General features: G+C 44.0%; 9 protein-coding genes across 10 annotated transcripts; 5 read left to right on the top strand and 4 right to left on the bottom strand.

Annotated features, from left to right (window-relative positions):
- The first annotated feature begins 3245 nt into the window (after positions 1–3245).
- Positions 3246–4978, top strand: LOC118364702 (rho-related GTP-binding protein RhoU-like). Its single transcript, XM_035746397.2, has one exon. The coding sequence runs from the start codon at positions 3468–3470 to the stop codon at positions 3810–3812; it is 345 nt and encodes a 114-aa protein (XP_035602290.1). The 5' UTR covers positions 3246–3467; the 3' UTR covers positions 3813–4978.
- Positions 4979–9460: 4482 nt separating this feature from the next.
- Positions 9461–15746, bottom strand: LOC118364876 (centriole, cilia and spindle-associated protein-like). The gene is made up of 4 exons (XM_035746659.2): positions 15548–15746; positions 14381–14787; positions 13241–13602; positions 9461–12701 (listed from the first exon to the last, which is right to left on the bottom strand). Exons 2-4 carry the CDS (start codon positions 14742–14744, stop codon positions 12522–12524), a joined length of 906 nt encoding a protein of 301 aa, XP_035602552.1. The 5' UTR covers positions 14745–14787; positions 15548–15746; the 3' UTR covers positions 9461–12521.
- A 949-nt stretch (positions 15747–16695) lies between these two features.
- On the bottom strand, positions 16696–20885 carry LOC118364875 (actin, alpha skeletal muscle 2). The gene is made up of 7 exons (XM_035746658.2): positions 20728–20885; positions 18873–19012; positions 18232–18556; positions 17956–18117; positions 17633–17824; positions 17357–17538; positions 16696–17220 (listed from the first exon to the last, which is right to left on the bottom strand). Exons 2-7 carry the CDS (start codon positions 18999–19001, stop codon positions 17077–17079), a joined length of 1134 nt encoding a protein of 377 aa, XP_035602551.1. The 5' UTR covers positions 19002–19012; positions 20728–20885; the 3' UTR covers positions 16696–17076.
- Positions 20886–23411: 2526 nt separating this feature from the next.
- On the bottom strand, positions 23412–34792 carry nup133 (nucleoporin 133). Its single transcript, XM_035746656.2, has 26 exons — positions 34520–34792; positions 34306–34421; positions 34074–34177; positions 33732–33836; positions 33360–33491; positions 32949–33119; positions 32695–32850; positions 32026–32096; positions 31750–31897; positions 31349–31499; positions 30843–31000; positions 30536–30627; positions 29891–30060; positions 29631–29725; positions 29178–29402; positions 28829–28951; positions 27352–27451; positions 26866–27123; positions 26485–26618; positions 25800–25958; positions 25462–25597; positions 25122–25240; positions 24426–24506; positions 24268–24332; positions 23944–24032; positions 23412–23681 (listed from the first exon to the last, which is right to left on the bottom strand). Exons 1-26 carry the CDS (start codon positions 34645–34647, stop codon positions 23545–23547), a joined length of 3423 nt encoding a protein of 1140 aa, XP_035602549.2. The 5' UTR covers positions 34648–34792; the 3' UTR covers positions 23412–23544.
- A 224-nt stretch (positions 34793–35016) lies between these two features.
- On the top strand, positions 35017–40204 carry LOC118364874 (TAF5-like RNA polymerase II p300/CBP-associated factor-associated factor 65 kDa subunit 5L). Its single transcript, XM_035746657.2, has 5 exons — positions 35017–35184; positions 35687–35828; positions 36063–36167; positions 36319–37100; positions 37257–40204. The coding sequence occupies exons 2-5, from the start codon at positions 35690–35692 to the stop codon at positions 38052–38054; spliced, it is 1824 nt and encodes a 607-aa protein (XP_035602550.1). The 5' UTR covers positions 35017–35184; positions 35687–35689; the 3' UTR covers positions 38055–40204.
- A 525-nt stretch (positions 40205–40729) lies between these two features.
- capn9 (calpain 9) lies at positions 40730–49248 on the top strand. Its single transcript, XM_035746655.2, has 19 exons — positions 40730–41066; positions 42275–42344; positions 42591–42709; positions 42927–43060; positions 43304–43472; positions 43756–43925; positions 44041–44118; positions 44289–44449; positions 44754–44911; positions 45085–45293; positions 45528–45564; positions 45654–45734; positions 46488–46545; positions 46794–46858; positions 47811–47879; positions 48017–48095; positions 48330–48446; positions 48612–48670; positions 48803–49248. Exons 1-19 carry the CDS (start codon positions 40896–40898, stop codon positions 48827–48829), a joined length of 2031 nt encoding a protein of 676 aa, XP_035602548.1. The 5' UTR covers positions 40730–40895; the 3' UTR covers positions 48830–49248.
- Positions 49249–51036: 1788 nt separating this feature from the next.
- LOC118364869 (protein LTV1 homolog) lies at positions 51037–61275 on the top strand. 2 transcript variants are annotated; one of them, XM_035746652.2, is made up of 11 exons: positions 51037–51223; positions 51666–51797; positions 52856–53062; positions 53456–53543; positions 53657–53789; positions 54039–54264; positions 56454–56581; positions 56744–56877; positions 57067–57119; positions 57315–57515; positions 60785–61275. In XM_035746652.2, the coding sequence occupies exons 1-11, from the start codon at positions 51221–51223 to the stop codon at positions 60896–60898; spliced, it is 1419 nt and encodes a 472-aa protein (XP_035602545.2). In that variant the 5' UTR covers positions 51037–51220; the 3' UTR covers positions 60899–61275. The 2 variants fall into 2 exon arrangements, with proteins under 2 accessions (XP_035602545.2, XP_035602544.2); XM_035746651.2 differs by having other exon boundaries at positions 51038–51223; positions 53453–53543.
- A 47-nt stretch (positions 61276–61322) lies between these two features.
- Positions 61323–71669, bottom strand: ifngr1 (interferon gamma receptor 1). Its single transcript, XM_035746653.2, has 7 exons — positions 71344–71669; positions 69142–69259; positions 66216–66391; positions 63925–64076; positions 63589–63748; positions 63263–63393; positions 61323–63025 (listed from the first exon to the last, which is right to left on the bottom strand). The coding sequence occupies exons 1-7, from the start codon at positions 71408–71410 to the stop codon at positions 62621–62623; spliced, it is 1209 nt and encodes a 402-aa protein (XP_035602546.2). The 5' UTR covers positions 71411–71669; the 3' UTR covers positions 61323–62620.
- A 3029-nt stretch (positions 71670–74698) lies between these two features.
- LOC118364701 (small integral membrane protein 28-like) lies at positions 74699–77414 on the top strand. The gene is made up of 2 exons (XM_035746396.2): positions 74699–74894; positions 75981–77414. The coding sequence occupies exons 1-2, from the start codon at positions 74718–74720 to the stop codon at positions 76377–76379; spliced, it is 576 nt and encodes a 191-aa protein (XP_035602289.1). The 5' UTR covers positions 74699–74717; the 3' UTR covers positions 76380–77414.
- Positions 77415–103731: the final 26317 nt, after the last annotated feature.

Genomic DNA, 103731 nt, shown 5'->3' with positions numbered 1-103731 from the left:
CAACCCCTGCACTGGCCCCATTGTCCCCCGAGGTCCTGCAGCACAGGCACAGACAACCAACCCCCCTCCCTGCAACCACTATACCCTCTATCCTACACTCATGCCCCCTCTTCCTTTGGAATCAATTTTACCAATCAGCTGATCCCTAGCTCTCACACCACCAGGAATATTAAGACACCCCCCCACACCCACCCACCCACCCATTCTAGTAGCCCACCCTACCCGACCGACCCTGGGAACATCAGCTGCTAAGGTGGAAATCCATCATTGTGTGTAAGAAGGTTCCCCCTCTGCACGTTGCACAGTCATTACCATTCACCATACAGGGGAGGAGGAGGGGTGGGGCTCTAATTCACTGATTCACATGCAGACAGTATTTCTTGGGAGGGTGGGGCCGGGGCTGGGATAGCTGGCTGAGGATGGAGATGGGGCAGGTTGGGTGATGGAGATGGAGATGGGGCAGGTTGGGTGATGGGGATGGAGATGGTGCTGGGGGGGTACGGCTGCCGGGGTCAGGCCTGTCCTGGGAAAGTTGTATTTTTCATTTAAGTCACACATGTTGTGGCCTTCTGGTGGCTGCGTGAACGCCTCACGCTGACAGATGGCCGCGGCCCATAACTATAGAGTCCGAGCGCCCGGTCCCCGAGGGATACAGAGAGAGATGGCGAGAGGGAGCGAAAAGGAGAGGGAGAGAATGCGTCGCTCAACTGATCCCATCAAAAAGAGAGAGGGTAGAGCACGAGGGAGGGATAAAGATAGGAAAGGACGGCAGGAAGGAGGGAGGGGGTTGGGGGGGGGAAGAGCCCCAGAGCCCCTTAATCCCAATGCCTAAAATTGAGTAAATATATTTGCCAGCTTTGCAAACTTTAAAAGGGCGCCTGGTGCTCCTGAAGGTTCTGATTAGGTGTCTAGTCTATCAGCTTGTGGGTCTTTGGGAAGATTGTTTGTCCAAGGGTGGAATAGTGGCTTTGTATGATGATGGTGTTCACAGAGGATAGGTTTATAGTACCATCTAGTAGAAGTGGGGTGCTGGCTGGTCATCAGTCCTCATTGTGTGACGCTACCTTTTGTCTTTTCGCCATGACTCTTCGTTAATCCTATCAATGAAACAAAGTCATCGCCTGGTTAAAGATCCCACGACTCTGATTGGCGTATTTTCGGAATCTTCTTTGAATAAAGAGTTAAAATATCACTGGCACGGGTAGACAATGAAGCCCTGAGAATCCCGTCACCATATACATGTATATTGTGGAAATGAATAACAAGGGCTTCCTCTACAACTGTAATATAATAGTATGATAATGGATGTTCTTCCTACTATTGTTCTTACCTTACAGGATTTTGTAAATCAGTATATCATTCCCTGTACTCCCACTTGGTCTCACTCCTCACTGCTGCTCTGTGCACACTCTCCACTCCCACTCACTTCTGCTGTGGCTCTACATGCAATGTTCTGTTCATTAAGAAATGTGTTCAACTTTGAATAGCATATAAATAGTCTAGTGATAGAAATCAACATTTGCTATCAACTGTACAGCTAATACTCCAGTCATGATTCAACAGCCCTGCCATTCTGCTTGGCCTAATGTCTACCAAGAGGGCACTCACTATGTTGTGTTATGCCTGTGTTGTGGTTAAAACGGATGTGGGAGTCCTCATTTACTTCATGTAAGGATAATGCAACTTTGTTAGAGATGAATAAATAAAAAAAACTTGTTTGGTTTGACGGGCTACACATTCTTCTTATGTTGTTGCTAAAATTGAACGAAACAAAATAAAACATTCAGAAGACCATATCCTTAAAAATGAGATAAACAAAAATGTGTAGACCTACATTGGTCTAGATATTCACCATATTTACTTGTGTAAATGACCAAGTGGATCAGAGTTTCAAATAATCTTAGTTTGTTTCACTTTGAAAGCCCTGGGACACGCACCGCACCTCATGTGGCGCGCAGTAAGCCTCTTACAACAATTAACACACCAAATGCAGAGGATGCCAATCAAGAGACCATGGGGCGTGGAGAAATTTAAAGGCAGTCTTGCGTTTACAGTATACTACACGAGTTTAGCTGGAGCTTACCCAAATTGTTATTTCTCTAAATTTCTATGACTTACTGACAGAAACTGACATTCAGGTGCGTGCTGGTTCGATACACTTTGGGAAGTGAACCAACATGTGGGATTTCAAGGTGCAAAGATCCAGACGGCTCTGGCTTTATTGAAGCGTTATTCCTCGTGAATTAGGCCAGTTATTCAACGGCATAATGCTTCCACAAGATATAGGAGTCGGATCCGTCTCCACCCGTACCACCACGGCGGTGGTGGGGCTCCGTACCTGAGCGCAAGGTGAACTGCGTCCTCGTCGGAGATGGAGCTGTGGGGAAGACAAGTCTTATCGTCAGCTACACCACAAATGGTTATCCGACAGAATACATTCCAACAACTTTCGACAACTTTGCAGGTAAGTTGTGAGAGAAATCAGAAAACCCGAAAACGTGATTAATTGTTAATCTGGCCGCATTTGTCACAGGTTTTACTCATGAATTGATTTGCCCAAATGTTGCATTTTATACATGTTTTCTTGTTTTGTTTGTGGCTTTTGTGTGTGTGTGTGTGTGTGTGTGTGTGTGTGTGTGTGTGTATTATTTTAGATCTCTCTGAATCAATAATGGGTTACAATTTGATATCGTTTGATGGTGCAAAGTATTGTTTTTGAATCCAACATTAAATGAGTGTTAGTGATCCTATAGACACGTTAACCAGGATATTCTATTGTAGTGGTAGAGCTAACACATTATTCTTTCTTCTCATGTTCTGCTCAAAATGATAGAAATGGGGGATGGAGGAGGACACTAGTAATAATGTAAGCCGTTCTCTATCAGTGGTCAGTAGTTTGTTTAGATTCCACAGCTTCACTTATCCCAACATAGGTTGCCTCCACATTCTACCCCGTGTCTTGGTTGCCCCCTATAGGGATTCCCCTGCACTCCCTCCCCTCTCTGATCCTGTGTCAGTAGTTATCACCCCCTTGATCCTCAGATTTATATCGCCCCCTGTGGGAGGTTCCTGTCCGTGCCCCCAGAATCTATACCTTCTTACGTTCTCTCTGGCTCTCTGTGCTTTATCGCCCCCTTTTGGACGACTCTCACAGACCTTGCTCTTCCTAACTCATGCCCAATTCCAAATCCAACTCTTCCCCTACTCCTTAATAGGCACCTTTGTAGATCTGAAAGGATTGGATAGGTGTGGGGCGGCAGGGCTAGAGCGTTGGACTAGTAACCGGAAGGTTGCAAGTTCAAATCCCCGTGCCGACAAGGTACAAATCTGTCGTTCTGCCCCTGAATGGGCAGTTAAGCCACTGTTCCTAGGCCGTCATTGAAAATAAGAATTTGTTCTTAACTGACTTGCCTAGTTAAATAAAGGTAAAATGTGAAAATAAAAGGTGTAATAATCAATATGCCCTAATGGGGACCCATTTGGACCTGAGGGAAGATGTCCAGGTGCTGGTCCAGCTGGCCAGGAATCAGGAGCGGCCCGTGGGCACCGAGGAGGCCCAGCAGCTGGCGCAGGATATCGGGGCCGTGTCCTTCGAAGAGTGCTCGGGTCTGACCCAGAAGAACCTGAAGGAGGTGTTTGAACTGGCCATCTTGGCCAGCATCCAGCCGGTGGAGAACGTTCAGCAGCTCCAGCAGAGGCAGAGCCTGAGGAAGAAGACCCCGGATAAGATTAAGAGTCTCTCTGAGACTTGGTGGAAGAAGCTGAGCTGTGTTGTTCTGGCAGGAGAGTGTGTGGGAGAAGAGTTTGACTGAACCCCCAAGCAGCTGTTTAGGATTTGACATTTTTCTAAGCTTGTGTTTAGTCTTTAGTTTTTTTCACTCCATATATATAGCACTCAGGAAAACAGACCTGGATCAATAATATGTTGGAAGAAATGTAAATGTATTATCCAAAGACTTATGGAATTATTTAATATCTAAAAAGGAGAAGCACTAAAAATAATTATCATTGCTGGCAAGATAATGAATGAGTTTCAGCGTCAGTGATACCTTATGTTAACTACGGGTAGGACAAGGTTTTGTGTTCAAAGGCCTTGACGAGGGCACAACAAGTCTGAATTAAGTGATTGGATTTGAGTTAGCAAATCCAATAGCTGGGGAGACTACTAATGAAATGACTGACTTCACAATGATCTCTGTGTTATTCTGTGTAACCCCCATCAAGGGTCAAAGGTCACCATTGGAGAATGTTGTGGAGGATTACGAGAAACTAGCCAGTAGAAACTCTAACGCCAAACCATAAACTTACTTTGTCTGCCATTTTGACAAAGTCTCTCAATGCTATTTACTAACCAATATCAGATCATGTACAATGACTGCTCTTTCAAGTTCAAGTAGTCCAAAGCACTGTTCTTGTATCAGTTGTTGACATTGCTGGACATCCCAACCAAACACAGCAAAGGATACTGTAGTTTCCCAGTCAGATTGACTCTAATCTGACTCTAATTTGCAGATCAGTTGGTATGACTTTCCCCCCTGATCCCTGGGCAGGTCTGTCGTGGTGATGAATTGTATTGGTTCTCCGGTGGAGGCCGTACACAGCTTTCTAATAGGACGAGACAGGACCACCTGGATTGGATTAGCTGGGCATATGGTGGCTGACCCAGTCGCCTGAATCCATCACACCGTAGCCCTGCTCTGATGTCAACCATGACCGTCTGCCTAGGAAGACGAAGCAAGACTCAGACCCTGTCACCCTGCTGCTGGAACTTTACCATAAAGAGAACAGAGATCACTGGGGGACGGGGTTCATATCAGTAGAGATGCATTTCAAAGAAGCGAGAGATGTTATTTATTATTGTTAGTTGGCAAATACTATCTGCAAGTGGAGATATTTCTGAAGCACAAAGTATTTAAATGATTTCAAATAAATCCTGATATTGATAGAAAACATGAACGCTTTTACTGAATACTGATATAAAGTTAATGATAAGAACACTGCTTTTGTCTGGCCCTAGTGATTGCTATCTTCTTTTTGTTGTTGTTATAAATGACATGTTTATTTGCAATATATTTCATAATTAATGCCTACCATATTCTGTAGTGCTCTCTGCGTTTTATTGTGGTGCTGTCCCTATTGGCTTACTGGGGCAGGAGAGGACAGGTGCGTGAACTCACTTAATCCTGTCACCAAGAATTGAACAGCTTGAGAAAGTTGACATGCCGGTGTGGCTAACCTGTGAGGCATTTGGCAGGGACAGCTGGCAGCTTCAAATTCCTATTCACTCATCCATTCGTTGTCTGTTCCAATGTGTACTCTGTTCCAAATATATCAAATATTCTTTGATTTCTACTTGATAAGAAAATCGTATATGTCCATAATATAAACACTATTCAATGTTGAGGGAGTTTGCGGAGAGAAATCCCTGCCATCTTCTATTGTCATGGTCGACATTCGCTGCCACTAGAGGTCCCTAAAGCGTTACAAATGCTGAGCTGCAGGTCATGCTCCACAATGCCTCAAGTTGACTAAGGTCAAGTGCATCTCTATCACCTCACATATCTTATTAGTTTACAGAGATCTCTTTATTCTGTTTAAAGGCCTGAGTTTAGAGAAGACATTACACAGTGTCTCTGATCTTCATACTATCGGAATTTCAAGACATCAATGCATCATTCAGTTGCCTAATCCGTCCGTATAATATAGATATCCGTATAATATAGATATTTATTGCACTGCAACGTAGGTCGACAAACCTACTGCACAAATATGTAGCACAAATACATAGTGGCCCCAAACAGCAGACATTGGAGTATTGTAGATGTACTATTGAGTGCCTCTGCCTAGAAGCAACAGGCTGTTTTTAGAGGACCTGGCTGCTCTAGTGAAGGGGGCTATTTCCGTCCCCCCTCTTAGCTGTGCTCTTCAACTGGGCATATTAGCTCCGACTAGCATTAAAGACCTAAGTCAAAGACCACAGCTCTGGCTCTGTTCTCCCCTCCTGTGGCTCAGCGGCTCCACTCAAAGCAACCACTGCATTTATGGACAGACACAACTCACTGTCGTCGACACAGCAATTCTCCCTCTATTTTACCCAGCTTCGACTATTCAAGCTCTTTCATACTGCTGCACCACTCCCACTCCGCCACACCTTATCCCAAAGCCCAACCCTTTTTCCAAAACACGTTTTTCAGACACTGTCAATTAGGGAGGGTTCCTTCTCTGCTGGCAAAGGAACATGTGGGCGGCTATATTTAACACCCAAAGCCTCCCCCCTTCAGTCCCAGGCGGCTGGTGGTGTTCCTGAAGGCACCTATTTTGGCCCTATTGCGTTTTGAAATGCCAGGTGGCTTTAAATAGAGTGAGAAGATGTCTGGGGGGTGGAATTCTCGAGTAGAATGTGCTTGAATAGACTTTGGCTCTGATTGAAGGACTCACTGTTGTATGCATTTGCTTGTCACTGTCAGTTTTCCTTTGTAATCCATGTATTACTCTGTTAACAGGGATTCGATTTGATTGACTTCAGAAACTCACACGCACACACCGAAACAGAGAGCCACACACACATAAAGATTTAAGGAAGCGTTTCTGTCTCTTTTAAACAATCAAAAGAGAACCATCGCGCTCTCCCAAAACCACACACACACACACACACACACACACACACACACACACACACACACACACACACACACACACACACACACACACACACACACACACACACACACACACACACACACACACACACACACACACACACACACACACACACAGTCTCTCTCCATCAGCTGTCGGATGTGGGTATGTGACAGGTTGGTATTTATAGCCAGTGCTAAACCCTTTGTCAGGAGATCTGCATTCTAAGAGGCCCTTTGTCTGAACCTTATGATATATTATGTACCTGGAATTCACTCATCATACATAACATCTGAAAGGTCCTGTCTAGTCTGTCATTGTGTCAGGCTGAGGACTTAATTAATACAAAAGATTTGTACGCTCTGTGGTGGTCACCTCACTGGGATCATACAGTACTCCCGTATTTTACACTGGGACACATGGGTCATAGAGGGCGATAACGTCAGAAGTATTCTAGAGGGAGAATATGATCTGGTATGGGATTCTAACGTTTCACTGAACCTTTCCATTACCATAGAGCGCAGATGACCTTCCCGAACAAGAAGTCATTTAACTAAAAGAGAAACGTGACATAATGGAGTGTCTCCGAGTATCACAATACCTCACTAACGAATCAATATGGTAGTAAATTGGAGTGCTTGTTTTGACTAAAACAAGTACTTATATATTTCTCACATTGATGGAGGTTGGTGGGACTATCCATAGATTATCCATAGTAGCAGGATACTATCCATAGATTATCCATAGTAGCAGGATACTATCCATAGATTATCCATAGTAGCAGGATACTATCCATAGATTATCCATAGTAGCAGGATACTATCCATAGATTACTGTACTGTACTCTACTCTTAACCCTGGTGCCAATGCTGGACAGTGACATCAGACAGACCTCAGAGCAGCAGTGTAGAAAGGGCTATAGGTTGAAATACCCTAAATTAAATCAAATCAAATCAAATTTATTTATATAGCCCTTCGTACATCAGCTGATATCTCAAAGTGCTGTACAGAAACCCAGCCTAAAACCCCAAACAGCAAACAATGCAGGTGTAAAAGCACGGTGGCTAGGAAAAACTCCCTAGAAAGGCCAAAACCTAGGAAGAAACCTAGAGAGGAACCGGGCTATGTGGGGTGGCCAGTCCTCTTCTGGCTGTGCCGGGTAGAGATTATAACAGAACATGACCAAGATGTTCAAATGTTCATAAATGACCAGCATGGTCGAATAATAATAAGGCAGAACAGTTGAAACTGGAGCAGCAGCACAGTCAGGTGGACTGGGGACAGCAAGGAGCCTTCATGTCAGGTAGTCCTGGGGCACGGTCCTAGGGCTCAGGTCAGTTGAAACTGGAGCAGGAGCATGGCCAGGTGGACTGGGGACAGCAAGGAGTCCTCATGTCAGGTAGTCCTGGGACATGGTCCTAGGGCTCAGGTCCTCCGAGAGAGAGAAAGAAAGAGAGAAGGAGAGAATTAGAGAACGCACACTTAGATTCACACAGGACACCTAATAGGACAGGAGAAGTACTCCAGATATAACAAACTGACCCTAGCCCCCCGACACATAAACTACTGCAGCATAAATACTGGAGGCTGAGACAGGAGGGGTCAGGAGACACTGTGGCCCCATCCGAGGACACCCCCGGACAGGGCCAAACAGGAAGGATATAACCCCACCCACTTTGCCAAAGCACATCCCCCACACCACTAGAGGGATATCTTCAACCACCAACTTACCATCCTGAGACAAGGCCGAGTATAGCCCACAAAGATCTCCGCCACGGTACAACCCAAGGGGGGCAACCCAGACAGGCCGACCACAACAGTGAATCAACCCACCCAGGTGACGCACCCCCCCCAGGGACGACACGAGAGAGCCCCAGCAAGCCAGTGACTCAGCCCCCGTAACAGGGTTAGAGGCAGAGAATCCCAGTGGAAAGAGGGGAACCGGCCAGGCAGAGACAGCAAGGGCGGTTCGTTGCTCCAGAGCCTTTCCGTTCACCTTCCCACTCCTGGGCCAGACTACACTCAATCATATGACCCACTGAAGAGATGAGTCTTCAGTAAAGACTTAAAGGTTGAGACCGAGTTTGCGTCTCTGACATGGGTAGGCAGACCGTTCCATAAAAATGGAGCTCTATAGGAGAAAGCCCTGCCTCCAGCTGTTTGCTTAGAAATTCTAGGGACAATTAGGAGGCCTGCGTCTTGTGACCGTAGCGTACGTGTAGGTATGTACGGCAGGACCAAATCAGAGAGGTAGGTAGGAGCAAGCCCATGTAATGCTTTGTAGGTTAGCAGTAAAACCTTGAAATCAGCCCTTGCTTTGACAGGAAGCCAGTGTAGAGAGGCTAGCACTGGAGTAATATGATCAAATTTTTTGGTTCTAGTCAGGATTCTAGCAGCCGTATTTAGCACTAACTGAAGTTTATTTAGTGCTTTATCCGGGTAGCCGGAAAATAGAGCATTGCAGTAGTCTAACCTAGAAGTGACAAAAGCATGGATTAATTTTTCTGCATCATTTTTGGACAGAAAGTTTCTGATTTTTGCAATGTTACGTAGATGGAAAAAAGCTGTCCTCGAAATGGTCTTGATATGTTCTTCAAAAGAGAGATCAGGGTCCAGAGTAACGCCGAGGTCCTTCACAGTTTTAATTTAATTTTTTTAAATTAGGAGTGAAATCTAATTCAAACCAATCATGTTTAATATCACTGGTATTAATTGATCAAATGGAGACCTTATGGGTCATAGGGGTCATGCAAAAATACATCACAGTGTTGTTGTTAATTCAAATTCCCAAATAAACATTAAAAAAAGCAAACAACTCCTCAAATATTCAAATATGATTTTAATTCACAGCAATGTTTCAAAGTGGATGAAAATATATATCATTGTGCATGTTTACAAATACAAATACAGTGATCAAAAATGTAAACATCTGTTGAAATAAAACACAAACATGGTTATATATACTATTGTATGATACATGTATCACTTTTGGTTAAATAATATCTTATGCAAATCAAATTCACACATAAAAATAACTCAAAGCTTTGTTCAGAGAGCTCAAACAATTAATATCCGACATAAAACAATCAATTTAATTTTGAATCAGTGTTTTCCAAACCCCCGAAACAGTACATCACATTTCCTCACATTGTAGTTACAGTAAGACTATAGACAAATCATTAGTGTCTCTTATTCCTTCCTGAGAGACGGTTCTTGGAATGAACATATTCATAAAGGAATGTTGTAGAGGACAATGAATACACAAACACTAGTCAAACCTGTCTGTGATATAAGCAGCCAGCTCTTCAGTTTCCATGACTTGGTCATAACCTGACATTAAATCCTATAACTCCTTATAAATAATGCAGTGTTCAAGTAAAGAATGACTCGGGTTGTTTTGCCAATCCACGATGACATAGGAGGGAAGTGTCACATGATCACCAATGGAACTTTGACCACTCTGAATAAAGATGACCGTAAGATAATGCCAGTCTAATCTTCTTAACAGTGAGCTCTCTCTCTCTGCCCATACAACCACAGCCAATCACACACACTAAAAACTCCCCTCTGGCAGACACGGGGGAAGTCTCATCAGATTGTACACGCATAAGTCAATTAAAGCCACAACCATTTCAACACTCCAAAAAACTGCTGGTGTCCTACAAGGTTCCCGGTGAGACGTTCTGGAAACGTCATTCCAACGTTCTCTCAAGGAACCATTCCTAAACTAAGACTTGGTGAAAGTGAAATGTAAAAGTATACATTATACGTAAAAACATTCTGAGTGAACAGCACTATCAATAAGCATTGTAAAAAAAAATGGGAAAAGTATGTAAACTGAGCATTATTCACAACCCACAAGAATTAATATTTCAAATACAACACTTCATTTCTGTCAAAATAGCCCTCCATTTAAATTACAGATACAGAACTTGGTACTGACATCACAATTCAGTATGAATAACCAATCAAATAAGTAAATCTACGAAAACCAGTCAAAGACAATTGTGATGGTGAGTGACACACTCTAAAAAGTGTATTTGGTAATGTAGCACAAGAAGGGCATTTCTTTACCACGTTACATTGCAATTTCAGCCTGTCTACTACAATACGTGAGGCGGTGAGTATTTGTGATTGTAAAATATATAGTGGGCGAAGCTGCCAAGATGTAGCACCGTAGGAACCATCCTGATCTCGCGAGCTCACATTCTGTATCCTTGTTTAGCGAAACAGAATGTGAGCTCGCGGGATCAGGATGGTTCGTACGAGGCTTAGCCAAGATGTAAAGAGCAAAAAACATACAGGTGTGAGCGCAATAACTATGTCATACAATGTCTAACGGTATCTTTCTTTACAACAACTTTACAACAATATCCATGGTACTACTGATAAGAGCTTTAATGGAAATATGAATAATACAATCCTCTGGAATGCATTCTAGATTTAGATTGAAATTTGCAACATAATACAATAAAGCTAATGCAGGATATTAGCCCGCTAGCAGTTTCTTTCTCTGCAGCACTATGCCACAACCCCTTGGCTATGGCTTTTAGTAGTTCGAAAATACTGTAATATCTAAAACAAGAATTGTTTGGTCCTTTCATCTAGCTCAGGGGTCTTCAACCTCGCACCCGAGTGGCGCAGCAGTCTAAGGCACTGCATCTCAGTGCAAGAGGTGTCACTACAGTCCCTGGTTCAAATTCAGGCTGTATCACATCCGGCCGTGACTGTGAGTCCCATAGGGCGGCGCACAATTGGCCCGGTGTCGTCTGGGTTTGTCTGGGTAGGCCGTCATTGTAAATAACAATTTGTTCTTAACTTACTTGCCTAGTTAAATAAAAAATTATTCTTCCCCAGGTACCCCCATCATACACTTGCTTTTCCCCCCAGCAAATGTGTGTAAACTCTAACATGGCCTATTAGCTAGAAAGGTAACTTCAAAAATGTTTTGGGGGCCATGTGTTCACAAAAACGAGTGTCCAAGACAAGAAAGCTTACCAGCGGGTGCTTTACCTACAGTATGTCAGATACTCCAGTGACTGTAATTAGCTCCAATGAGTGTAATTAGCCCCAATGAGTGTAATTAGCTCCAATGGGTGTAATCAGCTCCAATGAGTGTAATTAGCTCCAATGGGTGTAATCAGCTCCAATGAGTGTAATTAGCTCCAATGGGTGTAATTAGCCCCAATGGGTGTAATTAGCTCCAGTGACTGTAATTAGCTCCAGTGACTATAATTAGCTCCAATGAGTGTAATTAGCTCTAATGAGTGTAATTAGCTCTAATGAGTGTAACTAGCTCAATATTAGGAATAGAGAAATAAAGTTAAATAGAAAAATATTCTCCTCTTTTCTACTGTAGCTTTTTGTATATATATTATTGCGGACCCCCTGCAGTACTCCCGGTTGAATACCCCTGATCTAACTTTTGGATTTTATAGCCTGAAATGACATAAGCAACACAGAATGTCAAAAACTCCACCAAACTAAAGCGAAGTGTAAAGACCATCATCATGCTTGAAATGTCTAATAATACAGTATAAATCATACTCTGTAGTCAGCAGCATAAACATGTACAAACCAGTCTAATTTCTAGAAGCATAACTACATATCTTGCAATATTCTACTATGATTGTGTCATCCCTTGTGGAAGAAAAGTGGCATATCGTCAACTCAGCGATCAACTTAACAAATCAACCATACCTTATGATTAGGGCCCCGAGTTCTTCCTTGTCAGCTTATGTGGCCAGGAAAACCTCAGGGCCCTAATTGGTGTCTAAACCAATCCAATTATTTGGTTCTGTTAACCAATCCTAAATAAGGAAACATGGTGTTAAAAATAGAAAGGTCGACGGTGGCGGAGGAATACCCATGATCCTTGTGCTCTACCTCAACCGGGCAGAGAAGCAGCGCATGTACTCGGTCATCCAACGGTCATCCACCACGGCCAACTCCGACCGCCGTATCTTCTCCAGGTCGGCGGACCGTGCCCTCCTGCGGTCCACGTCCCAACAGCGTTTATCCGACTCCCGTCTGGTCTGAACGCATGCGTCAGATGTGCGACTCTGTGGAGAGAGAGAGGGGTGCCCGGGATGTTAGGGAAATGAGATAGGATAGGCGTTCGGCGCTCACCTCCGAAATACATACCACTCTTCTATTATTGATCGTTTCTGGGGGGGGTGTTGGATGATGAGCTACGCTTCTCTGGTATCCTTTCCATGAAGATGCCCCCCTATTTATTTTCCCTGACATAACTCGATCTTATTTGCAGATTATATGTTTGACGCACAGTAAGCCTGCATTACATAAGCTACACAGCTTTCATCCAGTATTCCTCTAATGCTAGCCTCTTCGGATCATTATACCCTGGCCTAAGAAACCAAATGCAAGCCTGGTACTGAAATAACATCAAATGGAATGAATATCAAAGCATTTTTACTAACCTCACATATGCCCAGCCTCTCTCTCACACACACACACACACACACACACACACACACACACACACACACACACACACACACACACACACACACACACACACACACACACACACACACACACACACACACACACACACACACACACACACACACACTCTTACCTGATTTGTAGACCTCCTAGCAGATGACGCGTGTCTCTCTGCCCAGTCGAGCCGGGGCGGAGGTTGTCTGTTCTCCTTCTCTGTGGTGATGGCTGGGGGCTGGCTCTTTGCTCTGGAGGGCTTCCTGACGGGCGCAGGCTTGATGTCGTCACAGGAATAGTCCCTTTGACATGGTTCTGAGCGAGGGACACGATGGCGGTGGCGACGCTTAGGCTCAGTCTTCACCGGCTCCTCGTCTGATGACGCCTTGTCTGCTGGTCCCTCATCTGTTGGCGTTTCAGCCACTGGACCATGTTGTACTACTGACCCGTTAACTGTCCCCTCATCTGGTTCGTTTAGGCCCCCATTCTCTATTACAGACTCTTTGAATGAGCAGAAAGTGATGTAGTTTTATTATACACTATACTGAGAAAAAAAGAAGAAACCCGCACACTGCTCTTGATAGTATCACTGCTCTTTTGTCAAAAGCTCTGACGAAGGCCGTGAGGCCGATACGGAAAGCTTATTAAAGATCTGTGATACTATTGAGAGTGGTGTGCGGGTTTCTTCTTTTTTTCACATTTTATTCAACTGTTACCATGCTCCTGCAAAAAAAGATAGCTCAGATGTGCGAGTGCCTTTTGAATTATACACTATACCAAACATTAGGAACACCTTCCTAATATTGAGTTGCACCCCTTTTGCCCTCAGCACAGCCTCAAATCATCGGGGCTTGGACTTTACAAGGTGTCGAAAGCGTTCACAGGGATGCTGGCCCGTTCAAAGGCACTTAAATATTTTGTCTTGCCCTTTCACCCTCTGAATGGCACACATACACAATCCACGTCTCAATTGTCTCAAGACTTAAAATCCTTCGTTGACCTGTCTTCATCTACACTGATTGAAGTGAATTTAACAAGTGACATCAATAAAGGATCCTAGCGTTCACCCGGATTCACCTGGTGATGATCCATCTATGTGATGGAAAGAGCAGGTGTTCCTAATGTTCTGTACACTCAGTATATAGACCTAACAAGTTAAGACCTTTTTTCTTTATGCATGTTTGTAGCTCAAAAGCATAGTCTACTGCAGGCCTTATTACAATAGGATCAACATTCAGGTGTATACAAGTATTTGCAATAGTAGAAGATAGATAGATACCTGTGGGTGGTAGTGCATCCAAGAGTGTAAACTCCTTGGCCTCCAATTCTGGTTCCCCATTCACAGGAGGAGGCTTCGGTTCCGGGCTCTCCCTTGATTCTGACTTCACTGGTGGTGTCAGAAGTTTGATGTCTAAAGGCGCGACTTTGTTCCTCACCTTGGGGGTGGACCGCCCACTGGCGCTGGTGTCTGACCCGGTCGAGATATCCCACCCCTCCCAGAACCACAGAGGTTTGTGAGCGTGTTCCATCACCCGCCTGGTCAACCTGTACTTCACCGAGTCCTCGTAGCACTTGGAAAACGTCTCCCATTTCGGCTCTTTGAATTTCTTCATGTACTCCGTACGGATTTTCTTAGTCACCATGATTCCTGTTACTGCTTAGGTCCAATTTTGATTAGCTCACAAACTATGGAGGAGGGGAGAAAATAGAAGTTTTATTACATACATACCCCTACGATGCAACAGTAACTAGGCCTATGTTTCTATAAGAGTGTAGAATGTGTCATTGTAGGCTGCTGGTGACAGTCCCACCACAGATCTGAAGCCTGTAGCAGCCCAGAGCAATCCAGTGCACCTGGGCCTTCTAGAATTACCTATCAGCATTTCCCTCCCTCGAATACAGTAACCCATGCCATCTGATGATTATCTTATAGGCTGGGCCCCATAATGCCCATCTGACGCTATAAATATACAGTCTATGTGTAGCAATAGCATCGTTATTACAATGTTATTTAGGCTTAGAATACTATAACATAATAGATGGGGATAGTGTAGGCCGTATGTAGCCTAGTTATGAAGTTTATTAAGAGCATTTCCATTCATAAACCAGCCACGGCCTAAATTGTTTCCCCGAAAGAAATCCGTTTTGTGGTTTATCTGCTGTTTCTGTTGCCCAAATATGGCGCAGCCGAGCCTGCTATTTGATTGAGGCAGACATTGCTGACGCCAATACGGCCGTCTTTATCAAAACACTGCACTGGTCTATCGCTACAGAAATGTTATTGTTAGCCCACATACCAAAAGTAATTTATTACATGTAAATACTTAAAGGCAATAGGGTGACGAAAACATGCACAGCTGGTGGCGTCGACGTTTGCTTCTACCTGCGCACTATAGTGGCTGTAAACACGACCAGAACAGGTTATTATCAGTGCGTATAAGCTTACCCCTCACCCGGACGTCATTATGGAGAATTACAGAACATCATAATTTTCACTTCAAGTATTCCTCCATTATAATTGCCCGTTGTCGCGCATATTTCGACATTGACTCGTCGTCCGAATATAGCCCTCTCAACCCTGGAATTAAATATGTTTCTCCATTAAAAGCTATAGAAAGTGCAGTGCGCATGTCCAGACAGCATGGTACTGGCGCGCCTCTCTTCCTAGGATGTATTTTATTCTTAGGCATGTAATTGCTTCAACAGGTGTCATCTTTTTTTATTTTTTTTTAGAAACAAGTAAAGATGTATAATGCAAATTCTGTGTGGGGGGTGTCAGCCTCAAATGTATTTTTTTCAGTTGTGAAATATTAAATGATTAGCCTGCTCATGTGATTTAAAATCAATATCAGTATTGGTATTGCAGTCGAATGGCCAAATTTGGTGACAAAGAAGATCTGCTGTGAGCAAGGGTTTGCTGCGACTACCTACCTAGTGAAAGAATGCTATGTCATTGTTTAGTATGAATCTAACACAGAAAATAAAATCAATCCCTCAGTTCAATAAATTACATGCAAATGTTTGTTAAATAGTTAGAGAGAATTCGTATTTTAGGCACATTGATAATATTATTGTAAAAGAGAGTTAATATTACGAACGCGGTCTGGCTCAATGATTTATATCCATGGGGCGGCAGGGAGGCTAGTGGTTAGAGCGTGTCCCCGAGATGACAAGGTAATATGTCGCTCTGCCTCTGAACAAGGCAGTTACCCCACTTGTTCCTAGGCCGTCATTGAAAATACGAATGTGTTCTTAACTGACTTGCCTAGTAAAATAAATCCAGGACATTGTTTGTCTTGTCAGGGACGTTTAGAACAATTTCCTTCAACACTTGTTGGCCTACTTGAGCTCATTGTTTGTCCTTCCAGTTCCAGATAGTCATATTGGCCCTTGTTCTTCATAACATTGAAAGGCATCCAAATTGAAAGTGTCTCATAATGTTTAGGCTATTTATGTTGCTATGTGCCAAAAATGAATTAATCTTTACCCTAATGGGTTTTTAATAGTTGCGCATCATAAAACGCACACCAATGCCTATTGTAAGTGTTGATTGTGTTGTAATGCACCTCAAAATAACAAAATAACAGAAACACGTTTGAAAATAGATGGTTTTTATTTCCTATGTGGATCTCTTGATGGTTAGTAGTTGATAATGTTTGGCTCGAGTACAGATGGCACGTACTTCTGAGCCAATATCGGGTAACCAGAGAAAACAACGTTGTGGTCACCCTCTGTCCCCAAAACAGACTGTGCTCACCAAAAAATACCAAATGATGGACGGTCAATAAATAACATTTATGTACATTTTACATTCACATGTTGGTATTTTTCCTCACATGTCGTGATGTTAACGTCATTCTCTCCGTTTTGCTGAGCTTTCGCTGTTACAATGTAACAGTTGTATAAAGTTGTCCCTTGATCGCAAGGCGGTGTGCCGTTGTTTCTTGGATCCTGAGCGAGATGTTGACAATGCATTTAGAAGCACTTGCGGTGGACAATGCTGGGGCCTGCCTCGTCGTATTCCTGCTTGGTGATCCACATAGCCTGGAAAGTGGACAGGGAAGCCAGGATGGAGCCACCGATCCAGACGGAGTATTTACGCTCAGGTGGGGCAATGATCTATGCCAAGTGAGAAAAGCAGTATTAGATACTGGGTACCATAGGTAACACAATGACAATGAAACAATTATGCAGACCAATGGCATCTATTTGAACTATTTTACTGTGCGTAAATGTATTGTTTATTTGTAATTACCTTGATCTTCATGGTGCTGGGGGCCAGGGCAGTGATCTCCTTCTGCATACGGTCAGCAATACCAGGGTACATTGTGGTACCCCCGGAAAGCACATTGTTGGCGTACAGGTCCTTACGGATGTCAATGTCGCACTTCATGATGCTGTTGTAGGCAGTCTCATGAATACCAGCGGACTCCATACCTGTGCAGGTATGCAAAGATCAATATTCAACCACTCTTTAGGCCGAATATTTTATGTTGGATTATATTATAGGCCTTTAACGGTAAATACGCACCAATGAAGGAAGGCTGGAAGAGGGTCTCTGGGCAACGGAAACGCTCGTTACCGATGGTGATGACCTGACCGTCGGGAAGCTCGTAGCTCTTCTCCAGGGAGGAGGAGGAGGCGGCGGTGGCCATTTCATTCTCGAAGTCCAGGGCGACATAGCACAGCTTCTCCTTAATGTCACGCACGATCTCACGCTCGGCTGAAATGAAACATTTCCGTTAATGCGTAAAAGTATACCCGTGCGTCTTGCGCTTTTGTGCGTAAAACGTTCTAATACTTTAAATTGACCAAACAAGCATATCTGTGCAAAAACACAAAGTTCATGCTCACCGGTTGTGACGAAAGAGTAGCCACGCTCGGTCAGGATCTTCATGAGGTAGTCAGTCAGATCGCGACCAGCCAGATCCAGACGCATGATGGCGTGGGGGAGAGCGTAACCCTCATAGATGGGGACGTTGTGGGTCACACCATCACCGGAGTCCAGCACAATACCTAAACACAGAAAACACCACAATTCAGTAAAGCAGACAACCCAAACACCAACAACTTGAAATACAAATAGCGGGTTGTGTGCGGGGGAAAGGCGTGCATGGGGCAAATTCTTACCGGTGGTACGACCGGAAGCGTACAGGGACAGGACAGCCTGGATGGCCACATACATGGCGGGAACGTTGAAGGTCTCGAACATGATCTGTGTCATCTTCTCTCTGTTGGCCTTGGGGTTCAGGGGGGCCTCAGTGAGCAGGGTGGGGTGCTCCTCGGGGGCCACGCGCAGCTCGTTGTAGAAGGTGTGGTGCCAGATCTTCTCCATGTCGTCCCAGTTAGTGATGATACCGTGCTCGATGGGGTACTTCAGGGTCAGGATACCCCTCTTGCTCTGAGCTTCATCTCCTACGTAGGAGTCCTTCTGACCCATACCCACCATCACACCCTGGAAGAGACAGAACAAGCCCATTGAGACACCGACAAGGACATGGCGCACACAAGTACTAACAACTACACATTACCATCTAACGGTACACTACACATTGGATACTAAAACGAAACGTCACACCTGACAAATTACACGTTAGCACTAGTAAACTATACCTAAATGCATTTTTGAACTTGAATTCGTGTATATTTGCCAATATGTGTTTTACGCATATCTTTGTACTTTGGATATCATAGTAGGCTATATCGTGAAACAAGGTATGGTGCCTTCATTCACATAACTATCCATACCTAGGAGTGGTGCTTTTACGTACCTGGTGACGAGGGCGACCGACAATGGAGGGGAAGACAGCCCTGGGGGCGTCGTCACCGGCGAAGCCAGCCTTGACCAGTCCGGAGCCATTGTCGCACACAAGAGCGGTAGTCTCGTCGTCGTCACACATCTTGGTGGGTTCTGAGACAATGTGCAAAAGGAACACACGTTTATCATACTGTAAGTAGCCTCCTTACTGCAAGATCTCTCACTGACATTACGCATCTACATTCTGTGCGTAAAAACGACATTCTGTGCGTAAAAACGATACTTTCGGATGTGTTGCTGATGCATCATGGATGCCCACTGAAGATTATCCACTCGTAACCAATTTTCACACAGAAAGAATCACATTACACTGAGAGTTGACCAAGAATGCCATCAGACATATTAGGTTGCCTACACCAGTGGTTCCAAAGTGGGGTCCACAATGTATGTTCTTAACCCTTAGATTACAGGTGCCAAACTCATTCTACGGAGGGCCGAGTGTCTGCTGGTTTTAAATCCTTCCTTGTACTCGATTGATGAATCAAGGTCACTAATTAGTAAAGAACTCCCCTCAACTGGTTGTCTAGGTCTTAATTAGAATGAGAGAAAAAAAACCTGCTGACACTAGGCCCTCCATGGAATGAGATTGACATCCCTGCATTAGATGCACTACAGTACTCCATCAATTATCAATTTTTTCAACGAAATTATTATTGTATTCCCCCAAAATATTGTATTCCCCAATATTTAAGCTTTATACTGCCTAATTATTTCACTACCCCATGGTCATGCACTGCAGAAGTCATAGTAAAACTGCTTGTAATACTATTTCTATCGCACTCTAAAGAGTTGTGTTCACGAGTATGACAGAAATAACTTTGGTAACGTTGGTAACCAGTTTATAATAGTAATAAGGCACCTCAGGGGTGTGTGGTATATAGCCAATATACCACAGCTAAGGGCTGTGTCCAGGCACTCCACGTTGCATATTTCATAAGAACAGCCGTTAGCCGTGGTATATTGGCCATATACCACCCCACCTCAGGTCTTATTGCTTAAATATGACACGGTAGTCTGACACGGTGGTCTCGGTAATTTTACCAAAGTGATCATGATAACGTTAGACTGCATATTATACAATGACCACAAACGTTTCAACAATCGTTCCATGGAGTGATTTTACATTACGAAAACGTTTTCTATTAATAAGGCTTTCAGGTAAGGCACTATAAACCTGTCGATCATCTGGTTAAATAGATCAACAATCAATACACACATTGGATAACCTATCATATAGGGTAGCCTATAAGCATGTAATGCAGTCGTTCCAGGAACTTTTGATTCAATACAAAGTTGTGGATCTCTTTCTTTCTCTCGCTCTCTACTGACATAACAGGTTTTCCAATATCAAGTAGACCAATTCAATATTTTGTCTGATATTATCTTAATATATCAAATTAACTACCAAAATGTAATTTCAAATCATTTTATCTCAAAGACCAATTATCATTTATCAATTAAATCAACATGCTTTTTTTTACAAGCACGCATTAGCCTACATTATGCAGTTAGACTAATGTATCAAATCAAATTCATTTTCATCCAATTCTTCTATTATTATAATAATAATTTGACAGCCAGGTGTAATCTGTTTAGTTTACGAAAGTAGGCTAAAAGTTCAACTGAGTCGGTTATTGGCTGCCAAGTTTCACCGACTGTCACAATACTGTGTAGATTATCTTTGATTTGTTTAATTCCTTATCCAGAGTCCATGATGTAATGTCCCAGAGAGAGAAAAAAATCCACTCCTCGTATTGACCTCCTCGTGCAGCAGCGTGGTCTAATATTCCACGGGCTCGTTCTCTTACCTGGTTTTCTTTTAGAAGAAGCTCAGTTACAGACCTTTACCACTGCTGGTTCCAGCTAAGGACTGACAGCAACCGCCGTCAACCTTATATACCCGACGCCATCCACCTTTTTTCGTCTCCTGACAACCATTAGGAATGCCCATCTATTCCACAGGAATTCTCCCGACCCATTCATCCATATTTGGTTCTTGGGACGGGTGCGCACCGGACACTCCCGTAGACGAGCGCTGAAGAGCTCAGGGTCGCCCTTCGTAATGCGCAGGACGGTCCATATATGGAGAGGTAGTCCCGAATCCAAACTGTAGCGCTCGGCCCGTGTATGGAGAGCCAAGGGGTGTAATCCGTCGGACTCCAGCATGGCATCTTGAACACAGGCGCGCTTTGACGCAGGACTACACACGTCCATATTCCCCGTTCTATGACAGCATGCAGTGCAAAATCATTCAATGATGCAAGGATATTGACTGTGGCATTATGTTTTTCCGTTCATCTCTTTGCAAATGACTTGCTTTCCTGAGCGCACCTCGTCAAGGTAGCCCATATTCTATTCATGTTATTTCATTGGTTTATGTTGATTCCTTTACAGCTAGAGCAGGCGCGATTCTATAAAGGGTTGTTTAATGGAACACTACAAGTTATTGAACAATGAATATCTCGGTATATTTTACCCGGTTCTTTGTCAGATCCATGTTATTTTAATTGATTTAAGAACATGTTAAGTATAGTATCTTTTTTTTTTGTGGGGGTGGGGGAGTTGTCTCTCAAATGGTATTTCAAAGATGTATGTGTAGCTGTTAGTCTAGTTATCTTTTTTATACTAAAAGTTTGAAACACATTCTGCCATTAAAATCTCAAACTTCATGGAACATAATTAACATGGACTTTATTCTCCAGCATCAACATCGGCAAGTAAGAGAGGGGGGAAGTTGTATCAAGTTTGAGATGGGGGCGTTTCGTGTGGTAGCTGGTCACTTGTAACTTCCGCATTTACTAACAGTGGCCATGGTCTGGTTTCTCTGAACAGGGGGTAGGTGAAAGCAGATAGGACCCTAGCCATGCAGCCCAACAGCTGCAGCCAGCCACCAAGGCATGAACAATTCCTTTTTTGTAGCCCAGACTTTAAAAAAAAGTGCCTCTATAAACTGATATGTTTGTCCAACTGCTCACTCATCACTGCCAAGGTATCCAACTAAATGTACTTGTGGAAAGGTATTTTACTACAAGAAAACAAAATGTTTAAAATTGCATGTCATTATCCAACTGGTCCCTATAATATATCTGAGCTTTGTTAGGCATGTTATTGATGGGATAGCCTACTTCATATACCAATATTAACATTTTGACATTTGTCATTTAACGGACGCTCTTATCCAGAGCGACTTACAGTAGTGAGTGCAAACATTTTTGTACTGGTCTCCCGTGGGAATCAAACCCACAACCCTGGCGTTGCAAGCGCCATGGGGGACCAATACTCAGGCTCGTAAAAGTTATCTCCATACCAACCAGACACAACAACCCCATCCATGGAGGCATTCTACAAGCCAGACAGGAAGTCCTGTGATCAAATATTCAGCAGAAGCCTGGCTTCCAAACCTGGAGCTCTTGACACAAACAAACTGTCAAAGATCTGTGAAAGTTTCTACCAGGTAGTTAGTCACCATCCCTATGACAACTGCTCAAAATAGTAAATCAAGACTATTGAGAAGGTTTGAAAAGGTATGCTTAGAAGCCAATCAAAACCTATTGGCACACCTTCTCTGAGGGAGTTCTTTCAATCCCACCCCATATAGGGCTACTGAACTTTCAATCCCACCCCATATAGGGCTACTGAACTTTCAATCCCACCCCATATAGGGCTACTGAACTTTCAATCCCACCCCATATAGGGCTACTGAACTTTCAATCCCACCCCATATAGGGCTACTGAACTTTCAATCCCACCCCATATAGGGCTACTGAACTTTCAATCCCACCCCATATAGGGCTACTGAACTTTCAATCCCACCCCATATAGGGCTACTGAACTTTCAATCCCACCCCATATAGGGCTACTGAACTTTCAATCCCACCCCATATAGGGCTACTGAACTTTCAATCCCCCTCCCCACATAAAGACGGTGGCTGTAATTTATTGTGTATGTCCCTAATTTAACCTCCATTTTCTATTTTTAGGACAAGACAGAGGCCATCTGCTTCTGCCATCAGTGAAAGTGGATCAGTTGCAGACTCCTCAAAGGGTTGGAGGGACACTTGAGGAGTCAGGCCCCGCTATTTAAACAAGAAACCAATACAGTTGGCAATGTAGGCCACAAGCACCCAATGGCTTGCTGCAGAAACCCAATAGCCGTTCACGGCACGTTAGTCAATGCCCGTGGCTTGTGGTCGAGATGGATGTTGTGTTCATTTCGAGCGGCTAGTCTAGGTATATTTTCCACGAGGTGTGTACTGTTTCATCTACCTGGTCATAGCCTTACAGCTCCACCTTAATCCATGACATATACTCTCCTGACTTTTACTCAAGCAATTATCACAGGAGATCTAGATGTATTGGAGGTCCAGGATGTGTATCTACATATGTTGCCATTTCCCAGGTTATCGAGGTAAAGGAAATAAAACAACACATTTATTTTTTCAAAAAACTTAAAGCAGTCTTTTGTGAATGCCAAAATCAAAAGAACAGAACATTTAAAGAAATATGACATTTATTTTCGAAATTGCAACACGTTATCTTTTTGTCAAACAAACAGTACAAATGGAAAGAAAGGAACAAACCAAGTGCAACCTGGGAGACATAGTTGTGAAAGGGGTCAGGGGTCATCAGATCTGTGCTTGCAGGTAATGTTCATAGTTGGCCCGCAGTACAAACTCAAAAGTGGGCTTTGATTTCAAAGCCTCCATCTCATCCAGCTGAAGAAGGTCTTTGACGTCAGGAAGGTAGGTCTGTAGAGGAACACCTGGAAAACAACAAGAGAACACATTCTGAATAGGTTGAGAGGGTCATAAAGCGGTACATAATAAACAGAGCAGTGACACTCAATACCCCTTTTCAATATTTTGTCATTAATAAAGACATTTTTTTTTACAACAATTCAACAATCTCCTAAATATCTCTTAAGCAACTCTTCAAATGTGTTGTTTCCACGCAAATTAACTGTTGAGAATAAAGTGAAATCCTTTAGTCAGACACCAGGCCAAAATGGCTACTGCAGTGCTTACCTTCTTGTATCAGCTTGAGGAGGATCTTGACAAAAATGCTGTCCTTGGCTGCCTCCAGAGGGTCATCGTTCCCATCAGCAGACAACCAACTGTGAGCAACACAGCGAAAAGGAAGCTCAATGCAAACTTACAATAACAACAATAATGCGTATTCATGCATTGCATTCACTATAGAAAGCACACTTGACAACAAACTAAATGTAAGAAGTGTCAAACAGTGTACTTACACCTATCCAATCCTTTCAGATTTGGAATGAGGAAATTAGCAAGAAAGGGAGTAAGAGTGAGATATTGGAAGGATTAGGGCCATTGAGCGGTACTTACTCGTCTTTCTTGAGGGCCTTGCAGAAGATCTCACACTTGAGTCCCTCAATGTCCACAGCGTCCTCCTGCAACAAGAATATGCCCCATATCAGTGAACCCTGACATACCTGATTAATCAACCTTGAGCTAAGGATTCATGCTAGCGGCAGTAGGACTACCTCGTCTATGTACTCCAGTAGATCCAGAGCCTTCTTGAAGTCATACTCATTGGCTCGTCGGTTGTCATCACAAATATACAGCTGGTGAGAAAATAGTTAAATTAGGTCAGTCCATTGGTAATTGTAAGAGTTGTATTTCGGGGTTCAGTTGGTGACAGGGAGGATAGATGTGTGTGTTGTATTGTCATCATGTGTCTGTGTGGTGGCAGGTATGTGGATTTATGTAGAGTTACTGGTTGTGCGACTGCGAGTGTGGTCTACTTAAGCAATAAGCATGAGTGGGTGTGGTATATGGAATCTTAGTTTAGTCCTAGCTTGAGATATAACAAAAAAAATGTTATCCCATAATGGGTATCAATGTATGATGTGGTATACGGCCAATATACCACGGCTAACAGCTATTATGCATAACGCAACACAGAGTGCCTGGATACCGCCCTTAGCCATGGTATATTGGCCATATATCACAAACCCCCGAGGTGCCTTACAGATATTAGAAAACTGGCTACCAACGTAATTAGAGCAGCAAAAATTAATGTTTTGTCATCCCCCTGGTATAAGGTCAGATATACCACGGCTGTCAGCCAAATCAGCATTCAGGGCTCGAACCACCCAGTTTATAATGGTGCTTTGGTAAGGTTGTCTGTGTTGGGGGTTACGTGGTCATGTGAGTGGTCCACTGATGTGTGTTCCTACATTAATAAGGTTGTGAGCGCTGAGCAGGGGCATGGTGTCGGGGTTCTGTTGTTTCTCCTCCAGCAGCTGTTTGGGCAGAGTCTCCTGGTGCAGCAGGAACCGCTCCTGCTCGACCATTTCTGTAGGATGACAAAGAAAACACTGGTGATATCCCTGCAGAACTCACCAATTAGACACCCTCCAGCGAACAGAGGTTTCCTTGCTTCTTTTGCATCAAATAGTGTCCGTCGTCTTAGGGAAAAATACTAACATACTTTAAAATACATGTTCATAACTCCCATTGACAATAATGTATGATTTAAGTGAGAAATAAGCAGAAGTATCTCAAGTAGCCCCTTACCGTCTACATGTTTCTTCATCACAGCCTCAGGCATGTCTGATGCCAGGGCAGTCAGTTTACTGAGAGCCAACAGGGTCTTCTTCTTCACAAAGTAACGTGTCTCCATGTTGGCCTGGCCATACAGGGTTTTGTAAGCCTGTGGAGAGAGAGCGATGGTCAAACAAATATCACAAATGCAACACTGTTTCTTTAACATTGGAAACTGCACTATGCAACTGCCAAACTACGGTATGTCTTTTCATAAGACGCGGCATGTTCACAAGTTAGCTACTAAGGTCAACTGATGTGTGTGTGTGTCTGTGTATGAGAGAGTGTGTGTGTGTGTGTGTTCCACTTACACTGCTGAAGTCATGGACGTGGATGTGGTGCAGCCAGCTGAGGTGTTCGTGGGACTGCAGGAAGCTGGCCAGCTGCTGGTGCTGGGCGATGGGCTGGGAGAGCAGCTTGCCCCTCTTCCCCTTCTCCATGTACCAGCGGAACAGGAAGTCCGCAAAGTTCTACAGGAAGTGACATGGAAATTAAATGAAACACGCAGCATCTATGGAATCTTAGTTTAGTCCTAGCTTGAGATACAAAAAAAATATAGATGTTATCCCATAATGGGTATCAATGTATGATTTACATGCGCAGTCTGAGTAACGGCAGGTAGGCTAGCGGTTAAGTGCGTTGGGCCACTAACCAAAAGATTGTTGGTTTGAATCCCCGAGCCGACTAGGTGAAAATCTGTCTATGTGCCCTTGAGCAAGGCACTTAATCCTAATTGCTCCTGTAAGTCACTCTGGATAAGAGGGTCTGCTAAATAACAAAAAATGTGACATGCACATATCCCTTGTTAGTGCCAGATTTGATAAAACACCAGTGATAAAATTGGATCGTGTTTAGTACGGCACACAGTAGCAAAACATTTTGCCACAACAACCAAAAACCTGTGTTCTTATTGGACCAGTTCAAGTAGTACCTCCCCATTTAAAAAATTCTCCACCTAATGAACACCACCCTAGTTTTAGAGGATTAGTGTCGAACCTGGTCGGCGAACTTGGCCATGTAGTGCTGCAGTCTGTTTTGGTTGTCAGTCTGCTCACACATCTGGACCAGGATGTCAAAGTCACAGTACTTCTCTGCCAGTGCCGCCACCCACTGGTACTGACCCAGTTCCACTGGAACATAAACAAAAGTTAATACCCTTAATATTATTTAAGTGTACATAATACCTTTATAATGGATGTAATAAGCAGTCAGACTTATAATTTATGAAAAATATCAGCCAGATTTAGCTATAAAATGTGTAATTCCACTGAAAGGATTCAGATAAAAATGATTTTGTATTCCAAAATGGCTTGACCTGGTAACCAAATACTCAAGCCAAAATGTCCACCCGGTATTTTGCGTTAAATCTCCACTCACACAGTGGTGCGAGCAGTTCAGAGCGGCGCTGCGTGTACTCCATCTCCAGGGTGTTGTAGCGGTCCTGCTGGCCCGGGCGGCCCGGTCTCAGTGAGGTCAGCTGGGCAACGTAGCCTCCCAGGAGCACGTCCAGCAGCGCTGCCAGCTGCTCGTTCAGGCCATTGCGCAGCTCAGAGTCGGCGTGAGGGTACACGTCACGCAGGATCACCTCGTGCTGGCGGGCGATGACGGTGCGAACCCCTCCCAGACCGCTAGAGGCTGTGGGGAGAGAAAGAGACAGGTTTGGGGATTAAGGGCGCAACTCAATTGTCTTACGTTTGGGAGACTTCGAAATTCTTCTCCTTCATCGCAGTGAAAGGGATCTAGCATATCGCTTTCACCTATCCTGTCTTTTCAGATCAGTTGACATTAACAAAAGGAGACAAGGCGTTATAAGAAGTTACTTTTGACTACTATGTGCATGTGTGTGTTCAACAGGGAATGTACCGGTCCATGGGATGTATTCTGGCTCGGCAGGGGTGCTCTCTGAGGCTCTGTACAGTGAGGCCTTGGTGTCTCTGTACTGACCAGCAGCCTGCAGCATGTCCTGCAATACAACACACAAACGTACACAAATTACTGACTGTGCCATCACAAGAAATACAACCTCACACGCAACATGACTTAGATATATGAACAAAAATATAAAAACGCTAGAGGCAACAATTTCAATGATTTTACTGAGTTACAGTTCATATAAGGATATCAGTCGATTTAAATAAATTCATTAGGCCCTAATCTATGGAATTCACATGACTGGGCAGGGGCACAGCCATGGGTGGTCATAGGCCCAGCACAAGGTGCACCTGTGTAATGGTCATGCCATTTAATCATATTTTTGATATGCCACAGCTGTCAGGTGGATGGATTATCTGGGCAAAGAAAAAATGCTCACTAACAGGAACATAAACAAATTAGAGAGAAATAAAGTTTTTGTGCGTATGGAACATTTCTAGGACCTTTTATTTCAGCTCATGGACCAATATTTTAAATGTTGGGCTAATATTTTTACTCAGTGTATATACAGTGCATTCGGAATGTATTCTGACCCCTTGACTTTTCCAGTCTTGTTCAAAAATGTATACAATTATTTTTTGTTCCTCATTAATCTACACACAATACCCCATAATGACAAAGCGAAAACAGGTTAAGAAATGTTTGCAAATGTATGAAAAATAAAACACCTTATTTACATAAGTATTCAGACCCTTTGCTATGAGACTTGAAAATTGACAGAGTTCCTCTGTGGAGATGGGAGAACCTTCCAGAAAGACAACCATCTCTGCAGCACTCTACCAATCAGGCCTTTATGGTAGGGTGGCCAGATGGAAGCCTTTCCTCAGTAAAAAGGCACATGACAGCCCACTTGGAGTTTGAAAAAAGGCACCTAAAGGACTCTGACCATGAGAAACAAGATTCTCTGTGCAGTGACGCTCCCCATCCAACCTGACAGAGCTTGTGAGGATCTGCAGAGAAGAATGGGAGAAACTCCCCAAATACAGGTGTGCCAAGCTTCTAGCGCCATACCCAAGAAGACTCAGGGCTGTAATCGCTGCCAATGGTGCTTCAACAAAGTACGGAGTAAAGGGTCTGAATACTTATGTAAATGTGATCGTTTTTTTGTTTGTTGACATTTGCAAAAATGTATACAAACCTCTATTTGCTTTCTCATTATGGAGTATTATGTTTAGATTGACTAGTGGGAAAAAAAACATACATTTTTAAATTTTAGAATAACGCTAATGTAACAAAAATAAAATTTGAAATGTGGAAAAAGTCAAGGGGTCTGAATACTTTCCGAATGCACTCTAGATACACAGTATATAGAAGCACACCATATGATCAAAAGACAACCATACACATGCATGGGAGACTAACACTATGGATGTGGATACAGAGAGCCTGCACTGCCTGTGTTGTGTACCTTGATGATAGTGTTGACACTGAGCACCACTTCAGCCCACTTCACAGAGTCCACAGGGTTCTCCTTCAAAGTCCTCTCCTCCTCTTCTAGTAGACACTCAAAGACTGAGGAGATCTGAGACACCTACACACACACACACACACCTTAATAACCTCACCTGAGGCCTAAGACAGAAGCTTCCCACAATCCCAAAGCTAATGTTTTGGAATTTACAAAATGATTTGATGATTTGAATTGGAATCTCAAATCATCTAAATTGTGTGAAGACCCCGACTCTGCTGGGGATATTATCTCTGTCATTGTCACTAGACCCCAACTCTGCTGGGGATATGATCTCCGTCATTGTCACCTCTCTGAAGAAGACGTCTGCGGCCGTGAGGCTGGTGGACACGGTTGCGTTGCTCTTCCTCAAGGCAATGAGGATGGCACGATTGACCAGCTCGCCGTGCTTGGCGTGGTGGTTCTTCAGCGTCATGGCCGCCTGTAGCTTCTCGGCGTGCTCGCACAGCAACAGGCGCGTCGCCATGGGAGACGAGCGCACCGCGGTCTGGCCCAGCCGGTCCAGGAGACCCACCTGTGGGGGATGGGGGGATGGAGTGGGGGAGAGAGCAAGTAGAAGAGAGTAGGATACAGGGGTGGGGAGAAACGAGGTAAGGTCGTTGAACTCAGTCATGACATATCAGTTTTTATTCATAGATCTGTAAGGAGCCCTGGAATGAAGTCCGATCCCACGGTGACACATAGCATTAGAATTATTCCGGATGAAACTGGACTGAAATATATTTCTATGCAGGTGGCCCACCTGTAGCAGGAAGTCCATGAAGCAGCCGTGGGCCTTCATCTTGTCCTCTAGCTGGTGGAGGATGATGAGGGAGGTCAGGGGGAAGCCAGCACTCTCTGGAAACGACAACACAGAAACAAGGTCACTTCTATGTGAAACAATATATTCAATCATTTAGATAGAAAAGAACTACAGATTTCCATGTCTTCGCCTGTCTACATTTCTCTCCCTCTTTCTGTTCTCTTTCCCTTGCTTCCCCTCCCTCCCTCCCTTCCTCCCACCGTCAGGGACAGACTCGGCCCAGCGGGGGTCTGAGGCTGGGTAGTCATCCACCAGGTCCAGGTTGATCCGGGTCACCACCAGGTCCAGCTCCCCGCCCACCTCCCCGTCTCCGTCCCCCTCCGGGGGGAACAGCTCGTCTGTCATGGTCTGGGCCCCCACCAGGTCATTCCTGACAAACACAACAGTTACGTTCTACTCACAACATTATAAGGTAAACTCAATAGTAACAATGTGTATTGCTTAGATCATTTAACCAGGTAATTCCCGAAAACACAAAATAATTTTACATAATTACTTAGTGGTACTTATTTGAAGTGTACACACCCCATTCACTCTGTCTACATGTACATTCTCTCACACACACTCACTCAAATACTCCTTCCCTCTTTCTGTAAAAAAAAAACTCAGAGCCCTGCGCCCTCATTTGGCAGTAACAGCTGGTCGAGCTTAACAACAACAGGGCAGATGCAATCACAGAGAGCAAGTAATTACACAGACCTAAATCCACATCGTCCTCAACGCGGGGACAGTTTTTTAGGGGAGGAACAAACAAATTCCCTTGTTTTAGAACGGAGGTCTGTGTCACTGTCAATAAAACTTCAGCAATTGGGGCCAACGTCACACAATCTTTCTGCAGACTTTACCGGCAGAACTGCAGAAACGCTGCTTTTAGGAGTTTGGTTTTGTCCTCTTGCGCTACAGGCTCCATCCTAGTCGGAGTCTCTATAGCAGTTGCCTTGAAACAAAAAAAGGGTCAATTCATAAATAACGTACGTCATAAAACAATGTGTACTCACCAATTACGTAAAAATAATGAAAATGAAAAAAGAAAAAAAAAAGTTAAACATTGCTAGTTCACCAATTTAATGGCATTTCATTATTCACACAGGTCAATTGGTGACCCCGTTCTATATCAGAGACCTGGCACTGCTTTAATTCATCTCACTCTACCTCAGGGCCGGCCCCAGCCAGGGAGAAGCAGAGGGAGTCCTCCATGGTCTCAGGCAGCATGGAGGCACTCTCTCTGGCCACCACGGCCACCAGACCACTGTTCTGGGAGAAGAACACCGGCAGGTTGGCACAGCAGCCCCCACCACGCAGACGGTCACCTGGAGAGATGAAGGAGGACGGTGAGAATAGAAACATGGGAGGCGAGTCAAGTCATATTGCCCATTCATGAAAATGGATAGTGAGCTAAAAAGACACAAAAAAAAAGGTTGATGATATTATTGTGGTAACTATGAATTACGGAGAGCTGTTGCAGCCATCTACACCATTCAACTCATCAATACCATTCAGTTTAAAACATCGGGAGCATGTCAACAGTCGAAAGGCTTCCTCTTCTTGTACATTTTGTTATTAAGAAAATGAGATTAGATGAGGAAATGGGCCAACTTTAAACTATTGAGAGGCACCCAATGTCCTCTAACGTTGAGTCCATTATCCAGGTCTCTTACCAGGTGTGTTGAAGGGGATCTTCTCCTCAGGTAGACCTCCTCTGCCGGTACCGGTGGAGCAGGCAAACACCAGCTCCTCGTTGTACAGGAAGGCAGCAGGGCTGGAGGCCCGTGGTAACATCAGCCTCATGGCCTGGAGAGCATCCTCACTCTGAGGGGAATAACACAACATATCAACCGTTAGACAAAAACATTGACATTTAAACTGAAGGAAGACCAATTTGGTTGATATTTTCATGTCTGAAAAATTGCATTCCAAATGCGTGAAGTCTTGAGCTTTTTTAGAGAAAGTCTACTTAAGGAACATATTGCCACTTTCAAACTCATTAAAAAATAAAAATAAACATTTTGTGAATCATAATACACAATTTAAGTTGAAGCCCAATTGAGTGAAGACTGACCTGGAAGGGGGGGTTGTACTTGGTGACCTCCACAGAGAGCTCATCAGAAATGTTGTTGCCGTTGTCCAGCAGGGTGACCAGGCAGAAGTAGGCCAGGCAGGGGGAGTCTGAGGGGTGCCAGGCTGCCGCCAACACTACCAGGCCATCCCTGGAAAACAAAATTATAGTCAGAAGTATGTAGAATCATAAAAAGTTGCAGTCACCAGCTGACTATTACATCAAATCACGTAGTGAGATAAATACACATCCAGAAACCGAGATGAGAGCTCGACTTACTGGCTCAGTTGCATGTCCATGTAGGTAACGTTCACTCCTTCCTTGATTTCCTCATAGTTGCTCTCTGACCCCTGATAGATGGTGAGAGAAAACAGGTCATGCCTTCAGGACAATCATCCAATCTATAGGTAACTACCAAAATATAGGAAACACCAACTTAAGTGTCTTAATAGGGCGTTGGGCCACCACGAGCTGCCTGAAAAGCGTCAATGCACCTTGGTATAGATTCTACAAGTGTCTGGAACACTATTGCAGGGATGCAAAACCATTTTCCCCCAATAAATTCCATAATTTGGTGTTTTGTTGACAGTGGTGGAAAACACTGTCTCAGGCATCGCTCCGGGATCTGATATAAGTGTTCAATTGGGTTGAGATCTGGTGACTGAGACACACACACACACACTTTAAACCCCCTAAACTCCTTTGATACCCCTCTTTCAAAGTAACTGAGATCTCTTCTAGCCACAGTAACCAAAATGGCTAAGCATGATATGTTAACTCAGGAAGCACATGATTTGTGTCCCTCATTTACTCTAGTGTTTCCTTTATTTTGACAGTTACCTGTACAACCAAGAGGACGGTTCACCTCAAAGTAACGCCCCGTGATTTAACGCAACCTGACATAAAGTAACGCAACACAACATTCATGTAAAGTGTTGCTCTGCTTACCCAGATGGCGTCGGCGACACTCTCCGTCAGAGCGCGGCTGGAGTCCCAGCTGAGGACCTGGTGCTCTGTGACCTCATCCACCTCCCATTTACTGAGCCCACAGGAGGTCAGAGTATACAGGCAGCCCGTCTCGCCCACCCACAGAACACTGTGGAGCTACAGAGGGAGGAGAGGGTCTGTGAGCTGATATCACCATATTACCAATTAATGACTATAATTTGGGGATTCATAGGACTCCACTAGAAGAAACGTGCATTGTTGTTGGTGAGCGGGGCGCGCATGCCAAACAGGCTGGAGACGCGGCGTCCGATGCCGGAGAGCACCCCCTGGCCCTGCTGTAGCGCCCTCTGCAGCAGCTTCCCGGAGGGGTCCGTCCCGAGGCGCATCATCTGGCCCTTGTAGGATGACACGATGAAACTACCCCCCTGAGGTTAAAGAGGGATGGTGGGATGAGGGAGGAGAGGAAGTGGGATGAAATCAACAGCACATAATGTTTAATCAGATAAATATGTTCAAAATGTATGTGTGCTACCGTTTTACACACAATTTGTTGGCAATTCTCAATCCACTAATAATGAGAACCTGCTCTATACATCTTTATCTGTGATTGAGGAGCAGCTTTGTAATCAAAACAAGAACAACGCATCCACAACATAACAACTTACCCTAACAGCCACAACAAAGTTGCAGAGGTTTTCGCCCATGTCGACCACAGTCTCAGTGTAATTCCCCTCGTGGGCCAAACTGGGCCAGAACCGGGCTGTTCCCTCTGGAGCCACCGCCATGACAGAGATGGACTGAGTATTCAAGAAAAAGTCCCACAACAGTAAACAACCACGACTGATGGTGAGTCGATTGGAATTTCAGTTCAACGCCTTGTCAAAGACAACAACAAGTAGACTGAAGCAGAAAGACACTGACACCCAGGCTAGCTGCTCAACAGCTACTGTAACAGCAAAGTCATTAGGCAGACAGGTGGGAGTTTTTTTGCATTTTCGGAGGTTGAATAGGGTAGTTTCCTGATAGTCATTGATTACCTGAACACTGGCAGTCTCCAGAGGGCTGGGAGATGATATGGAGACGAGATCAGCATAGTAGGCAAACTCACTAGTGGGCAGCTGGAGGCCCTTACATACTGACAACTAGGAGACACAAGAGAGAAAGTTCACTCATTGGCAATGCATGTTTTTCTTTTAATTATAGGACACACTGTATCAATGTGTTGCATATCTCATAATTATCGACCAGGGTTGTGTATCCAGTGTTGAAACAGAGTGACACAAAGAGATAGGGTTCTACCTGGACTTGCCCAATAAGGAGCGCTCATTTTGTGTTCCCTTTCAAAGCGTTTCGCTACGGTGTGACCTAATGGACTGTACCTTTGCAACAGCAGTCTGGCAGATCTTCCAGATGATCAGTCTCTCTCCACACACCATCCAGGCCCAGCCACTCTCATCCACCTTCACAGAGATCTGGTCATCGGCTGAGGGACACAAAACCCGTGGGAGAGAACATCAGCCAGACTGCATTGATCCGGATGACCTGTACAATGCATTCTACCGTATGTATAACTCGCAGAGAGATAATGACAGGAAAGAGTCAATGACCCACCATCAGCCATTGTCAAAGCCTCCATGACTTTGACAGGTAGCGAAGAGCCAAACGTCTGGACATCGAAGTGGAGTGCGTCTGAAGTTGAGTAGCTCTGGACACGCGTGGGAGTTGATCTGGAAATGAGAGGGCGAGCAGTTTAAAAAAAAAAACACTCCACGAGTGACTGTGCCTCAAGAGACATTGTTGTCAATGATGGCGCATGGACACTCACCTCGCTGCTAACGACGTCCTACGTGGGGAAAAGAGAAGCCCTGTAGGTGTACCGGCGAGACTCTTTCTACCGGTGACCCTTGAGGACTGCCTTCGGCCTGAACTAGGGGTAGAACGAGGGCTAAACATCGTAGCTGTGCCCCAAAATGCTCAATATTCATTCAACTCCAGACAGCTCTTCTTATTTTGCGCGCACAATATGAAACTTCAGGCGCATGAAATATACGTCATGAAATACAAACTCAGATTCGCAGTACATAGTTGGTCCACTAGATCGTGCCATTGAAAACATTTGTTTGAACACTAATACATTTTTTTACGAATAGCATTGTCATTTATGAATAATCCCTTCAATTTCAATTAAAATTACACTATTACTGATTGTAAATTGATTGCCGTTTGCAAGTAGCTAGTTGTTGTGTTTTGGTTGGCAGTAAACAGAACACGATATAGATTTCCTGCCATCACATTCAGGCAAGATGAGTCGATCAAGCGATGACTCCAAGATGAGAGCGAGCTGCTATTTGATGGAAGGGGTGGACATACATGATGATGGGGTTGCTACGAAAGGCAGCGGGATATTTGTGATAAGAACAAATCACATTGCTTAAATATAATTTCCTTAATAGCTGTAACTAACAAGGAAGAATATCAGCACGATATGCAGTGAGTGGCCATGATGTTGTTGTTGAGATGTTTTTCGCTAAACCCACTTAAAGTTCGAAGGGCCTAGTTTAGCTAACTTTAGCTGCTGGCTAACGTTATTTTGCTAATGACAGGACTGCAATAAATACTATTTGCTTAAGCTGTTTGGTGCGTACTTTTACCAGTGCATTTGTTGCTCACTTGTACGGACATTCTCCCAAGTTTCCATGGCGACCCTTGCTAACACTGGCTAGCAGTTTTGTTGAATGGTTGCGTTGGCAAGTGTTAGCTAGTCATAGCCCATTTTTCTCTTCTCCAACAGCACTGAAGTGAATTACTCGTGGGTCAATGTAATCACAGGAAGCTATAAATATAGCTATCTAGTTTCTAGCAGTGTTTGTAATGAGTTAACTATAACATGTTAATGCAATGCAGTAGGTTACATCAGCTAAACAACGTCTTAATGCACAGATAAAGCCTTTAACTTTTGTCCAGGCTGCTATACTGTTTTGTATTTTCTCAGGTTATGAAGCGGGTACGCACGGAGCAGATCCAGTACACTGTAGCTCAGTACCTGAAGCGGAGGCAGTATGTGGATACTGAAAGTTCCCTGAAGGGGGCTAAACTGTCCCAGTCCGCAGAGGAGATGGCTGCCAACCTCACAGGTGAGGCTTTGAATTGGCAGCTGGCTGGTATCAAATGCAAAGATCAGTGACCAAATCAAGTGAAACTAGTATCACAGATTGAATGGGTGAATGATGCCAACTATTTTTGCAGACATGATTCAGCAAATCTCACTTATTGAGAAGCTCAAGCATCATCTTTCAGTTTAGGATGAGTATTAACAGGTGATTACTCGTATACCTAATCTTATTAATTGTCTCTCTTTCTTTGAGCAGTGCAGGCAGAGTCGGGGTGTGCAAACATTGTCTCTGCTGCCCCTTGTCAAGCTGACCCTCAACAGTACGAGACCCAATTTTCCAGACTACGCAATTTTCTCTCAGGTACTTCACAATTGTGTATAGACTGATGATATGTACGCTGCTTATTATACTAGCTTACCACTTAGTATGAAGCAATATATTGTAAATGCTATGCTAGTTACTGTGGGCATAAGATCGTGGCCTTACTCTTTGTTTATTTTCTCCGGTCCAGAAGCGGCGTTGCCATGGGGCCAGGAGGTGAGCTGCGTCCTGTACCCGCTCTTCGTTTATCTCCACCTGGACATGGTGCGCTGCAGCTTGAAGGGGGCGGTGGATGGCTTCTACAGCCGCTTCCACAGCCTCTTCCTGGGGGACGCCGAGCAGCGCTCCACCGTGGAGCAGCTTCGCCACGTCCTCACCCAGCAGGATGTCAACGCCAACCCTAAGCTCCTGGCCTTCCTCGACCACAAATACGTGGTGAATCTGACGGAGCCGGCCTACAGTTACTTGTTACGGTATCTGCAGAGTGAAGACAACAGTACCCTCTGTAGGGCCCTCAGCACCCACGTCCAGGTAGAGGTCACCTCCTCACCACGCACCGACTACCAACTGTACGGGATGACGGGAGCAGGAGCCGCCGGGGCTGCCATCACGGCCCCCAACTCTACCTCCTCGTGGTCGGGAGCGGATGGCCCTGAGCGAGAGGAGGCGGCGGGGGTGGAAGTCCCCACAGGGATCCCGCAGAGCGAGGTGGCCCTGGAGGCACTGCAGGACTGCATTAAGAAAGTGCGTGAGGGGCCACCATCGCTCACCACCGTGTGCTTCTACGCCTTCCAGCACACGGAGCAGCTGCTGAACGCGGCAGAGGTGTCGGCCGACAGCAAGCTGCTGGCCGCCGGGTTCGACAGTTCGGCCGTCAAGCTATGGAGCCTTAGGGCCAGGAAACTGAAGGCCAGGCCACACCGGGCCGACGTGTCACACATCCGCTTAGCATGCGACGTGCTGGAAGAGGAGGTGAGAGGATTTTCTTTGGTTAGGAATTTTATAGAAATAGTCCGTTTTAAGATGTTGGTATCCCTGCTGACAATTATGGGAAATTTTCACATATCTAGGCAGTACAATGGTGTTTCCTCTGAAAATGTCAATGCGCTTTTCCCCCCCTGTATTCAGGCAGATGAAGAGGACGGCTCGGGCAGCGAGATCAAGACCCTGCGTGGCCACAGCGGTCCGGTGTTCCGCACGGCCTTCCTGACAGACAGCTCGGGCCTGCTGTCCTGCTCGGAGGACACGTCCATTCGCTACTGGGACCTAGGGAGCTTCACCAACACGGCCCTCTACCAGGGCCATGCCTACCCCGTCTGGGACGTGGACGTCAGCCCCTGCAGCCTCTACTTTTCCAGCAGCTCCCACGACCGCACTGCCCGCCTCTGGACCTTCTCCAGGACATACCCCCTGAGGCTCTACGCCGGCCACCTAGCAGACGTGGACTGTGTCAAGTTCCACCCCAACTCAAACTACCTAGCCACAGGCTCCACGGATAAAACTGTCCGCCTCTGGAGTACCCAGCAGGGGGCGTCGGTGCGCCTGTTCACAGGCCACCGCGGCCCTGTGTTGTCTGTAGCTTTCGCGCCCAATGGGAAGTACCTGGCGTCGGCGGGCGAGGACCAGCGAGTGAAGCTGTGGGACCTGGCCTCAGGCGCTCTGGTCAAGGACCTGAGGGGCCACACGGACAGTGTCACCAGCCTGTCGTTCAGCCCCGACAGCAGCCTGGTGGCCTCCTCTTCCATGGATAACTCAGTCAGGGTGTGGGACATCCGAAACTCCCATGGGACGACCCACGCGGATAGTTCGTCCAGCGAGCTGGTGGGGCTCTACACGGGAAACACCAGCAACGTGCTCAACGTCCAGTTCATGGCCTGTAACTTGCTCCTGGTGACGGGAACGGCGCAAGAGAAACATGGACAGTAGACATTTTGTTTTGTCTGGCCTGTCTGTCTATTTAGTTTAGTTTTAAAAGACTGTTTTGTCTGGAGGGTCTCATCTCAGACATGGTCACCATGGAGACATACATGTTATCTTCCCTAAGCCAATTACAGAGAGGTATAATTTCAGGTCAAAAGGTCACTTGCTAAAATTGCCCACTCAAGAGGTTGTTTTTGACAAGATCTCTGAGTAGAAAAGAGATGTTAATCTGAACATACTAAAAAATGACTTGGTTTTATTTTGATGCTTATATCCACAATGCCAAAATGAGAAGTTACAGTTGAAGTCAAAGTTTACATACACCTTAGCCAAATACATTTACTCAGTTCTTCACAATTTCTGACATTTAAAAGTAAAAATTCCCTGTCTTAGGTCATTTTAGGATCAACACTTTATTTTAAGAATGTGAAATGTCAGAATAAGAGTGATTTATTTCAGCTTTTATTTTTTTCATCACTTAAGCCATTTTGCCACAATTTTGGAAGTTTTCTTGGGGTCATTGTCCATTTGGAAGACCCATTTGCGACCAAGCTTTAACTTCCTGACTGATGTCTTGAGATGTTGCTTCAATATATCCACATAATTTTCCTGCCTGATGAAGCCATCTATTTTGTGAAGTGCACCAGTCCCTCCTGCAGCAAAGCACCCCCACAACATGATGCTGCCACCCCCGTGCTTCACGGTTGGGATGGTGTTCTTTGGCTTGCAAGCCTCCCCCTTTTTCCTCCAAACATAACGATGGTCATTATGGCCAAACAGTTCTATTATTATTTATTTTTTTCATCAGACCAGAGGACAATTCTCCAAAAAGTGTCCCCATGTGCAGTTGCAAACCGTAGACTGACTTTTTTGTATGGCGGTTTTGGAGCAGTGGCTTCTTCCTTGTTGAGCAGCCTTTCAGGTTATGTCGATATAGGACTCGTTTTTACTGTGGATATAGATACTTTTGTACCCGTTTCCTCCAGCGTCTTCACGAGGTCCTTTGCTGCTGTTCTGGGATTGATTTGCACTTTTCGCACATTAATCTCTAGGAGACAGAACGCGTCTCCTTCCTGAGCGGTATGACAGCAGCTGAGCGGTATGACAGCTGCGCACCCATGGTGTTTATACTTGCGTACTATTGTTTGTACAGATGAACGTGGTATCTTCAGGCATTTGGAAATTGCTCCCAAGGATGAACCAGACTTGTGGTGGTCTACACTTTTTTGGCTGAATTTATTTTGATTTTCCCATAATATCAAGCAAAGAAGCACTGAGTGTGAAGGTAGTCCTTGAAATAATCCACAGGTACATCCAATTGACTCAAATGACGTCAATTAGCCTATTAGAAGCTTCTAAAGCCATGACATCATTTTCTGAAATTTTCCAAGCTGTTTAAAGGCACAGTGAACTTAGTGTATGTAAACTTCTGACCTACTGGAATTATGATACAGTGTGATAAGTAATAAGTGAAATCGTCTGTCTTTAAACAATTGTTGGAAAAATTACTTGTGTCATGCACAAAGTAGATGTCCTAACCGACTTGTCAAAATTATAGTTTGTCAACAAGAAATTTGCGGAGTGGTTGAAAAACGAGTTTTAATGACTCCAACCTACAAGTATATGTAAACTTCAACTGTACATGTAAGAGGGTAGATTCATTAGAAATAACTTTTTGATTTATGGCATTTTCACCAAGAACTACCTGATGGGTTCTACTAGTGAGAACTCATAACTTTTCAGGTTTCCCAAATATTTCCAATAAATTCACATCTAAGTAGAGTTTCCAGGTAGAATGTTAGCTTGGCATGGTTCCGGATGAGGATTGCATTTTGGGTCTAGTGCCTTGAGGGTCAACACCTGTTTTATTCGGTCACGCACAAAATTCACATTGATCTAAAAAAAATGGGTCTCTGGCTATTCGATTACTTGAGTTGTTTAAAAATCAGCATCTCCCCAGGATTGGTCCTCATACAGTTGTTAAACGTCATCACCACTAACTGAGAATGTTGGCATGCTATGAAATGCTGAACTGCGACCAATATGAGGTCAATCACATGGAAAGAATGACAACTGTACTTTGTTTCTTTACCATTCTGTCAGTGGCATTATTTGTAATATGCTGAGAAGTGTAAATATATTTTTGTAATCTCTGACTGGCTGTACCTGGTTTTTATTTTTCACAGAGAGATGGCACCCTGTTGCATGTTTGCGGGTGAAGATGAATTGATAAAGTTAAGCGAACGATCTGGACTTTGGAGTGTTTTATATGGCTTCATATCTATAATGGTAAAGATAAAACAAATGGATACTCGTTAGTTGACAGACATTTTCTGTTCATATCAGCCTTCTATTTGTAATTGAGAGTTTTTATTTTTAAATGGCTTTTTAATAACTATTTCTCCACAAAATGATCCTGATCTTTAAGATCTTGAACTTGTGCTGTTCCACTTCAAATATGCATAACATGTTAGCATTGATGACAAATCTGTCACTACCTAAAAACCTGACATTCTTGAACACATTCTATAGTGAACTCCTATATCAGAGAGTGAGGAGTAACAGCCAGTTGGGTAGGGAAAGTGGGTGAGGTAAGGTGTGTTGCCGTGGGAATGAACAAACAAGTTTGTCAGGAGGGTGTGTACCTATCTACCCACCTGCTTGACAAGCTTGTCACTCCGTCCAAACCACATACACATCAAAGAAACAGGATTTGCAAAACACCCAACACCGCTCTCTCTCCCAGTCTCTGTCACTGCTCACAAACAAGGGACATCTCTTCCCCCACACACACACACTATCCTTCTCCATCTCTCCCAAGTTTCCCCTTTAGTCTGAGCCCTCAAGATGCCCGCCAAGTCCATCAGCACCCAAGCGGATGGCAAGACGTTTGAGCAGCTGAGGCAGGAGTGTCTACAGAAGAAGAAACTGTTTGAGGACCCAGACTTCCCTGCTTGCGACTCATCCCTCTACTACAGCCAGAGCGTGCCCATCAATTTTGAATGGAAGAGACCTGGGGTATGTAAGCTACAGTACAAAGGGTCTACTCTGAGGGAGCTAAATGTGACTGAAAGAATACAGTAATTACAGTGTAATTATAACATTTGCAGTTGATCGTTAAGAGTGAATGGCCTGGATGGGGTCTCTGTTTAGGTAGATTGTGCTAATTTGTTCTGAAGGCAAGACACTTTGCAATGTTAAAGTATAGAATCCTTATATTTACCTTATTCACATTATAGGGGCGGCAGCTAGTCTAGTGGTTAGAGCGTTGGACTAGTAACCGAAAGGTTGCAAGATCGAATCCCCGAGCTGACAAGGTAACAATCTGTCGTTCTGCCCCTGAACAAGGCAGTTAACCCGCTGTTCCTAGGCTGTCATTAAATAAGAATTTGTTCTTATCTGACTTGCCTAGTTAAATAAAGGTCAAATAAAATAAATAAAAAATATATATATCAAACACTCAAGACCAAGCCAGTTCTGTCTTTTGAGGACGAGCTTTTATCCAACCATCCCTTTAAAACCAGTTCTGCAAGAAAGGAATATATTAGCCAATACTTTTATCTGGCTAATATCTAATTCCCTTTCTGCAGTGTTTGTCTTGAAACTTTAAAATGTCCTATGTACACATTTGAAGCTGGAGATACTGTACGTGCCTGTCTCACGTGTAGGGCACAGTCTTCTGGAATGTAGCCTTGAAGCCTGCACTGAATGGTTTCTCTCTGACGTTGCTGGGAGTGGTGGTTGACAGGTTATGTGCTCAAGAGAGGTTAGCTAATCTTAAGAGCTTACAAAAACATTTACACTGTGCATTTCAATACATACCGCTGACCACACAAGGCCATTGAGAGGAAGTGCCTCGCTAAGGTTGATACTGCAATGTGTAACTATTAAGATCTGTGATCAACTATTAAGACTAGCATACCTCAAACCTCTTAAGAAAACAATCTCTCCCTGTAACATTAGTGACTAAAATGGGAAATATCCTACTAAGATCCTTTTTTGTGATCCTTAAGCATTTCTCTCTTGGTTGATCCTTGTGAATGAATAGCTGTACCGTCTCTCTGTGTTTCCGCGTCCCAGTGACTGGGGACTTTGACTGATTTAAGACGCCAGGAATGTGAACACACCTTCCCGAAGTGGCGGAGTCACTCCTAACCCCATCTCCTTTTAAAACCTGTTTCTCCACTGTCACTAAGCCACTTATACCTGCTCCTATTCTTTCACAGGAACTTTGTGAGAATCCCGAATTCATAGTTGGTGGGGCTGATAGGACAGACATATGTCAAGGAGCACTAGGTTTGTATACATGGTACTTCTTATATGATACGAATCGTATATCATACATCGATATCCAAACACTAGAAATAACAATGAGATATTTGTCTGGGGACCACAAGAAAGCAGATTGTGGGCCTGATGTGGCCCCCGGGCCTTGAGTTGAAGACTTAGACTCTATAGCATTACATACGACAGCTAAGGTGGGAGGTTATGTCCATGGCTTTCAGTGTGTAGGTCCTGACTCATCGCATGTTTTTCACCCAGGGGACTGCTGGCTCCTGGCGGCCATTGCCTCTCTGACCCTCCATAAGGAGACCCTGACCAGAGTGGTCCCCAACGACCAGGGCTTTGACCGCAGCTACGCCGGCATCTTCCACTTCCAGGTAGACTCGCCCACTACACAGCTATCAACTGCCCCTTCACATGTGTTGACAGAACATTGCATTTTATCTATATGACAATATTACATTATTCACCGAATGTTTGAGTCTTACCTGTTAATTGTTACATCGTACTTACTCTATTGACATCAGTGATTACACAATTCTTTAGTTGAAGGAAGTCATCCGTAAGTATAGTCTGACATGTCTCTCCCCTCAGTTCTGGCAGCACAACAGATGGCTGGACGTGGTGGTGGATGACCGACTGCCTGCTGTAAGGAACCGCCTGGTGCTGCTCCACTCTGCCTCCAACAACGAGTTTTGGAGCGCACTGCTGGAGAAGGCCTATGCCAAGTATGCGTAACTTGTAAACTTTGAAAAGTACAGGTATAACATTTATGCAAACTAAAATAGTTGTTTTGTGCAACTATTGTCACTTATCGTCACGTTTGCTTGATAGTGTGTAGTTCATGTAAAACATGAGTATTGGATGATTGCAACCAATTTTTCACCAAAAGCTTGGGTTAATTTTCAAATGCCTGCTATTTGACGCCCGTTGTATCCCTAGTTAACCCATTCCATTCCTTGTCCTGTCAGGTTGAACGGGAGCTATGAGTCCCTGAAGGGAGGCTCTACCCTAGAGGCCATGGAGGACTTCACCGGCGGCGTTGGGGAGACGTACGAAACCAAAAGCGCTCCAACCGACCTCTTCAACATCATGAAGAAGGCCTACGACAGAGGCTCAATGATGGGCTGCTCTATAGACGTAAGGGCCTCCTAAACCAGTTTCACGGGAAGACCATTATACATGGGGTCCTTAGACACCAGGTCCTGTATTTCCAAAGCGTCTCAGAATAGGAGTGCTGGTCAGATATAGGATCAGTTTTCGTCTTTTAGATCACAACGAATAAGATAATATAGACAGGATGGACCTGATCCTAGATCTGCACTCCTACTACTACGAGACACTTTGTGAATACGGGTCCAGGTCTGAGAGACAGTCCTGGTCTTTGGTGACGGATACAGATTGTGATTTTTCCTCTCTCCAGATCACCAGCTCTGCTGAGTCAGAGGCCCAGACAGCTTCAGGGCTGGTGAAGGGACATGCCTACTCCATCACAGGCCTTGAGGAGGTTAACTACAGAGGGAAAAAGGTCAAGCTGATCCGGATCAGGAACCCTTGGGGACAGGTGGAATGGAACGGTGCCTGGAGTGACGAGTGAGTGCAGTTAATTTCCATCAGGTGTTGCTGAGACGAGTAGGAACAAAAACTAGCATACACTACGCGCATTATGGGAACGTGGTTATTCTGTTATCTGTTTTCTCTCTTACAGGTCTAGGGAGTGGAATGTAATCGACAGTTCTGAGAAAAAACGCATTCTTCAGAACGCCATGGATGATGGTGAATTCTGGTTAGTAACAACAGCGATTTTAATAGATTTAGTTTTACATCTGGCACTACATCCCGCATGTTCAACAGCAATAGGTTTTCCAGTGGCCCTGAACAGTTACCGGACAAGGTCTGGGTCCAATCCTGTATACAGTGAAGCCTTTTCTGAATCAAAATGGTTGCTTGTTTCAGGATGGAGTTTGAGGACTTCAAGGCCAACTACGACAAGATAGAGATCTGCAACCTGACGCCGGACTCTCTGACGGACGACACCAAGCGGAAGTGGGAGGTGAACATGTTCGAGGGAAACTGGATCCGTGGCTCCACCGCAGGCGGCTGCAGAAACTTCATAGGTGAGAGGACAAGGTTGCAGACAGAAATGTAATGAATAGACTTGACTTGATTCCCTATTATAAATGATTAACCTATATATTCTACACAGTACATTTCTATCTGAACGTCTGAGCCTCGTAATGTGACAGTCAGCTTGGTTCATACAAAGTTTGATGACCCAGATAAAAGGAATGCCAATTGTATCTTTGATGAATCCACTGTGCCAGAAGTGACCAACCCTGATTCTGGAATGCCAGATAGTATATATAGGCTTTTTGTTCCAGCCCAGCAGAAATACAACCATTTAAACTTGTTTTCCCCCAGATACATTTTGGACCAACCCTCAGTTCAAGCTGACCCTGCTGGATGCTGACGATAATAATGATAAGTGCAGCGTGGTCATCGCTCTGATGCAGAAGAACCGCCGTGCGCTGAGGAAAGAGGGACTGGACCTGCAAACCATCGGCTTTGCACTTTACGAGGTTAGAGACACTGCATGCAAGAGACCATATGCACAAACAATAGAAATACATGGGTTTTCAATTTCCTAGTACATGCTACCTATAGTAACAGTTATTTTGTTAATCACAAAGTTACTCATTCGTTATTTGAAGGGTCTTTAAAAACATGTCCCTCCCTCTCTCTTCTCCCTCAGGCCCCTGCAGATGAGGACCACCTGGGGAAAGACTTCTTCCGCTACAATGGGTCCAAGGCTCGCAGTAAGACCTACATCAACGTGAGGGAGATCTCCGAGCGCTTCACCTTGCCCCCAGGGAACTACCTGCTGGTTCCCACCACCTTCCAGCCCCACGACGAGGCCGACTTCATCATACGCATCTTCTCGGAGAAGGCAGCCGGAACCATGTATGATATTTACGGTTGGGAGTAATTGCCTGTGAATCAGTATTAGTTTCCAGTAGATAGTTGGTGAAGGGAAAGGTTGAATGAAAGCACTTGATGGCTGTAGGCGATCTACGCTAAGATGTATTTGACTTTTAATATGGCATGTAGCCTAAATTGTCGTTCAATGTAAGATGTGCTGGACAAGTTAATGTTTGTGACTTGAGAAAGCTAATCACGGGATGTTGTCATCAACAGGGAGATGGGTAACACAGTAGATGCTGATTTGCCAGATGTAAGTACTCTGCTGTTGAATATCACAAAACTGCAACGCTGAGACGCTCTGTACTTCCTGTTGATGATGTATTGTGATGTATCTCTCAGCCTCCAATGCCCAGTCTACCAGAGGAGGAGACGGATGAGGAGAAGGGACTGAGGAGAATGTTTGAAAAGATTGCTGGTTCGGTAAGAAAATGAAAATCTTCTAAGAAATGAGGAGAGCTGTCTCTGCTGAACTGGCAATGTCACTGATTCCGATACTATAAGCATGTTGAAAGGAATACAGTAATGTTGCATCCCCTGGCCATAAGACTGTTAAATGGCTAACAACTACAGCTCTCCCTCTTACAATATCCCACTCCCACAGACGATCCACACACTCTACCCACTCTGACACACACACCTTCACTGTCACTCTTTCTCACACACACACACACACACACACTCGCATACAGCCTCACTCACACACTCAACACTCATTATTGATGCCACACACTTACACCCCCTCACACCTACCTATTATTGATTCAATTTATTACTACCATTTACGCTGCGCTTAATTGATTATTGATTACCATTAGTATCTATCTATTTCTGCTACTGGTCACTGTTACTCCTGTTTACATGTATATATTATCATCAGTACTGTATATTACCATACGTATTTATATATTCCTGCTACCAGTCACTTTTCAGCCCTGTTTACATGTATATCCTACAACCAGTCACTTTTTATGTATAAACCCACCTCAACCACTCCAGTACCCCTACACATTGAATAAGGTACTGGCACTGACCTGAAAGAGCTCTCAATGTACAACATTTCACTGTACTGTTTTGCACCTGTTGTGTCTTGTGGTGAATGAACTTTGAAACGTGTGTGCCACTCATTGGTCATAGCCAGAATATCATATTTTGTCTATTGTGTCTTCTCCTTAGGACCAGGCCATCTCTGCCAGGGAGCTTCAGCAGGTGTTGAATGGAGTACTTAGCAGGAGTAAGCAGCCCTCTTAAAGGTTCCATCCATTGTGTGTTATTACAACTCAGACGTTAGCATAAAGAGCAATTCAACGAATGCCTCTTAAATACACATCCACACGCACATTGTTTGACTCTTGACTCTTTAAAGCTAAATTACTTGCACACTCTGGGTCTGTGAGGTTATACTTTCATGGATTACAGATCCTATAATATTGTCATGACTATTTCAGGAATGTGATATGATGTTCCTCTCTTTTCCTTCAGGGAGAGAGATCAAGTTTGACGGTCTGAGTCTCAACACCTGCCACAGCATCATCAACCTGATGGATGTATCCTTCACCTCTCCTAAATGCCTATAATGAGGCTTTGGAAAAATGCATTCCTGGATTCATGCTTTTACAATGTACACTATATATACAAAAGTATGTGGACACTCCTTCAAATTAGGGGATTTAGCTATTTCAGCCACACTGTTGCGGACAGGTGCATAAAATAAAGCACACAGTCATGCAATCTCCATAGACAAACATTGGAAGTAGAATGGCTTTACTGAAGAGCTCAGTGACTCAACAAGTCAGTTCGTCAAATTTCTGCCCTGCTAGAGTTGCCTTGGTCAACTGTAAGTGCTGTTATTGTGAAGTGGAAACGTCTAGGAGCAACAACGGCCCAGCCGGGAAGTGGTAGGCCACACAAGCTCACAGAATGGGACCCGCCGAGTGCTGAAGCGCGTAAAAATTGTCTGTCCTCTGTTGCAACACTCACTACCGAGTTCCAAACTGCCTCTGGAAGCAACGTCAGCACAAAAACTGTTCGTCTGGAGTTTCATGAAATTAATTTCCATGGCCGAGCAGCTGAACACAAGCCAAAGATCACCATGCGCAATGCCAAGCTTCAGCTGAAGTGATGTAAGCTCACCACCATTGGACTCTGGAGCAGTGGAAACGTGTTTTCTAGAGTAATGAATCACGCTTCACCATCTGGCAGTCTGATGGATGAATCTGGGTTTGGCAGGTGCCAGGAGAACTCTACCTCATGTAATGCATAGTGCCAACTGTAAAGTTTGGTGGAAGAGGAATAATGGTCTGGGGCTGTTTTTAATGGTTCGGGCTAGGCCTCTTAGTTCCAGTGAAGGCAAATCTTAACACTCCAACCTACAATGACATTTTAGACATTCTGTGTTTCCAACTTTGTGGCAACAGTTTGGGGAAGGACCTCACATGACGAGCATGTGTCCACATACTTTTGGTCATGTACGTTATTTGCCTTAACAGATCAATCCAGGTTGACAATTCAGGGCAGCTTGAGTTTCAGGAGTTCAAGGTCTTCTGGGAAAAGATGAAGAAATGGATTGTAAGTACAGCATGACAACATGTTGCTGTCAGTTACAATATCATATACATTGTTATACAATAGCCTATGACGTCAATTTAATATTGAACATGTGTGTGGAGTTGAGGTGATAACGATATCTATGGTGTTGGTTGAAGATGCTCTTCATTTCTTATGACACGGACCGGTCAGGGAAGATGTCCTCCTATGAGCTCCGCATAGCTCTGAAAGCAGCAGGTGAGAGACTACAGCGTGGTACATGGGGTTAGCACAGAATGCCTGCATAGAAGGTCATATCTCAATGGTAGAATGCTAGTGTTGAATCCTGTCTTTTGAACTTGAAGGTCTCTTTCTCTGTGAGTACTCCCACATTTTCTCAAGAAGACATTTCAGGGGGGGCAGAAAGACAAAAGTGTGACTTTAGGTGTGAATCAGAGCCTAACTAGTAACATTCTGTCTCCACCATCCAAGGCATGCATCTGAACACTAAGCTCCTCCAGCTGCTTGGCTTGAGGTTCGCTGACGAGAACTACGACATCGACTTTGATGACTACCTCACCTGCATCGTCCGCCTGGAAAATATGTTCAGTGAGTACCAAGGGACTGTACCACCTTATGGGATATATCTGCTCAAATGACTTGCATTTTCATGGAACAAGGAAACACTCAGATGTTTAGTGTTTTGGAGTCGTTGGACATTCCCAATGTTATATTGGTTGTTGACAAAAAATATATATATTTGTCCTTCCCCAGGGGTTTTCCAAGCATTGGACCAAAGCAAGACAGGTCAGGTCAACATGAACATACTGCAGGTATAATAAACATTGTATAATATGAACATTACATTTTGTATAATATGTTTCTACTGTAAAATTCCATCTGGTGTGATGTTCCCACCAAGACATGATTTGCTTTTGATTATGAAATAACTTTTGTCTTTTCAGTTCCTCCTTCTTTCCATGAACGTCTGAAGAGGATCCAGTGGAAGAACAAAGTAAAATAACGGGCTTGGGGTGCAATATGTGTTGCTTGCAAATACACTAATATCGAGTCGTTCCCAACGGATACACTAGTTATAATTAATGCATAAAACATACGCTATATAGTTATAGCTATGTTTTAACGTTGTATGCCTTTGTCTCTCTTGAATTCACTCAATAGAGACATTTTGTTTTAAAACGAAACCAACATACTTGTGCCACAGTTTGGAACTTATGCCTCTTGTATTTGACAATCAGGAGGATTTGTGTTAAATTCTGTTTACAGAGATGCTCCAATAATAAATAATGCACTGATCACGTTTTTAAAGTTTCATCATGTTGACACACCGTTTCAGTTGTTTTCTCAGTTTGGGATTAAACCAAATAAAAATTATATTATGAACATTTAATATCTGCTGTCTGTGTCTGAGCTTTAGATTTGTCCATAAATATTGAAATGTAGAATACTTTCTCAGCATGCTAAGAAGAAATTAAACAAATTGCCCTACTTAAATAAGCAAATATTTATGGTGGATCTCCAATGAGTCGATATTGATTTTGGGCTCTGATATCACACGCTGCAAGATTCTTCACTTGGTGTTGAGGATTGTCGATACCACGCTGTCTCAAGAAAACAATTGTGTTATTTAATGTAGCTGCAAGGAGCAGTGGCTCAAAGCAGCCTGAACTATTTTCAGTCAGACATTCACGCTTGCCAGAGTTGAAATACCTAGCCAACATTTAGAATTTAATAACATTGCTTGTGAACTTCAGAGCTGTAGCGATTTGACAATGTGGCTTTGATTAAAGGCAAGTGCAAAAGTATACTAGCGGTAGTAATTGCTCCTTCTCTATGGTCTACGCGTTATGGGTGATGCAAAATAAAGTAATCTCACTGGCTTCTTCTCTGGCGAGCTCTCATTGGCTATTGCTCACCTCACATTACAAAAGCTTTGTAGATTTCGTGCCAATAAAATAAAACAGACTGTATCACAAACGGCCGTGATTGGGAGCCCCATAGGGCGGCGCACAATTGGCCCAGCGACTTCCGGGTTCGGCCGGTGTAGGCCGTAATTGTAAATAGTAATTTGTTCTTATCTGATTTACTTTCTTAAATAAAGTTTACACAAAATATCGGGAAGTCTTGAGCTGGATGATGCTGTGATCGATTCCTGTTGTTCATTATGGATTAGTTTGGTCGTCTGGGTTATACCAACTGAAGGGGAACACGTATTAGGGGAATGGGGATACCTCGTCAACTGAATGCATTCCACTGAAATGTGTCTTCCGCATTTAACCCAACCCCTCTGAATCAGAGAGGTGCGGCGGGTTGCCTTAATCAACATCCACGTCTTCGGCGCCCGAGGAACAGTTGTTTAACTGTCTTGCTCAGGTGTTGCTTTATTATTCAGGAGTGTCAAGACCTGACCCTCAGAACCTACTTGTTAACAAAATTAAGTACGTTTCCTTTAAAATGATTCATAAATATTATCCTGACAACCACTATATGAATAAGTTTAAGAAAAACAAACTCAAATTGTACCTTTTGTAATGACCACCCAGAAACGTGTTGTATCTTTTTTGGCATTGTATTCATGCAAGACATCAGTAGATTTATAATTTAACGCATTTATGGAGATTTTGCACTATTGTGTAGAGATGTACTGCTTGGATTCTTTACCTAAGATATAAACAAGTTGAAACAATTTTATGTAATTAATTTGATTATTAGTTGTGCCAAATTTCATATTCACAAATGTAAATTTACAAACAAAACACATCTTCTTACCCTACAAAAAGAAATGGACCTATATTTTAAGACAATTAAATATTCTAACAAAAAAACTGTTAGAAGTATAAGTATGTCTGTCCCTTAAGGTCCTTGTGTAATGTGATATTGTACCCCCTAGCCCCATTTTCCTTTGTATATTATTCATATATACTTGTGTTCCTCCATGTACTTTCTGCATTGATGTGTTAATAAAAAAAATAACTGCCTTGTTCAGTGTCAAAACGACAGATTTACTGGCCCAACGCCCCTACCCGCCAGGCTACTTACATTCCAGTTAATTGGTTTTCAATGAACAATTATTTCATAGAGAATACATACTTTGACAACATAATATATTAATACAAATACAAGAATGTATAGCCATCTGATATAATGTATGAAGTGAACAAAGTACACCCCTTTTGTCCTGTGAAATGGTTTGTTCCAAAAATGGTAGAAGCAGCGTGTGAGGAAGGAGTCCGCGTGGATAAACAACATTGACATTTATTTTTTAAATCCCCGTAAATGACACTATTTTAGCGCGAGATAACTGTCAGAAACGTTTTTGTAAAAATACTTTGAAAGTGTGTTCACAGCGATCCAATTGAACTATGGTAAGCACACTTTCAGCTGCCAACGTTGTTTTAGCTTTGCATTCTATCTATGTCGACAGACAGGCAGCTAACTTACTAACGTTACATAAATAATGCCAACTGTTGTGCTTGTCAATGTCTAGTAAACCAAACATGTTAGCTAGCTAATATGTTGTTTCAAGTGTGGGTGAGTTTGATCGTTTTAGCAATAGCCAACAAACTAGATTGTGTGTTGGTTGTAAGCAAGTTGAGCTAAGTTAGCTAACTAGCTAGTGCATGAACGTCAATTTACATTTCAGAACAGTTCTTCCTTTCTTACTGCCTAACCCTCATGTACAAAGGGCTTGTGATGAACAGTGACCACTCAACACAGGTCACTGACATATTGCTGCATCTGAGCCTGATGCAGTTGACCCAAAGACTATGTAACAAATTGCATTATCTACATGTCTTTCTTTTCTAGCCTAATAAAAGGAAGAAGGCATTCATTGACAAGAAGAAAGCGGTGACCTTTCACCTGGTCCACAGAAGTCAGAGGGACCCCCTCGCTGCTGACGAGAAAGCACCGCAGCATGTCCTGCTACCCGCACAAAAGGTAAGAACGTGTTATTACAGTGGTTCCCAACCAGTTACTGAGTATGGTTAATAATGAGATTATTGTGGATAGTCAGATTAATATAATAGTTTGATTAAAACGTATATGCATGTTTTGCAAGAAGAACAATTCCCCTAATAATCCTGTTTACATGGACACATCTGGACACATCTGAAAAGGTTACCTGTTGATGCTCTGATAAATGCCTGAAATCCCCAATCAAAATAAACTTTCTACCACACATGAACATGTTATTTTTGGGAAGCCTATTTGATTCTGAGTTCGGACATGTAAAGTTTGTATGTGGAAAAACGACTTCTAAAACACATACGTTTAGTTGTACCGAACTCATTTCACTCGTGCGGTTGCTAACACATGCGCAGATCAGAGACACCGCTGGACCGCCGATGAAGTTGTTTACATGTCCTATTAATTCGAAAGATTGCTCAGAAAAGCAAATGTTTTAATCGCGATTTAATGTGACCGTACGCCGATTTAAGATTAACAGAGTAGGGTGTTTACATGAGTATTGCATAGGAAACGTACTCACTGTACCGTCAACTGAATTTTGCTCTGCCCGGAGTACTGCTGAAGTACCCACTCGTGTGCATGAGTCTTGAGAGTCCGTGCTTCTCCATCTCCATTGCTTGCTGTTTTGGGATTTTAGGCTGGGTTTCTGTATAAGCACTTTGTGACATCTGCTCATGTAGAAAGGGCTTTATAAGTACATTTGATTGAGATTCGTGTCAAGTACCCCCTGTGGATAGACCAAGTACCCCCAGTGGTTCCAGTACCTACTGTGTTAGTACATGTACCAAACTTTACTCAGGTATTTAGTGTTGCAATGGAACAAATGGTCACAGTTTTCATCAAGACATCCATTGGTTACAATATTTAGGCTATTTGTCCTAGTAGAAGAGTTGCACTTCAAGTCAAAAACATATTTGTTGTAGATATTCATTGGCCAAGGACAACCAAGATATTTGGTGCATTAAAATCCCACTATTGTATTTTTTGTCTCATGGCCCGTAACCACTTACTCTACTGTCTGTGTTCAGGTGGAGGTGGAGAAGCGGCGAGAGGAGCAGAGGGAGTTTGGGGTGTTTTTCGACGACGACTACAACTACCTACAGCACCTGAGAGAAACGGCTCGGCCCGTAGAGTGGGCTTCATCCGGCAAATCACAGAGAGGCAAACGTACCCATGACCTCCAGGATCGGGATGATTACGACGACGACGATGAGGAGGAGGAAAAGGCTACTCCTGTAAGTTTAGCAGGAGGTCCAGTGGTTGTTGCTGAGTGGAACGGTTGTGTGAATGTTTGGGCTATATATTGGACCAAACCGCCGATGGTGTAAATACACGTTGAAATGATCTTGTCCTTTGCTAACAATGTAGCTAGCTGGAGTAGTTTTTAAGAGGCTTGCTTGCATTTGTGAGATCAAATTTCCCCACTTTCCCCAATACATAGTGTATTTTAGGTTGTGGTAGGAGTGACTGTAGGATGGGGTATGGGGCCAACATTAGCTATCATGACAACATTTCTCTTAATAACCACTACACATTTTATAGCAACAGCGAGTAGGGTAGCCAGTATTTTTGAGGTAATTGTGATAAACGGAAGTATTAAACCTATTATGCTTTTGTAACTTCAGCAGACCGTCTCCTTCAACTTGCCCTCCTCTGTGTTTGCGTCAGAGTTTGAGGAGGAGGTGGGAATGTTGAACAAAGCTGCCCCCATCTCAGGTAAGAGGCCTCCGTCAGTAACAAAACCAAACGCCAGGTCATGATTCTAAATCGGTGAATTCTTCCAAGTTTTTAAAACTCCTTTTCTCTCCCCCTCGTGTTTTGTCTCAAAGGTCCCAGGCTGGACATGGACCCAGACATCGTAGCTGCTCTCGACGAGGACTTTGACTTTGACGACCCAGACAACATGCTGGATGACGACTTCATTTTGAAGGCCAACGATGTCAAAGGAGCTGTTGCCGTGGGGTACGAATGTATACTTTATATCCGTTTTATTTATTTTTAGCGAGCCTTAGTCCCATTCATTTGGGCTATACCAATCAACTTACAATTGTTGAGAGAGAGAGGATTGCTTTTTGTGTTTTTAGTTTCTTAATAAGAGCTGGTTAACATCTGCTAATTGAAGTCCTGTCACAATAAAGCCATGCTCTCCCAAGTCTCTTTGCGCTGTTGGAAACCTCCTCTCTCGCTCTCTCACTCACTCTCATATTGCAGTGATGGTGATGAAGAGTGGGAGGATACAGACGAAGAGGAGAGCGACTCTGAGGGAGACTTTAACTCCGAGGGCGGTGTCTCTGGTGATGAGGACGGCGAGGGGCGCCCCCGGGAGTTCATGTTCATGGACGAGGAGACGAAAACTCGCTTCACAGAATACTCCATGACCTCGTCAGTCATGAGGAGGAACGAACAGCTCACACTGCTGGACGACCGCTTTGAGAAGGTCAGTGAGCCCCGGACATACTTTTGGGGTTTGGACCTGGGTTGCATTTTGTGACCTTTGGTAAAAGATAAACTGTGGTTGACTGGCTGATCGAACAGCATAAACACTCAGGGCTGTGGCGGTCACAAAATGTAGTCAGACGGTGATTGTCAAGCAAATAACTGTCGGTCTCACGGTGATTCACCGTTAATTAACATAAACACATTTAGCATCTCCTGGCTTCTACATTTTAAGAAGTCTAATACACGTTGGGCTGTATGTTTTGATGATGATTTGAAATAAGTTGCTTAAATGCATGAGTTCTGCTTATTTTTTTTCCGCAAGCTGTACACACTCCAATAGTCTCTCATTGACAATTCGACAAGCTCTTGATAACGCCTGGAATTTCACGGCGGCATCCCCTTTGTGGCTGTAATGCACCCTAAAAAAAATCCATACCTTTTGCGGGCCGGTGTGCTGCGTTGTGCCCTTCTCCCTGAGTGCACTGCGCAAGCCGAAGCACGGCTCTCCGTCACGTGACCGGGTCTTGTTCACAAGCAACAAGTTAAGGCAGATGCAACTGCGGGCGTCCTTATTATATTATGGGTGGCAGGGTAGCCTAGTGGTTAGAGCGTTGGACTAGTAACCGGAAGGTTGCAAGTTCAAATCCCCGAGCGGACAAGGTGCAAATCTGCCCCTGAACAGGCAGTTAACCCACTGTTCCTCGGCCGTCATTGAAAATAAGAATTTGTTCTTAACTGACTTGCCTCGTAAAATAAAGTTTTATTTTAATTTTATTTTTTTAATCCAATTCTGAGGTGCATATTGAAGATATTGGAAGAACTGGCCACATTTACTTTTTGTCAGCCAAGAAGAGGAGTAGGCCTAACGAACAGCAAAAGCACTAGTCTATGTCAATCAACTATCCCCCATAGTACAAAAGTCTACTTATTCTGTACGAGAAATAAGTATTCCAAACATAGTCTGGGACAGTTGTGGGATGCAATGGATCCCAAATTAATACAACCACAAGCATCAAAAAAATGTATTGTGCAATGTGGTGGAAGCAAAGGATCTGAACATTTAGCTTAAAATGTTGTTAAACTATGCAGCTTTTTCTTCACATTATAAGTGCGAATGTTCCATTAGCGGGAAAACACCATTCTCAAAAGTGACCTAAAATGCGATTATGCATGTAAATGTTTTCACGATAGAGGTGCATTTCTATGCTGAAAATGATCTTCCCCAAACGTGAAACTCTTGCGCTGCTTATGTATGCACGTTAGACTCTACCTACACCCCTTGTAAAGTGGATATATGTGCTTAATTTTAAGAAGTTATTTGGCCACTTTAATTACGATACAAACCTTATTAAAACATATACGCCGATGGGCTAGGCTACATGAGGTGTGTGACTATGATTCGAACAAGTCGCAAAATATATATTTTTTTCTTATGCTGGGCATCATTCGCAAGTGATAGGCTAATATTGTCACCCATCAGACTATTCTTGATTTAATCTTGTCTTTGCATATACTATTTAATATATGTGTAACATTTTTACTTCTTTAGATTTTACCATTATCATGCACCTGCATCGAAACACGGGCAGTGGGAAAGAATCAATGTCAGCTATGCACTGAAATAGTGATGGAGGTTTTTCCCCACGGTTTATTTTCATGCCAGCCAGATAGTCTATACTCCTGTTGTAAAAGAGAAAGTAATGTGCTTAATATTAGGAAAGTTGAGAAATAAATATAGTAGGCCGAGCCTATAGAAAGCTGATGGATCCTCCTCTTTTTATTAGTGGCCATCACTCTGCTTTCTCCTGCAATAGCATAGCCTATAGAAATGTGCCGCAACATGAGCTCATTGGCTCTCATGAAGTGTTTGATTAGATTTTCCTTTACATTTGCGTTGTTGCCAAAGTGATTAGAGGGACAATCGAGTGCTGAGTACCAGGCAGTTTGGTAAGCTACTGATCACCAGCAGCATCAGCTTGGAGAAGCCTCATTACCGTGACTAAACGCTCATGTGAAATTTGACTGCCTACATGACTCGTGACCACCGGTGTGGCGGTAATACGGTCACCGCAACATCCCTACACTCAGGTGCTGATTTCAACTTATGATATTCCTTTAATTCGAACAATGATTTCAATGAATGTCATTGTATCGTTTTCAGAACTTGTTTCTTTCTGTCGCCCATAGTTTTTCGAGCAGTTTGATGAGGATGAGATTGGGGCCCTGGACAACGCTGAGCTGGAAGGGCATATCGAGCCAGACAGTGCTCGCCTGGAGGAGGTCATCAAAGACTACTTCAAACAGAAGGAGTTAGAGTGAGTGTGTGTGTGTAACTCTTTTGCCATAGCAATACTCTTAGATAAAGACAGAGGTGGAAGTCCTCATTGGACACAATGGATTACCATAAGCATTTCTTTGTGTGTATGTGTGATTAACTATAGATAATGACAGTAATTGAATCAACTATGTTCTTTCAGCTACCGGAGGCCTGATGCCCTGGGTCCTAAAGAGCTGCCAGTGGTGAGGGAGGAGGAGGATGAAGAGGAACAGGAGATGGAGACCATTGTCCTGACGGCACCGGCAGAGAAGTGGGACTGTGAAACCATTATCAGTAAGTTAGTCTACTAAACATGTTGCTATTGTCTGTTCAGTAACTAACACTTTAAGATTACCATTGTAGTACATGCCTGATGACAATTCTGTTCTGATGACATACCTATTGGCTAGATCTTTATTACCATAATTACAACATTTTCCCTTTTTGTTAATGAATATTGAAGTCCTTTCTTTACTATCCAAGGTACCTATTCAAATTTGTATAACCATCCAAAAATCATCAAAGATCCACCAAAGGTAAGAAATGTTTTCCTCTGTTGGTTGTTTGAGCGAAGTAAGTAAGTTGCATATCTAATGTTAAACATTTTGTGAGGCTTTTAGCTCGTCTTCCTACCCAACGTTAGTTACTAAGTTGTGAATTCAAGGCATCGGCTCCGGGCCATTGTTGCTGTTGATATGACCGTTTAGTGTATTTCTGTGTTCTCTTCTCAGGCAAAGCCCATCCGAGTGTCTACCAGGACAGGCATTCCTCTGGACGTCCTTCCCGGGAGGGGCCCGACAGCCAAGCAGGCGGAGCGCATGGAGCGTATCAACGACTCAGACCTGCCCCGAGTTGCCACACAGCCCCGACCTCGAGAGGAGAGCAAGGAGGAGCGGAAAGCCAGGAAACAGGCTATCAGAGAAGAGCGCAAGGTGGGTTACTATACTCGGGGCTAATAGCTCTGTCTTGTCCTCCCTACTGGGTGTTCATGTTGAGAATTAATTTATTGTTGGCTTGGTAACAAAATGGTTGAAAAAGCTCCTGGAACAATTGTCATGGGTTGGAATACTGTGCTCCATTTTTTTATATAGAGTTGAAGTCAGAAGTTTACATACACTTAGGTTGGGGTTATTAAACTCGTTTTTCAACCACTCCACAAATTTCTTGTTAACAAACTACAGATTGGCAAGTCTGTTAGGACATCTACTTTGTGCATGACACAAGTAATTTTTCCAACAATTGTTTACAGACAGATTATTCCACTTATAATTCACTGTATCACAATTCCAGTGGGTCAGAAGTTCAAATCAAAAGAAATCAGCCAAGACCTCAGAAAAATAATTGTAGACCTCCACATGTCTGGTTCATACCGCTCAGGAAGGAGACGCATTCTGTCTCCTAGAGATGAACGTACTTTGGTGCAAAAATCCCAGAACAACAGCAAAGGGACCTTGTGAAGATGCTGGAGGAAACAGGTACAAAAGTATCTATATCCACAGTAAAACAAGTCCTATATCGACATAACCTGAAAGGACACTCAGCAAGGAAGAAGCCAGTGCCCCAAAACCGCCATAAAAAAGCCAGACTACGGTTTGCAACTGCACATGGGGACAAAGATTGTACTTGGCGAAATGTCCTCTGGTCTGGTGAAGCAAAAATAGAACTGTTTGGCCATAATGACCATCGTTATGTTTGGAGGAAAAGGGGTAGGCTTGCAAGCCGAGGAACACCATTCCAACCGTGAAGCATGGGGGTGGCAGCATCCTGTTGTGGGGGAGCTTTGCTGCAGGAGGGACTGGTGCACTTCACAAAATAGATGGCATCATGAGGGTGGAAAATTGTGTGGATATATTGAAGCAACATCTCAAGACATCAGTCAGGAAGTTAAAGCTTGGTCGCAAATGGGTCTTCCAAATGGACAATGACCCCAAGCATACTTCCAAAGTTGTGGCAAAATGGCTTAAGGACAACAGAGTCAAGGTATTGGAGTGGCCATCATAAAGCCCTGATTTGTGGGCAGAACTGAAAAAGCGTGTGCTACCAAGGAGGCTTAGAAACTTGACTCAGTTACATCAGCTCTGTCAGGAGGATTGGGCCAAAATTCACCCAATTTATTGTGGGAAACTTGTGGAGACGTTTGATCGAAGTTGAACAATTTAAAGGCAATGCTACCAAATACTAATTGAGAGTATGTAAACTTCTGACCCACTGGGAAGATGAAATAAATAATTCTCAACTATTATTCTGACATTTCACATTCTTAAAATGAAAGTGGTGATCCTAACTGACCTAAGACAGTGAATTTTTACTTGGATTAAATGTCAGGAATTGTAAAACTGAGTTTAAATGTATTTGGCTATGGTGTATGTAAACTTCCGACTTCAACTGTATATATATATATATATATATTTATATTTATTTTTTTCTCCAGAGCTGTATGTATACATATATAAAGAGACCACTGCAATATTACTCAGTTTTTTTATATTTCTCCTGTTTTACTATTTATAGGTTTGTGTTTGGGTAAATTGAACATTTTTATTTTATTCTATAAACTACTGACATTTCTCCCAAATTCCAAATAAAGATATTGTCATTTAGAGGATTTATTTGCAGAAAATGACAACTGGTCAAAATAACAAAAAGATGCAGTTTTTTCAGAGTATATTATATCAGCAAAAAAAAGAAACGTCCACTCACTGTCAACTGCCTTTATTTTCAGCCAACTTTACATGTGTAAATATTTGTACGAACATAACAAGATTCAACAACTGAGATAAACTGAACAAGTTCCACAGACATGTGACTAACAGAAATTGAACAAAGGGGGGGTCAAAAGTAACAGTCAGTATCTGGTGTGGCCACCAGCTGCATTAAGTACTGCAGTGCATCTCCTCCTCATGGAGTGCACCAGATTTGCCATTTCTTGTTGTGAGATGTTACCCCATTCTTCCACCTGCAAGTTCCTAGACATTTCTGGGGGGATTGGCCCTAGCCCTCCGATCCAACAGGTCCCAGACGTGTTCAATGAGATTGCGATCCAGGCTCTTCGTTGGCCATGGCAGAACACTGACATTCCTGTCTTGTAGGAAATCACGCATAGAATGAGCAGTATGGCTGGTGGAATGTCAGGATGAGCCTGCAGGAAGGGTACCACGTGAGGGAGGAGGATGTCTTTCCTGTAACGCACAGCGTTGAGATTGCCTGCAATGACCACAAGCTCAGTCCGATGATGCTGTGACACACCGCCCCAGACCATGATGAACCCTCCACCTCCAAATCGATCCCGATCCAGAGTACAGGCCTCGGTTTAACGCTCATTCCTTCGACGATGAATGCGAATCTGACCATCACCCCCAGGGGGAGACAAAACCGCGACTCGGCAGTGAAGAGCACTTTTTGCCAGTCCTGCCTGGTCCAGCGACGGTAGATTTGTGCCCATAGGGGACGTTGTTGCCGGTGTTGTCTGGTGTGGACCTCCCTTACAACAGGCCGACAAGCCCTCAGTTCAGTTTCTCTCAGCCTATTGCGGACAGTCTGAGCACTGATGGAGGGATTGTACGTTCCTGGTGTAACTCGGGCGGTTGTTGTTGCCATTCTGTACTTATCCCGCAGGTGTGATGTTCGGATGTACTGATCCTGTGCAGGTGTTGTTACATGTGGTCTGCCACTGCGAGGAACATCAGCTGTCCGTCCTGTCTCCCTGTAGTGCTGTCTTAGGCCAGGGCAATTTGTTATTATTATATGCCTCCTTGCAGCATGCCTAAGGCACGTTCACACAGATGAGCAGGGACCCTGGGCATCTTTCCTTTGGTGTTTTTTAGAGTCAGTAGAAAGGCCTCTTTAGTGTCCTAAGTTTTCATAACTGTGACCTTTATTGCCTACCGCCTGTAAGCTGTTAGTGTCTTAAAGACTGTTCCACGGGTGCATGTTCATAAATTGTTTATGGTTCATTGACACAAGCATGGGAAACAGTGTTTAAACCTTTTACAATGACGATTTGTGAAGTTATTTTGATTTTTTTTAACGAATTAACTTTGAAAGGGTCCTGAAAAAGAGACGTTTCTTTTTTTGCTGAAATGATATACATTGTATAACTACATTTTTTTTTGGTAAGCGTCATCTATGAATACGGTTCAAGTATTTTGGATATCTTGTAACCCTTCACCATTGACAACATATTTCTTGAATGTTTCTACAGGAGCGAAGAACAGAAAAGAAGGCCAACAAAGAGGCGTTCAAACAGGAAAAGGTCTATCAAGAGAAACAAATGTTGAACCTGCGTTCCAACATCCAGGGTCTAAAGCTGTCTTAGCTGCCCAGATGCAAGATGAATTGGGACTGACTTTGTGCTCATCCTCTTAACTGGATTACTGATGGACAACAACCCTGCAACCGCCATTTTGCAGAGGACCCCCAACACGAGGACTATGGGCTGTGTGGCATTTTTTTGTGAAGTGTTCAGAGATTAATGTAGCCTGGTCCCAGATCTGTTTGTGCTCTCCCCAACTCCTATGATCATTCTCACCGTGACAGTAAGTCTGCAAGACTGCACAAACAGATCTGGGACCAGGCTAATTCAGACGGTTTTTAAATTTTTTTATAGATCAACTGTTTTGAAGTTAGCATGTCAGTCATCAGAGTGCAGTTCACTAACCCTTCTTACCTTATACAATAAAGCTAAAGAATCTTCCTGGTGTTTTTTTGTTGAGAAAAATTAAATACTTTGTCACACACACAACTGTAAAATAAAACAGACTTTCATTTGGTTATTCAATTATATTTCAATGCCCAACCACCCAAAATATGTTTTACATCCTGAGTAATGTTTACTGAAGATTAGTTCAGCACACAGATTTGAACTGGCGATAGACTTACAGAAATCTCCCAGGGAGCATTAAAAACAGAAATACAACAGATAATAACATTATACAGAGTGGCAATCATTATCTAACCAGGTTAATGGCAGTTGGCCTGAAGCTTTGGTAAACATTGAAAGAAATTGATGCAACTTCAGTGGACGGCCAATGTCGTGGGTGATATTTGCCTTGCATCTCACAGCCTAGTCGGTTAGCTTGGATACATAGTATTTGGTGTATTTTATCCTAAAGTGCTACATCTTTAGTGCCGTTGATCCACAAAGTCATATTTTCATGGAAGAGTGGTTGACGTAAATGAAGCTGGTCGTAAATCCACTATGACAGGTTGGCCAGTGTTGTCAGAGATCCCTATTGTTATCCTTAAATGGCTCAGGTGGAAAGAGTGGTACAGGTGTATAACTGCCTGCCATCTTGGAGGCTTTGAGCACTTTGTCACTGACTGTTCTCTGAGTCAGCCCGAGTGGCACAGCGGTCTAAGGCACTGCATCTCAGTGCTAGAGGCGTCAATACAGACCCTGGTTCGATTCTAGGCTGTATCACAACCGGATGTGATCGGGAGTCCCCTTGGGTGGTGCACAATTGGCCCAGCATCGTCCGGGTTAGGGTTTGCCTTGTTAAAAAAAAGTTACAAATAAAATGTACAAAAATTCAAACATTTCTCTACTTATTTTTTTTTTACCTTTAACTAGGCAAGTCAGTTAAGAACAAATTCTTATTTATATTGACGACCTATCAAAAGGCCTCCTGCAGGGAAGGGGGCTGGGATTAAAAATACAAAATAAAATAAAAATATAGGACAGAACTGATGACGAGAGACACCGCAACACTACATAAAGAGAGACCTAAGACGACAACATAGCATGGCAGCAACACATGACAACATGGTAGCCGCAAAACATTATTACACAGACAATAGCACAAAGGGCAAGAAGGTAGAGACAATACATCACGCGAAGCAGCCACACCTCAGTAAGTGTGTCCATGATTGAGTCTTTGAATGAAGAGCTGCACCAATGAGGACACGATTGAACATCAGTTAGGCATGACAGTGTATCAGTGTACCTAGGTAAACCAGTTCTGTGAAGTCAAATGTCATTGTTCTTAATCCATCCAGTGAAAGTTTTTTTTTTTTTACAGAGGCCTGAGTTCAGAGGTGCTCAGGTGGGGCCATAGCCCACCACTACATCTCCTGCACTCATCTCCACCTCCACCTCTTGTAGAGGAATGTGTCGTCTGTCATAGCCAGAAGCTGTGGAATCCATGTCCTCTGATTCCTCGGAGTCATCTCCACACAGCAGCACAGAGCGTGGCTGTGTCACCTGAAGCTCAGTCCGTAATTGGCTCCTGCTGTCCGATAAGCCCTCTCCCACCTGCCCAGAACTAAAGGGGTTAGCCGAAAATCCAACGCTAGTGGTCGGACTCTCAACCGGTTCCTCCTCCTCTTCTGAAGTTTCCAACAGGCTCTGGGATGTGGTGGTAACTGGTTCTATGCCACTGATGTGCGCTATGATCTCAAATGGCAGGTCCATTATATTCTTGTGTGGGTTTGATAAGGTTGAAGCCTGTGAAAGAATAATGCATAGCCAAATTGAGATTAGTCAGCTCAGAGAGTGTTTGGTTACGGTTTTGGACCAGAAAACAAACCGATATCATATACTGTTCTAGCAACAAGCAAAAGCATTGGATAGGATGAACTCGTCCCAGAGGAGAAAGTAGTACTGCTTTATACATAAAATACACTACATTTTACTCATTCTACATAATACATACATTACCCACCATACACATTATGCGCTTACCAAAGTCTTTGGTAAATTGGACAAGTTTCTTTTCCGCATGCTTCTCTTGCAGAGCCTTATTGTCACAAAGACTACAAAGGCCACAATGCCAATGATGATAAATGGCAAAAATGATTCCAGTGAAATTGTTTCTGCAGACAGACAAACAAATCAGTCACGGAATCGCTTAACTAGCATTCTATGTCATTGTAAGTTAACTTTCCATGGCCGCTATTCATTTTGACTATAATAATTCCATCAAAACTGCAATAATTCATACAAAGAGTTAAATACTTGGACCAGACATTACAAATAAAGTGTCATGTCAACAAAGGTAGTGTACGCACTCTCTTCATTGACACAGATGGGCCCTTTTCTGTTGAACATAACTCGGTGGACCATTGCATTCCCCTCCAGACTAACACAGTACTTCTCCTTGTTCCCCAGGACGGTGAAGTGATGATGGCAGACTTTGTCTTCTATCTGGCACTCAAACGTGTGATTAGTCTGCAGACAAAAAAAATCTAAATGTCAACATCATCGTTAAGTATCCATAGATGTCAACGTTGGGTCATCGTTACTAATGCACCGAGCAAAGTAATTCAATGGATATAACCTGTGTGTACCCTCTGCATGTACACTGTAGATTCTAACCAATTAAGGGCAATTTTCATCATACTTACATTTTCATAGGTTACTTGGGATAGGAAGCGTTTGTCATCTTCACCCATGCGAGACTCTTTCAGTTCTGTGTACAGGTGGTAAGGGTTGTCGAAGCTCACTGTGACCTTCATATCCTTCATTGACACTTTTACAGCAGGGAAATCCAACTTGCCTGAGATAAAATGAAAAGGGTATTAGAGTAGAGTTAGAGAAACAGCCTGCAGTAATGAATATACTGACCTGGAGGAGGACTACCTCAATATACTGACCTGGATGAGGACTCCCTCAATATACTGACCTGGAGGAGGACTCCCTCAACATACTGACCTGGATGAGGACTCCCTCAATATAATGACCTGGAGGAGGACTCCCTCAATATACTGACCTGGAGGAGGACTCCCTCAACATACTGACCTGGATGAGGACTCCCTCAATATACTGACCTGGATGAGGACTCCCTCAATATACTGACCTGGAGGAGGACTCCCTCAATATACTGACCTGGAGGAGGACTCCCTCAATATACTGACCTGGAGGAGGACTCCCTCAATATACTGACCTGGAGGAGGACTCCCTCAATATACTGACCTGGAGGAGGACTCCCTCAATATACTGACCTGGATGAGGACTCCCTCAATATACTGACCTGGATGAGGACTCCCTCAATATACTGACCTGGATGAGGACTCCCTCAATATACTGACCTGGATGAGGACTCCCTCAATATACTGACCTGGAGGAGGACTCCCTCAACATACTGACCTGGAGGAGGACTCCCTCAATATACTGACCTGGAGGAGGACTCCCTCAATATACTGACCTGGAGGAGGACTACCTCAACATACTGACCTGGACGAGGACTACCTCAACATACTGACCTGGACGAGGACTACCTCAATATACTGACCTGAAGGAGGACTCCCTCAATATACTGACCTGGAGGAGGACTCCCTCAACATACTGACCTGGATGAGGACTCCCTCAATATACTGACCTGGAGGAGGACTCCCTCAACATACTGACCTGGACGAGGACTACCTCAATATACTGACCCGGAGGAGGACTCCCTCAATATACTGACCTGGAGGAGGACTCCCTCAATATACTGACCTGGAGGAGGACTCCCTCAATATACTGACCCGGAGGAGGACTCCCTCAATATACTGACCTGGATGAGGACTCCCTCAATATACTGACCCGGAGGAGGACTCCCTCAATATACTGACCTGGATGAGGACTCCCTCAATATACTGACCCGGAGGAGGACTCCCTCAATATACTGACCCGGAGGAGGACTCCCTCAATATACTGACCTGGATGAGGACTCCCTCAATATACTGACCCGGAGGAGGACTACCTCAATATACTGACCCAGAGGAGGACTCCCTCAATATACTGACCTGGAGGAGGACTCCCTCAATATACTGACCTGGAGGAGGACTACCTCAACATACTGACCTGGACGAGGACTACCTCAATATACTGACCTGGAGGAGGACTCCCTCAAAATACTGACCTGGAGGAGGACTCCCTCAACATACTGACCTGGATGAGGACTCCCTCAATATACTGACTTGGATGAGGACTCCCTCAATATACTGACCCGGAGGAGGACTCCCTCAATACACTGACCCGGAGGAGGACTCCCTCAATATACTGACCCAGAGGAGGACTACCTCAATATACTGACCCGGAGGAGGACTACCTCAATACACTGACCGGAGGAGGACTTCCTCAATGGGGTGGCATGGTAGCCTAGTGGTTAGAGAGTTGGACTAGTAACCGAAAGGTTGCAAGTTCAAATCCCTGAGCTGACAAGGTACAAATCTGTCGTTCTGCCCCTGAACAGGCAGTTAACCCACTGTTCCTAGGCTGTCATTGAAAATAGGAATTTGTTCTTAACGGACTTGCCTAGTAAAATAAAATGTAAAAAATGGTCATATATACAGTACCAGTCAAAAGTTTAGACACACCTACTCATTAAAGGGTTTTTATTTTCTACATTGTAGAATAATAGTGAAGATATCAGAACTATGAAATAACATATATGGAATCATGTAGTAACCAAAAAAGTGTTCAACAAAACAAAATATTTTTATATGAGATTATTCAATGTAGCCACCCTTTGCCTTGATGACAGCTTTGCACACTCTTGAAGGAGCATGTGTGTCCAAGCTTTTGACTGGCACTATACCTCTCTGTCGCTTGGATGGATGTCATTTTTATGTCACACAACGAAATCATGTTTCTATACAATGAGGAAAAATATTGATATGCTTTGAAAACCCACTTTTGAAAACATTGTACTTACAGTGGATGTCAGCTGTAAGGTATCTATTAAATGTGAATATCGAGGACTTCTGAGATGCTGATTCCTCCATTTCATCAATGGCCGTTATGTTCACAAAGTAGCGATCCAGTCCTTTAGCATTCCACATCAAGGGGGAGAGGTCATAATGATGCTGTTTAGTGGAATTCTCCCACGAACTATTACAAAAAACAGGGAGCATTAGATACACTTAACAGAAAGACGGCACTCAACCAACAAACAGAGTTAGAAGCTGTTAATAGATCATGTATAATAGTTGAATAAGCAGATAGATCTGTTAGGAGGTATCTGATGCCCATAACATACGAATGCTATTCTTTTCAATCAAATTATATACACTGAACAAAAACATAAACGCAACATGCAACAATTTCAAAGATTTTATTGTGTTACAGTTCATATAAGGAAATCACTGGAATTTACTGAGTTACAGTTCATATGATACATTCTTTAGGCCCTAATCTATAGATTTCACATGAATGGAAATACAGATATGTTTTCAGATACTTAAAAAAAAAAAGGTAGGGGCATGGATCAGAAAACCAGTCAGTATCTGGTGTGACCACCATTTGTCTCATGCAGTTCGACACATCTCCTTTGTATAGAGTTGATCAGGCTGTTGATTGTGGCCTGTGGAATGTTGTCCCACTCCTCTTCAATGGCTGTGTAAAGTTGCTGGCAAGAACTGGAACATGCTGTCATACACGTTGATACAGAACACCCACAAAATGCTCTATGGGTGACATGTCTGGTGAGTTTGCAGACATTTTCAGCTTCCAGGAATTGTGTACAGATCCTTGTGACATGGGGCCTTTGCATTATAATGCCGAAACATGCGGTGATGGTGGGGGATCAATGGCACAACAATGGGCCTCAGGATATTGTAACAGTATCTATCGATAAAATGCAATTGTGTTTGTTGTCCGTAGCTTATGACTGCCCATACCCTAACCCCACCGTCACCATTGGGCACTCTGTTCACAACGTTGACATCAGCAAACCGCTTGCCCACTCGACGCAATACATGCTGTCTGCCATCTGCCTAGTACAGTTGAAACCGGGATTCATCCGTGAAGAGCACACTTCTCAGGTGTGCCAATGGCCATCGACTGGGAGCATTTGCCCACTGAAGTCAGTTACGACGCCGAACTGCAGTCAGGTCAAGACCCTGGTGAGGACGATGAGCATGCAGATGATCTTCCTTGAGACGTTTTCTGACAATTTGTGCAGAAATTCTTCAGCTGTGCAAACCCAATGTTTCATCAGCTGTCCAGGTGGCTGGTCTCAGACGATCCCGCAGGTGAAGAATGGTCTGCGGTTGTGAGGCCGGTTGGAAGTACTGCCAAATTCTCTAACATTATGTCGGAGGCGGCTTATGGTAGAGAAATTAGCATTCAATTCCCTGGCAACAGCTCTGTTGGACATTCCTGCAGTCAGCATATTAATTGCACGCTCCTTCAGAACTTGAGACATCTGTGGCATTGTGTTGTGTGACAAAAGTGCACATTCTAGAGTGGCCTTTTATTGTCCCCAGCACACCTGTGTAATGATCATCCTGTTTAATCACCTTCTTGATATGCCACACCTGTCAGATGGATGAATTATCTTGGCAAAGGAGATATGTTCAGTAACTGTGACCTTAACAAATTTGTGCACAACATTTTAGAGAAATAAGCTTTCTTTAGTGCGTATGGAAAATTTCTGGGATATTTTATGTCAGCTCATGAAACATGGGACCATCACTTTACATGTTGGATTTATATTTGTTCAGTATAGTTAGACAAACTCATATTTCATTTCAATAATTAAAGCATGATATTACAAACATGAATAAACATTCAGGGCCGGTTTCCCAGACACAGACTAAGCCTAGTCCTGGACTAAAAATCTATTTGAATCTCCATTGTAACATGCTTCTTAGTTCATGGCTAGGTTTAATCTGTGTCCGGGTGTTCGGATACAGGTATCCTGTGTGTATCCTGTGTGTATTTCCTTTCTCTCCTTCTCCCCTCACAGGTGACTATCATCAGTTACTAATCAGTCATCAATCAGAAGACACCTGCTCCTTTTCCCTTACCCTATCACATTCCCGTTCCCTTGGTTTAAAAACCCTGTCAGCTATTTTCTCTGGAGCTCAATCTCTCTGTCATGCCATCTCTCTGTAGAGCTCTTGTTTGGTTTAGCAACTACATGTCACTGTCTGGTACCCTGTGAGTATTGTTTTTGTTAAGGTGTTTGTTTGATGGTGGGAAAAGGGGGTACCAAGACAAGTCGCCCATGGGCATACACTACCCATAGAAACACTTTGTCTAAGAGCACTAGGTAGAACTGGGTGGACCACCCACTGTATTTTTGGTTAGTTAGCTAGTTGTTCTTAAAGCAGGTAGTCTAGCTTAGGGGTGTTTTTGGATACTTATTTCTTTCCTTGGGTCCAGCTCAGCCTCTTTTCCTGCCCCCCTTTACCGTGTGTTTACCAAATAAACCATGAGTGTTTGACGGTGGATTTAAGTTGTCTGTGGTTATTTGGTCTCACTGTTACTTTTTCACCGTTATTTGCATGAGTTATGTTATGGGTCTCGTTGCCCCCCTAGACTGTAGAGACAAAGGGATTCGTAACACCGGGATACTGTCCCTCATTGTTCTTTCATAGTGTATATCAGAGGAGGTTATTGGGAGGAGCTATAGGAGGACGGGCTCATCGTAATGGCTAGAACGGAGTCAAACAGGTTCTTTATGTGTGTTTGGTACCATTCCATTTATTCCAAGCCATTACAAACCACCTACCTTCATATAGTTCCTCCTACCATGGTGTATATGTCATATGTAAGCCATTATGAAGGGTCATCCAAAACCGAGTCAGCAGTAGTCTGTAGTAGCTACTACTCATTAGAATACCAGCAAAGCTCACCTGTGATCACCAGTTATTTTCAATTTGAAGAGAGGTCGACGAAGCAGTTCACTGTGGTTCCAATCAACAGTTGTCTGTAAGTTGTTACAGCTCACTGTCACATTTTCTGGAGGCGGAACTGTCCAGGAAAACAAGACATTCCATTTAGTTAGTAGGCTTATGGAGGCAAAGGTGAAGAACCTGTCATGCAGGTAGTCTCGGTTCTTACATCTTGACATTTTTGCTCATGAGGGTTAGTACCAAGGAAACCTTCACCAGAGCATTTTAGCATGGGCATGACATCGGTTAAAACATCCCTTGTGAAAAAAGATTGCAGTCAGAGTGCACTGTGGTATAATAAAGCAGTACGGCTTGGAGATGTGGCATATGGCCAATATACCACGACTAAGGGCTGTTCTTATGCACAATGGAGTTCCTGGACACAGTCCTTGGCCGTGGTATATTGGCCATGAATCACAATCCCCCGAGGTGCCTTATTGCTATTATAAACTGGTTATCAACATAATTAGAGCAGTAAAAATAATGTTTTGTAATATCTGTGGTATGCGGTCTGATATACCATGGCTGTCAGCCAATCAGCATTCAGGGCTCGAGCCACCCTGTTTATAATTGCAGTTAGTGCAGTATAAATGCAGTATTCTGCAAATACTACTTCCAAAATAAGTGTTATTTACTGCAATAATTTCTCAGTGTATCTGCAGATACAGTGCAATTGTTCTGCAATTACTGGGTCAAATACCACAGTTAACTGCAGTTGCTGAACTTTTCCTGCAGTTTCAGAACTGCAATATTTTTTTCTAAGGGATGGTATCAATAACAAGATCAAACGAGCTGAAACGAGCCACCTACGATTCCCCACATGGCAGCTTCTTGTAAAAAATAAAAAATAAAATAAAAAACATGTTTTATTTTAGCTTGTAATTATTGCTAACTATCTGGCTATCCAGAATCACAACACACGGATTTCTGCCCCAATCAATCGCATCACAAATGAAGCGGGCCCCGGAGCCGTGCTTTGATATGATTGTTTGTTTTCAATAAACATATGAAGGATGTATATAGTTTGTCTACAATCTAAGCCAACCCTGTTTTGCCCCGTAGTTGTGCAAGCGTCGGTTTTGTTGCTAAACAACCACCACTCTAAACAAATCAAATGAAATAATTTGTTAATCAAAGTGTTAGAGCAACACTAACTTCCTCATGTCAGCACCCTGGCCAATTCCTGTTAGACAACTATATGATCAACCAAACGACACGTCACAACTCTCATCTCAACCAGAGATCTCCATTGACTTATAATGTATTAGACACTGCTTTTTCCCCTTCTTGAAAATGGCAGGTAAATATTGGCAGCAATGAGGAAGCAAATAAGAGTGTTTGTCCAGGTGAGTTGGGATACATTGTTGCCCGTCTGTATTGCTTCAAAAGTCCTTCTCATAAACTATTAAACCCATTTTGCAACACTGCCTTGCCCACAATGAACTGCAGAAAGCATTGATTGCCCTGCTCATGCTTATCATAGTAAAGCACTGATGTTTGTTTTATGAGCTTACTTGAAAAGAACAGAACGGTCTGCAGTCTAAGCAAGCACTCAGGGAGATAATCAGTCCCGGGATTTACCACACCCGTGTTAAACCACCTTTGGTACCACGGAATCTGATTTTAACATTTTATTATACTGTAGTTTGGGTAAGCTAATGTAAGACCAAAGTACATTTATTTATGCCTAGCAGCTATTGTCCTACGCAAATAGTTGCCTACCTAATGTATGTTAGAATGAAATACAAGACTAATTTGACAACCTGTGGTTTATAGTTAGAATTGAGGAGCAGGTGAGGCATAATGAGGAGTTGTCTGTTTATTCTAAGAGCTGGTTCAAACACATGCAGACGACTCCGAATTACTGTCCATTTGTATTTTTATAACATTATGTGGGGACGTTAGGCGGTTAGGATACTGACAAAATATGATGTGAGCTGATTTAGTACATAGTGTGTCGAATTACTACAAGTGGGAAAAACACCATGACTTAAAACGAGAACCGACAGACGAAATTGTTATTACAGTATTATTACATAGCTAACCCTATTGCCGCAAATCATCCCTTCTGATTTGTAATCAGTCAGAATAATAATAACCCACATTGTTCTTCAATCAAAGCAATGTAGGTTTCAAAGTTTTCATTCAGGTTAACCAACTTACCCAGTGTGGAAACCGCCGTGACCAAAACCATTAGGAATATCAATGAACCACAAAAAGCCAACATCATGCCGTTTCAAATACAAATCCACGAAATTTAAGAAACCGAAATAACAACGAGATAGACTTATTCTTAGATTTAATTAAAAAAAAAACAGCAATCTACCTTTAACCTAAATTATAAGACATATCCACAGAGCTAAAATGTGTTATCAGATAGTATCGGTCGGTCGTTGTCGTAAGACGCAGTTTCTTTGACAGTAAATTACACGGGGCGTATTTCTTTACAGGTTCTTCGAAAAGACACACCCCCGTTTCATCATATCATTTCATTCCAAAAACTTCTGTAGAATATATGCTTACAACTATGGGAAATCCTAGAAATTATTAGTCAGTTAACTAAACTAAACATATCCTAAAATGGACTATATGTCCAGTCGAGTACCGGAAACATGCGCGGGGAAAAACGCAGAGTTCACACCTTGACCTCAACCCAATCTCTCTCCAGTTGCAGGACATCAAAGGACAGATAAAAACATGTCAGTAGCCTACTTTGATCAATGCCACCACCTACTGCTGATTTGTGATAAACATGACCTAACAACAAAGAATTAACACAAGGAATTCACAATCAATGGTGTTCATTGCACCCTTGTGAAAGTGATATCAAATGCCCACCTTAAGAACACTAATTGAGAATGTTAGGATTGTTGTACAGGCAACAGTGACGACAGATGATATTGTGGCACACGGTCCTATAAGAACTACATGTACTTTTTTAGGCCTTTGTCTATCAAAAGAAAAGGATATACAGCTGGATTTCTGGTTGAGATGGAAGATAAATGCATGTAAAGGATTTACAGCTAACAGTGATGCACATGCATGTATTTCCTCCCTCAGTATAAAAGGGACTTGACCTGGTCCATCAGTGAGATTGTATTTCTATTGCTGAACCCTGCTCTCCTGGGGGATATTTGTTTTAAGTCCCCGTATTTATTACGTAATGCTGAGTTTAACTAGAACTGCGGTAAACTGGCCAAAATCACAGCCTGTGTTGATGTTGGGCCTTTTGAGGTGTAGCCCCTTTTTTAGGTCCTTGTGATGATTGTTTTAACATATAGTTCCTAGTTGGCACACTTTGCATAGGAACAAGCATGATATTCAAAATAGGTTGAATTTAAATTTACAGCAATACTCAGTGATCCTTTATATGGCATCTTTGTTTTTCTGTCGTCTCAAATGCTTTTATATAACCAGCCAAATGTTTCATCCAATGTTTCATCCAATACATTGATTGTTTTTTGGTGATGTGGACACCAAGGAACTTGAAGCTCTCAACCTGCTCCACTACAGCCCCGCCGATGAGAATGGGGGGGGTGTGCTCGGTCCTCCTTTTCTGTAGTCCACAATCATCTCCTTTGTCTTGATCACGTTGAGGGAAAAGTTGTTGTCCTGGCACCAGACTGCCAAGTCTGGTGCTGTCATGGATGAACAGGGAGTACCGGAGGAGACTGAGCACGCACCCCTGTGGGGCCCCTGTGTTGAGGATCAGTGTGGCAGATGTGTTATCTACCTTTACCACCTGAGGGCTGCCTATCAGGAAGTCCAGGATCCAGTTTCAGAGGAAGGTGTTTAGTCCCAGGGTGCTTCGAGATGAGCTTTGAGGGTACTATGGTGTTGAACGCTGAGCAGTAGTCAATGAATAGCATTCTCACGTAGGTGTTCCTTTTGTCCAGGTGGGAAAGGGCAGTGTGGAGGGCAATAGAGATTGCATCATCTGTGGATCTGTTGGGGCAGTATGCAAATTAAAATGGGTCTAGTGTTTCTGGGATAATGGTGTTGATGTGAGCCATGACCAGCTTTTCAAAGCCCTTCATGGCTACAGAGGTGAGGGCTATGGGCCAGTAGTCATTTAGACAGGTTACCTTGGTGTTCTTTGGCACAGGGACTATGGTGGTATGTGATTTGCAAATCTGGGTGGAAGATCTGGCTCGTCTGGACCCGGGACACAAAGTGCCATTTGATGTTGCCTTTAAAGAAAAGAAGTGAAAAGAAGATGCGATTTGGGCCGTCCATAATATTAGGCTTTCTGGATTGTGCCTGATTAGGTATAAATCTCAATCCATTTTATGATCTCTTGTCTCCATCTCTGTCCCATTAATTTAACAATGCTATTAAAAGACGACCTGCTTGATGATCTTGATGCTGTCATTTAATCCAAGGAGCAGGTAAACAATGTCGTCGATGTTTAATCTTAAATGTTGTCTCGTTTGTCTAATGCAATACTTAAATCAAGGTTGGATTAGGGTGAAGAGCACTCACTGCCATCAATAACAACAAGCATCCCACCATACCAGACCATGGTTCACTCATCTCAAAGGCTTGTGCCATGTCATTATTTTAAGCTCATCCCATGTCTCTTTAGATCTGTTTAATATATGAGCTCCTCCACTCATCTCTCTATCTAGCAAATGTGTGTCACCCTCTAGCAGGCTATTCCTGAAAGTACATGTAAAACCTGCATGACACAGGTTTTACATGGGCGCCAGGCTACCCGTCATCATACACGACTGTTACCAACATTACGCACAGCTGTGCTCATTGGACTCACCTGGACTCCTTCACTTTGATGATTACCCCCGGAATATCTTTCTGTTCCTTGGTTATGTTCCCTGTTTCTGCATGATTCCGTATTGTGTTTGCTATGTGTTCCTGTCCAGGCGCTGTTCCTGTTCCGTTTCATGTCCGTCAGCTAATAAACCTTCACTCCCTGTACCTGCTTTTCATCTCCTGTGTCGCTACCTTTACACGCACGCACACACACACGCGCGCGCGCACGCGGCAGTTAGCCTAGCACAGGGGTATTCAACTCTTACGCCACGAGGTCAACTCTTACCCTACCCAGGCAACACATTTCACTGCACCTTTCCGGTGTATGTGGCAATAAAACACCAAACTCAATGGCACAGCAGCAGCTGTGAAATATATATTTGATCTTATCGTCTGTATTGTAAGATATCCAATTATCCTGCCCAAGTCATTTCTACGTGGCTACTAGTCTAGACTCTCAGCCACCAACCCCCCCCATCACACCGATGTTGACTGACAACTGGGGACATCCATTGTCCCCTCCCTCCCTCCCTCCCTGCCTCTGTTTTCTCCAAAAAGCAAACACTAGCTACCACAAATCCCCCCAAGAGTAGATTGCCCTTGGACTTTTAGGTCCACCGTCATTGGGCGGTTCCCTGGCCTGGATCCTGTTGTGCCCTGCATGTGCAGCCATGTGAGCAGCTGCTTGACCCCCCCCCCCCCCCTCACTGCACTGCTTTCTCTGTCTAACTCTGTTCTGGCACCAAGGGACACACAGCTGGATCGCTATGACCGAATCTCTCTCTAGTAGTAGGTATAACGTGTTTGTCTTGAGTTCTGCCTACCACGACAGCATGAGAACGCTACTGGACAGCAGCTGGGTAAAGTTTGGGCCAGCCGGCAGAGGGTCCATTGATTGGGTGACTGGGTCACCTTCTCCCCCAATGGTGGAGAGACAGTTACAGGTAAGGGAACATCAGCTTGTTGTTACTGAGTGAGTCTGATTCAGTAGTAGTCGTTACATATAGACTGCTGCGAGACCCAGAGATTGTTGGTAGATCCAGGAGGTAGGCAACCCGGGTCCTGCAGCAGATTTTGAGTTTACTTTTTTGCTTGACACCTGGGAGTAGGTAGGTGGTGTAACAGTGTAAGCTTCCGTCTCTCACCTCACCCGGGCTAGAACCAGGGACCCTCTGCACACATCGACAACTGTCTCCCACGAAGCATCGTTACCCATCGCTTCACAAAAGCCGCGGCCCTTGCAGAGCAAGGGGAACAACTACTTCAAGGTCTCAGAGCGAGTGACGTCACCCGATTGAAACGCTATTAGCGCACACCACCGCTAACTAGCGAGCCATTTCACACCGGTTACAGGGGCATACTGGTTTAACAATCTAAAGAGCAGAAAATTATTGTGAAAAATAGCTTTTTAGGTGGATTCCTTTTATTTGATATGATCTTTTATTTTTCCTGACTGGAGGAGCGCTGTCCAAGGTACTTCAGCCAGCATCCACATACTGTGGGCTATACAGACTTTTGCAGGCTACACACTCTTGCTGTTGTTAATTGAGTGCCTTGAAATAGTATTGGTTGTCACGACTATGACGAGTGCTTGTGAGTGCAGTTCATGTCAGGGCAATGGCAGAGGAAAGCTCTTCGGGGTTTTCAGCTGAGTGGAGTGATGTTGATGGGTCTTTAGTCAGTCATCCAGATGAGGATCAGCGTTATCTGAGCACTGAAACCGATTGGTCGGATGAATTTGGGACACTGTGTCAACAGGGGAATATAACACTCAGGCAATATCAAATGGCATAAGCCCTATTGAGCCTCTGTAGGATATCTTGATTTCACAACCATGCAGTTTCAGATTTGAGAAGATGGAAGAGGATCATCACTCATCCGGTGGAACATTGACTTTTTGAGGCAAAACCCATTACTGATTTTTTGATTTCATATCTTCAACATCATCCTGCATGTATTTTAGAGGAATCTTTTTTTCTGTCCTGTCAATGACGTGATTTATTAACACTTTTTCCCTCCAAATCCACCAGGGCGACAACTGGAATGAGCTGAACCTCGACCAGGAAGGGAGGTCAGGGCTGCTCCTCTACGTGGTCCTCCCCGTCGCCTCCCTCCTCATGCTGGGCCTTCTGGTACTCCTGGCCTACTGGAGGTGCTCCCCTCCAAAGCTCAGCCTGGACCTCCAGGACCCCAAGAGCAGCGCGGAGTTCCTCTCCTCGCTCACCGGCCACGGCGAACGCCACACCAGCACCAGCTCTGACATGTCGGACAGCGTGTACGTCATGGTCTACCTGCCGCCGCCCTACGAGGAGACGCTGACCAAGATCACACGCGCCACCAGTCTGACCAGTCGGAAAGAGTCCATGAACATAGAGGACCTGGAGGCCCGGCTGTGTCCGGAGATCAAGTCCAGTGGACGCTACGTGTGACTGGGGAACACTGGGACTGTCTCTCAAATGGCCCCCTATTCCCAAAAGCCCACAAAGGGCTCTGATTAAAAGAAGTGCACTATGTAGGGAGTAGGGTATATGGTATCATTTCAGACTAGAACTAAGAGATTGCTTTTGAAAGGACTCCATATACCAAGCTCTTTAGAATACGGGGAATTCAATGGACTATTTAAAAACATCAGACCTGACTTAGTATTGGGGGTACCAGCTTTCTACACAGAGGAGTGTGCAGTTGCATGAAAGCTGGAAATTGCATTGACTGGCTGTCCAGGATACAGTACATCTAGATTCTCTAGAGAGGACAGACGCTGACGATGTACAAACCGTAGGTCACAGTAGGCAAATAAATCTCCTTCAACGATACAAAAGATAATATACAATTCATTTGCATTGTTTTTATCTCCTAAATGAAACACGCGATCCCCCATTTTGACTTCCACACATTGTATGAGCCATACCATGCTTTCAACCCTCCTGTACCTGTGTTGATTTACAGTTTGTTCCCTATTTGGAGACTTAGGAATGTCAATGTGCAAAGTGCAAGAATGTTACAGAAGTCTTGTATATAATACTGTATGTTATTTGAATTTGATTTGAATTGTATTTATATGTAAAAAGGTACAAAGACCTTGCCTGGGCACCATGTGTTTGACAGAAGGAACAAGGAGTGGAATGTTAGTTAGACGGGTACACAGACTTACAAAGACCTAGTCCAGGTTAATAATTCCCTTCATTCCTTGGAGTCACATCATATATGTACTCCTAAAGACCTCAGACCTGATACGTTTTATAGACTACATAACATATATTCATTCTAATTAACAAGTAATATGTTTGTACAAAGTGTTATATTGTTTTTAAATAAAGAAGAAAAATATCTGAGCATGTTATGATTGAGAGACTTCCGTCATGATCACTGATGCACCGAGGTTGCAAAGTTTTAATCCCATGCTGCCCCACTGTGATACATCTTGGTCATATCATGTAGACTACTGAATGTAGAGGTGAGCTCTCCTTTCCAAACACCTGTCTTACATTACAGCGTTTCTGAGCAAGATTGTCAAGAAGTGTTAGAAATGTCCAGGGGTCCAACTTGTTTTTTTTTTTCTTACGGCCAAACAATCCTCAGAAGCAGCTACAGCATTTCATATTCTACTCTTTGTACCATTTATTCTTGTAAATGATCCGTTTCAGACTATTAACGGAAGCGTTTTTATTTAACGTATATTAATTCACTAAATGTTCGTCGTTGTTAATTAACCGATTCATTTGAATAGTCTATTGTATAAATTATCCCAAAAGCCCAAAATTCGAAACATACTGTGTTTTTAAGCAAAGTAAATGTGTTGATCTAATCAAAAACAACAATTGAAAACACAGATTCAGGCCACACCATAAAACAATACAATGGATGGTTATTGGTTACATTGAACATCAGGCTCCTCTATATGGAATGTAAAATATATGTATCAGAAATAAAGTCATAAAAGACATGTGTTTTGAAAACAAAGTCACGCAAAATACTTCAAATAAAGTGTTTATTTTTTCAAATAAAAGTTCAGAGAGAAAATTGTTTGGTGCCAAAACAGTCTCTCAAAACATCCTGTATCCCAAAATGGAAAATAAGACAGTATTAGACAGGCAACATACAATGTCTTTTTAGGATCTGAGGTAGGCCTTGTTGTTATATCTGTCTCTGTGTAAATGTGTGTGCGTCCATACACTTGGTTTGTGTGGATGTGATTTCTAGTATCCGCGCCTGCGACAATCCTCCATCCACAATTCTTCCGCTGTTTTTTTTTCTAAAGGCCAAACAAACCCGAGAACCAGCCGCAGCCCTTCTTCTTCTCCTTCTTTTTATTATTTTCCTCCTCCATCATTGCCATCCATCCCATCTTCCAGAAGGGTTCGGGTTCCTGTGAACAAACAGAATTAGTGAGTGGAAACTACAGGCACCTTAATTGGGGAGGACGGGCTCATAGTAATGGCTGGAATGGTGTTAATGGAATGGTATCGAACACATCAAACACACAGTTTCCATGTGTTTGATGCCATTCCAGTTACTCCATTCCAAACATAATTATTAGCCCTCCTCCCCTCCTGTAGTGGAAACAAACCTCAGGAAGCCATCGCCATCAGCAACCTTTCAATGCTGAAGCTGAAGCTGCAGCTCAGTACGGGACAAACAACATTCAAATTGACTGATATTATCAATGAGACAATACAGAAAACAGTGTAGCTTACCTTCTCAAGTGGGGTGAGGCGTTCCTTCATTCTGTCAGCGCTGGCTTTCTCAATGCAAAGCTCCAGCTTGGTCTTTTCTACGGGAAATGGAAATGTGAGAAGATAGTACATTTGAAAGGAAGGGAGGAGTTCAAATTGTTATTGTCCAACTGGTTAGCTGACTGTTAATGTAGCAGTTGACTCTACATCGGATTTTGTTGTGAAATTGTGAATGAAAGAACATTGTGGAATACAAGTCATCTACAAGAGACTAGGCCTGATTCTGAATGTACAACACCAACAGTAGCACCAACCTGTATCATCCGGGGTTCTGGTCTCTCTCTTGACCGGGATGTTGATGCAGTATGGCCGGTCATCACCCTTCTTGGTGTCCTTGGCGAAGGTCAAGGTAGGCCTCAGGTGAGCCATGATCTCTCTGACCATGATATCGCAGACCAGCAGAGACTGTATTTCTGGGTATAGCTGGGCTTTAACCATTGGCCAATCATGGAAAGTCCTGAAGTACTTGCTCTTGATAGAGAGTGAGACGTCTTCTAAGAATTTGGCCATCTTGTCCGGCTCATCGTTGAGCTTCCTCAGAGTGCGTAAGAACAGTCTTTGGTTTTGGTATTTCAATGCCTCTTTCTGAACCTGGATATGTAGGTGCTCTACCATATCATTGCAAAGTGAGACGTCTTCCCATGAACCGTATTGCTGCTTGATTGTATATGAATCTGCAAAAACAGAGTCAAAGACTTTCCTGACAAGAATAACAGGAACAATATCAAGGTTTGTCATCTTTGGTTTGTTCCTCTTGGTCTCCGTCTGAGCCGGTTGTTGCACAGGCTTTCCACAGTCCTTTGTGGTTACCTCGAAAACATCAGTCTGTGGGAACTGCTTCAAAAAGGCAGCCTGACTGACGTCGAGAGCAAGAGGATTATCAGGCATTGTGTTGCTTGATGTTACAACCTCTTCATCGTCGTCCCCAACAAAGTATTTGGGGTCGATCCAGACTACATCTCTGTTGGAGGAACGAGGCAGAGAAACACGACGGATGTATTCCAACTTGATGCGGTCATTAAGGGGGAAAGCCTTCAGGAACAGTGCCAGTTTCCCAACCCGGGACCCGTAGTGATTGTAGATGGTCTTCCTAAGGTCTTCGGGTAGGGCTACTGCAAAGAGTTTGCTCTCCATAGCCTCTTCGCAGCTCCTAGCTATTGGACACCGTGGGCCGAGGACTTGAAGCGGATAGGTGTCACTGATGCCCTTGTACACCATCAGGATCCCCTCACAGATAGCGCTGGGGATGGTGGAGATGATCACCGTGTCCTTCATGGCAACCAGTTTTTTAATCTTGATTGTCGTGCCAAACTGATGTATCATGGCACTCTGCATGTGGAACACAGTCTTTCTCATGTTGCAGAAGGGGGGGCACAGATTTTCATCCACAGATATACCTGGAATCTTCCTCAAGATGTTAAAAGCGACGGAGGCCATTTTAACGACCAGTAAGAGCAGAGCCTGTTGGTCAAGCTGTTTAGTACCGCGTCCGTTCATTGGATGAAGTTTTAGAATAAACTTCACTATGAAGTCACTGAATAGTTCTCCACTAATGATCAATCTAGCAGGTAGAGGACAGATGTTCACCATATCCTGACTAATACGTCTCTCCTCTTCATTGGCAGTATAAACAACGGGCACTGTCTTAGCAATGCATAGACCTACGAGATGAACAATGTACCTTGTCAAGATGTGTGACCTGATTCCCAGTGCTCTCGCCAGCACCGGTTTTGGGCCCAGCACTTGCTTAAGGTTGTTGATGACAGTCTTAGCCACCTCATAAGCATCAATGGACTGCTGACCGTTCAACAGCTCCTCCTCCTCAGTGACCTCGACCCAGGGAATAGACCACAGAAGAGCTTGGGTGTCGTTGATGATAGCAGGTGTCTCCAAATACACTCCCCCCTGAAAGGCTTGGGGATCTACTTGAAGAAGCACCTGGGTGATGACATGCTTGATGTTTGAACCAAGTACCACAATCGTCTTCGGCATGATCTTGTATGCAGTCTTCATCACGGTCTCAGTGTCTGTGAGGACCGTTTGGAGTATGGGACATGTGCTAAGGTCAAGGGCCTCAACCTTCCTTGCCTTCACATAGAAGAGAAATAAAGGCATTGCAATACTTTACTACCTATCACGTCTTGTAGTGTATTTCTTATTACATGTACAGGTTTAGTACTACACTTAGAAAAAAAAGGTGTTATCTCGAACCTTAAAGGGTTATTCTGCTGTCCCCATAGGAGAACCCTTTGAAGAACCCTTTTGGTTCTTTTTTGGGGGAATTTTACCAATTTTTTCTCCCCAATTTCATGGTATCCAATTGTTTTAGTAGCTACTATCTTGTCTCATCGCTACATCTCCAGTACGGGCTCGCGAGAGACAAAGGTTGAAAGTCATGCGTCCTCCGATCCACAACCCAACCAAGCCACACTGCTTCTTCACACAGCATGTAGCCAACCCAGAAGCCCAGAGGAAACACCGTGCACCTGGCAACCTTGGTTAGCGCGCGCAGTGCCCGGCCCGCCACAGGAGTCGCTGGTATGCGAAGAGACAAGGATATCCCTACCGGCCAGGCCCTCCCTAACCCGGACGACGCTAGGTCAATTGTGCGTCGACCCACGGACCTCTCGGTCGCAGCCGGTTACGACAGAGCCTGGGCGCAAACCCAGGGTCTCTGGTGGCACAGCTGGAGCTGCAGTACAGTGCCCTTAACCACGCGAGAGGCCTGATAGAACCCTTTCTACAGAGGATTGTATATGGAACCGAAAAAGGTTCTACCTGGAACTAAAAAGGGTTATCTTATGGGGACAGCCAAAGAACCTGTTTGGATCCCTTTTTTTAACAGTGTAGTATACAACAAAATTTCACAAATAAAGGATCCTGTCTTACCTTGTCTACCTGGCTGTCCAGGACCTTTATGACGTAAACTTCTGAGGATGAGGGAGGATAGGGGTTCAGGTTTGCCACGAGGACCTCAACATTCTTCTCCTGTGCTTCTCCATCTGCCACCTTGTCCAGCAGGCTGTCCATGACCTCCTGACCTCTTGTGGAATCTCCACCTGGGTCTGACTGGGGAACTCCACCTGGAGCATCTCATCTGACCTGATCTCAGGTTGGGCCTGTTTCTCTGAGAGAATATCTGCTGTGTCGCCACTCATCAGAGCTGCAGAACCAAGAGGCTCATGGGAAGGAACCGATGGCTTGGCCTTGTCAGTCAGGAGCTGCTGCCCCTCCATGGTTACCTTGAGATGGAAGAGGGGAAGAAGACATTAGTTCATACTGTTCCTTTGTGAACTAAAGGTGCAATAACAGGTAAATAAACAGTCTATGTGGGTGATAGCAATGGTGTAGTATATAGCAATGATGTACTATAGTTTAGGGAATGGAAAAGTATCAGTATACCTCTCCTGGAGACTGGTGACATTGGCTTGGTGTCACGCTCAGCTCTCTATGAACTTCCTGCTCAATCTCATGAAGTCTCTGGCGATCCTTCACCTTCAGCATCTGTACACACAGTAGGAGTTTAAAATTAGCAGTGGAATCACACAGGATGTTTTATTTTATGGCCATGACAATGCCATTTTGTTCAGGATATCAGATTTATCATGGATGTTGTCAGCCCAAAACCTATTAAATACTAAAAGGAGAACATCAAAGTAGATGCTTAAACACATGAGAGCTATTGTATAATTAATGGCAAACTTACCAGCTCATCAAGGTAACAATGGACCCAAGAAGACCCTTGGATGGATGTTGAGTCATCCATATTTGCTCCAAGTTATCCCCAGGAGACCAGTAAACTAGAAAATATTTATTGACAGAAAACTCAACTAAAAACTTCAAAACTGTACTAGAACTAAATCCAAAATAAGAACTAAACAATCGAGCAATGCAACCAACACGAGTGCTGTATTATAGCAGTCTGAATTCAGAATACATGTCTATAAATATAGAAGTATAGAATGCTCAAATTTAGAACTTTAGAATCTTTGGCAAACATAAGACATTGTGATGTCACAACTAAATGGTTCAAGTGAGCAAAAAATAACTGCAGCAAGGACAGGACTAGAAATGATTCTGGAACAGAAAGGTCTTCGTTCTGAACTACCTAGTTGTCACAGTATGCTATTTTGCATGATAGAACAGCACTGCAAACGTGAAATATTATCAATAAAGAAAATCTTAACCATATGGCAAACTGTAATGTTGTATTACTCCATTGTTTACAAACAAATCATTTACAATGTAAGTACAGTTCTGAGACCCCATGTTATTAAAATATTTACACAATCATTTATTTTCAATAAATTGTTTTCTTTCACAAAATAACACTCCCATGCAAATGAATGGCAGGTCAATAGTTTTATTCTGATCATACAAAATGATTTCCAACAACCACAGAATACAGTAACACACGCTCAATAAAACCTTGAATATGAATAGACAACATCAGATACAGTTCAAATCTATCACTAGCTGGTAGGGAACTGGTAATAAAACTGTCTGTCTTTATAAATTATATTTGTTTTTATACAATATGTAAGGAACTATAAGGAAAATATTTGTCATGGATGACTGTCTAGTAGGAACCAGAGCTTTTTCAGTGTCCAGTCCTTATGTCAGTCCTATGTCAGTGTTCAGTCCTTAAAGTCCTTCTCAATAGTTACTTAGATTTGAAAATATTAGCCGAACATAACACAATGTAAAGCTAACAATAAGTCCTGTTAAATCCTTTAAATCATTGAGAACATGTTATGGCCAAAGGCAGAACCAGAACAGTGGATTGTCTCCGTTATGTTGTTTCACGACTGGGACCTTCCACTGGGGTCTGTTGAGAAAACAACGCCCCCAGCAGGCAGTCAGTAGCGTTGCAAGCAGAGGGCTCCTCTCCTCCCAGGCACAACAGCCTGTGGTACCGAGCCTGAGGAATCCAGCACAGCACCCTGGAACGAACACAAACACACACACGCGCATAGAGATGCACAAACACACACTCAGGCACACACACAGTGTGAGTTATATTAACATGGTCCTGACTCTTAAGTATTCTTTAAACATGTCAAAGATGAAAGAGTGCTGTGAAACTATCTGAGTGTGACTTTGTACCAGTCGTTGATGTCGCCTCTCACGGGGTCAGGATACGTTTGGATCCACTGACCGATTGTCCACATCTTGACCATATTGCCCATAGCAACCGTCTCCCCTTTTCCCTCTCCATCGCCCCCCTAAGCAGGCTCCTCAGGGACGTCCTCGTAGCACAGTAAGTAGCTGCACGAGAAACACACACACAGTCACACAGGCAGTGAGAGATGCCATCTGATCCGACTGTTCTTAGGCCTGAATTTCGAAAATGCACATTGTCATCGAACATCTCAGATCAAAAGAGTCCCACATTTTTCTTGACACTAATTTTACAATGATTGTTTATTGGCATGTTGTGCCTTACTTTAACACTTTTTCTAGCCCCCCTCTCTCTCTCTCTCTCTCTCTCACTCACTACTCTGTGTTGGTGGCTCTCTCGTTCCCTGCCACTGGCATGTCCTCCTCTGGATGTCCCTCCATCTCGCCATCTGTTTCCTGCTGCAGGCTCACTCTGGGTCTCTCCACATTCCAGCGCATGCGTTTGTACAGGCCAGTGTGGACCCCAGCCAGGTACGGGGCTAGACGACAGTACCTGTATATGGACAGCCCCACACTGTCTATCTGACACTTGCCAATGTAGAAATGGGAAACACTGGAATGGAGAGAGGGGGAGGAAATGCTGTCACTTAAAGTTGTTGTATTTCTTTCTATGAATGTGACCATAGAGGACCTGGAAAACATGTTCTATGTGGTCCTCCTGCCAGTAATAGCTCTGCTCAGGATCTCCAGTCCAGGGAACACTGGGACTGTCTCTCAAATGGCCCCCTATTCTCTATATAGCCCACATAGTGCACTTCTTTTAAACAGAGCCCTATGTAGGGAGTAGGTTATATGGTATCATTTCAGACTAGAACTAAGAGATTGCTTTTGAAAGGACTCCTTGGGGCGCTAGAGAGCGTGCTGTGGAGTAGACGTGCTTTGCTAGAGCTCCGCTCTATTTTGAAACAAATTTGTATTTATCTTAACCTCTCACGACCTATAACTTTAAACAAATATGTCAAAGGGAAAAGGCACCAAAATAGGGTGCGCTAAACAAGATCATTTGAATGAGATAGACAACGAACCAATTTCAACGTCGCTGACGTTAGCTGAAGAGGCTAGCTTCCAAGAGTTCCCCACAGATCCTACTCAAAGTGACATACTGGCTGCCATAAACTCACTAAGCAAGAAGGTGGACACAAGGTTGGCTGATATCGCAAAGAGTATTGTGACTTGGGCCAAATCTGTGAAGGCAACTAAGGGAAGGGTGCATGAAGTTGAGCAGACGACAGTCGATCACGAGGCCAGGCTACAGGACATAGAGAAACAGTGCGCGACGTTCAAAAATGACAACAAAACCCTGAAAGCCCGAATGGAAATGCTCGAGTCGCATTCAAGACGCCAGAACATCCGAATATGTGGGATCCAGGAGGACACTGAGAAAGGGAAACCCATTGAATTAGTCTCGGATCTGATACAGGCATTGCTGGGGTGTGAACACTTCAAAACGGCCATCCTGATCGACCGCGCACACAGATCTCAGGCAACGACGCCGGCCAAGGGCGGGCCACCAAGGCCATTCATTGTACGGCTGCACTATCCCCAGACCAGGGATCTCATCCTCAAGCTGGCTAGACAAAAGTTCCCCCTTAACTACAACAGAGCCAGGGTGTCTTTCTACCCAGATCTTAGATTGGAGGTGAGCAACCAACGGAAAGAGTATGATGAGGTACGCAACAAATGCAGGGCGGCCAACATCCGATATGGATTCCTCTTCCCAGTCCGGTTTAAGGTGACAGTCGAAGGATCAACACGTACGTTTGACAACCCAAAAGAGGCCGATCTGTTCTTGACAAGCTCCCTGGCTGAGGATACAGAACGGCTGTGTCAACCGGCTAAATGGCCAAATACAGGCCAGGAATGTGTTTGAATTTCCGGCCTATGTCTTTTCGATTAGAAGATCAGAAATTGGGACTTATATGATAGGTGAGATGTTGTGGCTAATATAGCATTGTTTAATATATCATGTTTTAGTGCCATTCACCCCCTAACGTGAGAGTTAAGTGTTATTTAATATTAGTTTATATGCGGAGCATTAATAGACGACGAGTTAGTTCATGCTGTATGTCTAGACACCCTAAGGTTTGTGTGTTAGCCAAGGAGAGCTTCGTTTGGGGAAGTCACTCAGTAAAGGGACGGGAGGGGGGGATGGGGTCTGTGTTTTATGTTCACGTTTATTAATACAGGTGGCATGACAAGCTCCCGCACGGCGGAACGTTTTTTCTTTTGGGTTTTGTGTGACAGCAACAATTTGCTCTAAAATAAATAATGCCCCATAGTGACAGAGCACAGAGTAGACCAGGTGGAATAAAGATAGTCAGCTGGAACTGTAATGGCTTAGGGCATGTGGTGAAAAGAGCTAAGGTTCTCTCATCTTAAATCACTGGGTGGTGACATAGTGCTTCTTCAAGAAACTCATATTAAACGCTCCGCTCAGGCCAAGCTACGAGTCGGCTGGATCGGTCAGATATACCAGTCTAACTTTGATGCAAAAGCGAGAGGGGTAGCAATCCTGATAAGGAAAAACATTCCTTTTGTTTACTCATCCTCGATTTCAGATCCTAATGGTCGGTATATTATTGTGGCTGGTACACTGAATTCGAAACCAGTAACCTTGGTCAATTTATATGGACCCAGCATCAATGATCCTGTCAGGACCCGGTTACGAACCCGGGTCTCCGGAGTGAGAAACAGTCACTTAACCAACTGAGCCACGAATAGTCGGCAGAACCCAGAAGATGAGGCAGACACAGCAGTACTTGAGACGGTGTATTTAATTAAGTAAAAAATGTTCTTCAGGAAAACATGTAACTCCACAACCTCAAAAGGAATCCTACCAGAACAAAGGTAATCCTCCAAGACAAAAAAGGTAAATCCACAAGGTGGAAGGTAAAGCACAAAAAGCCTCAAAAGATACTCAAAAAACAAACAAACAAGAACGAAAAACAGAATTCCACAAGAGAGTCCATCGGGATCAACAAGAGTTCTCAGAGTACTAGGGCTGGGTGCTAACATACAAACACAGAGCAAAGAACAGAGGAAAACAAAGGGTTTAAATACAATCAGGGGAAACGAGGCACAGGTGCAAATAATAATGGGGATCAAGGGAAAACAAAAGGTCAAAAGGCACAATGGGGGCATCTAGTGACCAAAAACCGGAACAACCCTGGCCAAATCCTGACAGATCCATTCTTTTTTCAAAGGGTATTTAAGGACATACCAAATATCTCGGATACAAGTGTTATTGTTGGAGGGGACTTTAACTGTACGTTAGATCCTCTTTTAGATAAACAGCTATCAAGGTCACGTCAACAATCAAATGCTAGTGTCTGTCTAAATACATTGATGACGAACGTTAACATTGTCGATATTTGGAGAGTGACGCACCCAACAGACAGGGATTATTCTTTCTTTTCATCAGTTCATAAATCATATTCCAGAATGGACTATTTTTTTGTTGGACTCCAAACTCATTTCAGCAGCTGAGTCGGTTATCTATCACCCTATTCTAATTACGGACCACTCTCCTCTGTCCATGGTGCTGAAACTCGACAATATGTCGCAGTCATTCCGCTTGTTCAAGGGGTGCCCTATTTCGCCGGCTCTCTTCGCTATAGCCATTGAACCCCTTGCTACTGGCATTCGGGCATGTGCCGATATAGCTTCTGTCAAAATAAAGGACACCCAGCACAAAATCTTCCTATATGCATACGATGTTCTTTTGTTTTTGTCCAAGCCTAAAACTTCTATTCTACCCTTACTTAACTTGATGAACACATTTGGCTCCTTCTCTGGCTACAAGATAAACTGGCAAAAAAGTGAGTTGATGCCAATATCACGGCCTGTGGATATGCGATTTCTGCAATCTACCCCGTTTAAAACAGTGATGGACAAGTTCACAAGCCTTCGCATTGTAGTGACAAGAGATCTTGATCAGCTATTGAAAGCGAATTGGGACATGAAAATATATCACCTTAAACAAAATATAGATTTTTGGAAAACTCTGCCTATCTCCTTGGTTGGTCGTATAAACGCTATTAAAATGGCTGTCCTACCCAGGTTTCTTTACCTCTTCCAATGTCTACCCAATTTCATACCACAAAGCTATTTTAAGAAACTGGATTCAATAGTGACTCCCTTTTTATGGGATAACAAGGTCAGCCAGAATTTCAAAGAAGCATTTATGCAAGTACAAGATAGAGGGGGGCTTTGGCCTTCCTCACTTTAAACTGTATTATTGGCCTGCAAATCTGAACATTGTGTCTTTCTGGAGGGAAAGTTTACCTGCGATGAGACAGAAGGATATGCCTTCATGGCTTTTAATTGAGCAGGCCTCCTGTCAACGTTCCTTACTCCCTGCACTTGTTAATAGCCCATCATATGTGATCCCTGCCTACAGACAGAAACTAAAACAAGAAGCTCCCGCGCTGAGGTCTGTTCAACGCTGGTCCGACTAATCTGATTCCACACTCAAAGACTGCTTCCATCGAATGGACTGGGATATGTTCCGTATTGCGTCAGACGACAACATTGACGAATACGCTGATTCGGTGTGCGAGTTCATTAGAACGTGCGTTGAAGATGTCGTTCCCATAGCAACGATTAAAACATTCCCAAACCAGAAACCGTGGATTGATGGCAGCATTCACGTGAAACTGAAAGCACGAACCACTGCTTTTAATCAGGGCAAGGTGACTGGAAACATGACCGAATACAAACAGTGTAACTATTCCCTCCGCAAGGCAATCAAACAAGCTAAGCGTCAGTATAGAGACAAAGTAGAATCTCAATTCAACGGCTCAGACACAAGAGGTATGTGGCAGGGTCTACAATCAATCACGGATTACAAAAAGAAAACCAGCACCGTCACGGACCAGGATGTCTTGCTCCCAGGCAGACTAAATAACTTTTTTGCCCGCTTTGAGGACAATACAGTGCCACTGACACTGCCCGCAACTAAAACATGCGGACTCTCCTTCACTGCAGCCGATGAAAACATTTAAATGTGTTAACCCTCGCAAGGCTGCAGGCCCAGACGGCATCCCCAGCCGCTCCCTCAGAGCATGCGCAGACCAGCTGGCAAGTATGTTTACGGACATATTCAATCAATCCCTATCCCAGTCTGTTGTTCCCACATGCTTCAAGAGGGCCACCATTGTTCCTGTTCCCAAGAAAGCTAAGGTAACTGAGCTAAACGACTACCGCCCCGTAGCACTCACTTCCGTCATCATGAAGTGCTTTGAGAGACTAGTCAAGGACCATATCACCTCCACCCTACCTGTCACCCTAGACCCACTCCAATTTGCTTACCGCCCAAATAGGTCCACAGACGATGCAATCTCAACCACACTGCCCTAACCCATCTGGACAAGAGGAATACCTATGTGAGAATGCTGTTCATCGACTACAGCTCGGCATTTAACACCATAGTGCCCTCCAAGCTCGTCATCAAGCTCGAGACCCTGGGTCTCGACCCCGCCCTGTGCACCTGGATACTGGACTTCCTGACGGGCCGCCCCCAGGTGGTGAGGGTAGGCAACAACATCTCCACCCCGCTGATCCTCAACACTGGGGCCCCACAAGGGTGCGTTCTGAGCCCTCTCCTGTACTCCCTGTTCACCCACGACTGCGTGGCCACGCACGCCTCCAACTCAATCATCAAGTTTGCGGACGACACAACAGTGGTAGGCTTGATTACCAACAACAACAAGACGGCCGACAGGGAGGAGGTGAGGGCCCTCGGAGTGTGGTGTCAGGAAAATAACCTGACACTCAACGTCAACAAAACTAAGGAGATGATTGTGGACTTCAGGAAACAGCAGAGGGAACACCCCCCTATCCACATCGATGGAACAGTAGTGGAGAGGGTAGTAAGTTTTAAGTTCCTCGGCGTACACATCACAGACAAACTGAATTGGTCCACCCACACAGACAGCATCGTGAAGAAGGCGCAGCAGCGCCTCTTCAACCTCAGGAGGCTGGAGAAATTCGGCTTGTCACCAAAAGCACTCACAAACTTCTACAGATGCACAATCGAGAGCATCCTGTCGGGCTGTATCACCGCCTGGTACGGCAACTACAACCAGAGGGTAGTGAGGTCTGCACAACGCATCACCGGGGGCAAACTACCTGCCCTCCAGGACACCTACACCACCCGATGTCACAGGAAGGCCATAAAGATCATCAAGGACAGCAACCACCCGAGCCACTGCCTGTTCACCCCGCTATCACCCAGAAGGCGAGGTCAGTACAGGTGCATCAAAGCTGGGACCGAGAGACTGAAAAACAGCTTCTATCTCAAGGCCATCAGACTGTTAAACAGCCACCACTAACATTGAGTGGCTGCTGCCAACACACTGACTCAACTCCAGCCACTTTAATAATGGGAATTGATGGGAAATTATGTAAAATATATCACTAGCCACTTTAAACAATGCTACCTAATATAATGTTTACATACCCTACATTATTCATCTCATATGTATACGTATATACTGTACTCTATATCATCGACTGCATCCTTATGTAATACATGTATCACTAGCCACTTCAACTATGCCACTTTGTTTACATACTCATCTCATATGTATATACTGCACTCAATACCATCTACTGTATCTTGCCTATGCCGCTCTGTACCATCACACACTCATATATCTTTATGTACATATTCTTTATCCCCTTACACTTGTGTCTATAAGGTAGTAGTTTTGGAATTGTTAGCTAGATTACTTGTTGGTTATTACTGCATTGTCGGAACTAGAAGCACAAGCATTTCGCTACACTCGCACTAACATCTGCTAACCATGTGTATGTGACAAATAAAATTTGATTTGATTTGACATCCACTTATGACTCTAACCCAGTCATTTGTCATATGCTTAGGATCTGGAAACAGATGAGGTATTTTCTTAACATACCCACTGTTTACATTGACAGCCAATTTGCCTGAATCATGATTTCCACCCTGCATTGGATGATGTGGTGTTTTCACAGTGGAGGGAGAAGGGGCTCACAACAATTGGTAATCTAATCATAGATGGTCTGTTAGCTTCAGTTCAACAATTACAGGGAAAGTTCAACATGCCAACAACTCATTTTTTCAGATACCTCCAAATCAGGAATTTCATAAGGACACATATCCCACAGTATGGCATGAAGCCAAATAGTCCTACGTTCAATAGCTTGATCCTTGTCAAACCCCATTCAAAAGGGTTGGTCTCTAGACTGTATGATGTGCTACAGGCCCACATAGAGGTATCCACAGACACCATGAAAAGGGCTTGGGAACAAGAACTTGGTTCAGAAATCTCAGATGAGGACTGGGTAGAAGCTCTCAGGAATATAAACCACAGTTCAGTGAATGCCAGACACAACCTTGTACAGTTTAAGGTGACACACAGGTTACATTACTCAAAAGTAAAACTGCATAAAATATTCCCGGACACCTCACCACTGTGTGAGAGGTGCAAGCAGGATGAGGGGACGTTGACCCACTTATTCTGGACATGTCCTAAGTTACATGCTTACTGGGCTCTCTTGATTACTTATCTAAAGCCTTGGTTAGAGTTCTAGCCCCAGACCCATTGATCGCTCTGTTTGGTACAGTTGATGGGAATAACCAGGAAGGGAAGGCTGTCTCTCTTTGTACTCTATTAGCCAAAAGGCTCATGTTGCAATTTTGGAAATTGGAGCCTGTACCTACCTTTGAAATGTGGTTACGGGATTTAGGGAATGTAATACGTATGGAAAAGATTCGATATAATACCTCCAATAGAAGTCCAATGTTTTGCCAAATATAACAGCCGATACTGGATAAATGGTCTAGTCCCGCTTCATAACTGGGTTGACGATCTGCTGCTACTCTGTGCTGTACTCCACTCAATATTTATTTTTGGCTTAACTTCACTACTTGTAATGACTATATGCTGTCTTCTTATACATGTACCACCTAATAGGATTTTGTTTATGTGTGAGTTAAGTTTTGTCCTCTAAATTGGCCATCCCATTCAACAGTACAATGAATGTCTGTAACGGTTTTCTTCTGTAGACGAAGGATCGGACCAAAGCGCGGTTAGAGTTCAACATGTTTAATAAAGACCATAAATGTGAACACTACAAAATACCAAAATAACAAATGTGCAAAACCAAACCAGTCTTATCTGGTGCATAGACACAAAGGGGAAGACAAGAAACAACCACCCAGAAAACCCAACACAAAACAGGCTACCTAAATATGGTTCCCAATCAGAGACAATGACTAACACCTGCCTCTGATTGAGAATCATATCAGGCCAAACATAGAAATGGGACAACTAGACACACAACATAGAATGCCCACTCAGCTCACGTCCTGACCAACACTAAAACAAAGAAAACACAAAATAACTATGGTCAGAACGTGACAGTACCCCCAAGGTGCGGACTCCGGCCGCAAACCTGAACCTATAGGGGGTCTGGGTGGGCATCTGTCCATGACTCTGGCGCAGGACGTGGACCCTACTCCACCATAGTCTTTGACCGCTTTAGTCTCCTCCTAGGAACGGCGACCCTCGCCGCCGACCTAGGATTGGCAACCCTACTAAAGGGCCCCACTGGACTAAACAAACTCCTCTGGACTGAGGGGCAGCTCCGGACTGAGGGGTAGCTCAGGGCTGAGGGGCAGCTCAGGACCGAGGGGCAGCTCAGGACCGAGGGGTAGCTCAGGACCGAGGGGTAGCTCAGGAACGAGAGATAGCTCAGGCTGGTTGACGGCTCTGGCGGCTCTGGCGGATCCTGAGTGACTGACGTCTCTGGCGGATCCTGGCTGACAGGCGGATCCTGGATTACTGGCGGCTCTGGCGGATCCTGGCTGACTGGCGGCTCCTGGCTGACTGGCAGCTCTGGCGGCTCCTGGCTGACTGGCGGGAGACTCTGGCGGCTCCGGACAGGCGGGAGACTCTGGCGGCTCCGGACAGACGGGAGACTCTGGCTGCTCCGGACAGGCGGGAGACTCTGGCGGCTCCGGACAGGCGGGAGATTCTGGCGGCTCCGGACATGCGGGAGACTCTGGCGGCTCCGGACAGGCGGGAGGCTCTGGTGGCGCTGGAGAGGAGGAAGGCTCTGGCGGCGCTGAAACGGCGGGAGCACCCATAGGGATGAGACGGAGAGGCAGCCTGGTGCGGGGGCTGCCACCGGAGGGCTGGTGCGTGGAGGTGATACTGGATAGACCCGGACCGTGCAGGCGCACTGGAGCTCTTGAGCACCAGGCTGGTGCCATGTACGCCGGCCCAAGGAGACGCACTGGAGACCAGATGCGTAGAGCCGGCTTCATAGCACCTGGCTCGATGCCCACTCTAGCCCGGCGATAGGAGGAGCTGGAATGTACCGCACCGGGCTACGCACCCGCACCGGGGACACCGTGCGCTCCACAGTATAACACGGTGCCTGCCATAGCACAGGAAGTTGGCACAGGTCTCCTACTAATGGACTATTTAAAAACATCAGACCTGAGTTAATCTTTTGTGGGTACCAGCTTTCTACACAGAGGAGTGTGCAGTTGCATGAACGCTGGAAATTGCATTGACTGGCTGTCAGGATACAGTACATCTAGATTCTCTAGAGAGGACAGACGCTGACTTTGTACAAACCGTAGGTCACAGTAGGCAAATAAATCTCCTTCAATGATACGAAAAATAATATACAATTCATTTGCATTGTTTTTATCTCCAAAATGAAACACGTGATCCCCCATTTTGACTTCCACACATTGTATGAGCCATACCATGCTTTCAACCCTCCTGTACCTGTGTTGATTTACAGTTTGTTCCCTATTTGGAGACTTAGGAATGTCAATGTGCAAAGTGCAAGAATGTTACAGAAGTCTTGTATATAATACTGTATGTTATTTGAAATTGTTTTGAATTGTATTTATATGTAAAAAGGTACAAAGACCTTGCCTGGGCACCATGTGTTTGACAGAAGGGACACGGAGCGGAATGTTAGTTAGACGGGTACCCAGACTTACAAAGACCTAGTCCAGGTTAATAATTCCCTTCATTCCTTGGCATCACATCATAAATGTACTCCTAAAAACCTCAGACCTGATACGTTTTATAGACTACATAACATATATTCATTCTAATTATCAAGTCATATGTTTGTACAAAGTGTTATAGTTTTTAAATAAAGAATAAGAAAAATATCTTAGCATGTTATGATTGAGAGACTTCGGTCATGATCACTGATGCACCGAGGTTGCAAAGTTTTAATCCCATGCTGCCCCACTGTGATACATCTTGGTCATATCATGTAGACTACTGAATGTAGAGGTGAGCTCTCCTTTCCAAACACCTGTCTTACAGTACAGCGTTTCTGAGCAAGATTGTCAAGAAGTGTTAGAAATGTCCAGGGTCCAACTTGTTTTTTTTTTTTTTTCTTATGGCCAAACAATCCTCAGAAGCAGCTACAGCATTTCATATTCTACTCTTTGTACCATTTATTCTTGTAAATGATCCGTTTCAGACTATTAACGGAAGCGTTTTTATTTAACGTATATTAATTCACGAAATGTTCGTCGTTGTTAATTAACCGATTCATTTGAAACGTCTATTGTATAAATTATCCCAAAAGCCCAAAATTCGAAACATACTGTATTTTTAAGCAAAGTAAATGTGTTGATCTAATCAAAAACAACAATTTAAAACACAGATTTTCAGGCCACACCATAAAACAATACAATGGATGGTTATTGGTTACATTGAGCATCAGGCTCCTCTATATGGAATGTAAAATATATGTATCAGAAATAAAGTCATAAAAGACATGTCTTTTGAAAACAAAGTCACGCAAAATACTTCAAATAAAGTGTTTATTTTTTCAAATAAAAGTTCAGAGAGAAAATTGTTTGGTGCCAAAACAGTCTCTCAAAACATCCTGTATCCCAAAATGGAAAATAAGACAGTATTAGACAGGCAACATACAATGTCTTTTTAGGATCTGAGGTAGGCCTTGTTGTTATATCTGTCTCTGTGTAAATGTGTGTGCGTCCATACACTTGGTTTGTGTGGATGTGATTTCTAGTATCCGCGCCTGCGACAATCCTCCATCCAATATTCTTCCGCTGTTTTTTTTTCTAAAGGCCAAACAAACCCGAGAACCAGCCGCAACCCTTCTTCTTCTCCTTCTTTTTATTATATTCCTCCTCCATCATTGCCATCCATCCCATCTTCCAGAAGGGTTCGGGTTCCTGTGAACAAACAGAATTAGTGAGTGGAAACTACAGGCACCTTAATTGGGGAGGACGGGCTCATAGTAATGGCTGGAATGGTGTTAATGGAATGGTATCGAACACATCAAACACACAGTTTCCATGTGTTTGATGCCATTCCAGTTACTCCATTCCAAACATAATTATTAGCCCTCCTCCCCTCCTGTAGTGGAAACAAACCTCAGGAAGCCATCGCCATCAGCAACCTTTCAATGCTGAAGCTGCAGCTCAGTACGGGACAAACAACATTCAAATGGACTGATATTATCAATGAGACAATACAGAAAACAGTGCAGCTTACCTTCTCAAGTGGGGTGAGGAGTTCCTTCATTCTGTCAGCGCTGGCTTTCTCAATGCAAAGCTCCAGCTTGGTCTTTTCTACGGGAAATGGAAATGTGAGAAGATAGTACATTTGAAAGGAAGGGAGGAGTTCAAATTGTTATTGTCCAACTGGTTAGCTGACTGTTACTGTAGCAGTTGACTCTACATCGGATTTTGTTGTGAAATTGTGAATGAAAGAACATTGTGGAATACAAGTAATTTACAAGAGACGAGGCCTGATTCTGAATGTACAACACCAACAGTAGCATTGTTCTACCTGTATCATCCGGGGTTCTGGTCTCTCTCTTGACCGGGATGTTGATGCAGTATGGCGGTCATCACCCTTCTTGGTGTCCTTGGCGAAGGTCAAGGTAGGCCTCAGGTGAGCCATGATCTCTCTGACCATGATATCGCAGACCAGCAGAGGCTGTATTTCTGGGTATAGCTGGGCTTTAACCATTGGCCACTCATGGAAAGTCCTGAGGTAATTGCTCCTTATAGAGAGTGAGACGTCTTCTAAGAATTTGGCCATGATGTCCGGCTCATCGTTGAGCTTCCTCAGAGTGCGTAAGAACAGTCTTTGGTTTTGGTATTTCAATGCCTCTTTCTGAACCTGGATATGTATGTGCTCTACCATATCATTGCAAAGTGGGACAGCTTCCCATGAACCGTATTGCTGCTTGATTGTACATGAAACTGGGAAGACAGAGTCAAAGGCTTTCCTGACAAGAATAACAGGAACAATATCAAGGTTTGTCACCTTTGGTTTGTTCCTCTCAGTCTCCGTCTGAGTCTGTTCTTGCACAGGCTTTCCACAGTCCTTTGTGGTTGACTCGAAAACAACAGTCTGTGGGAATTCTTTCGCTGTTTTTCTCTTACGGCCAAACCCACCCCAGAACCAGCCGCAACCCCTCTTCTTCACCTTCTTCTTTTTATTATTTTCCTCCTCCATCATTGCCATCGATCCCATCTTCCAGAAGGGTTCGGGTTCCTGTGAACAAACATAGTTGGTGAGTGGAAAATACAGGCACCTTAATTGGGGAGGACGGGCTCATAGTAATGGCTGGAATGGTGTTAATGGAATGGTATCGAACACATCAAACACACCGTTTCCATGTGTTTGATGCCATTCCAGTTACTCCATTCCAAACATTATTATTAGCCCTCCTCCCCTCCTGTAGTGGAAACAAACCTCAGGAAGCCATCGCCATCAGCAACCTTTCAATGCTGAAGCTGCAGCTCATTAAGGAACAGACAATATTCAAATGGACTGATATTATCAATGAGACAATACAGAAAACAGTGTAGCTTACCTTCTCAAGTGGGGTGAGGAGTTTCTTCATTCTGTCAGCACTGGCTTTCTCAATGCAAAGCTCCAGCTTGGTCTTGTCTAGGGGAAATGGAAATGTGACAAGATAGTACATTTGAAAGGAAGGGAGCAGTTCAAATTGTTATTGTCCAACTGGTTAGCTGACTGTTACTGTAGCAGTTGACTCTACATCGGATTTTGTTGTGAAATTGTGAATGAAAGAACATTGTGGAATACAAGTCATTTACAAGAGACTAGGCCTGATTCTGAATGTACAACACCAACAGTAGCATTGTTCTACCTGTATCATCCGGGGTTCTGGTCTCTCTCTTGACCGGGATGTTGATGCAGTATGGCCGGTCATCACCCTTCTTGGTGTCCTTGGCGAAGGTCAAGGTAGGCCTCAGGTGAGCCATGATCTCTCTGACCATGATATCGCAGACCAGCAGAGACTGTATTTCTGGGTATAGCTGGGCTTTAACCATTGGCCAATCATGGAAAGTCCTGAAGTACTTGCTCTTGATAGAGAGTGAGACGTCTTCTAAGAATTTGGCCATCTTGTCCGGCTCATCGTTGAGCTTCCTCAGAGTGCGTAAGAACAGTCTTTGGTTTTGGTATTTCAATGCCTCTTTCTGAACCTGGATATGTAGGTGCTCTACCATATCATTGCAAAGTGAGACGTCTTCCCATGAACCGTATTGCTGCTTGATTGTATATGAATCTGCAAAAACAGAGTCAAAGACTTTCCTGACAAGAATAACAGGAACAATATCAAGGTTTGTCATCTTTGGTTTGTTCCTCTCGGTCTCCGTCTGAGCCGGTTCTTGCACAGGCTTTCCACAGTCCTTTGTGGTTACCTCGAAAACATCAGTCTGTGGGAACTGCTTCAAAAGGCAGCCTGACTGACGTCGAGAGCAAGAGGATTATCAGGCATTGTGTTGCTTGATGTTACAACCTCTTCATCGTCGTCCCCAACAAAGTATTTGGGGTCGATCCAGACTACATCTCTGTTGGAGGAACGAGGCAGAGAAACACGACGGATGTATTCCAACTTGATGCGGTCATTAAGGGGGAAAGCCTTCAGGAACAGTGCCAGTTTCCCAACCCGGGACCCGTAGTGATTGTAGATGGTCTTCCTAAGGTCTTCGGGTAGGGCTACTGCAAAGAGTTTGCTCTCCATAGCCTCTTCGCAGCTCCTAGCTATTGGACACCGTGGGCCGAGGACTTGAAGCGGATAGGTGTCACTGATGCCCTTGTACACCATCAGGATCCCCTCACAGATAGCGCTGGGGATGGTGGAGATGATCACCGTGTCCTTCATGGCAACCAGTTTTTAATCTTGATTGTCGTGCCAAACTGATGTATCATGGCACTCTGCATGTGGAACACAGTCTTTCTCATGTTGCAGAAGGGGGCACAGATTTTCATCCACAGATATACCTGGAATCTTCCTCAAGATGTTAAAAGCGACGGAGGCCATTTTAACGACCAGTAAGAGCAGAGCCTGTTGGTCAAGCTGTTTAGTACCGCGTCCGTTCATTGGATGAAGTTTTAGAATAAACTTCACTATGAAGTCACTGAATAGTTCTCCACTAATGATCAATCTAGCAGGTAGAGGACAGATGTTCACCATATCCTGACTAATACGTCTCTCCTCTTCATTGGCAGTATAAACAACGGGCACTGTCTTAGCAATGCATAGACCTACGAGATGAACAATGTACCTTGTCAAGATGTGTGACCTGATTCCCAGTGCTCTCGCCAGCACCGGTTTTGGGCCCAGCACTTGCTTAAGGTTGTTGATGACAGTCTTAGCCACCTCATAAGCATCAATGGACTGCTGACCGTTCAACAGCTCCTCCTCCTCAGTGACCTCGACCCAGGGAATAGACCACAGAAGAGCTTGGGTGTCGTTGATGATAGCAGGTGTCTCCAAATACACTCCCCTGAAAGGCTTGGGGATCTACTTGAAGAAGCACCTGGGTGATGACATGCTTGATGTTTGAACCAAGTACCACAATCGTCTTCGGCATGATCTTGTATGCAGTCTTCATCACGGTCTCAGTGTCTGTGAGGACCGTTTGGAGTATGGGACATGTGCTAAGGTCAAGGGCCTCAACCTTCCTTGCCTTCACATAGAAGAGAAATAAAGGCATTGCAATACTTTACTACCTATCACGTCTTGTAGTGTATTTCTTATTACATGTACAGGTTTAGTACTACACTTAGAAAAAAAAGGTGTTATCTCGAACCTTAAAGGGTTATTCTGCTGTCCCCATAGGAGAACCCTTTGAAGAACCCTTTTGGTTCTTTTTTGGGGGAATTTTACCAATTTTTTCTCCCCAATTTCATGGTATCCAATTGTTTTAGTAGCTACTATCTTGTCTCATCGCTACATCTCCAGTACGGGCTCGCGAGAGACAAAGGTTGAAAGTCATGCGTCCTCCGATCCACAACCCAACCAAGCCACACTGCTTCTTCACACAGCATGTAGCCAACCCAGAAGCCCAGAGGAAACACCGTGCACCTGGCAACCTTGGTTAGCGCGCGCAGTGCCCGGCCCGCCACAGGAGTCGCTGGTATGCGAAGAGACAAGGATATCCCTACCGGCCAGGCCCTCCCTAACCCGGACGACGCTAGGTCAATTGTGCGTCGACCCACGGACCTCCCGGTCGCAGCCGGTTACGACAGAGCCTGGGCGCAAACCCAGGGTCTCTGGTGGCACAGCTGGAGCTGCAGTACAGTGCCCTTAACCACGCGAGAGGCCTGATAGAACCCTTTCTACAGAGGATTGTATATGGAACCGAAAAAGGTTCTACCTGGAACTAAAAAGGGTTATCTTATGGGGACAGCCAAAGAACCTGTTTGGATCCCTTTTTTTAACAGTGTAGTATACAACAAAATTTCACAAATAAAGGATCCTCTCTTACCTTGTCTACCTGGCTGTCCAGGACCTTTATGACGTAAACTTCTGAGGATGAGGGAGGATAGAGGTTCAGGTTTGCCACGAAGACCTCAATATTCTTCTCCTGTGCTTCTCCATCTGCCACCTTGTCCAGCAGGCTGTCCATGACCTCCCTGACCTCTTGTGGAATCTCCACCTGGGTCTGACTGGGGAACTCCACCTGGAGCATCTCATCTGACCTGATCTCAGGTTGGGCCTGTTTCTCTGAGAGAATATCTGCTGTGTCGCCACTCATCAGAGCTGCAGAACCAAGAGGCTCATGGGAAGGAACCGATGGCTTGGCCTTGTCAGTCAGGAGCTGCTGCCCCTCCATGGTTACCTTGAGATGGAAGAGGGGAAGAAGACATTAGTTCATACTGTTCCTTTGTGAACTAAAGGTGCAATAACAGGTAAATAAACAGTCTATGTGGGTGATAGCAATGGTGTAGTATATAGCAATGATGTACTATAGTTTAGGGAATGGAAAAGTATCAGTATACCTCTCCTGGAGACTGGTGACATTGGCTTGGTGTCACGCTCAGCTCTCTATGAACTTCCTGCTCAATCTCATGAAGTCTCTGGCGATCCTTCACCTTCAGCATCTGTACACACAGTAGGAGTTTAAAATTAGCAGTGGAATCACACAGGATGTTTTATTTTATGGCCATGACAATGCCATTTTGTTCAGGATATCAGATTTATCATGGATGTTGTCAGCCCAAAACCTATTAAATACTAAAAGGAGAACATCAAAGTAGATGCTTAAACACATGAGAGCTATTGTATAATTACTGGCAAACTTACCAGCTCATCAAGGTAACAATGGACCCAAGAAGACCCTTGGATGGATGTTGAGTCATCCATATTTGCTCCAAGTTATCCCCAGGAGACCAGTAAACTAGAAAATATTTATTGACAGAAAACTCAACTAAAAACTTCAAAACTGTACTAGAACTAAATCCAAAATAAGAACTAAACAATCGAGCAATGCAACCAACACGAGTGCTGTATTATAGCAGTCTGAATTCAGAATACATGTCTATAAATATAGAAGTATAGAATGCTCAAATTTAGAACTTTAGAATCTTTGGCAAACATAAGACATTGTGATGTCACAACTAAATGGTTCAAGTGAGCAAAAAAATAACTGCAGCAAGGACAGGACTAGAAATGATTCTGGAACAGAAAGGTCTTCATTCTGAACTACCTAGTTGTCACAGTAGGCTATTTTGCATGATAGAACAGCACTGCAAACGTGAAATATTATCAATAAAGAAAATCTTAACCATATGGCAAACTGTAATGTTGTATTACTCCATTGTTTACAAACAAATAATTTACAATGTAAGTACAGTTCTGAGACCCCATGTTATTAAAATATTTACACAATCATTTATTTTCAATAAATTGTTTTCTTTCACAAAATAACACTCCCATGCAAATGAATGGCAGGTCAATAGTTTTATTCTGATCATACAAAATGATTTCCAACAACCACAGAATACAGTAACACACGCTCAATAAAACCTTGAATATGAATAGACAACATCAGATACAGTTCAAATCTATCACTAGCTGGTAGGGAACTGGTAATAAAACCCGCTGTCTTTATAAATTATATTTGTTTTTATACAATATGTAAGGAACTATAAGGAAAATATTTGTCATGGATGACTGTCTAGTAGGAACCAAAGCTTTGTCAGTGTCCAGTCCTTATGTCAGTCCTATGTCAGTGTTCAGTCCTTAAAGTCCTTCTCAATAGTTACTTAGATTTGAAAATATTAGCCGAACATAACACAATGTAAAGCTAACAATAAGTCCTGTTAAATCCTTTAAATCATTGAGAACATGTTATGGCCAAAGGCAGAACCAGAACAGTGGATTGTCTCCGTTATGTTGTTTCACGACTGGGACCTTCCACTGGGCTCTGTTGAGAAAACAACGCCCCCAGCAGGCAGTCAGTAGCGTTGCAAGCAGAGGGCTCCTCTCCTCCCAGGCACAACAGCCTGTGGTACCGAGCCTGAGGAATCCAGCACAGCACCCTGGAACGAACACGAACACACACACGCGCATAGAGATGCACAAACACACACTCAGGCACACACACAGTGTGAGTTATATTAACATGGTCCTGACTCTTAAGTATTCTTTAAACATGTCAAAGATGAAAGAGTGCTGTGAAACGATCAGAGTGTGACTTTGTACCAGTCGTTGATGTCGCCTCTCACGGGGTCAGGATACGTTTGGATCCACTGACCGATTGACCACATCTTGACCATATTGCCTATAGCAACCGTCTCCCCTTTTCCCTCTCCATCGCCCCCCTAAGCAGGCTCCTCAGGGACGTCCTCGTAGCACAGTAAGTAGCTGCACGAGAAACACACACACAGTCACACAGGCAGTGAGAGATGCCATCTGATCCGACTGTTCTTAGGCCTGAATTTCGAAAATGCACATTGTCATCGAACATCTCAGATCAAAAGAGTCCCACATTTTTCTTGACACTAATTTTACAATGATTGTTTATTGGCATGTTGTGCCTTACTTTAACACTTTTTCTAGCTCCCCCCCCCCTCTCTCTCTCTCTCTCTCTCTCTCTCTCTCTCTCTCTCTCTCTCACTCACTACTCTGTGTTGGTGGCTCTCTCGTTCCCTGCCACTGGCATGTCCTCCTCTGGATGTCCCTCCATCTCGCCATCTGTTTGCTGCTGCAGGCTCACTCTGGGTCTCTCCACATTCCAGCGCATGCGTTTGTACAGGCCAGTGTGGACCCCAGCCAGGTACGGGGCTAGACGACAGTACCTGTATATGGACAGCCCCACACTGTCTATCTGACACTTGCCAATGTAGAAATGGGAAACACTGGAATGGAGAAAGGGGGAGGAAATGCTGTCACTTAAAGTTGTTGTATTTCTTTCTATGAATGTGACCATAGAGGACCTGGAAAACATGTTCTATGTGGTCCTCCTGCCAGTGATAGCTCTGCTCAGGATCTCCAGTCCAGAGAACACTGGGACTGTCTCTCAAATGGCCCCCTATTCTCTATATAGCCCACATAGTGCACTTCTTTTAAACAGAGCCCTATGTAGGGAGTAGGTTATATGGTATCATTTCAGACTAGAACTAAGAGATTGCTTTTGAAAGGACTCCTTGGGGCGCTAGAGAGCGTGCTGTGGAGTAGACGTGCTTTGCTAGAGCTCCGCTCTATTTTGAAACAAATTAGTATTTATCTTAACCTCTCACGACCTATAACTTTAAACAAATATGTCAAAGGGAAAAGGCACCAAAATAGGGTGCGCTAAACAAGATCATTTGAATGAGATAGACAACGAACCAATTTCAACGTCGCTGACGTTAGCTGAAGAGGCTAGCTTCCAAGAGTTCCCCACAGATCCTACTCAAAGTGACATACTGGCTGCCATAAACTCACTAAGCAAGAAGGTGGACACAAGGTTGGCTGATATCGCAAAGAGTATTGTGACTTGGGCCAAATCTGTGAAGGCAACTAAGGGAAGGGTGCATGAAGTTGAGCAGACGACAGTCGATCACGAGGCCAGGCTACAGGACATAGAGAAACAGTGCGCGACGTTTAAAAATGACAACAAAACCCTGAAAGCCCGAATGGAAATGCTCGAGTCGCATTCAAGACGCCAGAACATCCGAATATGTGGGATCCAGGAGGACACTGAGACAGGGAAACTCACTGAATTAGTCTCGGATCTGATACAGGCATTGCTGGGGTGTGAACACTTCAAAACGGCCATCCTGATCGACCGCGCACACAGATCTCAGGCAACGACGCCGGCCAAGGGCGGGCCACCAAGGCCATTCATTGTACGGCTGCACTATCCCCAGACCAGGGATCTCATCCTCAAGCTGGCTAGACAAAAGTTCCCCCTTAACTACAACAGAGCCAGGGTGTCTTTCTACCCAGATCTTAGATTGGAGGTGAGCAACCAACGGAAAGAGTATGATGAGGTACGCAACAAATGCAGGGCGGCCAACATCCGATATGGATTCCTCTTCCCAGTCCGGTTTAAGGTGAC

Source organism: Oncorhynchus keta, chromosome 32, assembly GCF_023373465.1.
Source record: "Oncorhynchus keta strain PuntledgeMale-10-30-2019 chromosome 32, Oket_V2, whole genome shotgun sequence".
Taxonomy (NCBI): Eukaryota; Metazoa; Chordata; class Actinopteri; order Salmoniformes; family Salmonidae; genus Oncorhynchus; species Oncorhynchus keta.
The sequence above is the reverse complement of the archived record's forward strand: the minus strand, read 5'-3'. Positions and strand labels throughout refer to the sequence as shown.

What these genes read in the sequence shown, in the direction of transcription:
- LOC118364876 (XM_035746659.2), bottom strand. Translation starts at nt 14,744, where the DNA reads ATGGTGACTAAGAAAATCCGTACGGAGTACATGAAGAAATTCAAAGAG. An exon ending in GGATGCACTACCACCCACAG is followed by an intron (nt 13,603 to 14,380) that starts GTATCTATCTAT and finishes GCTCATTCAAAG; the next exon opens with AGTCTGTAATAGAGAATGGG. An exon ending in CTAGGAGGTCTACAAATCAG is followed by an intron (nt 12,702 to 13,240) that starts GTAAGAGTGTGT and finishes CTCTCTCCACAG; the next exon opens with AGTCGCACATCTGACGCATG.
- capn9 (XM_035746655.2), top strand. Translation starts at nt 40,896, where the DNA reads ATGCCCGCCAAGTCCATCAGCACCCAAGCGGATGGCAAGACGTTTGAG. An exon ending in ATGGATGATGGTGAATTCTG is followed by an intron (nt 44,119 to 44,288) that starts GTTAGTAACAAC and finishes TGCTTGTTTCAG; the next exon opens with GATGGAGTTTGAGGACTTCA. An exon ending in GCATCATCAACCTGATGGAT is followed by an intron (nt 46,859 to 47,810) that starts GTATCCTTCACC and finishes AGATCAATCCAG; the next exon opens with GTTGACAATTCAGGGCAGCT.
- LOC118364874 (XM_035746657.2), top strand. Translation starts at nt 35,690, where the DNA reads ATGAAGCGGGTACGCACGGAGCAGATCCAGTACACTGTAGCTCAGTAC. An exon ending in GATGGCTGCCAACCTCACAG is followed by an intron (nt 35,829 to 36,062) that starts GTGAGGCTTTGA and finishes TTCTTTGAGCAG; the next exon opens with TGCAGGCAGAGTCGGGGTGT. An exon ending in GCGACGTGCTGGAAGAGGAG is followed by an intron (nt 37,101 to 37,256) that starts GTGAGAGGATTT and finishes CCCTGTATTCAG; the next exon opens with GCAGATGAAGAGGACGGCTC.
- nup133 (XM_035746656.2), bottom strand. Translation starts at nt 34,647, where the DNA reads ATGTTTAGCCCTCGTTCTACCCCTAGTTCAGGCCGAAGGCAGTCCTCA. An exon ending in AGTACAACCCCCCCTTCCAG is followed by an intron (nt 31,500 to 31,749) that starts GTCAGTCTTCAC and finishes TATTCCCCTCAG; the next exon opens with AGTGAGGATGCTCTCCAGGC. An exon ending in GGCCGAGTCTGTCCCTGACG is followed by an intron (nt 29,726 to 29,890) that starts GTGGGAGGAAGG and finishes TGTCGTTTCCAG; the next exon opens with AGAGTGCTGGCTTCCCCCTG.
- LOC118364702 (XM_035746397.2), top strand. Translation starts at nt 3,468, where the DNA reads ATGGGGACCCATTTGGACCTGAGGGAAGATGTCCAGGTGCTGGTCCAG.
- LOC118364869 (XM_035746651.2), top strand. An exon ending in TGGACGACCGCTTTGAGAAG is followed by an intron (nt 54,265 to 56,453) that starts GTCAGTGAGCCC and finishes TGTCGCCCATAG; the next exon opens with TTTTTCGAGCAGTTTGATGA. An exon ending in TTCAAACAGAAGGAGTTAGA is followed by an intron (nt 56,582 to 56,743) that starts GTGAGTGTGTGT and finishes ATGTTCTTTCAG; the next exon opens with CTACCGGAGGCCTGATGCCC.
- LOC118364875 (XM_035746658.2), bottom strand. Translation starts at nt 19,001, where the DNA reads ATGTGTGACGACGACGAGACTACCGCTCTTGTGTGCGACAATGGCTCC. An exon ending in CTACTCTTTCGTCACAACCG is followed by an intron (nt 17,825 to 17,955) that starts GTGAGCATGAAC and finishes GTTTCATTTCAG; the next exon opens with CCGAGCGTGAGATCGTGCGT. An exon ending in CTTCCAGCCTTCCTTCATTG is followed by an intron (nt 17,539 to 17,632) that starts GTGCGTATTTAC and finishes ATACCTGCACAG; the next exon opens with GTATGGAGTCCGCTGGTATT.
- LOC118364701 (XM_035746396.2), top strand. Translation starts at nt 74,718, where the DNA reads ATGACCGAATCTCTCTCTAGTAGTAGGTATAACGTGTTTGTCTTGAGT. An exon ending in TGGTGGAGAGACAGTTACAG is followed by an intron (nt 74,895 to 75,980) that starts GTAAGGGAACAT and finishes CAAATCCACCAG; the next exon opens with GGCGACAACTGGAATGAGCT.
- ifngr1 (XM_035746653.2), bottom strand. Translation starts at nt 71,410, where the DNA reads ATGATGTTGGCTTTTTGTGGTTCATTGATATTCCTAATGGTTTTGGTC. An exon ending in CCTTACAGCTGACATCCACT is followed by an intron (nt 64,077 to 66,215) that starts GTAAGTACAATG and finishes ATTTTATCTCAG; the next exon opens with GCAAGTTGGATTTCCCTGCT. An exon ending in CCAATTTACCAAAGACTTTG is followed by an intron (nt 63,026 to 63,262) that starts GTAAGCGCATAA and finishes ATTCTTTCACAG; the next exon opens with GCTTCAACCTTATCAAACCC.